The sequence below is a fragment of the Marmota flaviventris genome, chromosome 12, assembly GCF_047511675.1.
Source record: "Marmota flaviventris isolate mMarFla1 chromosome 12, mMarFla1.hap1, whole genome shotgun sequence".
NCBI lineage: Eukaryota > Metazoa > Chordata > Mammalia > Rodentia > Sciuridae > Marmota > Marmota flaviventris.
The window spans coordinates 13,605,527-13,707,132 of record NC_092509.1 but is presented as its reverse complement, the minus strand read 5'-3'; the positions used below and the strand labels follow the sequence as shown (position 1 = coordinate 13,707,132).

General features: G+C 48.5%; 1 protein-coding gene and 1 long non-coding RNA gene across 2 annotated transcripts; one reads left to right on the top strand and one right to left on the bottom strand.

Moving 5' to 3' along the window:
• Window positions 1-18,608: 18,608 nt before the first annotated feature.
• Nid1 (nidogen 1) lies at window positions 18,609-89,394 on the top strand. The gene is made up of 20 exons (XM_027948013.2): window positions 18,609-18,968; window positions 32,761-33,060; window positions 35,189-35,415; window positions 37,735-38,117; window positions 40,518-40,667; window positions 43,962-44,213; window positions 46,558-46,758; window positions 48,501-48,746; window positions 50,762-50,905; window positions 56,836-56,961; window positions 61,211-61,360; window positions 62,537-62,659; window positions 74,637-74,864; window positions 76,378-76,550; window positions 80,449-80,575; window positions 83,894-84,065; window positions 84,561-84,718; window positions 85,665-85,788; window positions 86,439-86,551; window positions 87,460-89,394. Exons 1-20 carry the CDS (start codon window positions 18,744-18,746, stop codon window positions 87,579-87,581), a joined length of 3,744 nt encoding a protein of 1,247 aa, XP_027803814.2. The 5' UTR covers window positions 18,609-18,743; the 3' UTR covers window positions 87,582-89,394.
• On the bottom strand, window positions 72,172-84,058 carry LOC114102541 (uncharacterized). Its single transcript, XR_003584526.2, has 3 exons — window positions 83,849-84,058; window positions 77,791-77,866; window positions 72,172-72,576 (listed from the first exon to the last, which is right to left on the bottom strand). It is a non-coding gene; the product is annotated as an uncharacterized lncRNA (long non-coding RNA).
• Window positions 89,395-101,606: the final 12,212 nt, after the last annotated feature.

Sequence of the window (101,606 nt, the reverse complement as noted above, 5' to 3'; positions counted from 1 at the left end):
TAGGGTCGCCACATTTGACTGCACTCATAGCTCCAATCTGCACAGGAAGCAAGCAGGTGGTCCATTTGGGGACTGTCCTTCATACACAGCCTGCATCCAACATGCATGGGTGTCTGCATAAACCCCTGGGACCTCGAGGTGCAGTGTTCCTGGTTTTGTGCACACGCTGGACCTGTTCTGGCCACAGGGTGGTATTTGGGTCCCCAGAGGGCAGCCCTCACCACCACCAGGGCAGCTCTCTGAATCTGCCTCTCTAATGTCACAGTGGGTTCTGGGGTCATCTGCTGCAAGAAGCCCATTTCAACCCCTTCTGAGCCAGAGATCTCTTCTTTGTGTTCCCACCTTGACCCAGGCACACCCTCAGAGCACTGAGCTCTTGGGGCCTCACTTGACCTCTGCTAACCTGCAGGAGGTCTGGGATGGCAGATGGGGAACACTGCGGGGTAAGGAAGCTGTGGGCCCTGGCATGAGACACCTGCATTTGAGTCCTGCTGTCCACGTGGGGACCCTTTGCCAGATACCAATGCTATCTCCTTATATGCCCCTCTCGCCCAGTGTTGCTGGGAGCCCTGGGTCACACTCTGAACCATGGTACCTGTTAGAATGCTCAGCACGGAGAACGGCCATACCACATTCAGTTCCACCTACGGATGTCCTGAGCCACCAAGATGAAGTCCACATGAGAGTTCCAGGTGTGACTGGATGTCCCTCTCTATCCTGTACAGCTTGGCAGGTCGTCCGGCAACATCTGGACCTGGGCTGTTCAAGGTGGAGGCGTTGGGCCGCTCGACTCCTCGGCACTTGGATGCCGGAGTCAACAAGAAGTCATCAGGACAGCTGGGAAAGCTCAACCAATAGAAACTCTGGGGCTCTCTGGGGCACAAGGCACCCCTCAGTCCGAGGTCTCAGGAGAAATGGATGAAGTAACGAAGCTCACTGATAATAATCCTCAATGTTGAGCACATTCAGTACTTAACAATGTTTCACATTATTAATTTCATATATTTTTACTGTTTTAAAGTATCAGGGTATTGTCTTAGTTTCAAGGTGTGTTACAGTGCAGACCTAAGTGGGTTAAGATTTTCCAAATGCAGCTTTAGAAAAATAACAATATTTTTCTTTGTATGACGGCTTCAGCTTTACAAAGGACTTGCAGCCTAAGAGCTTTGAAATCTACAAAGTGCTGAAATAATTTAAATTACATATGTAATTCCACTTTGTGGCTTTGTATTTCTATGGGATAGCCCTATTCTTTGTCCTCAGAAGCTGGGAGCTTGCATCCATTCATTCACTAGTAATGTGAATTTTATCAATCCATTCAATAACTGTATGTGTTGACACTTGTGATTGACACTCCTTTTGGAGTCATATATAAAGAGTCCAACTAGCCAGGCATGGTGGCACATGCCTGTAATCCCAGCGGCTTGGGAGGCTGAGGCAGGAGGATCGTGAGTTCAAAGCCAGCCTCAGCAACTCAGCGAGACCCTAAGCAACTTAGTGAGACTTTGTCTCTAAATAAAATACAAAATAGGGCTGGGGATGTGGCTCAGTGGTTGAGTACCCCTGAGTTCAATCCCTGCTACTAAAAAAACCCAAAGAGCCCAACTATACTGCAGGTGGCCCCAGCAGGGCAGCTGCCTGTCACAGGAGCCACTTTATCAAAGCAAGTTCACATTCGACTGCACTGACAGTGGCTCTTCCTCTCTGGGTCTCCCCACGTGTGGCCCAAGGCTCCAAGTCATGGGAGGTGGCTGGCATCACTGCCTCTGGCCACAGACCTACTGCCTCTGTGCAGCCTGTCTGTGTGGGGAGGCAGGGAGGCCCAGACCTTCCAGGATGCCTTGACCAACAAGAGGTCAGCAGGACAGCTGGGAAAGCGTCCACTCAACCAATAGAAACGCGGAGGCCTAGAGGCGAAACCTATGTATGAAGTAATCCCAAATGTTCATATGAAAATCTCAAACTCCTGTTTGGGTGTGCATCACAGAAAAATAAACTCCTGATTCCAGGAACAATGGTCTGAAGGAATTATGATTTACTCTTGGAAATTTCTGAGAAATTACTTGGTAGAGATCAGGAGGGAAATGTGAGAAGGAATAATTAAAGCAGCCACTGATTGGGATAAAAACTCTCACTTGCCTTAGAAGCCTTTCAAGAGAAAGGCCAAAGAAACGCAGAAGTCATTTGACCACTAAGGAAAAAAAAAAAAAAAAAAAATATATATATATATATATATATATATATATATATATATATACCATAAAAAATAAGTAGATACATCAAGAAGTCAGAAGATAATTAAAGACGAGAATCTAATTACAGAGCATGTGGGTTTAGACTAATACTCAAAAGCTCTACAGACATTCTGGAAAGGGAGAGAAGGTCATGCCAGACTTGGGGAAAGAGGCCCCACTGGTTCCATGACCTCATCTCCCTAGGCCTCTGCTCTCTCATCTCAGGAAACCAGATCATCTCCAAAGACCCTTTCGAATCCAAATTCACAGTTCTGAAAAATAAATGACTAAATGAGGATCTTTCGTCTCTTTATTGTAACTAAAAAAATTCATAGGTAATTTTTGTAGAAAAAGTAAAAATTACGTATGTGCAAGAAAATTAAAAACATCAGTCCCCCAACCTAAGGTAGCCACTGCGAATGTCCTAAGGCATTTTCTCCAGATTTGTATATACATGTGTAGGTAAGTTTGGGCAATTCTACTGCCTTTTTTGGCAGCCAACAAAATATTGTGAGGGCATTTTCTTGTCTTAGTTTTTTCTCTGTGTCATGGATTATAGTCTAAATGAAAGCACGAGGGTGTCATTTGAGTTGCAGGGTGTGTTAAAGTGCAGCATGAGTGTGTTTAGGTGGGAAGAGATGAAAGACATTTAGAAAAATAACACTATTTTTCTTTGTTCGATGCCTTCAACTTTACAAACAACTTTGCTTAACAGCCTTATAATCTGCAAAGTGTTTTTACATCTTCTTTTACAGCCATTCAACTAGCACAGTGCACCAAGGCTACATCAACAGCCTCATTAATTAAGCAAATGCTCATCATTCCATGTATTCCCCTAAAACTGGGATTAGGCCAGCCTCATTCTCATTTTTACAGATTTTCCATTAGGTCACCCCTAATGACCTAATGCAGGATTTGCAGTCTCCCAGCGACTTTCTAAGCAGGGTGGACAGCATCTCTCCTTACAGAGATGTGGGAACAGACGATGAAGAAGGACAAGCTTGACCTCAAGCCCAAACCCCACACCTGCCACTTCTTCCCACATGCCGGGATGCGCTGGCCCCTCTACTGCAGCAGTAGGTACTAAAGCAGGACAGCTTCACCCCAGGGCCTCACGTTCCCATTCAGCCCTGGGGTGGGGGTGGGAGCCCTCCTTTGTCCTGGTGTGAAGTCTCTCTGGGACTGATCTGACACCCTGGGGCGATGTCCCTGAGCATGGGGGTGTGCACAGGGTGACCCCTTCGTGGACCAGCCTTCTCTCCCTGCTCTTGGGCTCCGGGGGCACCAGAGTTCGGAGGCTGGCAGTGCTGGGCTCTGAGGCCGGATAGAGTTTAGCTGGGGCTGCTCTGCAGGTTCCTCAGTGTCCGCTTTCCTGCCTGTCAGCCCTCCTCCGCTGGACCGAGGCGAGGGCCTGGGGCCAACCCTGTCCCTCCACTGGCTGCCATAGGAGCTCTTGCCCTACAGACTTGAAGGCCAACCTTGTCTCCTTCGGGTCCCAGGGTCAGCACCCCACTATTCTGGGAAGGTCTGAGCTCTTGCCTCCGTGGGGTGGTGGGCGGGACAGAGGTGGCAGGTGGGGGCAGTCTGAAGCTGGGCACTGCATGACCATTCCTCAAAACCGAATTGGCCCCCAAATCCATGAGCTGCTTGGAAACCTGGGAATCTCGTTGCTTCCCAGGGCTACGCCTCTTGGGGCTGTTAAGGCCCTTAAGCAGCCTTGCTGAGCTTCTCCGCGGTGGCTTCAGCGCGTCGGTCCCTACGGGTGCCGAAAGGGCGCCTTCTGGAGGGCGGGGCGGAGACCCGAAACCAGGGAGCGCGCGGTCCCGGGAGGAAAGCCAGCCTGCGGCGCCATCTGCTGGCAGATTCTGTTATTGCACGATGTGGGTGAATTTGATAAATTTTATATCCTGTTCTGTGACACAAAAAGTCGGTTTTGAAAATCCCTTATTAGAGTAAATATGGAAAACAAATTTCTAATGAAGTATTACTTAATTACTAACATCTTCTCCACTAAAGAATTTATTTAATATGCTGCCTTTCAAAAATGGTCTAATTTGAATTCTATTTTCTTTCTGCCCCAACCCACCCTCCCTCACAAACACAAGCAGTCCCGATTTACCATGGCTTGACTCACAGTGTTTCGATTTTATGATGATGTGAAAGGGACACACATTCAGGAGGAGCCACGTTTCAGGTTTTGAATTCTTTTCCCGGGCTAGCAGGATGCTCTCTCCATGCTGGGCAGTGGCGGCTGGGGTCCACCCCGATATCACAAGGGGAAACTAGAGGGGCTTCAGAGTGCCCTGTGCCACCATTCTGAGGGTTAAATATGATATGTGTATTTTTGACCCCACCTAAGCATGTGCAAAATCGGCTTTGACACAGTCTGTTAAAGCCACTCCCTGTGCATAGTAACCATGACGTTGACACCTAGGTGATATTTTATATCCCAAACACGAGACTACCAAAACGACATCACACTGTTGGCACCCCACGCTGCCGAGCTTCTCACCAGGATGGGTGTTGGGTGGACTTGTGATTTTGTTGGACATTTATCGAGCACTTACACATATGATGTAAGATCGTCTTAAACTGTTCTTATTAATACAGCACCTTGGAAGCATGTGAATTTTCCCCTATTTTTAGGAATTTTTTATTATTTAAATACACATGTGATTTAATAACCTTAAGAATCCATTTCAGCAGCTGACCACAGGATACTGAGAACTTTTTCTGGCACAAAAGACACTGGACCTCTTTTTGCAGCAGCATTACTTGGTCTCTGGTGTCAGTCAGTGCTCCTCAGAAGCTCTCATTGATGCCATCTCACAAAGCCCTGTGACGTCCTGGAAGGCGCGTCTCCTGGCGCTACAGAGACTGAGGTGCAGAGGCAGTGGAGTCTTTCCTGGTTCCAGGGGAGGGAGAGTTCCCCATCTCAGAGCCCCTGAGCAGGTGCTCCACAGAGCTGGGAGCAGAACTGAGGGGAGAGAAACACTCCAAGGACACTAAAGGACTACTAGGGCTGGGTGTTGGGTGGACTTGCACCTTTGTTGGACATTTATTGAGCACCTACTGTGTGCCAACCATGAGCCAGGGTAGATCCTGTCCTCAGGGCTTGTCAGTGATATGGGGCAGGTGCACAGATTTAGATGACCATAGCCAAAGCAGGAAAGGGTCACTGTGCCGGAGCCCACAGAGAAGCAGTGTCTCCTCCCCAGGTGGGGAGGACGGGGTGCTCAGTGGGCCTTTGCCTGGTCTCTCCTGAAGGGGAAAGCTGATGTGACCGGGTAACAGTCACACACTCACACTCACACACTCGCTGCCCTGTGGTTGGGGATAGGACAAGGGACCACTTGCATTGAGCATTGTGCTATAGGGTTTAGCAAGTAAGGTAAACAAAGAACAAAGTTATCCATGTTGGAAATAAGTAAAATTGTCATTTCCACGTATAATGTAGTTGTCTATAGGAAACCCTAAGAAATCCGCAAATGGTCTATTAGAGTTAATAAGTGTGTGTCATCAATGCTGTAAGATAAAAGGCCATATAAAAAACTCATTTCACATTCCAGCAACAAACAATTGAAAATTGAAAAGAAACATCATTTTCACATCAAAGATGTAAAACATATGGGGATTGACTTACCAGAATGTGTACAGAAACTTACACTCAAAGCTTTGAAACAGGGCTGACGGAAATTAAGAAAGACCAAAGTAGGTAGAGATACTATGTTCATGGATTGGAAGACTCCACGGTGTCAAGGTGTTAATTCTTCCTAAACTGATGCATAAATTCAAAGCCATCCATGAAAGTCTAGGCTTCTAAAAGTACAGTTGGTCAAGCCAATTCTAAAAATTATGGAAATTCAAATATCTAAAACAGCCAAAACTATTTGGAAAAAGAGAATCCAGTTGAAGGACTTACGTTGCATGATTTCAAGGCTTATTATAAAAATATGATAGCTGTGGCAGGGTGGCATTGGTAGAGCAGGTGCATAGACCAACGGCCCAGAGCAGCAAGTTGAGAAACGCACAGACATGGCCAGTGAGCCCCCGTCAACACCAACACCACTCAGTGTGGGAAGCACATTCTTTTTAGAAAATCATGCTGAAGCAAGTGGTCGTCCATAGGCAGATATCAGGAATCTCCTGTCTCACTTCACATCATCAAGATATTTAATGCAAAATGCATCTTAGACCTAAATGTAAGAGCTAAAACTAAAATGTGTTTAGAACGGAGGTCGGGAAACTGGAGGTGACGGCTGTTCCTGCCCACAGGCCACGTGGTCTCTGCTGCCATCTCTCCGCTCTGCTGCAGCACAAAAGCACTGTGTGCATGAGAGAATTCGGGCACCAAAGATTACTTTTTATAAGATTTCACTGAGAGAAAGCAGAGGCAGGAGGATTACAAGTTCAAGGCCAGTCTGGGCAACCTAATGAGATCCTGTCTCAAAGTAAAAATAATTTTTAAAAATGACTGGGGATGTAGCTTAATCCTTAGTATTAGTACTGCAAAAAAAAATCAATTTAGATACCAAGTTGTAGTGGCATTAGGCAGATGCCCACTTGCCAGGACTCGGGGCAGGGGGCATTGACTGTAGAGAACACAGGGATGTTTGGGGAGTGATGGAATTGTTCCACAACATGACTGTGGTAGTAGTCACATGACTGCATGCATTTGATAAAACTTGCAAAATTATATTCTAAAAGTCAGTGAATTTTATCTATGTAAATTGCACCTCAGTAAAGCTGATTTAAGAAAAGAATGACTAAGAAAATCTCCCCGAAAAGCAGAAATGGGGGGAGAGCAAGCCCTCCCAGGGGACTGGGATGTAACTCAGTGTGTGCTTGGCATGGGAAACTAGCTGTCCTCACATCCTCTGTCCCCTTCCTGTGGCTGGACCCCAGGATAAAGCTTTATCTTGAGGCGGGAGGTGGGGGTGGGGGTGCGGGGGATTGAACTCAGGGACACTCCACCACTGAGCCCCATCCCCAGCCCTATTTTGTATTTTATTTAGAGACAGGGTCTCACTGAGTTGCTCAGTGCCTCGCTTTTGCTGAGGCTGGCTTTGAACTTGCAATTCTCCTGCCTCAGCTTCCGGAGCTGCGGGATTACAGGCTCTGGCCACCGGCCAGGCTGGGTAAAGCTTTGACGCAGATAAGGGGCCCCTGCCAGGGGTGGAACTCTGGGACACAGTCAACTGCCTGCCAGTTCCATGCTTCCCACTGCTTCTAGAGAGAGAAAGCCACTCTGTCTCATTGGAGCTACTGAAGTCTGGAGTCTGTGGTAGCAGCCAGTCCTACATGGGATGTCACCCAGTGCATTCACTGGTTAGGGCTTTAATAACGGCAACCAGCGCCCGGGACTCACTATGTGCCAGGCACTGTCCTAGGACCTTCACACCAACAGCTCATTGAACCAACAGTCCCTGGGGGTGAGGACCACGATTGTGCCCATCTCAGAGATGAGCACAAGGAGGTCCCACACTCTGACTCGAGTCTGTCCTCACCGTGATGTCCTGGGAACCAGTCCTGGAGGGAAACATCTCAATTGTCTGCGGTATGGGAAGCAGGGAATGAGGGGGAGATTTTCCTCCCACCGACCACGTTTCTGGGTGTTTGATCCCTTCACAAGTCAGGCACTATTTTTATAACTTCAGAAAGGGAAGTTTCAAAAAGGTCTAGATGTTTTGGTGAAAAATGCATGTCATGGAGAACCACAACACTAGCTTAAAATGTGATTTATAAAAGGGAAGAATCCACTCCTGAAATCTAACTGCTCGCAGAAGAGCTGGTGTGAGATGAGCCTCTGCAGCTGGTCCACGCAGCCAGGTCAGAGCCGCGTGGATGCAGGGTTTGTGCGCGGTTCTGAAAGCGCCCAGTTCCAGGAAAAGCTCGCGCCTCCCAGAACTGCGGGGAGCGGCTCCTGCAAAGGGCCTGTCGCCTGTGTAGACCTCCAAAATGACCATGGAATCTGTCTCAGATGAAAAGAGTTCACCTCCCATGCAAAATGTTCTTTTAAAAAATGATAATAATGGTTATTTAATGCTTTTTTATTTAGGATAAAGCATCAAAGCTTTATTCTGGTTATCACCAGGATATCTGGTTTTCAAGTTATCTGGACAAAGGAAGACTGCATTTTGTGGGCAGGGATTTTAAACCTGTATCTGTAGATACCATTTGATTCTCAGCATCTTCCCCGGGCAGGGAGACCCAGGCAGCACTTGCTATCCAGCCCAGGGGGTTGTTTGGAAAGTAGGCGGCTCCTGATTCTCACTAAGGGAGCTTCCCCTAAACAGGAAAATCAGTTTCTGCTGACATCAGTTGCTTTAGGCAAGCATTTCATGAGCACCTACTATGTGCTCATTGCTTTTGCAGGACCCACATGAACAAGGACCTCAGGGCCTAGTGAGGAGGAGAACACTGTTTTTTCAACACAACATGAAAGTACAAAAACGATACCTTTGGCCATGGGCTGAACATGTCCCCAGGATTCCCATGTTGGAACTCACACCGGGGAAGTAGTGTTGGGAGGTGGGCCTAACAGAAGGGCTGGGGTCCCTGGGCTTCTGGGGAGTGGATGGAAGCCACCGTTACAAGGGCTTGTGGAGTGGATTCACTCTTCTGCCACACGATGACAGAGCTTTCCTCCTTGCTTTTCCTTGCATCTTCCGACATTTGGAGACCCAGTAAGAAGGACCACACAGGAGGCCAGCTCCTTGACCTTGGACTTCCAGCCTCCAGAGACAAATTTCTGTTCTATGTAAATCACCCGACCTCAGGTGTGCTGTTGCAGTAGCACAGAATGGAATCAGGGCAGTGTAGAGTCTGTCTCTCTGGGGACAGGGCAAGGACACAGCAAAGCGGAAGTAAGCAGGGCTTGGGAAATGAGATCGAGGCTGGGAGGAGGAGGTGGGTCCTAGGGACAAGGGACAGGCCAAGGTGGGAAGCACAAGACAGCACAGGACTGGGGACAGGGCAGGTGGTGCAGGATGGCTGGAGCCAGAGGTGCCAGGTGGGAGTGAGGTGCAGTTGGTGCCTCCTCTAGGCTCCTCATGAGCACAGTGCCAGCGACATGGTCTGTGACGAAGCTTCCATTTTGTTAAAATTTACATATGTCATAATTATCTATAATATGTAATTATTATCTGTATAAAATCACATATTGCATATACAGTTATTCTACACGAAGGTGCAGTTTGTATAAAGTGAATTTTTCATGGACTTAACAGTATCCAATTAAACGCCCTCTCTTTTATTCTTACCCCCTGTCGTCCCTCCATCCTGGCATATAAATGTCCTGTCAGCTGTGACATCCTATCACATGGTGACAAGAGAGAGTTGGCAACTCAATGTTGGTTCCCTCATTTTTTGCTTAAATTTTCCTAGAGCTAGAGATTCAAAATCCTGGGTACACCAAAATCGATCCCTGGGGACCAGCGAGGGGTTGGCGGAGGGGTGGGCGGATGGGGCGTTCATCCCTGACTTCCCCGAAGGGGGTATGGAGGATGAGCGGGGACAGGTGGCCCCAGATAACAGAGGACCATGACAAGGGTCAGCAAAGGCCTGAGCCCCAGTGCTTCTGCTCACAGTTCAGTGCAGAAAGCTCTCTTAGGCCTGGACCCAACCTTGCCTGCCCGACACAGAGGAGCCACCTGCATCCTCTTCTCTGGGGTACACTGTAGGGGGAGGGTCTTTCCTTTCCCAGGAAGTTGTTAATTTTCCCTTCTCCAGTAAAGATCCTGAAAAACAACCACCCACGGCATCAAACTCTTTCCCATGTGGTTCTTCAAAGCCATAACCTTTCATCTCTAATAGGAAGTCCTTCGTTTCCCCCTTATTTCAATCTGAGATGTTGCTGGAATGCTCTGATGGAGCTTTAGCTGTCCCTTAAAACTGAGGCCCCACTAACTAACTTGGTTCCCTCCTCTGGATCTTCCCCACAGGCAGGAGGGGTGCACAGCCTGGGGTAAGCCATGGTCCCAGAGGATCAGGCAGAATGATCCTGGCCAGAGATGTGTCAGATCCTCTCTGGTTTAACAGGGAGGAACAGGATACAACCAGGCTCAGGCATGGAAAAGAGTTCTGGGCCTAGGTGGTGCTCTGAAATGTCCCCTTTTAATAGCCATTCCTCTCACTCTCCAATATCACACCTCTCTCTCTCTCTGTCTCTGTCTCTGTCTCTGTCTCTCTCTCTCACACACACACACACACACACACACACACACCCCACACATGTACATAAACCACACATGGAAATCACACACATGCACACACTACTTATACTGTGTGCCTTAGTCTGCTTCTTAGTCTGCTTTGTGTTGCTATAACAAAATACCTGAGACTGGGTTATGTATGTACAAGGAAAAGACATAAGGTCCTTGCTTCACATCTGGATGGCCATCTTAAGTGACAGCCACCATTTTAAGGAAAAAGTTTCGCTTTTTCGCCCTTTCCCAAGGGCCTTTCTGAGAAAGGCTCACCACTCCCTCATACCAACCCTTCACCCCTGCATTAAGACCCACTCAGCGCTGATTTCTGAGCCTCCCCCATAAAAGTCCCAGAACTCAAGCCTGTTTTGCATCTCTCTTCTATAGAGAGATGGCCTTTATTTGTCAGCTCTGACAAATAAACTGTCGTGTGTATCTCTGCCTGGTCTCCGAACTTCATTTCTCGCTTACTTGTCTCGCGTTCCTTGATTTCCCTTCAAAAGAGGCTTAACTTGACTCAGTTTTGAAGGTGAGAAGTTCAAGCTCATTTGGCCACACCTGGCAAGAGTGTCACACTGAATAGTGACAGATGGCATCACAAGTGCCCATGATCCCAACACCTCGGGAGGCTGTCTCAGAATAAAAGTAAAATAAGGGCTGGGGTTGTGGCTCAGTGGTAAAGCGCTTGCCTTGCACGTGCCAGGCCCTGGGTTCCATCCCCAACACAGGAAACACAAACACACAAATTAATTAATTAAAGTTACAATAAAAAAAAATTCCTGAAGCCACATAACTAGTAGGACTTCCACCTGCAGCCTGCATGGCTGGCCGGCAGATGTCATGCGGCTTCTGCTTCTACAGCCTCCTGTTCCATGTGTTTCTCCTTAAAAATGATTTGCCTGCTTCTTGTGAGTCACAAACTATTTCAAAATAAAATGTATTTTTAAAATGGGAAAAATAATACAGCGATGTCACCCTCTTTCTTGTCTGAGGACATAGAAATCATGTACAGTCAAGCACCTATTAGTGTGGTGCAGTGTGGCCTCCAGTCTTGTTCCAACGCCCCACCTTATCAGAAACATCATGCACAGACCAAGAAAGAAAGAGCTGCTTAGAATACCTGGGAAGCTGGAGCATCACACTCATATTAGTTTGCTAAGAATTCTTGAACAAAGTGCCACAAACTGGGCTGAAAACAGGAATTTATGGTCTCCCAGATCCGGAGGCCAAGTGTGCATGTGGGTTGTGTATTTAGATAATGGGACTGTGTGGCTATTGAACTATGATCAGTGTGCTGTGGTTGTAAAAAGAAAATCTTTGTAGTCAGGACACCTGTGCTCAACTAACTTGTAGGCAAGAAGGGCCATGCGATGGTTGAGATGGGAAGTGTCCCTTGTGTGTGACTACACAAGAAAGCTTAGAGCTGAAATGATTGGTTTGTGAGACCATTGACCTGATCAGTACATTAACCCACTGATGGGAATTAGCTGGGTGGCGACTGGAGGCAGGTGGGGTGTGGCTGGAGCGGGTGGGTCCCTGGAGGCGTGCCTTTGGGGCTGATAGTTTGTCCTTGTGGAGTGGAGCTTTTTCTCTGCTTTCTGGTACCATGTCCCCGGCTGCTTTCCTCCAACACACTCTTCCGCCAACACACTCTTCCGCCATGATGTTCACCTTCACCTCAGGCCTGAGGAATGGAGTTGGCATCTATGGACGGAGCCTCTGAAACCGTGAGCCCCCAAATAAATGTTTCTCCTCTAATTGTTCCTGTCGGGCCTTTTGGTCCCAGCAGTAAAAAAGCTGACTAAAGCGGGTCATATCTGCAATTGACTCTCAAATAATCATGTAAATAACACAAGAACACATATGATCATGACAATGAAAGAGATAAAGCTCCTGTGGGGAAACAGCTGGTACATTTGATTTTATTTTCTACCAAATTCTCTCAAGGTTTGTTAAAAGAACTTAAAAAAATAACCACTAACACCAAAAAGGTATCAACCTGATTCAAAATGGGCAAAAACTTATGTGGACTTTTCTCCATCACTAATCACCAGGGAAATGCAAATCAAAACCATAGTAAGTTGCCACCTCACACCCATTAGGACAGCTATTATTTAAAGAAAACACAAAACAGTAAGTGTTGTTCAGGATGTGGGGAAGTCGGAACCCCGTGCAATCATGGGAAGGTGAAGGGGTACGGCCTCTGTGGGAACAGCACAGGGGTTCTTCAAGATGCCAAGAATTAAGTCCCCATGTGGGGCAGCGATTCCACTGCTGGATATATATGCCCCAAGGAACTGAAAGCAGGGTCTCAAAGAGATATCTGTACATGTGTGTTCGTGGTAGCGTTGTTCAGGACAGCTGAACACAGAGGCAACCGTGTGTCTGTCCACAGATGAATGGAAAAACAAGATGTGGCAGATCCAAACAATGGACATCAGCCTTAAAAGGAAGGAAATTCTGACGCAGGCCAGGCATGAATGAATCTCAAGGCAGTACGCTGCGTGGGATCAGCCTGTCACAGAGGGACAGATGCTGTGTGATCTCACCAACGGGAGTTTCCTGGAATAGTCAGATTCAGAGAGACAGGAAGTGGTCGGTGGCTGCTGGGCGAGGGAAGGAGAAGTGGGGATTGTTGTTCAATGGGTAGAGCTCGGTTTTGTAAGACAGAAAGAGTCATCGAGATGCATGGTGGTGACAGTCACACAGCAATATGAATACGTGACATACGATGGAACTCTACACTTAAAACGTTTCTGAAGATAAATATCATGTGTATTTTACCAGAATTAAGAAAAAATTTTAAGAACCAAAGTGGGGGGGCTGGGGTTGTGGCTCAGTGGTAGAGTGCTCGCCTAGCATGCATGAAGCACTGGGTTCCATCCTCAGTACCACATAAAAGTGAAATAAAGATATTGTGTCCACCTAAAACTAAAAGGAAAATAAATATTAAAAAAAAGAACCAAAGTGGGCAGGGGTGTTGCGGGGGGACAGCTGGCATCCATTGCAATAAAAAATCTGGCAAGAATCATCAATGGGGTTAAAATTGGAGGGTAAAAGTTAAGTGAAGAACAAGGTATTTAGATAGCCTCAAATTATCTCCACAACAAAACACAGAAAGTTTGTACTAGGGAAGTCTAGGCAAGGTGAATGTACCAGTTGAGGTTAACAAGACTGGCACTAGGATAAAGTGACACCAGGTGTCCCCTGCCATGCTGCCCTGAGGACACAAATCACCTCTGTGAAGTTCATGCAAAATCCTGATCTAGTTATGAAGCAAACCTTGACAAATTGAGGGACAGCCGATGAAACAATTGGTCTGTCCTCTTAAGATACACGGAGGTCACGAGAGGTAGAGGGACTGAGGGACTCTTTCAAATCAAAGAAGACTGGAAACAGGCGACAAAGAAATGCAGTTTATAATTCGCTACTTTCTTTTGCAGACGTTATCTGGATATTTGGGGATCGCTGAATAAGATCTATAAATTAGTAGCTTTTCATCACTGTGATAAAACACCTGAGATAAACAGCTTAAAAGGGGGAAAGACTTATTTTGGTTCAGAGGTCTGAGCCTCAGGCGAGGTAGGACATCATGGTGGGAAGAGCCCGAGTCAGAGGAGGCTGCTCATCTCAGGAAGCAGAGAGAGAAAGGAGGTGCCCGGGATAAGAGAGACCCTCAAAGGCAACCCCTTCATGACTTCCTCCAGCCAAGCCCCACCTCCTGCAGGACCCTCCCCTCAGGGTCATCATCTGGGAAGAAGCCTCAGCACATGGCTATAGGGAGAATGAAGACTCAACCCTTAACACTTAGATCTGAGTGTGAAATCAATGCTATTTCCTTATTCCGGTAATTACACTGTGGTTATATCAGAGAATGTGTTTAAGACGCATACACAAAAGTGTTCAGATGTAAAGGGGACATCATATTTGCAACTTACCCTCCAATGGTTCAGTTAAAAATATGCACATATGTATACATCTGCGTATGACTGTGCTCATGCATACACAGAAATACAGCGACCACGGCAAAATGCTCACACTGGGGGAAACCTAGGGGAAGGGTATATAGGAATTTTTTTTGTTGTATTATTCTTGCAACTTTTAGGTAAGTCTGAAAATTACACAAGACAAAATTAAAAATTAAAATGACAACAAAAAGCAAGTGGACCCAGGGAGGCCTGATGATGACGAGCCAGGAAGAGGCCCAGAGGCAAGCAGGGTGCCGAGCCTGAGATTAGACTCTGTCCTGAGAAGCCTGGCATCTTCCTCCTGCAGAGCAAGCCCCATTGCATCTCCCTAAGACCTTTATCCAAATCACCTTTAGAAGTAAATGGGTGGAGCACCACTGCTTGATCCCACCCCTTATCTTTCATTCAGGCCGTGTTTATCTGAGGTCAAACCCGAGATTAGGTTGTTGAAGTTATTCACAGGTGAGTCCCCCAGAACTGAGACAGTCACACATTTAACTCCACGTGACGTGTGGAAGGTGAAGGATCCTTCCATGGCCACGTGTGGTCAGTGGCCACACCTCACGGCAGAGTGAAGTTAGAAGGGAAGCCTCCTTTCATGAGAGAACTGTGTTTTCTCACTCAACTGGGTGGACTTCTGTCTGAATAACCAGGTGGACAAGTTACTGTGGCTTCTCACAGACACGGCCTGAGACCAGCTTCCTAAATTTTATCTTCCTGCTTCATCAGGATGACAGAAGCCAAAGAAAGAATACAAGTCTCAAAAGAGCAGGGTTTCACTTTAATTTTTTTTTTTTTTTTTTTTAATGTTGAGCATGAAACCCAGGGCCTCACTCCTGCCAGGCAAGTGCTCTACCACTGAGCTGCACCCCAGTCCACTTTTTAAAAAATCTGGTGTATCCTGGAATTATGGGTGCCATTGCTACTGCAGATACTGAAGGATTCTTAAAGGTATTACTGAGATCTTAAACGGTTCACCTTGATTCTTGTGCACACGGCATCAGGTGAGGCTCTGTGAACTGAGCGCATGCTCCTTCCTCACAGAGCTTATATATCTGAGGAAACCCATGAGGGACCAGAGGAGACAGCACCACTGCATGCACTTGGGAAACCATCCAGCACGATATGAAATGAAGTATTCCATGATGGAGTTTGTGATCACCGAGATGCATCTGGAACTATAAATCATAAAGGAGTAAGAGGGACTCAGACCACAGTGTCCTACTAGGACACATAGCACCAACATCACGTCCCACAGGACTGGGCATTGGGAAGGGAGTGCAGGGCTATAAATAGGAAATGACAGTGCGTTTACAATATACACTAGCTCGCGCAGGCCGGATGGTGCTGATGGAATAAGGGAAAACGGGCAAACATAAATAGAGCGTGCGCATTGTGTACACACAGTGGAGCAAGGTTTCCTGTGGGTGGAGATGGAAACAGAAACCTAGCCTGCTGTAGAAAGGCAGGATGGTGTGGTAGAAAGTGCATCAGCTTCGGTGGGGGACTCAAATCTTCTGCTCACTATGGGAAACGGAGCAGGTAATCCAGAGTGAACCGTGCTTCCCAGTGTGGGGCTCGTGAAACTTTTGTTAGGACCAGATGCACTACTGCATAAAGCACCTAACAGAAGCAGCTGGTCTGTCAAGGCATCCTATGGTTAAGGTCTTATCTGTCTTTCCCCCAAACACTGTAGGCTTATAAAAGGGTTGTGCCTTAATGGTCCTGTATTGAAAATTCCTAGTAGTGTCTGACTCATGGTTCGTTCTCAGGAGATGTTGAAGCAATCAGAATCATGAAAACAGTTCCCTGAGATCATAATGGTGGCTTAGTATTAACTGCCTGTGTTCTCTGAACCCTGGCTGGGACCTTTCACAGATCACCTTATATTGTGTTCCTAACTCTTCGATTGTAAGTGTGAATATCCCACACAAACGGTGAGGATATGGGTGTTCTAAAACTTGCTCACACTTACACAGCTGGTAGTAGGGGCGCTGGCCTTGGCCAGCCAGACTGGGGGCTGTGCTGAACCAGCCATCCAGAGCTGCTCCCCTCCTGCGTTTGCTGGGGAATCCCGTGGGCCAATAGGAGTTCCCGCAGCTGTCTGAGTACCAAAAAGGGAGAGAATCTGTGAAAGGGTGGGAGCATTCCAAGCGCAGACAAGGCGCCAGGGACAGCTCTGATGTGTGACCAAGAGTAGGGTGGGTGGGGATTGGAGACTCTGCATAGGCAGGAAGAGGCCCCTGATTTCTGGCTCTCCTCATCCACGGGGCCCAGGCAGCAGTGGGCCAGAGCCATGTGCAGGTGGACAGAGGGGAGAAGAGCCTTCTTATGGGATCTCAGTGGTTAGAACCGGGTGCTGCTGGGGCCCAGAAGCCCAGAGATAAAGGGTAGAGCAGCAGGCTATGGATGGCTAGGAGTGGAGCCAGGAAGCGCTTCTGGAAGATGGATCAAGCTGTGATGCAGGATTTAACAAGCAGGGGCCGAGTTAGTTGCTCTCTTTAACACAGGGAGAAATGCAGCAATGCAGGGTCTACTAATGTAGGGGTCCCCAGGGATGCGGCACAGGGGTGGAGTACTCAGAATGTGTGAAGCCCTAAATTTGATTCCCAGCACTGCAATAAATAAATGAGTAAATGAATATGGGGTCCCTGTAGCTGGAACATCTTGGGTCACCTGCAAGGGCTCAGCTGTGTGATCTTAGAATGATTTAACCCCTCTGAGTCTCTATGTCCCTCTGCAGTACAGGGATGGCTTCTTCCTTGTGTGTGCAAGGTTAATACCTGTAGAACACTGGGTACCTAGTGAGCGATTGACAAATGTGACCTCTGATGGCAAATGAGTTTAAAAGAAAGTGTCACCAGTAGATACAAAACGTTTAGCTCAGCAGCTGTGCTTCATTTGGTTTTTCTTCCTGTTTTCTGCTGCTTCAGGATTTACATCCTCTAAATATTATATAGAATTTGCTGTTTACTGGGAGAGTGATTCCAGATGAGCTTTCAGGACCTTAATTTTAGCTCCCAGCAGGAAATATGGATGTCCTGTTGACCCATCTGAGTTAACAGGTCTGAAGCCAAACACATCTCCAGCTCCAGCTGTCCCAAATGTCTTCTTCCCTGGTTTCAAAGCCAGCACTGGCTCTCTGACCCACCCTCCAGGCACAAAACTTTGACCCAATTTTAACCTCATGTCTTTTCAGCTTCAATGTTAAATCTGTCATCAGGTCTTGTTCCTTCTTTCATTGTGACATCCCTTGGGTTCATTTCTTCTAGATGTACATCTCTTTCTTTCTCACTCTGCACACCCACTACCTGCTCCCCCCCCCCCCCAGACCCCTAAAGACCCACTGTCTCTACTTTCAGATTAATGATCAACAGCTCGGTTAGGATACCACTTAAATCACTTATCTCACTTTGTCAAGAACTTTCAATACTTCTTTGAGTCTAAGCGGGAGTTCAAATTCCTAGATCTGTTATTCAAGACTTGGAGCAGACCCTCCCAAATTCTCTGCTGGGGGGTGTTCCCTAGCATCCACCTGGCTTAAGGCTCCACCTCCCCATTCCTTCCAGAAGGTCCTGTTCGATTCCCACCGCCCCTCACAAAGCTTTCCCTGGAATCTTTCCAGTTCTAATGTCTTATCACTTGGGGCTCCAGCGAACCTAACCTTGAATTGAGCGACACATTCTTGCCATTATCTTGGAGAATGGGACCCTATTTCTTGGGAACCCTCCACATTAAGGAGTTCTAAGATCAGGCACACAAAACTTGTGTGAATAGATGGATGAGTACAGGAACATGCTCCTGGTCCAGTCCCTTCTCCACTGATGGCCAGCGCTACCCAGTCTTCCCTTAGGAGGCTTGAGACCGGAACCAGAACCCCCCACCAGCACTGGGGTGCACTCGGTTCCTGGGTCCAGAGCGTTTCCAAGTCGCCTTCGCTCCAGGGGAGAGCCTGGCAGGGGGTCCATGGTGCGAGTCCCGCGCTTTGCTCTCTCCATCTGGACCCCTTCGGTGGGAACCCACCGTTGGTTCGGAACCGCCGGCACCAAGGCCCATGGCGCCAGAACGTGGGGGACCCGAGGTCCCACTACCCTCCCCCTCGCCCTCCCGGTCGCCGCCAATGGCCATCGGGCCGTGTCCGTCGTGCTGGGTGGACGGGGCGGGGCCCTCTACATCTCGGCACGGCTCCCCTCCCGACTCCCCTCCCGACTCCCGGGTGGGAAGGCTGGGAGGCGGAGGCGAGGAGGGGCTGCAGAGGGGCGTCCGGTTACGTCTCCGCCTCCCCAGCCGCGGGCCGCAGAGCCGCTTGCTGTGCGGGACAGCAGTTGGGGAACATGTTGGCGACGAGCCGCAGGCGCGGGGCTGTGTGGTTGCGGGCGCTGCTGCTGCAGCTGCTGCTGGCGGGGCCCGGGGGCTGCCTGAGCCGCCAGGAGCTCTTCCCCTTCGGTCCCGAACACGGCGACCTGGAGCTGGAGGACGGGGACGACCTCGTCTCCCCGGCCCTGGAGCTGAGCGGGGCGCTCCGCTTCTACGACAAGTCGGACATCACCTCGGTCTACGTGAGTCCGCCTGGCGGGAGAGCGCGGGACTGCGTGGGGTTGGCAGGAAGGCCGGGCGCGCCGGGGGCGCCGGCCGAGCGGGACGGACGTGGGCGTCGCAGGAGGGACTCGAGCCACAGGCCGCCGGGGCGCGGCGCTGGGTCTGCTAGCCGAAGGGTCTCGGGCCTGTCCCGGCCCGCCTGGGTCTCCCGCCTCAGGAGATGTTCCCCGAGGAGCACTCGCGTCTGGGCCGCACCGGGCACCAGGTCTGTCCCGTTCCGCGAGCGCTCTGCCCGGACGCCGGGACTCCGCGACCCCGGGAGTCAGGGCGGAGCTTCCTTCCCGCGGCCGTGGGCTGAGTCGCCTCCCGAGGTCGTCGGGCGTCTCGCCTTTGTCCCGTGCCTGGCGTGGCAGGACCCGGCCGGGTGGGGCCAGGTGCGGACACCGAGCCTGGGTAGGAGAGTAGCCAAGTTAGGGTCCAGCCCGTGCGGGGGCACAGGGATTCCCGGGGGTGCCAGGCGGGAAAAGAGACGACCCGACCCGGCCCCGCGCCCGGGCATTTAACCGACAGCCGCCTGCATCAGTGTGTGTGGACTGTGGATCCGACTTGGCAGTGATTCTGCTCTCTGCTGGGCGCCGTTCAGTGTCCAGAGGTCAGGGCTGGGAACGCAGGGCGCCTGGGTGAGCCAATTTCCTGTGGCCGACATTGTCACCCCAGGGGGCCCACATGAGGAGCGAGGCCAGACAACCTTTAGCTCTCCTTCCCTGAACTGGCCGGGCCTGGGGACATTGTCAACTTGGTCAAGCCCTGCGGTGCCGCTGCCTCCCCAGCCAAGCACCATGTGGATTTCATAAAAGCAGCGTGCATTCCAGAAGTGGGGAACTACACAAACAGCGCCTGGAGCCTGTCCCGCTGGTGAAGCCGCTGGGCTCGGCCCGCCTGACAGAGTGCGCTTGGGATAACACCCTCGTGGGGCTGGTCAGTTGAGTCCTTAGTCCCTGACCCACGAAGAGCTCTCAGCCCTTCCGGTTGACTGCCCTGCCCCCTGGGCATTCTGACCCGGTCTGTAGACCCCTCTGCAGCATAATGCTTTTGAATGCATGAAGTAAAATCTGAGAGATTACCCAAGAGATCTCACATGTTGAAATACAGATCAAAATATAAAAAAAATGTATGGAGTGGTGTTCTTACTTTTAACCATATTAAATAACAAGGTGGAACAGTGGATTCAAGGGTGGGCCAGGCAGCTATTGAACCTTGAAGATCCTGAGGACTGTAAATACCTGCAGCAACTATAATTTGATGTGGAAAGGCCTGTGAATTTTGTTAGGGTCAGAATCACTAAGTGCTACTGCTGTTGTGCTTAGTTACCTACATTCAGGTTGAAGGAAATACTAAATATCAGTTAGTAGCTACAGAAAATAAACACGAAAATTTCTCATGTAAGAAAGCAGACTCAATGGAACCACCTGGCAGTGGAATGATCCAGGGTAGCCTTGGTAGGGGTTTGGGATGATTTGCTCTGCTTCATCCACCTCTCACCTTCCACAGCTGTTCTTTCTAACACAGTAGCCACTACCCAGAGGTATTTCTCTAAATGAATGGCCACAAAATAATACGAAAGTTTTGGTCATAGTAGCCACATTTCAAGAGCCCAGCACCCTCATTGGCAAATGGCAACTATGTTGTACACTGACACTCTAGAACATTTCTAGCATTGCTAAGAGTTTTGCTGGACAGTGCTGCCTCCCAGGGCCAGTTGAGACTCATCCTTCTTTCATGTCAAAGGCACAGGAGAGATAGTGGAAGGACCTGAGTGCCTTCTCAAATCTCGGCTTGGGCCACGCCTGCTGACATCTCATGGACCACAGCAAGTCAGGTAACTGTACCCAGGGTCAGTTGGGAAGCCAGTCATCCTATCCATGGTGGTAACCAGCAGGGGGACAGGGAGGGGGAAGAACTGAGGCCAAGTGATGTAATTTGCTGTGTGGAGAGTCATGGAAGGTGGCTGGAAGGTCGTGGTTGGAAGCTTGGGTAATGGTAGCTCCTCTGTTTTGCATATCTGTCTGCCGGTGATTTGCAAGATGGCCTAGACAAGCAGGTGAGGGAGAGTTTGGAAGCAGAAACCAGTGTCGTAAGAGGCTGGTTTATCCTGGCACGTGGGCAAGAGGCCTGCAGAAGGGGGGAAAGGGAAGGAGAGGGTGGATCTGAGAGGTGATCTGTCAGGTCACCTAAGGGACATGAAGAAGGCAGACAAGGATGGGGTGGCTGGCCAGAAGGGCTGACTCAAGTGAGAAGTCATTAGCCCAAGTTTGACAATGGCTTTGGAGACCAGAAACGGGACCAGAACATGGAGATGCCCTGGAACTAGCAGACCCTCAAGCAACCAGTTGGATTAGGGAGGAAGTGGAAGCCTGCAGACAGTGGTTTGCAAAGGAGAATAGGATAGGAAGAAAAACTGAATTTGGAGCCCTGGAAAACGATACCTGCTATCAATGTTGTGCCAAGGCAGCTGTTCTCAGTGTGCCACTTGGAAGAAGGGACCCCTGCTTCTGGTCTGCCCAAAGTTGTTCAGTGACTATGGTTGAATGGCAGAATCCAGAACAGAGTTTTCATCTCCAGGGTCCCTGGGTGCCCTGAAACTTTTACAAGGAATTTATACGTTTGAAACTCTTTTCCTAATCATGCTAACGTGATACTTGCTTTTGATACTCTCATGGTCTCACACATATAAAGTGAAGCTCACCAGAGGCTACATGATGCATGCATGATATCACCACAGATCAAATGAAGAAGCAGATGTGAGACTCCAGCTGCCTTCCAGTGAGCCAGACATCAGGCTGATTTGAAAAAAGTAAAATGATAACTCTTCTCTTCCTAGGTACTTTTGAACTGGAAAATGTAATTATTTTCATTAAAAATCTCATTTATCATATCATGAGTTCATTACTTAAATGTTACCAACATTTAAATATTTCTCAGCTTTAATTTCTCATAGGATAAATATCGATTGTAATAATTTATATAAAACAAGTCTTTGGGACTCTTCAAACTACATTAGGAGTGTAAAGGATCCTGAGACCCAGTGTCTGTTGGAGTGCTGTTGGTCTGGTGGGATCCGGACATCATATAGGTATATGAGGTCCTCAAAGGCAGGAGGAGAACATTGCTGGGCAGTGCCCCAGGTGCCATCTTGGTTTACCAATTTCCTCCTGTGGCTCACGTGGGCTCCCTCTGTGAGGAAGCCTCATTCTCCCCATGGAATGACCTCTGAGCTTTGGATAGTAAGTCAGCACAATCTACCAATAAGACCAGCCATTCTCCAGATTTCATTTTGGGTCTCATCAGCTACCCCTCTGAGCCACTGGACGTTTCACTTGAGCTCTGTTGCCTTGGCCAATGAACCTTGAACTCCCTGGGTGAGAGTTTTTCAAAATCATAACAAGGTTGAACAGAGCAATGAAAACATGTTCTTCCTTTGACTGGATTTTTATTATGTCAGTTTATTTATGCTAGGAATCTCATGCTGATTTGAAACTTTCATTGGGGGTGTAGATCAATAGAAGAATTTCTGGAACATAATTTTATTGCATATTAAGTTATTTGTCTTTGATTCATAAAAATTGAGAAATGAATTAATTGTTATTATTTAATGCATTTAGGGTTTTTTTTTGTAGATAAAAAAATCCTCATGCCATGGAAAAATAATCAAAGGATATCCTTGGTAGCAAAAAGATCATAGGTCTCTATCCTGACTCATCTCTGTGCCTCTGGTTTCCTTCCCCCTGCTTCCCTTTCTCTTCTCTGTCAGTCTGTCTCTCTCTCTTTCTTTTTCTCAAACACACACACACACACACACACACTGTCCTCTAGATGTTTCAGGTATAGAGTGGCCACATTTACGGGCAGTCAGGAAGTTTATGGATTGACTGGTCAAGCACAGGGCCACCACCTAGGGCTGCGCAGGCTGTTCACTGCACGCAAAGGGTTCTGGCCCAGGACACAGTAGGGCTAAAATCCTGCCCACACCCTGTTCACCCAGCCCTGAACCTCAGCCTGGAACTGGGGCCACTTGGAAAAAGGGACCCCTGCTTCTGGTCTGCCAGAAGTTGCTCAGTGACTATGGTTGAATGGCAGAATCCAAAACAGAGTTTTCATCTCTAGTGGAGGCGAAAATGCAGCTGATTAATTGAGGAGGCTATCTATTGCAAAGAATACCAGCTGGGGGCGTGCCTTTGACCTGGGACAGACAGGGGGGAGCTAAGCCCTGGGGGGTCCAAGGAGGTGCCTTGTAGACCGACCTCTCCTCACCAACTTACAATTGATAGAAAATCATTTCCTTTCTCAGCCTCTTGTCAACCTGGTGTTTTTACATATAAAATGAAAGGGTTCAACAAGGTTATCCCCTAAGCATTTCATTTTGAATCTTGAATTCGGTTTGATTGGTGACCCCCTGCCATGTAGGCAGTTTAACGTTTTCAAGATGCTGGATATCCTTATTGCTATAATGTGAAATGCAGTCCAGTGTTAAGATCCGTCATTCATTCACTCCATAAATACTTAATTTGTCCCCTAGTATGCCAGGCATAGTGCGAGGATTTGGACAGAAATTGAAAATAGATCATGTGTTTCTATCCTCCCAGAGCCTACAGGATCATGAGGACGGTGGACATTGAGCCAGTGGTGACACAGTGCCCATGTGCCATTGTGCCGGAAGAAGAAACTCAGGGTGCAATGTGCTGGCAGGAAGTCTGGGGAGAGGCCTGAGACCCTCTCCAACAGGGCAGGGACAAAGGGTGACAGAGCTTAGCTTGGGAGGGGGAGGGCAGGTGGCAGGAGGGAGCCTCACCTTATTCAGTCAGGGATTCAAAAAAGGACCATGCTTATGAGTTGCTGTTTTCCCCTTTTGATTAATCTGCTTATTGAGAATCACTGCCTGTCATCCTTGGGCATTTCTGTGTCATGTAGCTTAGTGTGTTATTTCATTTTTGCATTTCCTATAAGTGGATCATTGAATCATATCTTGAAAATATTCAGTTAGATTTTTTTCCTGTAAAAAACATGTATAATTTCATTTTGAAATTAATTTTGGAAGTAGTAATACATCTAAGGTTTCAAAGAAGCAGTCTAGTAAAAACAGTGGAAAATGGATTTTCCTTCTCACTTACCTTAGAGACATCATTGTTCATGTTTTAAAAATCTCCTTGCAGGGAGATTCTCAAATGTATCTCTCTTCTCATGTATTACACTCATCTCCCTCTCTGATTTTTAAACAGCAGCTTTATTGAGATATAAGGCACATACAATGGAACTCACCTTTAAGTATGGTGTAGTGACTTTTAGTATTTTTAGAGAGCTGTACAGCAGTCACCACTATCCAGTTCTGAAGTAATATTTATTAGCCCCAAAGCAAACCGGGCATCCGGCAGCCACTTCCCATTTCTACCTCCCCCGCTCCTGGCAGCCACTACTCTATTTTCTGTCTCTGGATTTGCCTGTTGTGGCTGTTTGATGAAAATGGAATGTGTGATCTTTCACTCTGCAAGTCTTGGAGGTTCACCCCTGTTGTAGCACTACCAGAACCCTGTCACTGTCAGAGCCCCGTCACTGTCAGAACCCATCACTGTTAGAGCCCATCACTGTCAGAACCTCATCACTGTCAGAACCTCGTCACTGTTAGAGCCCATCACTGTCAGAGTCCCGTCACTGTCAGAGCCCTGTCACTGTCAGAGCCCGTCACTGTCAAAGCCCGTCACTGTCAAAGCCCATCACGGTCAAAACTCCATTCTTTCGTGGCTAGATAACAATCCGTTGTTTGGATAACCCACATTTTGTTTATCCTTTCTTTTTTTTTTTTTGAATTTTTTTAATATTTATTTTTTAGCTTTTTGGCGGACACAACATCTTTGTTTGTATGTGGTGCTGAGGATCGAACCCGGGCCGCACGCATGCCAGACGAGCGCGCTACCGCTTGAGCCACATCCTCAGCCCTGTTTATCCTTTCTTTAGTTAATGGACATCCAGTTTGTTTATCCGTTTGGGCCATTTTGAGTATATGCCATGAATAATCCTGTGCAAGCTTTGTGTGGATCCCTGCTTTAGGATCTTGAGCACATCCTCGGTGCAGAATTGCTAGGTCATTTCTAACTTTGCTTGACATTCTGAGGAGCTGTCAGATTGTTGCACGGTGACTGCACTGTCCCTCCTGTGTCCGGGGGTTCCACTTGCTCTGCGTCCTCGCCAGCATTGTTGGTTCCGTGCATCTGGGGTGGTGTCTCATGATTTTGACTTGCATTTCCCCAGTGGGTCCTGAGGCTGAGCATCTTTGCTTGTGCTCATTGGCCACTCGTACGTCATCTTTGGAGAAATGGCTATTTCAATCCTTTTAATTGAGTTTTTAAGTTTTTAATTTAATTTTTAATTGTTTTTTTATTGATGAATATGTTGTATTTTTTTAAACTAAAGTACTTCGTAAATGAAACTGTGGGTCACATGGGACCGCTGATGTCTGGTTGTTGCTGTGTTCATCTTGTTAAGATTAATAACAGGCACCAAGGAGATGACGGCCAGGGAGTGTCTGTCAACCATGTTCTGAAGTTTGTGAGCAGAGCCCTGGTGGATGTTGGTCTCCAAGCTAGTCCCTGCCCCCAACCTTTCATCCGTGTTTTTTTTTTTTTCTTTTGTCATTTGCTTGTTTCTATTGTTCTTTCCGCATTATTAGCTGGCACTTCTGAGGACAAGGCTCTTCCTTGTGAGTACAGTAGGTCTCCTTCTAGAAAGACAGAAACAGAGCACACTGAATCCTTAACTCTCTCCTAGAGTCTCTGATGTTCAAATGAAGGAATTAGTATATCAGGAGGCTCCTGTTGCCACAGTGCTGATTTCTCAGGAGAACCCTGTTCTCCACAGAGATGGAGGCATTGGGCAAGGCCCCTTCCTCCGTCCCCACCCTCCGAGGTGAAGTGGAGTACTCAAGGGCATCATTATCTCTTCTCTGATAGGCAAACCACGTAGTTAAAATGTAAAGACCTCGACCATTTCTAAGTGTGGGAATGTCGTCTCTGTAGAGATAGGTAGGTAACTCTTTGAATCTCTCATTAGACATTAACTGGATTAAGCAGCATTTGATGACTTTCTATTACCCTTGGTTGTCCCTCACCTTTATTTAGTAATACTTTTGTTTCTATTTCTAATTCAAGACAGCCATTCTCCGGTTCTATGGGGTTAATGGGAATACCATTGCCTTGGACTTGGGCTGCCTTCCTTCCTTCCTTTCTTTTCTTTTTTTTTGATGGTGCTGGGGATTGAATCTGAGGCCTCAGGCATTCCAGGCAGCTGCGCCAGCCCTCTTTTAGTTTTGTTTTGAGACAGTGTCTCACTCAGTTGCCCAGACTGGCCTGGAACTCGGGATCCTCCTGCTTCAGCCTCCTGAGCAGCTGGGATAACAGGCGTGGCCACTGCATACAGCTGGACTTGGAGTTTTGTTCTGTCACTACTAGTGTGTGGTCTTTAGGCAAGTGATAGAAACTGAAGCTCATTTTTTTTTCCCCTCAAACTAAGAAGGAAGAAGCTGTTAATAATGCCCACTTTACTAAATTTAGTGAGAAAACTGAGGTAAAAGTGCTTTGTAAACTGTCTGAATTGACAAGGCCCCAGGTCCTCGTCTGGGCTCTAGACTTTTGACTTGGTTGTATCCTGGACTTGTTTTCAAAGTTTTTCTTTTCTTAAGCCTGTTAGTTTTCCAGGTTTTTCTGGCTGCTGAACCCTAGCTACGAAGCCACCTTGTCCATGGCTCCTGCCCCCATTTCTCCAAACAGAGCAGCCGCGTGTGACTAGAAAGACCCGGGTTATGGAACCCACTTGAAGTGTGTCTGGATCCTGCTTTCATCGCTGGGCAGCTGAGTGAACATTAGTCTCTCCATTTCCTTGTCTGTTTCACACAGGAGAAGACAGTGTTGAATTATTAAACTTCTAAAAATGCAAACAGTCACAGTAAAGGACTGTAAACAGCATACACTCTCTAAATGTTTGTAGCTTTCCCATTCTTTATTCTAAATAATTCTAACTTGAGTTCCCCCTGTCTACCACCCAGGGAGTTGGCATTCCCGCAAATGTCATTGTCTTCTCAGCACAGCTATTTGCATTTCTAAAGCCACTCTGTTTGTTTCTCATTTATGTTACCTCAACTATTCTCTGACCACACACCCTTTGGAGAAGGCCTTCCTCTCTATTGCAGGCTGCTTTCTGCCCTGGGGACTGCAGCTCTGCTCACGGAAACCAAAATGATGGCTGTTGTTTTCCTTCTAGACTGTGCACTTGGATATAGAAACTCTGGTACGATTTCAATTGACTATCTGCGTTTCGACTTTCCCCAGCATCTCCCACTGTCTTAAAGAGGAAAATGACAGCAACTGCTTTTGACACAGGAAGTGCTCTTCCACTTTAAGTTACTTGCTCCTTTTTGTTAGATGGGCTGAAACCATCACAGGTGGGCTTTTTCAGCTGTTAATTATGAGGTGGGTGACATTTTCCCCTTGTAGTTTTGTGACATGATTGACACTTTCTGCCCTAGGGCAGCCGATGAAAAGCTATATTGTGCATTGTGTGCCTTGGGGTGAGTGGGGAGAGGAAAGAGCTTTAGGTCCTGCCAGGGACATGCAGGGCACATATTTGCACCTTGCTAAGGGAACCTTTCCAGTGCAAATGGAGTTGGTAAGCAAGGCTTCAGGGCAGTATTTACACTGGTCAACCTGCCAAAGGAGGTAGGTGTTTTCAACAAACAGTTTTTACTCTTTGATGTAAGTAACAAGGATCTCACCTGGCCAGAGATGTTTGTTACTTTGACACTTTAACATAATTGCTGTCATGTTTAGCTCTCAGTAATTCCTGGAGGCTTCCTAGAGTGTGCTTACTCAGGGTGGGCTCCTGGTGCGATCCCCAGCAGGAACACCCAGGTGACATAGAGTCAGAGATCCTTTTTTTTTTTTTTTTCCCTGGGGGGGGTGTACCAGGGATTGAACCCAGGAGCACCTAACTACTGAGCCACATCCACAGCCTTTTTTTATATTTTATTTTGAGACAGAGTCTTGCTAAGTTGCTCAGGGCCTCACAAAGTTGCTGAGGCTGTCTTTGAACCTGCAGTCCTCCTGCCTCACCCTCCCAAGCCACTGGGGTTATGGGCATGCATGCGCTCTGAGGTGCTAAATGCAAAGTTGGAGTGTGGTACCTCTCACTGGGGAGGTCAGAAAAGCCTTCTAGAAGAAATGAGATGTTCTCTGGAGAAGCTAGGCCACCTAAAGACTTCCCCTGGCACCTGGATTTCTACTTTAGCCTCCTATTTACAGATGTTCACACCAAAACTGAAGTCTGGTTCCATAACCCTAATTGTTTCAGGCAGGGCAGATGGGTGAGCAGAGTACTGTGACTGCTGTGCACCCCCTTGCTTAACAACTGTTCTTTCTGGACCCGGGCACTGCTGGTGCCTGTAACATTTGGTTGGCTTTAATTACTAGAGCTGCATTTGCCAGCACCTTCTGCTCATTAACCAGCAGGCCCAAAGCCACTTATACTCCTGGGATGGAGGCGTGGGAGAGGCTGGGAGAGCCGGGGAAGGAATTCAAAGCCCTGACGGAGTCCCACTTACTTATTTTTGGCTTTTGTTGCTTGAGCTTTTGGTGTCATGCCCCCAAGAAAGCGTGGCCAAGACCAATGCCAAGAGCCAGTTCCTTGTTTTCTTTTGGGAGTTTTATGGTTTCAGATCCTACATTTGTCTCTAATCCACTTCACGTTAGTTTCTGTGAGCACTGTAAAGCAAGGCTCCAGTTTCATTTTTTGCAAAGATAACCAGTTTTCGTGGCACTGTTTACTGCCCCATCCCTCTGTCTTCTTGGTGCTCTTGCCACGTGTCAGTTGACCGCACCGTGTGGGTTTCTTCCCCAGCTCTTCATCGGGGTGGTCTAGTTCCCGTGTCTGTTCGTCTTGCCAACTAACCTGGTATGGCCGTCCCTTCATGCCGCTTACACAGATGGCAGTCATCACGCTGTCCACCCACATGTATATAATTTGTTTTTGTCAGTTAGATACCTCAATAAATCTGGAAAAGCAGAACAGAATCAAAGATGGTGTGCTACAGGCCCTCTGGTGACCACGCATGAGTGTCAGCTTGTCTGCTGAAACCACTGGCCCCTTTGCTAAACTCCAGATAATGATGTTCATTAGCTTTTCAAAAACTAAACCTTGGGTGGGGAGGGGGACTGGGGGCAGGAAAGATTGTGGAATGAGATGGACATCAGTACCCTAGGTACACATGAGACTGCCCATAGGGTGCGATGCCACATCGTGCACTGCAGTTGTGTACAGTGGATCAAAGTGCATTTTGCTGTCATAAATACCTAATTAAAATTAAAAAAAAACTTTTTTGTGGCAAATATTCAATGTATTCAAAAATAGATTGATGCTAGGAACTCCTTTGTACCCATCATCCCGCTTTGACAGCTGTTAATATGTGACAAATCTTGTTTCATTTATAGCCCCAACTGTTCCTAATATTCCCTTTCTTGTCCCAAACTATTATTTTTAAGCAAATCACAAACATTTTTTTCATTGTAAATATTTCAGAGTGTGTCTCAAAAAAGATTCTCTTTAAAAACAAAGCAGAAAAATAATGATCATGATTAGAATTAATAATAATTTCTTAACATTATTCAATATCCACATAGTTTCATAAAATGTTTTATTTTGCTTTTCAGTTGAATCAGGGTTTAAATCAGGGCCCAGCTGAAGCCCACCGATTGCATTTGGTGGGTATAATCTTTTCTTAGGATTTTAACAATCTATAAGCTCCCCCACTTTCCCTACCTCTCTTTTCCTTGAAATTTTTTAGGGGTGCTGGAGACTGAATCCAGAGGCCCTCTACCATTGAGCTAGACCCCTAGCCCCTTTCATTTTATTTTTGAGACAGGGTCTTGCTAAGTTGCTGAGGCTGGCCTTGAACTTCCCATCCTTCTGCCTGAGCCTCCCGAGTTGCTGAGGTTACAGGCATATGCCATCATACCTGACTTCCTCGCAAATTATTTATTAAAGAAACTTGACATTTGTTTTTTCCAGCATACCAACTTCTGGATTTTGCTGATCACATCCCTGTTGTATCATTTAACATGTTCTTCTGTCTCCTGGTCTTCCTGTAAACTGAGAGATTGGTCACATTTGCATTACGGGTTCATGTTCAGGCACTCTCTGCTTTGGCAGCAAGGACTGCAGGTTCACAGAGTTCTGTGGTCCTTCGTGCTCCCTGATGAACTCTCTCTCGGCATGGTTTCCACAGCAGTCTGGGTGCACAGGTCCTATCCTGCCTGGAACCTCCCTGCCTGCATATTGGAGGAAGTCAGGAAGAAATGGAAACGTGTATCAGGTAGCAGGTAAACTCTGGAGCTGCAGTGGTGACCTGAATGGACAGTCTCCTACCCCAAGGAGCTGAACTCACAGTGACAGAGCAGCCAGAGTCTGCAAAGTTGGAAGGAAACCCATAGGGGATGGAGTCAGAAATCTGGGCAAGGGAGTAGGGGAAGGGAGGAGGAGAGGCCAGTGGTAGGAGCCTGCAGGACATAGTGGGGAGCTCTCTGAGGAGGCCAGTCAAGTGAAGGAAGGTACTGGTGGCAGCAGGTAGTGGAGGTGAGAACGGGGGGAGGAGCAAAGGCCCACCCCGGGGTCCCTGACATCAGCACTGGGGGAATGTGGTGAGGGCTCTGGCCCTTGGGAGCTCCTCAGGGCTGTGTGGACCCCAAGGGGGTCTCACACCTAATGTACAGAAATGTTGTTCAAGGTTGCTGATGATGTATCTGGAGAGGTATATCTGAAAAGGAAGTTTATGGGGGAGAAGCTTAAGTCTAAGAATCTAAAAAATTTCTGGCTCTTCTGTGTATTACATTAATAATGAAGGCAATGAGTTGAATGCAAAGTCACATTGGTTGAAAGATAATTTCCAATAATAATACTAATGAGGATTATGCCATCTTTCTCCAAAGCTTTTTCAGTTCTTCATGATACTTCCATGAAAACTTGGTTATTTCTAAGACATTCCTTAAGAAAATAGAAACATTCCTGGACCCAGATTCCAAATAATAAAGACACTGGGAGTGTTTTCAAAATTGTTGGGTTGATTTAAATTTCACTGAAAACAGCTTTAGACAACGGAGTGGTCTGTATGTGGCCTCTGTGTGCTCACTTCCCACCAGCAGCTGGTGGCTGCCAGCTCGTGGCGGCGGCTGGGAAGGCGAGCTGTTCCCACGCTCCCCTGTGCAGCCTGCTGGATGTTTGTGGTGGGGGCTGTTGGACCCTGAGAGACTGGTGGCCAGAGGCCCCTTTGCTGACTCCCTTCTGCGGCCTGGCAGTATATTCTAGAAAAGTCCTGCTGGTGCCAGGTGGTGATGGAAAGAAAACACATCGCCCGAGAAGTTAACAACCTGTGGCATTTGAAGAGTGGGTCATGTCAAGTCCACTGCTGGCTCTCAGAGCACTTGTCCTTCTCCTGCCTGGCCCCAGATTGGCTCCCCATCTTGAACTCTGCTACCAGGTTCTTGGCAGTTCCAGGAGCTTGGTCTTGGCTCTCTTCTGTTGTCCCTAACCCTTCCCTGGTTATGAGGTGAGAAGTGATGAGAAGGCTCTGCTGTGGTAGGAGGAGGGGAACAGGCAGAGCATCCTCAAGCCTCTGATGGACTCCCCAGCCTCTGAATGCTGCTCTTTCAGATTTGGGTGCTTCCAATCTATAGCCTCTAGAAGAGCAAAATAGGGTCCATTTGCAAAATCTCTCCTATGTGATTAGAGAATTTTAAAAAGGTCTATATTCTCAAGAAAAGATGGCTGGAGTGGGGTTCCAGCCACCAAGACGTGGGAGGTATCTGGCCTTGCTGGCTAGTTGGCTTTGCAGTAGGCCCTGGACCACACACCCCCCCACCACCACCATGGGGCTGGTGCCCCTGGATCTCAGCGGCCCCTTCCCCGTTTCCCGGAGGAGTGTGAGGTTTAGCTGAGTGGGAACAGTGGTGCCTTAAAGGTGACAATGATTTCAAGAAGGCTCTGCATGTGGCAATTAAGACGGCCAACTTTGGAGTCAGGTTCCCTGAGTTAGAATCCAATGTTGCCACCTATTACTTAGTGGCCTTGGACAAATTGATCAATCTACTGAATTTTCTTTACCAGAAAAATATGGATATTAATAGTACCTGGTCTTCTGGGGTTCTTTGGAGGATTTGATGCTAATAAGATGCTTAGAGCATGGTGAACAGTCTAAACACGTTAACTGTTCCTCTAACCCGGTAACCTAGCGGCAGCAAGGAGTGATACCACAGGCCCCTTTCTCTTGGAATTTCAGGTCCTTGGAGGCAGGCACTGGTCCCTTCTCGATTTGTACCCACAGCACTGCACATAGTCCTGGCGAGGGATGGTTCCTCCATCTGTGGAGTAAATTAATTAAGGCCTGAATGGTGACTTATGCTTGGCATTAAACAAAGCACTTTTATTCCCATGTTTTACTGGAGGTCAGGAGGATACATGGGGAAACTGGAGACTCCAAGTCTGAGAGGCTTGCCCACGCTCTGGCGGCTGGCAGTCGGCAGAGTCCATCCTTGGGATCTCAGCCCTGCTTCCTCACCAGTGCACCTTGCCTGGAGCAGGAAGGCTGGTTTTGTGATTCTCAGATTCCCTTGGGGTTTGTGTGGAGGAGTGTGGGTCCCCATTACAGCGTTCGGTGAGCAGGGCTCCCTCGGGGAAGCGGTCACCTCTGCATTCCCTTGAACCACACTTGGTTTCCCACAGGTCACCACAAATGGCATCATTGCCACCAGTGAACCACCGGCCGAAGAGTCGCACCCTGGACTCTTCCCACCCACCTTCGGCGCCATCGCTCCTTTCTTGGCGGACCTGGACACAACCGGTGGCCTGGGGAAGGTCTACTACCGGGAAGACCTGTCCCCCTCCATCCTGCAGCTGGCAGCGGAGTGTGTCCAGAGGGGCTTCCCAGAGGTCTCTTTCCAGCCCAGCAGTGTGGTGGTGGTGACTTGGGAATCTGTGGCCCCCTACCAGGGGCCCGACAGGAGCCCTGCCCAAGAAGGCAAGGTAAGCGCTGCTGTAGACACGGTGCAGACAGCCTGGACTTCTGCCTTGTGCCACCCTGATGTGTGAAATGTCTGCATTATTGATCAAGACAGGAAATGCCAATTATTTAACAGGCGGGTTACTGCAGGTCTGAAACTTCCGAGAGCTTCTCTGCAAGGGTATGCGAATATGTGTTCCATGCCAGGCACAGTGGCACACAGTGTAAATACGTAACTCAGGTGGCTGAGGCTTTGCAAGTTTGTTGCCAGCCTGGGCAACTTGGAGAGATCCGTCTCAAAAAATACAAAGGGGTATAGCTGGGTGGTAAAGTGCCCTGGGCTCACTCCCTGGTATAAAACAAAGTTCTGACAGCAAGATAGCCTAAAATTTATAAATAAGTACATAATGTGTCCAATGACAACTAAATATAAAGAATGCAAAAGAATGCAAATCCAGAGAGGATCGCCACTTAGCAAAAACAGTGCTGCTAAATGGCAGCCCCTGGTGATCCTGATTCAAATGGCTGATGGTGGAAGGACACTTTCTAATTAAAGAGAGGAATTATGTACATGAAGTGGTAGGTTTTGGTGGCCCAGTACTCTGAGGGATGAGGTGGGGGCAGGCTGTAGCAGGGGAGGCAGGAACCACATGTGCCCCTGAGTGTTCAGAACACAGGTCTTTATAACCCAGGTGGGCTCTCTTGGGTGCAGTAGTCAGGAAAGGCCTGGAGACCCTCGACTTGCCCTTGAAGGAGGAAGAGTGTTTGAGTAGGTTGAGAAATGACCTACCGTGGCTTTTTGGGGTAGGCCTCAACTTGTCCTATGAAAAGTTCCATTTTTTAAATTTTGATAGGATAACTCGGTAGAGAGAAACTCGAAAGATCCAAAATCACACTAAGGGAGAGGTGCTGCAGACTGATGGTTCCCAAAGTGTGTGCCATGGACCAGCCCTATAAGACAGGCCTTGGGGAAAAGGCCTCCCCTGGCCAATTTAGTTTGGGAAATCTAAAGTTATAGCTCCCTCTTGGTGATTCACTCTGAAGAGTCCTGCAGTAAAGAAACTTGCTTAAATGTGTTTAACTGAGCATTCCCCAAACCTTTTGGTCATATCTTCCCCTCACCCCTACCCCCAAATAAGGCATATCACATGGGGTATGACCTGCATTGCCAGCTGTTACCTGTCAGAGTACCATACTTGGAGAAGCTCCCAACCCCTTGCATAGAGCCTTTGCACGCCCTTCCCAGCACTGTATCGAGTTACCTGCAATTCATGCCCCTCCCCATTTGTACAGTGCTTTGCATGTTCTGTCCTTTCTACCGGGGGCATCCTCTCCCTGACCCCTACAGGTGGCACACTGCTCCTACTGGTTCGTTCAGGCCCTTCTGTGAGGCTTTGACCAGCTGTGGCCTCCTCCCCTCCCACCCGTCCAGGCACAGGACACTCCCTCCTTGGGCTCCCACAGTGCTTTGCACCTATCCCTGCTGGGGAATCTGTTCCTAGGTTTTGCAAGGCTTTGTTCACAGGTCAGCCTCTCTGCCTAGACTGTACATGAAGTACAGGGCCATGTGTTGTTTCCTTCATGTGTGCCGAGCTCAGGGCAGTGTGTGGCCTATGGAGAGGTGTTAATGTGTAAGAACATGATTTCTGTCTGGCCTTTCACATGCTGCCTCAGAATGTGGTCTTCCAGCAGTTCTATCACCCAGCTGTACCATGCCCATGACCTCAAGACCAATAAGGAGTACAGCAAAGATTTGGATCGAGGTCTATTTTCTTCCCAAACTCATGTTTTTACTACCACATGATGTGATTGGATATGTTTAACGGCCTGGGAAACAAAAGCCACTCTATTCTGTGGGTAGAGATTTGCCAAGTTGCATGAGATTTAGGCCATCATATTGAGGTCCCATCTGTATAATTTTTGGTCAATAAGGTAAGAGTTATGTAAAATATATTCATTAATTAATTAGGAAATGTCATGTGTGTACATAGCTCTGGAGATATTTCAGTGGAGCCATGATGAGAGAGAAGGTGAGAACAAGAAGGTGAGAACTCGCTCTACAGTGCTCTCTGTTCAGAGCTGAGAGCTGCACATCTGAAGTTCTGTAGGAATTTTGCCACTGGGTAGCTGAATTTTAACTCATCTCCACAGAGAAACACGTTCCAGGCTGTCCTGGCCTCCTCTGACTCCAGCTCCTATGCCATTTTCCTTTATCCGGAAGACGGTCTGCAGTTCTCCACCACATTCTCCAAGAAGGATGAGAACCAAGTGCCCGCCATGGTTGTGTTCAGTCAAGGTTTAGTGGGATTCCTGTGGACGAGCGACGGAGCATACAACATATTTGCTAATGACCCAGAGTCGATTGAAAACTTGGCCAAGTACGCTTTCTTTGCTCCTCAGTGGATTCTTTCCTAATAATATTATTATTTTACCAAGGGAAATGCAATGGGCATTACAGATCATTCCCCAAACATGTTTCTGCAGATTTAAATTTTATATGTAGTTTTTCATATTAATGAAGTATGATTTTTCTAAAAAGCTTAAGGGAACATACTCGGAACCAACAGGTATGCTATTTTTTAGAAGTCGCCCTTGTTGAGAACAGTTTCCACCATGTCCTGTAGAAGTCAGGAATAAGGGTCATTCACACCTGTCCTCTGCCAGGAACTGAAGGCTGATGAAATACGAACCCCTCCTCCCCATGACAGAGAGACACTCCTACAACATCGACTATGCTCAGTGCTCTCAGGCCATGGCAGTGTTGACCAGAGGGGAAAAGCCCTGTCTGGTTTCTATAAATTAAAATTTTTCCCTCTCTCATTTCTCTTTAAAAAACAAAGGCTAAATCCAGCCTCTCCTGATTTCATATTTTCCAACCTAGCCTAAAACCCTCTCTGTGCTTTATTCTGTGGGCTCCTGGTGGATGCTAACAGCTGGTTTTATGATGGCAGAGGAGCCCAGGTTCTTAGTGCTTGCCTGTTTCTGTGGTATAAATAGTCCCTCTGGGGTCAAGTTCAGGCTACTAGTGCCATGTCACTCAGTGCAGAACTGAGAAAAGATGCACCTTATGTACACTCTCACCATAAAGATACCATGGACTCTAACCCCAAAACACAGATACATGTCAAGTAAATAGGACGTGATGAGTTTTGAATATTTCTTGCCTTTTAAAACATATACTTTATTTAATTGTAAATTTATATTATTTCATTTTTTGCAATGGCTATGTTTAATAACTGGCTTGGAAAATTTCTAAAAATTCAACAGATTTCCATCATATAATGTGATCATTTTGTGTAATTTTGTGATAGGACATCTCTGATCACAGATATGTAAGAACAGTAAAGATCGTGGAGCGAGAAGTAGGGCTTAGGGTTATTCTGCTGCCCTGGATAAAATACCTTTGGATCTGGCATCTCATTGGCTTTTCACTACACCCTTTGAACACAAAATGGTAAACTGAGACCTGCATAGAATCCCACAGCTAGGGAAGTTGGGGTTTTAATAAACCAAATCTGCACTGTTTTTACTCACAGGATGTCTGACACCAAATATATGTTTGTTTTTTCCCTCTCATACCAACCAATTCTCCAATGCTCTGGACACGGACTGTGAGTCCTGAATTTCCATTTCAACTCTGGCACTAACTTCCTGCAGTTAAGGGCGGCCCCACAGGTGCAGGGCCCAGCTCTACCACATTGCTCCACTTCAAAAACCAGGCACCAGCCCTACAGCCCCACCTGCACCTCTCACTTCCCAGCAAGGACTTGGGGCCTCCCGACTCTGTCCTCAGGTTCAGTTATTCAATGGAAGAGTTCACAGAGCCCAGAAAAGTGCCTTACTCACTATTACCAGTCTGTTATAAAGGACATGCCATAGGGACAACCAATTGAAGAGAACACAGGGCATGGTAGGGGAAGGGTACTGAGCTCCCAGGCCCTCCCCACCACCTCACCTCCCAGCACTGCCAGGTGTTCACCAACCCAGTTCTCCAAGCCCTCACATGTAGGGTTTTTCATGGAGGCTTTGTTACATGGGTGTTGGTTATTGACTGAATCCCAGCTGGTCTCTCCAATCTGGAGGTGGAGGTGGAGGTGGGGGTGGGGTGGGGTGGGACTGGGATGGGACAGAACCTTCTCACTCTCTCATTATGGCTTGGTCTGTCAGGCCACCATTCCCTAATCTGAGGCTATCTGCGAGCCCTCCAGCCACCAGTCAACTCACTAGCTTACAAAGGACACTTCTTTTCTATTATTTTGGAAATTCTAAGTGTGTACAGAATTCTTGAGTTAGGAACCAGGGACAGAGACCAACTGTATGTTCTCTGTTAAATCACACCATGCCATGGAGAGCATGTAGTGGAGAAAATGAATGACCGCAGACACCTTAGCACGTAAGGTAGGGCAGATAACAAGTGGTCAGTACAGCAGGCAGCCTTGTGAATCCTGCTAAAGTCTTTTAGACCATCTGGGAATGGTGGAGGCTGAGCCCTTGCTAGTGTTGTGCCCACTGGGGTACAGCCTCCCCAGATTGCCCTGGACCGCCTGAGCTCTAGGGTAACCAGACACAATGGCTGCTGCCCTCCCACTCCATCCAGGCCCTGCTGGTGGGAGAGGGAGATGGGTTTCAGATCGACAGGGGTCCCCAGGGTTTATCCCCTGCTGGCCAGTTTTCAAGAAGCCTTCCTCGCCCCCTAGGAGTAGCAACTCTGGGCACCAAGGCGTGTGGGTGTTTGAGATCGGGAGTCCGGCCACGGCCAGTGGCGTGGTACCTGCAGATGTGAACCTCGGACCAGATGATGGAGCACAGTATGAGGAGGAGGATGAAGATTATGACCTGGTGACTCCTCCTCTGGGCCTGGAGGATGTGGGCACCACATCCTTCCCCTACAAGACTTCAAGGAGGGGAGACACTGACACATACAATGTCCCCAGTGTCCTCTCCCCCCATCATGGGGCTACTGAGAGACCCTCAGGATCCTCCACAGAGAGGACCAGGTCCTTCCAACTGCCAGCGGAGAAGTTTCCCCAGCAGCACCCCCAGGTCATCGATGTGGATGAAGTGGAGGAAACGGGAGTTGGTAAGACCCCTCAAGACCAGTCAAGTTGCAGTTGGACCCTTGGGTTTCTAGAGGGGAGTACTGCTGGGGTGTGGGGTTACATGCTTTGTGTGGGGGCTTCTAAGAGTGGGTGCTTAGGGAAGAGGGGCTGAACTCAGAGCCGGGCGCATGGGGGTGTAGCCCTGGTGCCTTTGAAGAGCCCAGTGATTTCTCCTGGGATTAAGACTATGGTTCTAGAGACAAGGGGTGCCGGGTGTCCTCTTTCAAGATTCCTCGTATTCCATTCTGTCTGTTTTAAAGAGAAACATGCTTTAGAGTTATTTTGAAAGTCAGAATTTCTTATTTGTGACTTCTGAGATCAGAAATGTATTCACCCACCTGAAAAAACATGGTAAAAGTTCTTTTGGCTATTTATGTGGCTTATCTTTGACATGTATTTCCTCTTGGTTTTTTGGAATTAGAATGGCTGATTATTTTTCCTCCCAGGACCTCTCAGTCTCAGAGTTGATTTGTGAAGATTAAAAAATTGAAAATGAGCAGATGCCCTTTAAAAAATAGTTTCACAGGGCTGGGGTTGTGGCTCAGCGGTAGAGTACTCGCCTAGCACGTGCAAGGCCCTGGGTTCGATCCTCAGCAACACATAAAAATAAATAAATAAAACAAAGGTGTTTAAAAATAGTTTTACAGTTTAATATCTGTTAGTCAACTATATTGGGGTTTTTCTACATTTTGAGGAAAAAATAGTTTGAACATGATTTAATTTGTCTAATAAGAGATGTTCAAACTAAAGTGTTTTTTTTTCTCTTGAGATTGCTGTATAATCCTTTGAGACTTATGGGTGGGATGGTTTAAGCCTTTGAACCTATTTTTTATGATTCTTTACTGTTTCTACTAAGAAGTTATCATGAGGCCCCAGGAGAGTCTAGTTCTTTTCACACTCTTCATTTTTTTTTAGTTTCTCCTTATTTGTTTTGATGTATCTCATAGTGATAGTCAGAAAGGCTGGTTCTTATTGAGCACCCCAAACTACAGACAGGATGGGGTGCTTACCAAGCAATGTGATCACTCACTTCTGAGGCACAAAAATGAAGGAGTTGAATTTGCAGCAGGACGAGGACATGGGCTTCTGTCTCAGGGTTCCCCATACACACTGCACTGGGATTCCTGGGGTGAGGCCCACATCTCTCAGGCTGTGGCACTCTGTCATGGGTCCAGTTTAATCTTCCGAAGAGTTCACTATGCTTATTTGCAGACATTGAGCCTGAAGACTCATCCTATTTCCACCCTTTCTAGGTATCTCTGAAATTCTCATTTGTGAAGCTGTTGCATTTAAAGAAGACCCTACCTAGCCCCAACAACTTAAGACGGTGTATTACTTGATACTGGAAAAAGCCTAGATTTGAACTCAAAATGTGTCTGTAACAGATGTTTTACTGTCCCTCTATTCCAGTTATTCTATTGTGTTTATTAGAAAGGTCAGCCTTCTGTGGTCAGCAGTGCATTCCTGGTGTTGTCTGCATAGTCACCCTCAGGTCACAGTGGACCCCCTGAGAGTTGGTCACAGCTGGGGCTTATGCAATCAGTGTCCCCTCTTGAGTCAGGGCCCAAGTGCTTCTTGCTGTGAACATTATCCTTACACACACCGGAAGTTCCCTTCCCAGCCTGCAGGACCAGTGGAATCTACCTGGGGTTAAACTTTACTTTGATCTTCACTGGTAACAGTCAATTATAAATGAGATCATTACTCCCTCTAAAAGTTCACTCCTCTTGTGCTTTTGAACTCATTCCAAATTAATTTGCTATGGATCATTAAATTTAATGGGCTAGTTCATGATTCTAATAAAATAAACTTGGGAGGTGGGAATTTGAACTAGGAGAGATTCTTTTTGATACTTGGGTCAAAGACTTTTTTTAGAACAACTGTAACTGAGTGATTATTTCTGATCAGCTTTTGAATTGTTCCCTGGGAGAAAGGAGGAGATTTACATAAATATGTAGTAAATACACTTACTTAATGGTTGTTAAAATGGCAAATTTTATGTTATATATATTTTGCCACAAGAAAAAAAAGAAAAACAAAGATATATTTTAAGGTTCCCCCAAATGTGAAGCTGATCCTTCTGGCCACATAGACATCACATTCGTTGGACTCTGAATGGCAGAGCTTCAGTGATACCAGGAACCCTGGGTTATAAGTGGTTCTAGTAGTTCAGTCTTGTCAGGTCTCAGTTGTTTTAGACCAGTTGTGCACAGCGGAGCCCTGTCACCCTGCTACCTGTGTACAGTGGGCTGGGGTCTTCCATGGTGAGCTGGGTCCCCAACGCCCAGGCAGGTAGGGCCCTGCAGAGCTTGGGGGCGCCCGGGGAGATGCCTCCTGGTCCCGCACAGTGCTGACCCGTGTGCCCTTCTTTCCTGAAACAGTGTTCAGCTACAACACGGACTCCCGGCAGACGTGCGCCAACAGCAGGCACCAATGCTCGGTGCACGCTGAGTGCAGGGACCACGCCACGGGCTTCTGCTGCCGCTGCGTGGCGGGCTACACCGGCAACGGCAGGCAGTGCGTTGCAGAAGGTAACTGGTCCTTACTGCTCAGCTTGGGGGAGGAGGAGGAGTGGGGTTTTGCTTCTGTGTGTGTCTATAGTGCAGCTAGTCCCAGTGGCAGGAGCGTGGGAGGTTTGTGCGGAGTGCCACCACTCTCCCCTGTGCCTTCCCCTAATCTAACCTGCCTTCCTCTGGACATGCCCATTTTTCTAACATGGAGAAGTTCCTTTCTTTCTTGTGCTACTTCTGCATCTTGGAGGTGACCACCTCTGGGAGCATCTAGTGTCCCTCTTCATGGCAACCCCAGTGCTGAAGTGTCACAGCCTGGACCAGGTGTTGTTTAGCCCCCTCACCTGCCACAGTCTCTGCCAGCCTTCTCCATGTCCTTGTCCTTGGAGTCTCTACCTGGTGCTGTTCACAGACCTGTCTTAATGGTAGTGGCCCCCGGCTGGACCCAGGGATGCTGGCTTAGCCCGTGGCTTGCAGTGGGCCAGGTTTACCCCAGAGGTCCTCCCTGTGTTTCTCTTTCCTGGTGCCCTGAAATCATAGCAGGGCTGTGGTGGAGCTCAGGGGTGCACTCTGTTAATCCCAGAGGGCTGGACCACTGTGGGACCAGCTCCAAAGGGGACTCTAGGATGGGCTGTGGGCTCTGAAGTCCTTCCTCAGAACTGGTCTTGATGCTCCCAGATGGTCAGAGGAATCTTCTCTGGGCAAATCCAGTTCACTCAGAGTGAGGCCAGAATTAAAAAAACAAAACAAAACAAAAAAACCCCCACTATACTAAGCCTTTGTCCTTTCATCTGCCACCAATTGCTTCCCTTCTCATGGGTCACTTTCCTTGTATGCTTAATGAGAACTTCAATTGCTTTGTAAAATCCTACTAAATGAATCCCAGTTGGAGAAATGTGTTCTGCTTTTCAGATTCTTTGCCATAGCTGTTGTTAAGTCAGGTCATTTTAATTTGCCAGAAGCAAAACATTGTTTCCTTCTGAGTCTTAATTAAAGTTTTTTTTTTTTTTTTTAATTTCTATTTTTTAAAAAATACTACCTTCAGCCATGGAAGAAAATTCAGTATACTTTTCATGTTAATTTTGGGGGTTGTTTTTAACTTCTTTAGAGTGTTTTCTATTTTCTTCCAAATCTCCTCACCCCAGGGATTGTGTGCCTTTGCCTCTTTGTTTCAGGCTTGGCTTTTATACCTCCCCACCCTGGAGAAGCTTCCAAAATCCACAATGAGAGCTTATTCTTAAAGAGCAACCTCATCAACCCCCCTTCCCCCTAACCCCCACCAAAAAGAGCAGAGCTCAGAACGCTGAGCAGTTTGTTTGGCAGCAAGCTTAGAGATCACAGACTGTTCAGCCACAAATTTTGATGTTATATACACACCCCATAATAGTTTCGTGGTTTAAATATTTGTTGCATTCTTGCTACTTAATTTTTTTTTTTTTTCCTAGCTCAAAGTTTGATAGAAAGTTTCTGTTGGTTGTGTCCACTTGGCTTTCCGGCCTGTTTCTGGATTTGTTCTGGGATGCATTTTTTCGCTATTAGCCTGCTGGATTCATAGCATTCTCCAGTGTAATCGAACAATGTGTGCAGAATTGCTCTGTCAGATAGGACCTGGCTTGTGAGTGACCCTGTTTAGCAATCTGGGCATGTCCTATCAACAAAAAGTCACCAGAACATAGGGAGCCCCCAAGATATGAGCCCATCTGTGTAGGATTATTCCACAAAGTTTACTGAGAATTTACTAAGTGAAGAAACCTGCCAAGAACAAGTGAGGGGGATGGGTGAGTCATGTTCCTGGTGATTCAAATCCAGGAGGATAAACAAGATACACGCTCAGTAGCTGATAGAATTTAATTCACTGTCACATCTAAGCAACCAAGGTGACCTTCATTTTATCTTCTATTTACCTCTTCCTTCGGCTTTTGTTTTTTTGAGATACAGTTCACATACCTGATTAAGATAGACAATTAGATGGGTTTAATAGATTCACAAGGTTGTGCGACTATCGCCTCTGTCTAATCCTAGGACATTTTCATCACTGTCACTCTCAGCAGCCACTCTTAATTCCCCAGAGTTCCCAGCTGCATCCATCACCAGCCTGCTTTCTGTTCCTGTAGGTTTTTCCTGTTCTGGACGTTTCATATCAATGGAGTCATGTGATTGTGGCCTGTTGTGTCTGGCTTCTTTCACTCAGCACAGTGTTTTCAAGGTTTATCCATGTTGAAGTCCACATGAGCATTTCATTCCTTTTTCTCGCCAAATACTACCTGTGGATGGATAGTCATATTTTGTTTATCCATTCATCGGGTGATGGGCCTTTGGATTGTTTCCGTTTATAGCTGTAATGAGGAAAGCTGCTAAGAATATCTGTGTACAGTCTTTGCTGTGGACATATGTGTTCTGTTCTCTTGGGTATATACTGAGGAATTGGAATTATTGGGTCATATGGTAGCCTTCAGTTTTCTTATCTAAATACAATAAGAGCAATTTAATGTCTTTAGTTCTTATTATTTTTCTTTATTCAACAATACCAAATTCATACAAGTTATAAATATTCAGATATGTAATGCAGAAAAATGATTCACCATACTGTTCCGACTTAGCTTCTGTTAGCAGTTTTCCCCCAGCTGTAGGCTAACACTCATGAAGGTAGTTTCTAAAGCCAATGATATTTTCCATGTGCTGCGTCAGGTATCAATCACATCGTTTCCAGTTGCCTAAAAGAAACTTCCCTCTGCCCCAGTCTACCAAGTGGCTGTGTTTCCGAGGGCCTGTCTGTGGTCTGTGATGCTCACCCTGCCCATATCTCTTCTGGATTGTGCTATGTGAAGCTTCAGGACTCACGTGTCCACCCTAAACTTGGGAAATAAGACATACTTGAGCCCATGGGCTTGTTTTGTGGATCAGTCGCCACATACCCCAGATTTCTAGGGCCATTCAGTTTAGTTTCAGTGCTGTCCTGGAGAATGAGTAATTCTGCTCTTTTACTCTCAAAAGATCTTTTATATGATCTAAGGTGCTATTGTGCTGGCTAGCGTGTCTGTGATATTGCTCTTCTCCTGGAATTACTTGCCCCTGAAGTTCCAGATCACGCGGTGACTCCCAGTGGAGCTATCTTTCACTCTGTCCACTGTCAGTGACCTGGAAGAGAGGCAGCCACATTGGAATTTCTAAGACTCCCAGTGCATGGTCATGGCTGTGGTTGCTTATGTTTTCCCAGTGCTTTCTTCATGAATGGGTGCAGGCTCTGTGGACACGCTCCTTTGGAAGGCTTGCTGGAAAGCCTTCTCCACCTCTTCCTTTTTTTTTCTGGCTCAGGTTCCCCGCAGCGTGTCAATGGCAAGGTGAAGGGAAGGATCTTTGTGGGGAGCAGCCAGGTCCCCGTTGTCTTCGAGAACACCGACCTCCACTCCTACGTGGTGATGAACCATGGACGCTCCTACACGGCCATCAGCACCATTCCCGAGACCATCGGCTATTCTCTGCTTCCTCTGGCGCCCATTGGAGGCATCATTGGATGGATGTTTGCAGTGGAGCAGGATGGATTCAAGAATGGGTTCAGCATCACTGGTAATTTACATCTGACGTTAAGATCAGAGTTTAACGGGGGGCCTGGGAAGGCCTGGGAATGAGTGGAGAGGGCACCCTGAGCCTGCAGGCAGCTTTTGATAAGCATTTTGTCTGTAGAAGGGTACACTATAGTTCTGCTCTGGAAATACAACGATGAGGTCAGATTAACACATAGTACTTATTAACTGAGACTGCCTAGAATTGTTTTGAACAGGGAGCAATTTCTTGGTGGCTATTCAGAATAGAAATCTCTACAGAGCAAGTGATGTCAGCTCACATATCCCCACAGCCAGAAGGGCGGTGCTGGGGCTTTCCTCCTCCTCCTTATCAAGCCTGTCTCCAAATTCCAAAGCAATCTGAGCTGACTGGACATTCCCTCAGTATCTTGTCAGAGAATAGGAACCTGCCATGTCCAGCTGGTGAATTAAGCCTGATAACCATCACCCTCAGGACTCTTAGGAAGCCATGAAGGCTCTTGGAGGCTGTGCCCTGTTGAGGAAAGTGCAGGCCTTCATGGATATGTGGGCAGATAACTGGGGGATATTCCCTTGGTGTGATGGGAGCCCCTCCTTTGCTGTGCCAAGGCCAGTCCACCTGAGGGTGCCAGGGCCCATTCCTGGACACAGCTGGGTGGAGGAGCCTCATCCTTCATCTCTGGGCACCCCCTGTCATGCTGGGTGTCACCTCTCTATACCTGCCTTCCCTCACTGCCTGAGGTATCTGAGCGTTAGCCTGGGCTGGTTAGTGGACACTCTCCTGGGAGCAGAGCCTCTGCCTTGGCTTTACCCTGGTCATCATCCATAAGTTAGATGTGAAAATGCACAATTTTCTGAAGTGTGGCCATTTAGAAAGGAGAGAACCTGGCGTGAACAGGGTGCACTACCCTAAGACTTGCCGGTTTGGGCCTGGGTCTTCTTCCTGTTCTATAGGCCTGTGTATTTTGAATATTGTAACCACATCCATGTTCTCACGCAAGCAAGATGCTCTTTGCAGACAGCTGAGCTGCAGCAGCCCACTGACCCTGCTCTTCCTAGCACAGCTTCCCCAGGGTGCTGCTTGTAGTGGGTTACTACTAATGGGTGACGCTCTGTAGCATAGGAGAGGGGGAATTTCAAATTCCCTGCACCAGCAAACCTTTGTAACTCTTAATTTCTCCAGGAGTTATGTTATTAATTGGATATTTCCCTGGAAATTGGGTAATGACAAAGCAGAAGTTGTCACACGTTTCCTGCAAAAGGCAATTTAGTAAATACTTAAAGCTTGGCCCGAATATTTTAGGCTGCATGGCTTCTGTTGCAGCCACTCAACTCTGTTACTGCAGAGAGAAAGCAACCGTCCACAGTATGTACACGGAGGAGGCTATGTTTCAGTAAAACCTTATTAATGGGCATTGAAGTTTCAATTTCATATATTTTTCACATGAAACAACATTCTTATTTTGATTATTTTTAACCATTTTAAAACGTAAAGAGCATTCTTCTCTTGAGATTGATGCAAAGGAGGCAGCCCGTGTGGCCCAGCCCGGGGGCCTGGTTTGCTGTCCCCTCCTGTGGTGGGGGCATGCCCTTGTGGAGGAGGAAATCGGCTGGACGAGGGGGAGCATTCCCCTGCCTGTCTGGGCTGCTGCCTTGCTCAGACCAGGGGGAGGTCCCAGCTCAACACCAAAGCCAGTGATCTCAGGGTGGTATCTGGTACTGTTGATGGTTTTCCCTGAGCAATGGGCCCATCCTGACTGGGACTTAGCTGTTTCAAAATTTATCACCTTACTGTCATCACAGAACGCTGGACAATTGTGCAGAACATTTGTTTTTTAATTTTTTTTTCACTTGTAGATGGACATCATACCTTTATTTTATTTATTTTTTATGCGGTGCTGAGAATCCAACCCAGTGCCTCACACATGCTAGGCAAGCACTGAGCCACAACCCCAGCCCCCAAACACTTTTTAACATATTTCCTGTCCTCTAATCCCTATAAGATAGATTGTCCCTCTTTTATAATATCAGGAAATGGAGGCTCAGAGGAGTTAAGCAACTTATTCAAGTTCACCCAGCCAGAAGGAGGCATGCTGGGAGCAGACACAAGTCCCCTGCTTTTTCTGACCCAGCCTGGAGCCAGTACATTGAGATGCTGGTGTGTGGCTGGGAAGCGACTTCTGTCCTCTGCGAGGCTTTATTGGACCACTGGGATTCCTCAGTGTCTCCAGCCCCATGTCCTACCAGCCAGGCTGAAGCACCTTCAGAGGAGGTCCCTGCCCACCCGCACCTTGTGGCATTGCCCTCGAGCCTGTGATGGGAAGGAGGGTGGCCTGACCGTGGAATGACAGGCCACTGTTGCTTTCCAGGGGGCGAGTTTACCCGGCAGGCTGAAGTGACCTTTGTGGGCCACCCTGGCAAGCTGGTCATCAAGCAGCAGTTCAGTGGTATCGACGAGCACGGGCACCTGACCATCGACACGGAGCTGGAGGGCCGCCTGCCGCAGATCCCGTTCGGCTCCTCTGTGCACATGGAGCCTTACACAGAGCTCTACCACTACTCCAGCTCTGGTGAGTCCCAGCCTGGGCCAGCCCAGGGACAGCGCCACATTACCCTGTGCTCCAACCAGCTTTGTGCCCTCGTGGGCCTGGCCACTCTGGGGTCTGGAGGGGATTATGCAGACCTTCGCTTATTACACTTTCTGTCCCCCAGTGATAGACATGGGGCGTACTTGTAGGGAATTGGTGCAAAACAGGAATAAGCTTAACTTGGAAATTAATTTAAGAGTAATTCCCTTCCCCATCATCTATCATCAAATATCCCAACATATTCCATAGTTCAAAATAAAATAATAAAATTTTACCATAATAAACATCTATCTGTAGCTTTTAAACTGCATTTATTCTCCATTTGTTACCAAAAAGAATTCCACACACCATGTATCCAGCTTTATCCATTGTTAACATTTTGCCGGGTCTCTGCGTGTGCATGTGTGTGTGTTTATGTGTGTGAACATGTATGCAGTTTTTTTCCTGACCATTTGAGAGTGGGTTGTATACATCACAGTAGTTCATCTCCTAAACACTTCATGTGTTTTTCCTAAGAACAAAGACATTCTACATTATAACAATCAAAATCAGGAAATTTAATACTGATATGATTATACAACTTATAATCGGATGTATTATTTTATTTAGATCAGTTCTGCTGGATGCCTGTTAATTTAAGTCCTTATCCTGTGTTCTAAAGTTCAGGCTATTTCCAGCTGTCCTCTCATGAGGAGTTGAAATGACCATCTTCATATAACTCTTGGCCAGATTTCTGACTTTTCTGAGACTCAGTTCCTAGAAACAGAGGTACTCAGTCAAACAATAGGACTTTATTTAAAAGGCCCCTATGAAATCACTGTCCAGAGCCCTGGGCTTGGTCCAGTCCTGGGGTGGGAGCCTGTGGGGGAGCCCCAGGGCCGTGGGGCGCAGCCTGCCGGGCCAGATGGCCTTTCTGGCAGGCGGCGTGTGGGAGCGGGACAAGAGGCGGCCACTGACTGGTGTTTACCCTTTGGCTTTCATATTTCTATTATGGAGCAAACTGCAGCAGAGCACAAAACTATAAAGAGTCTTTTATACTTTTTTTAAAAATAGGAAGTGGAGGGTTTCGTCGCATGGGCGAATAGCAGCTGTTCTGTGTTGGGGTGGCCTTTCCTCTCCTCTGCTGAGGTTTGCTCAGGACACTTGAGTAGTTTTGCCAAAACTGGCTGCTAAGATGCATTTAATTTTCCATTTTTTAAAATATGACAGCACTGCTTTATTGGGGTGGTGTGGTGCAAACCCTGTTTACTGACTCCTAAGTGAAGTCAACTACAGAAAGCAGGGAGCATGCTGCTCGTCATATAGTGAGTGCTCAGGAAATGGTGGTTGTCTTGGTAATAGGGTTTGCTTGCTTCCCCAAATTTCACCTATGTGACTTCATCTAATCTGTACCCAGCTCATTCTGCAAAAGAAACCGAAGCTAGTGCTGCTGGCAGCCGGTGGGCGGTCTCATCCAGGTCTGTCTCCTGAGCTCTTCCTGCCAGATGTTGCCTCTAGTTCTGGGAGTCCTAGGCACCTACAGAGAGTTACTTGATTCACAAAGGAGCCGATATTAATAACGCCAGGGCTATTAGTGATGGTCAGGGACATGTGGCAGGCAGCGTGTGTGGCCTTCCTCCTCCAGCCCATGGGCCTGCCCTCTGGTTGCATCATGGACTGGACGCCACCTGTGGTTTCAAAGCCCTGGATGAGGAGATGAAGGTCTCTGTCTTTCTCCCACCCAGTGATCACTTCCTCCTCCACGAGGGAGTACACGGTGATGGAGCCCGAGCGGGACGGGGCCACGCCTTCCCACACCTACACCTACCAGTGGCGCCAGACCATCACCTTCCAGGAGTGTGTCCATGACGCCTCCCGGCCGGCCCTGCCCAGCACGCAGCAGCTCTCGGTGGATAGCGTGTTCGTCCTGTACAACCAGGAGGAGAGGATCCTGCGCTACGCTCTCAGCAACTCCATCGGGCCTGTGCGGGGTAAGGGACGGAGCCGTGCCTCTCTCTGCCCTCGCTCTTTGGAAACTCCGCTCTGTGACTTTGGGGTTTTTGATCTCTTACTCTCCTAGGAAAACTGTGCTCAAATTTGCTTGTCAACTGTGATTCTTGCCAAACCCAGTTAGGATTCTGCGGGGGCGGGGTGCGAAAAGCTAACAGATGAGTGACGCTTTGGGGTCCCAAGCAGCTGGCTTGGACAGGACATTTTAAATTTTTTGTTTTTGTTTTTAATTGGTACATTAATACTCCTACATATTAGTGGGGTATAGTAATTCATTTCTATGCAGGTATACTATGTATGATGATCAGGTCAGGGAAATTGGGTATTCATCCCTTAAACGTTATCATTTCTTCGAGTTGGGACAGTCTTAATTCCCTCTGTTGGCTATTTTGAAGTAAGTGCCGTTAACCTCAGTCCCCTGCTGGGCTATAGAACGTGAGGAGTTATTCCTCCCATCCAGCTGCACCCCGTGAGCCCCCTTCCCCTCTCCTTGCTGTCCTCTGGTTTCCACTATTCTACTCTTACTTCTATGAGATCAACTACATTAGCTATATTGAGCCCCCACACTTTAGTGACATTGTGCAGTGTTTGTCCTTCAGTGGCTGACTCATTTTATTTAACATCGTGTCATGGATGACAGGATTCCATTCTTTTTTGGGGGGGAGTGGGTACTGGGGATTGAACTCAGGGGCATTCAACCACTGAGCCACATCCCCAGCCCTATTTTTTTAAAAATATTTATTTTTTAGAAGTAGTTGGACACAATACCTTTATTTTGTTGATTTATTTTTATGTGGTGCTGAGGATCGAACCCAGGGCCTCGAATGTGCTAGATGAGCGCTCTACCGCTGAACCACAATCCCAGCCCCCCCAGACCTATTTTGTATTTTATTTAGAGACAGGGTCTCACTGAGCTGCTTAGCTTCTCACTGTTGCTGAGGCTGGCTTTGAACTCGCAATCCTTCTGCCTCAACCTCCTGAGCAGCTGGGATTACAGGCGTGAACCACTGTGCCCAGTAGATTCCATTCTTTATGGCTGACGACATTCCATCATGGACGTCTACCACGATTTCTTCATCTCTTCCTCACGGGACCTTTCAAACACCCAGATACTCCACTCTGGAGGAACCGTGTGCTTAGGGCCTGAGGAAATGTGAATGAGTCATGCACAGAGCCCAGGCCCAGCTCTCGGAGATTCACACCCCCCGGCTGGGCTGGTGGAAGGGGCTGCCAGGGGAGTGCTGTTGCCACATGTCAGCGCCTATACTCCCATTGTCCCCATGAGGTCCTGCATAACTGGGGCATGTCCTTTTTCCAGATGTGATTCTTCTTCCATCCCCAAGTCACTTCCCCAACTATTGGTTTGTCCCTGGTTAGCTCTGGGACAGCGGGAAGTAGCTGAGGTTCTCCCTGTTGACAGCCATGTCTCTGAGCATCAGGAGCAAGCACAGCACTCCCCACCCTTCTTTTTTCTTTTTTTGGTACTGGGGAATGGACTCAGGGGTGCTCAACTACTGAGCTACATCCCCAGTCCCCCCGCCCAATTTTTAAAAAAATTTTGAGACAGGAACTCACTAAGTTGCTGAGAGTCTTACGAAATTGCTGAGGCTGGCCTTGAACTTGTGATCCTCCTTTCTCAGCCTCCTGAGTCACTGGGATTACAGCAGTGTGCCATGATGCTTGGCACATTTTTTTTTCCTTGAAGGAACAGATAGTAAATATTTCAGCCTCTGCCAATCACATACATCTCAGCTCTGCCATGGCAGCTTGAAAGCAGCCATAGACCATTTGTAAGTGAATGGGTATGACTGGTTGCCAGTAAAACTTTATTTTCAGAAACATGGAGGGAGCCAGGTGGAGGAGCGTCACAGTGTGCCCAGGAAATGCAGGAGCTGGCTCAGCCCCCACTGCTCTCAGTCACTGCTTGCTTTCTGGGGCAGGAGGCCTGGGGGAATTCCTGACCACTCACTGGGTCCCATGGCCCCTGCCTTCACAGATGGCTCCCCGGATGCTCTTCAGAACCCTTGCTACATCGGCACTCACGGGTGTGACACCAACGCGGCCTGTCGCCCTGGACCTGGGACACAGTTCACCTGCGAGTGCTCCATCGGCTTCCGAGGAGACGGGCGGATCTGTTACGGTACAGTCTTTGATTCTGGCTCACTGGGGCTGGGGCAGTTGGGCTAGCAGGAGCATCCAGATTCTGTAGGGCCAAAAGCTGGATCCGGGGTGGAAGCGCAGGTGAGATGCAGATGTCGAAGGACGTACCATGCCTGAATGGTGTACGTCAGCACTGCTATCCCAGGTAAGGGGGGCTCCGTCCCTGTAGTACAGTACATGTGACGTGCAGACGCCCAGCTGCCAGCAGCGTCCCTGGGCCACACTGCTCTCCGTGCAGAGTGCACAGGGCTGAAGGGAGGTAAGAGACAGTGACATAGCTGTGGCTGGGTTCACCCAGCGCTGTTTGCATTTAGTGCTTCAGAAACACCATCTCGTCTAATTCTCTAGCACTTTCATAGGATAGAGTCTTTCATTCCTCTTTTAAAAGCTGACATTTAATTGTGGTAAAATGTGCCATTTTAACTATGCCGTTCAGTGCGGTTAAGGACATTCTGCTGCTCTGCAGCCACTGTCCTCCAGAACTCTTCATCTCACATGACTGGCTATGAGCCTGTTAAATAACCTCTTCCCTTCCCCTGGGTCACTGGCCACCATTCTACTGTCCCTATGAATCTGATGTTTCTTGGAACCTCAAACGAATGGAATCACACAGTATTTGTCCTTCTGTGATGGGCTAATTTTACATACTGCAATGTCCTCAGAGTTCTTACACATAGCACGTGTCAGAATTTCTTTTTTTGAAATTGAATAATATTCCATTGTGTACACATACCACATTTTATTTCTCCATCTATCAGTTGATGGGCACATGGGCCGCATCCACCTTTTTGGCTGTTGCCAATAATATATGCTGTTATGAACGTGGTATACAAATACTGTTGAAGCCCCTGTTTTCTGTTCTTTGGGCTGTATACTCCAAATAGGGTTACTGGATTATATTGTCATTCTATGCTTATTTTTAGAGAAACCCCCACACTGCTTTCCATAGCAGTTGTGCTGTTTTGCACTCCCATCAATAGTGCACAAGGTTCCAATTTCTCCATACCCTTGACAGCACTTGTTATTTTTTTTAATAGAGGCTCATTAACATGAGCCAGTGACAAAGAGTATTTGAACTCAAGCCTGTGACTTGAGCATCTGCATTACTTTGCCTTCTTGTAGCACTTATTTTACTGTTTATGACTTTACTTCAAAGGCTTTCCTGTGAATAGCTTGATATTTACGTTTGTTAACAATTTTAATCCAATACCAGGGCAAGAATGTCTGGCTCCTCAACCAGCACTATTTAAATCTGCAGTAAAGAACCCCCTAGTAAGGGTAAGGAATGCTAGACCTGAGGTTCCCTGGCGCAGGGAGGAGCGTATTCTCATATGTTTGCCCAGAAAAACAGGCAGCTCCCTCCACCCTTGCTTGACTGGGGAATCAGAATCTGGCAAGTCGACAGCCTTGGAATTTGGGAGTAATGCCTTAAACTGGAATTCAACTCTACTGACTGATTGTGGCTTTGGTGTGTGATTCACTGTGAAACTCAGCAGGTCCTGAGGCAGGGTACTGTGGCATTTGCTTCCGTGACTCTTGCATGCAAGGTGCTCATCGGGGTGCCTGAAGCATCGGAGGGCAGGGCCTTGACACAGAGATAGGCTGTGTGCTTATTTGGCCAGCTTGCTGATAGCTTTGTAGTGTGGAAGAATCCAATCTGAGACTCACCTTCTTGGTAACACTCCACACGAGAGGACACAGTGCCTGTTCACCTAAACTGTCAGTTGCCCAGTCTTTCCCTAAGGAGCGAGATGGTCTTGGGTGACTGTGTTGACCCAGGACAGTCCCTAGCAGCACAGCACTGTTTGGATATGCAGAGCTGTCCTGCACTGTGCAGAGGTGATGGACACCATGCAGGGTGGGCCTCCTTCATTCGCCCACACCTCCTCAGTCCTTATGCAACCACAGCAGCTTCATAAGCCACCTGAGTGTTAGAGAGTTGTGGGAGACCCCAGCCTCCTGCTGTTGACTGTGACCTTCAGGCTGACTCTGCTCTTGGCACCTGAGCTTGGTGCAGAGGTGGCTTCAGCTTGGAAGGCTCCGCCAGACATGCTTCATGCCATCAGCTGCTGTCCTCGGAAGTTCTCAGAGGCACTTGCCCAGGAGGGCAGGTGGTCACGTGCATTGCTTTTGTGCTGAAGTCAGTCATCATTCTGGAATGTTAGCTCTGTGGAATGTGGGGCTGTTCCCAGTCGGGCTGGTCATTGTTCTGGGTCACTACAACATGCTTCAGAGTGTTAATGCATCGGGACATGAGGCTTTCAATAGGAAATTGCATTAAGCAGATCGCTTTGTGTGTTATTTTGACCTGGGAAGTGCCTTGGAGGAGAATGAGGATGAGCCTTTGTGACTCGGTGTGTGTGCTATTGATATAATGACTTCTGGCGTCCAACACAAGCTGGCTTGGGTTAGACATCTCACAGCGAACCTCCCAGGTAATTTGGAGATTTCCCGGTGAACCGAAGCACTCTCATTCCCTATACTCCGCAGAACAGTGCCTGTGCGCTTCTCAATTTGGAGTCTGTCGAGGCTGTACTGCATAATCTCTCATGGAGTGATTTTTTCGAGTATGTAGAAGGCATTTAACAAATCAGTAATGAAACATGTCTCCTCAAAGATCTGGCCTTTAAAAAAGAGCTGAATTAGAGCAACAGTTCTTGAAAATATGTGAAAAGTAGCCACTCTGAAAAAAAAAAAGCAAAAAAGAATAATCCAGGATTTTGCTATTGGACTGGAGAGTGGTCATGTGAAGGGAATCTCTGTCCAGAGAGAAGGTTGACCGGAAGCTGAAGAACAAGCATCGTCAAGCAGACACCATGGTATGCTAGGAGAAACAATTGTCACAGTTACCAGATCACTGTTCCCAATAAAGAAAAGTTTAGGGTTCTGGCCTCAATTTATAGAAGAGAAGATTTAAATTGCACCTCAGGAAAAATTTCCACACTGCAAGGACCATGAAACACTCACAGGGAAATTGCGAGAGTCTTGTCTCTAAAGAAAGGATGTCATCCGGCTTGGCTTGTATGTGTACACCTGTGTGGTGGGGGTGGCTGTGCTGGGGACACTTCCCTCCCTTGTCCCTCTGCTCCCAGATCCTATTTGTCTCTGGTTCTGCAAGCCGAGCATGTGGAAAGAGCCTGATTGCTTAATGAGCTATTTCAAAACACATAGCTTCCCTCTCTATAAATGTTCCCGGGGAGGAATGGAGCTTGGAAAAGTTCCCCTGGTGATCTTGCTCTTCTGTCTTCTTGATTGAAAACTATTGCTCGGCACTCTGGTGCTGGTGGGGTGAGTCTAAGCCTGTGGGGCCCTGGAGCCTGTACAGTGCGTCTGGCCATCTGTGCGAGGAGAACCCTCTGGGGGCAGTGGTGCAGGGGTGGGCACTGGGATGTATCTCCCAGGCTGTTGATGGCAGCTGGCAGATGGAGTGGTGAGGTCCACCCTTGCTGCCCATCCCCAGCCCCACCCCAGCCCTAGCTCTTACTGTTCCATAACCCTCCAACTGTGATTGGCACAGACCTCTTGCCTGAGATCCTGTCTCTCTCTCTCACACACTTTTTAAAAAGACTTGACTATTACTTGGGCTTTAGTAGGAGGGATTTTGCTGGGTACAGGACTAACTATGGGGCTGATATGGCAAAAGTGCTTGTCCAAGAAGCCAGCAGGCATTTGTTTCACCCAGGAAGGGACTGGCTAGATGGGCCATTGGAGGTGGACAAGAGGCTTCGCCTCCCAAGTGTGGAAGATTCACATTAGAGCCCTGGGGAGGGGACTTCACGAGGGGAAGGGAGGTGAGTGGCCTCAGCCATTATGGAATCCTGTGCACACATCTCAGACACTCTGAGAATGGTGTTGGCATGGGGAGGACCTTGTTTCACCCCATTGATGGATAGGTAACCAGGGTTATGAGAGGTTAGGTCAGTTTTTTTTTTTTTTGTCTGCGTCAACCAGCCTTACACTAGTGGCAGCTGCAGACTGGCCCCCAAAGCTTAGTGGCCATCTGAGGGCTGTGTCCCTGCAATCAGCCAAACCCCTCACCACGGCTGGAGGTTGAGGGTGGATACCTGATAATTTTAGACGTGACGTGCCTTGAGCATGCTAGGCACGCCTTTGGCCTGCATCCATTTTCTGTAACCCTCTGAAGAACCTTCAAGATGATTATTAATATGATTATTTACCAATGGGGAAACTGAAGCTGAGTAGTTGGGTAGTTTGTTCAAGACCACAAGAGCTAGTAATCAAAGCAGGTAGGATTTGAACCTAGCACATTCAACTCCAAAACATGTCTTCTGCTGTACATCACCCCAAGGCAATGGCTGTAGTACTGTCATATGAAAGGACATCACCCTATTGGCCAGCTTTCTGTCTTATTGAGACCAGAGTTTGAGACAAAATTGGATTCTCCACTTACTGATGGTGGGTGTGGCCTGTGCAAGCTGCAGGTCTCTGCAGCCGAGAAAGCCCATTTTAGGGTTGGCAGCTAATCACAGCACGATGCCTGCCACAGTCAGGGCCAAGGGCCATGGCCAGCAAAACTGGGTTCTTCTCCACTACTGTGGAGGGGCAGGGGCAGTTCTGAGGAGTGGACTGTGCACTCCAGTGTTGCAGCAGACCTCAGAAGCTTGCCACCAACTTCCTTCCAGCTTCTTGTTGCTATGGAAGGTCAGGGTCAAAGGAGTAGAATTTTTTTTTTAGATATAAAGAATAGACCCAGCAACTCAGGAGGTTGAGTCAGGAGGATCACAAGTTCCAGGTCAACCTCAGGAACTTAGCAAGGCCCTATGCAAATTAATGAGCCCCTATCTTAAAAAAATAAGAGGGACTGAGGACCTACCTCAGTGCTAAAGCTCCCCTGAGTTCAATCATCTATACAAAAAAGAACTCTTGCAGGAACAAGAGAGAAGAGTGATGGGGGCTGATGCCTGAGTAGGGGTTTATATAATACTTGCTTCTCCCTCGTTATTAATTAGTGGGTGCAGCAGAAGGTCTATGCTATGAGTCCAAACTTATGCTAATCAGAGTTTGAAAAAGCACTAATGCTATTGGTCCAAATTTATGCTAATCAGATTTGGAAAAGCAATAGTGGCTATTGGTCTAAACTTATGCTAATCAGAGTTTGGAAATGCTATTGGTCCAAACTTAGGCTTATCAGGGTTGGGAAAGACTATTGCTATTGATTGGCCCTGCATTCCTTGCAGGTCTGCCCCACTTCTGTATTCTTGCTGCTGCTCTTGGGGAGGTGGGAGGTTGAGGTCCTGGGATGGTGAATGCTCAGGGTATTCGGCTGTAGTACTGTGTGGAGTGGGTGCCACACCGAGCCTGGGCTGGGTCTCCATGGGGCTAGGTGTGCCCGGGCTTTCTGAGCCTTGGGTCCATGATGGCATGGCTGGCTCCATGTGCTGCCTGTACTCCAGCCTGAGTGCACTGCCGCTCTGCAGCTCTGGAACAAGGACTTGCCTTCCTCTGAGTTGATGACTTTCCTTTTAGTCCATTAAGCTTCAGATAACGTTCAAATGTTCACATTAGGCTCTAAATTGTCCAACTTTTCTTTATAACTGTAATTGGAGAAAGGTCACATTTTTAAGCCATAATATGTTTAACATGCTCTCAAGTTTAGGCTTTTATCCAGAGTCCCTTGTCCCTGTGTCCTTCAAATTTGTCTTTATGAATCTTCTGTGAGCAGACACGAACTCCAGGAGAGGTGGAGGAAGGACCTGCTTACTTAGGAAATGGGCCTGGGAACAGCTCTCTGAAGCCATGCACAGAAAAAACACATTCATTTCACTCTATTTTGGGGACGTATAAAAATCTGCCTGAAAATTGGTCTGTTCTCAGGGAGCATGCTTTCTATTTTATTATATTCAGTGCCATTTGAAGAGGCTAAGAGTACGTTTGTAAACTTTGCTGCAGATATTGACGAATGTTCTGAGCAACCCTCCGTGTGTGGCAGCCACGCGATCTGCAATAACCACCCGGGGACCTTCCGCTGCGAGTGTGTGGAGGGCTACCGCTTCTCAGACGGGGGGATGTGTGTGGGTAAGTTCTTCAGGCAACGTTTCAAAGCGTGTCACGGTGCCTACCGACTCCTGTGGGAGAGGGATCGTTCTGGTATCGGTCCTGGTGGAGCGGGTGACCTTTCTGCTATCAGACGGGCAGTTTCCAGAGGACCGTGGACCTTTCCTCTGCCCTCCCCCTACCTGGAGAGTCAGGCTGCAGAAGTTTCATCTGCGACTGTAACACTGTCCGCTTGCCTGCTGCAGGTGTCCACAGTGCGTTTGCTTCATCATTAAGCTTCTCCTAATCATTCTTGGTATGCTTTTAGTGGCTATGAAAGCTCTTCCACTTGCTTCTCCCTCATCATTAATTAGCAGCAGTGGGTGCAGCATAAGGACCAATTTCGGGTATCTTTATGCTATTAGCTGTCGTAGACCAGATTCTCCATGAGTTCTGTCTAAAATCCCACTCCATCTATTTATGCAAATTAATTTTATAAACTGCAGGTCACAGTGTACCGTTTTAGTCTTTAAAAAAATTTTTTTTTAGTTGTAGATGGACACAATACTTTTATTTTATTTATTTTTATGTGGTGCTGAGGATCAAACCCAGTGCCTCATACATGGGAGGCAAGCGCTCCACCACTGAGCCCACAAACCCTGCCCAACTTTTTAGTCTTACTGAGGCAAGTGGATACTACTGACTAGGCTAGCTATGCTCTTGGTGGTTGATGGTTTGGTGGTGGGGACAACGGGCCAGTCACAAACAGCGTTGTCTAAACCCTTTCTTGTTCTGCCACTGCTCGTTGACCTTGGTTCCAAGGACATTAAGGTTCCCAGGTTTAGAGGGCCGCATGCTGGATGGCCACCTGAGCTCAAGCATCTGTCAGCGTAAAGCAGATCCTCACGTGGGGTCAGCTAGCTGTCACTTTGTCCTTCCTGCCTGCGTGCAGCGCCTGTGGTACTTTCCCTGTGCTCCGTCTTGCAGCTCAGACGAGGAGCCAAGGTCACGGGGTGAGGTGTGTCTGTGGGTGGAGGGAACAGGCAGTTCTCATGTTTTGAGTGTGACCCAAACATCTGCAGGCTCAGGGAGGCCCATCCCCTGCACAGCTGGGATTTCAGCTTGCTCTGCTGGAGTTTTGTCTTTTTCCTCTTGACGGAGAACATCAGTTTCTCTGTATTTGGCCTGACTTCCTCCTCTGCTTTTTGAGGTCAAAGAGATTCCAAAGTTTGCTTTTAACGGCAACACCATCTACTGCCCATGTTGTCTCAAGATGGATAATAGTTTCTTTACCCCCCTGGTGGTGGTGTGCACAGTAACTGAAATCCATTTTGGGACACGTGTGGGCGGCATGGTGGCCTGGATCTGACCATGCCTGATGTCCACGCCCATTGGAGGGGCAGGGAGAGTGCTGTGCAAATGTCTGCTCCTGGTCATTTGATTTTTGAGGACACTCATCCTCCCTGGGCCTCAGTTCCTTATCTGTAAGGTAAACAGACTGGACTTGACCAGTGGTTTCCTGTGTCCCATGGAGCTCTTGGAGGTGCCTCAGGAGTTCCCAGGCCACAGGGAGGCCACAGGCAGACCCTTGTTCTTTCCTCCTGGTCACTAGCCTTCCATTTTTCTGTATATCAAATTCTGAGTGAGGTGTTTGAATAGTGTATTCCACTGCTCAAAAACAAGGGTGAGCAGTGCAGGTCATCACTGATCCCGGGGTTCAGCTGCATGAGGCTTCCTCCCATCCCTTCCCCCAGCCACTTGCAGTGTCCCGGGCACCTCCATCCTGCTTAGCCCTTTACCCTGTTTGTTAGCTCTTTGGGGAACCAGATCTAGCTGAATACGTTTAAATAGCTGGCTTGTCACTGCATAATTGAGTGTCACTTTATCTCCTTCCTTCAATGTCATACAAGGAAGTGTGGGCTGGGACGGTTTCTCTGTGGGACAGACTGGGAAAGGTGCAGAATGAGTCCTGGTGGCTTAGGAGGCTGAACGAACCCTTCCAGCTACTTGGGGCCAGGGTTCAGGCAGGACACATGGGCTGGTCACAGAGGAGTCTCCCTTCATGACCGCTGTCCATTACTGGGGCCTAGTAGACTCGCATACTGGTATTTTCTGTAAGCCTATGACTTTCTTTTCCACTAGATGCAAACTTCTGTAGTTAACTGAAATATTCAAAACATTTTTGAAGGAGTTGGGCCCTAGCTTGCCCATAATTCACCTTAGATGTACCTGAGTGGACATGGCCCTGGGATACTGACCATGTATATGGGGCGTGGAAACCTGGAGATTCTGCTTGTCCCTCAATAGGACATCTCTGCAGCACACATTATGCACCAGCCCCTCTCAAGGCAGGAACAGGGCCAAGCTCAGGTGAAGGCTACTGTGCACAGATCCCCTTGGCCTTGCCTTACCTAGTGTTCCTGTCCCCTCCCTTGCTAGCTGTTAGGAAAAGCTGTCCACCATGATCTTCGTTTTAGAACTCTCAGTAATGGGGGCTTTATGAAACCTCCTTTGCCCCCTGCCCTTCCCCTCCTTCCCTCCATTTGTCCTTCCTCGGCATCTCCTTCCCTCTCCTATTGCCTCATTTTCCAGCCCTGACCTGCCTGTCAAACCAGCCTGGCAAGCCACCCTGCTGTCCTCCTTAGCCGGTAATCGCTCTTCAAGAATAAATGAACCAGGAAAGTGAAATCCTGCCTTGAGAATCTTTTCAAATCCTCTTCCAAACTTTCCCGTGCCCTCATCCTGTGGCTCCCCTTTGCTGAATGAGTAGGGAGGTAGGGAAGTCACCTCTCTGCAGTCCAGGGCCTCCAGGGAAAGGAGGCTGTGCTGGTGCCCCACTGGGGTGTCAGGTCTTCTTGAAGTTCTTGGTCAGCTTTGCTCTTGTGGCACTGGCCACTGGCTCTCCGAAGTACCATGCTGCTCTCTGCATGCACAAACCATCAAGGCCATCTGGACGCCCTGGATTCCTTATCTCAGGAGAACTGGAAAAAACTCACACTCAGCTGAGTGTTCCTTTGCACAATTCAGATAGAAATCACAAATAAGCAAATCACAGCTCCCTGAGCGTTAGCAGCCGGGCTGTGGAGCGCGGGTGGCTCTCTGCACCTCCAAGTTCAGCTCACGCTGGACGCAGCCTCAGCCCTTCTCATGGCCGCCTGGCAGAAGCTTGAGGGAGCAGCTCTCCAGCCCTCTACCACTCTCTCCCTCTGCCCCAGTGTTGGCAGCCCGGCTTCTGGTAGTTCCCAGTGCCAGCTGCTCTGCGTTGATAGCTCTTAGTGCAGCCAGCTCTGCTGTATTGGAGGCAAAGGTGACAACCAGGGGCCTCTACCCCCACCCCCAAGTGGCCTTATCAGAACTTCTGCTGCAACACAAGGAAGCATCTCACACACTGTTCTGATAAAGGGCAGGGGTGGGGGTGCTGCTTATATAGACAAAGAGGCAGGCTCAGGCCTGCGCAGTGTCCTGCAGCTGGCCACAGACCTTCTGCTGAGTCATGGGGAGTGGGGGCTCCTCGGGACCTGATTGAGGACAGCTGAAGTGCTGCAGAGGGGTGGAGTCATTAGGATGGACCTGGACAGAGGCCACCAAAGCTAAATGTCTGAATGCCAAGGTGTTTGGGACAAACTTTAGCTGTTAACAACAGAGGAAAAATTTAAGAAGTACCTGATGGGAAGCACTGGGCCTTCTCCATCTCAAACTCCCAGACCTGCGGAGGGCACAGCGGCCTCAGGAAGACCTAGGAAGTACTTTCCTTCCAACTGGTGTAAAAACATTAGCTTTCAAATGCTTTATGGTACTAAACTATCTATTTTTGTGGTAGTGGGGGGACTCTGGCAATGGTTGTGAACATGCTGTCTGCCCAGGGGGCCCAAAGCTGTAGACCCCGTGTGTCTCAGATTCTTGGCTCCAAAGCCACCCCAGCAGGGTTGCCGTGGGAGTGTGGCCTCTGCAGATGTCCTGCCTCTGGGTCCAGATGAGGAGGAGCTTGGTCCTGGGGCCTGTTGCAGGCTGTGGTGTGGTTAGTGGCCTGGGCCAGAGCCTGGGGTGAAGCTGAGGTGGGGCCAGGCTGAATGCCCAACCAGGGTGTTGGTCAGTGAGGACATGTGACACAGTCCAGGAGGAGGGGACAGCAGGAAACAGTGGAGAGCACGGTGACCCCTGCACACCTGGCGTCCAGGCGCTGTCCCTCATTCATACCCCACTTGGCCAAAGCATAGGTGAGGAGGAGCTTGGGAGGTGCCTGATGCTCAGGGACTCTTCCACCAGCGGGTGATAACTTTTTGTTCCGAAGCCATTGTGGACCAGCGCCCCATCAACTATTGTGCCACCGGCCTTCACGACTGTGACATCCCGCAGCGGGCCCAGTGCGTCTACACGGGAGGCTCCTCCTATGCCTGCTCCTGTCTGCCCGGCTTCTTCGGGGATGGCCGAGCCTGCCAAGGTGCGTGGTGCCCCCTTTCCCACCAGGTAACCCAAAAGGGTCCCTAGGTGGGACTTGTGCTCCGCTGGTCACCAGCTTGCCTTGGATGATAAGAAAGAATGGTCCTCTCAGCTCTCCCGGGACGTGGGCAGCTGACCTCTGCTGTTGCTGGAACCATATGCTTTCTCGGGGGCTATTCTCAGCCCCTGCTGATTTGTCCTACGTGACTGTCTCGCTGTGACTGTCTCGCTGAGGCGACAGTTAGACACCTGCTCTCTGTTGGGGACTGGGAATGTTGTTTGTCTTGTACAAAAGGATAAACAGTGCTTGCATGCTCATAGCTTAAAGTCCACGCTTTTATTTAGTAAAATACACATAGTTATTCAGCCGGCTCACTCCAGCCTCTCCACAAAAAGCAAAGTTTCCTAATTGGATAAATAATGACAGAGTCAGAGAGTAAATGACGCCATAGAGTTCAGGTTTGGCATCAGCCCATCCTAGGAGACAGGGTGCCCTGGAAGGTGATTCTGGGTAAGATGATCCATGAACAGATCACCCTGAGTCTCTTGGATACAAAATTGCTTAAAACTGTACCATAGAGTGTTTCTGAAAAGTGCATACTTTCTAAGATCAGCCGTCACCTCTGAGATACTCTCTCTTCGTTACTGCACAAGTGAATTTTCTCTCGTCCCTGAGGCTCTTCTGTCCAGCAGTTAATGATCTGTCTTCAAACGCCCAGCCATTTCTGAAGCTCTCATTGATGATGGGAGGGGTCATCTTAAGGTGCAGATGAATCCTCTCTTTCCCCTTCGGCAAGCATGACATTTTCATGAGAATATTATTGCCAAGGTGAAACACACTAGGTGGAAAGGTACTAGATGGAACTGAGGACCTCGTGTCCTGATAATTAATATTTAGCTGGGCATGGTGGCACACACCTGTGATCCCAGCCACTGGGGAGGCTGAGGCAGGAGGATCACAAGTTTGGGGCCAGCTTCAGCATCTTAGCAAGCTTAGTGGTAAAGTGCTCCTGGGTTCGATCCCCTTGTCAAATAAAGAAGAAAGAAAATTAATATAAGGTGACTTTAAAGTCATCACAGCTGGCCCCCATAGATTTGAGTAAGTGCCTTATGTTGCTGTGTAAGCCACAAATTCCAGAAGCAGTCTCACTCTCCTGGCCCTGTGACTGTTTTGCAGATGTGGATGAATGTCAGCCCAGCCGATGTCACCCCGATGCCTTCTGCTACAACACCCCAGGTTCCTTCTCGTGCCAATGCAAGCCTGGCTACCAGGGAGATGGCTTCCGATGCGTGCCTGGAGGTGAGGTGGTGGAATATGTGGGGCTGGTAGCCATCTCCCTGCCCAGGGGTGCTGAGTACATGGCCCCTGGGCAGGGGACAGAGGGGAGCGGGGAGGGGAGGCTCTGTGGAGGGGCCTACAATTCTTGAGGTGGGAGATGGGAGCCCAGGCTGCAGCACAGAGCCCCTCTGGTGTGCACTGCACAACCCAGTGGGCAGACAGGGACCGTGCTTGCTGGCAGCCTGGAACCCATCACCTTGGACTTCAGAATAAGGACTGGCCTGTTTGTCAGGGTTCTCCAGAGAAACAGAGCCCAAAGGACATACATGTGGGGAGTGTGTGTGTGTGTGTGTGTGATTTATTATAAGAGTTGAGTCAGATAATTACGGAGGCGACAAATCCCAAGATTTGCAGTAGATAAGCAGGATACCCAGGAAAGTTGGCAGCCTGGTTCTAGTCCAGAGACCAGCAGGCATGTGAACCAGGAAGAGCCAATAATTTAGTTCAGGTCTTGAGAGGGAAATGAAGTTCCCCTTTGGAAACCTCTGGGCAGAAGAATTCTGTCCTTACTCAGGATAGGGTCAGCGTCTTTGTTGTGGTCAGCCTTCAATTGATTGGACTGGACCCACCCACATTAGGAGGATGATCTGCTTTACTCAGCCTATCGATTTATATATTAATCTCATTCAAACACATTCTGTGGAGACACCTAGAATGATGTATGATCAAATATATGGGCACCATGTGACCCAATCAAATTGACATAAAATTAACAGGTTCCTAAAGAGCCCTGGGGAATGGAGTTGACTTGGGGGTATGAGACAGTGTGAAGGGCCGGCGCTAGGGGAAGATGCAGACTGAGGACTCCTTGGAAGAGCCTGGATTGCCTGTATTCCAGACCCGGACATGCAGCTTCTCCAGTCACTGCTGACCTGAGACTCAGGTGGCCACTCCCTAGAGCACAAAGTCCCAGTGGCTCCAGGCAGCCCTAGCACGAGTCTGGGAGGCTCTCAGCGGATGTTGTTGGATGCATGAACCTAAGTGGCTGCTGTTTGTGCAGAACTGATTACATGCTCGGTGATTGTGTTGGTCAGATTTCTATCATGAGAAAATCAACTTAAAAGGAGAAAGATTTATTTTGGTTCTTGGTTTCAGTCCAGGGTTGGTTGGCTCTGGGATTTCTGGGCCTTTGATGAGTCGGAACCTCATGATGGGGAGCATGTGGTAGAGCAGGGCTGCCCACCTCTCAGTGGCCATGAAATAGGGGGAGGGCCTGAGGTCCCAGTATCTCCTTAAGGCCGCGCCCCCAATGACCTAACTTCCTTCCACCAAGCCCTGCCTCCTAAGGGTTCCACCTCCTCCCAAGGGCACCATAGGCCCCCAGGGGCTGGCAACAAAGCCTCCAACAGTGGCCCTTGGGGGATGTTTAAGATCCAAACCATGAAAGGCTCTGCAGCCCCTGCTTCATGATGAACCATGCTGATCTTCTCAGGCAGGTTCTTTACACATAGGCTGCTGAACTGGAGGAAGGGATAAGGCCCTTACAAGGCCACCTGGGGAGTCAGTGTTTTAGACCCAGCCCAGGTCCCCGTCACAGAACCCTAGGTCTGACCCACAGTGTCCTTAGACTTCCCATCCTGGAGTTAGCCAGTTACGTGGTTTGTTTTTAACCACTGCTGTTGCTACTGGACAGATGTGTCCATGTGACCTTAAACATTTCAATAAGAGGTGTAAGGGCATGGTCACTCCACCGTGCCTCCAAGAGGCTGCCAGCTAGCTGTCTGAATGTCCATCCCCTTCACCAGCCCTGGAGTGTGCTGAGAACAGGGGCAGGCACTGTGCTTTGGCTTCTAGTGCCCGCGGGGGCACCTGGATCTTGATGGGGCCTGCAGCTCCTTACAGTTGTTGAAGAAGGAAAGGAAGGTACATGCGCTTCCCGCACCCTGAGGGGGGTTCAGGATGTTGTTGACCTAGGAGAAAACGTCAAATCAAAGTTTAAATTTTGACCTGTAATACTAGATGTCGCTGAGCTAAATCGTTTTCTGCTTAGAACAGGAATAGCAGGGCCTGGGGCTGGGGCTTAATGGTAGAGCACTCGCCTAGCATGTGTGGGGCCCTGGGTTCCAGCCTCAGTACCACTTAACAACAAATAAATAAAATAGAGGTATTGTGTCCATCTACAACTAAAAATATTTTTTAAAAGAACAGGAATTAGCAGCCTATTTATTTATTTATTTTAATTTTATCAAGGGTCTCGCTGAGTTGCCCAGGCTGACTTCAAACTAGTGATCTTTCTGCCTCAACCTCCTGAGTCTCAAGTTTGGCTCACTCTCTGTTCTTGTAAGTAAAGTTTTATTGGAGCTGGGTGCAGTGGGGCACACCTGTAATCCCAGTCAGTAGCTCTGGAGGCTGAGGCAGAAGGATCCGAAGTTCAAAGCCAGCCTTAGCAAAAGTGAGGCACTAAGCAACTCAGTGTGACCCTGTCTCTAAATAAAATACAAAATAGGACTGGATGTGGCTCAGTGGTCATGTGCCCCTGAATTCAATCCCTGGTACCCCCCAAACACACACACAACAAAATTTTTATTGGTGCACAGTCTTGCTTGTTAGCTTATGCATTGTCTGTGGCTGTTTTCATGTTGTGAAGACAGAATCTAGCAGTTGTAACAGAACCTGGAAGGGCCAGACCCCAAATACCCCAAATAGCTTTCTTTCTGGCCTGTGCGAGAAAACATCTGCTGACCCTGGCTTAGAAGGATCCAGGCAGGGCCAGCCTTTTGTTCCTGAGCCTGCAGGTCAGAGCTGTAGCACTGCTCACAGCTTTTGGAAGGCAGGGTACAGAGAGGGCTTCTTGTGATTTGGGTCGAAGCATTGCAGCAGCTGTTAACCATGAATATGTTCAGCTGGGCATGGTGGTCACACCTGCAATCCGGCAAACCAGGAGGCTGAAGAAGGAGCAGATCAAGTTCAAGGCTTGGACCAGATCATCAATAAAAATAAAATAGAAATTAAAAATTTAAAATTGGGCTGGGGATGTAGCTCTGTGGTACTCAGCGTCCCTGAGTTCAATCCCCAGTACCACACACACACACAAAAAAATCACATCCGTTATTTGCATAGCCTGTCTCATATCTCCACTTCAAAGAGAAGCAGATGTTCCAGTTTTGGGGTTTTGTTTGCTTTGGCTTGACTCCTTGCCCTCTCTTTAAAGCTCTGTTTACTAAACAGAGACAAATCCAGGCCTACAGGTTGGATGTGAAGATGGGGTGACGACATTAATAAGAGCTGTGTGCCAGACTGTTCAGGTATTTAATCCTGTCCCCTGAAGAAATTCCACTTCTAGTTGTACACCCAGGAGAGGGTATTCACTGCCCGTGGTTTGTAACAGGTAAACACCTCAGCGACAGTTGGCAGGAGGAGTGGACAGCTGACTTCTGGTTCAGTTCATACCATGAAGTAACAGAGCAGTTGAAATGAACGATGTGCAGGGCATAGGGGTGAATCTAAAAACACAACCTTGAGCCAAGCAAGATATAAAAGCGTACAGATATACGCAGTGTGACCCCAGGTGTGTAGAATGTAAACCCATGTGAAAGCAACTCACTGTGAAAATCTCGCAGTGTGAGAATTGACACGCACGTGTGGGATGGAGAGGCAAGCTCAGAGCAGAGGTGCCCTTGGGCGGGGAAGGCACTGGCTTGCAGAGGCAGGCATGGGGGGTCTTGGTCCATTTGGACTGCGGTAACAGTATGCCCTAGACTGCCGATTTATAAACAGAAACATGTTTCTTTCAGTTCTGAGGGTTGAGAAGTCCAAGAAAGTTCTGTGCCTGGTGAGGGCCAATTTCCTGGTTCACAAGCACCCAGTCTTGGTGTAATTACGTCACATGGCGGAAGCAGCGAGGGTCTCTCTTTCTTAGGACTCAAATGGTGTTCTCCAGGGCTGCACCCTCATGACCTGATCACCTCCCGAAGGCTCGGCCTCCTTCTGCACCACCTGGGGGCTGGGTTTCAACATGGGGATTTTCGGGGAGGCAACCGTCAGGCCCAGCACAAGGGTCAGGAAAGGCATGGGTCAGCACTTAGTTGGTACCTGCTCTATACAGAACTCAGCTGGCTTTGAGGGTGGGCTGGTTAAGGTCATGGCTCCTGCAAGGTCAGCTGAGGACAGACAAAATAGAGGAAATTACTGTTTGTTCCCCACTGTCCTATGCCCTGTTCCATTGAGTCACCTTAGTAGATCACTATGACCATTTTCTTTCAAGTGCTCTGAATGAAATAGAGAACAATATCTACAAGACAGTGTGCATAGAGTGTATTCGGTAGGAACAATACCATTCCATGAAACAGTCCTCACGCGTGCTCATGTGTGTATGGGGGTGAGTGCGTGCCTGCATTGCGATGTGTGTGTGTGTGTATGTGTGAGCATCGCGTGTGTGCACTGGGTTGCCAAGTAAAATGTATTTCTTTCTGTAAGCCATAGTTAAGACAGTTTGGAAGCCATCATATTAGGAATCTGCTGTTGCATGACAAATCCCCAGAATTAGCAGCTTAACACAGTACACATTAGTCATCTCACAGTTCCCTGGGTGAAGATTTCAGGAGCAGCTTACCTGGGTGATGCTGGGCGGCTGTCTGCCCTGATGGTGGGGAGGGATCTGCACTGAAGGACTCATGCAGCCATTGGCAGCCTCGGCCTGCTCTCTCCACAGGGCTGCCTCCTTCTTCAAGGTCTTTAAGACCAAACAGCTGGCTCCCTCCAGGGCAAATGATGAGCAAAATTTGGTGGGGGCTGAGGTCGAAGCCACAGTCTTTACTTTGGGAAGTGACCTTCTGTCACTCTGCTGGTGCTGGTGTCTCAGGCCAATGCTCTTAGAGTGTGAGAGGGGATTGCCAAGAGGGGAGAAGGGAAGCCATCTTGGAGGCCAGCTGCCACCGCCTCTGACCTTTCCTGGACATCAGAGGGAGTGTCACTGGCGAGGCTTTAGTAACTTAGGAGTTTAGTAGAGGATCAAAGAGGAGCATAAAAGTCCTGGGCTGCAGACTAAAGCCTGTTCCCTGGGCAGACACCAGGCCTCCAACAGATCACTCTCTGCATCCTGGCTCTGTTCTGCCTCTGGGCGCCCTGCCTGGCGATCCACACCACACATCTAGAGAGGAAGATAATGAAGGGTTCAGAAGGTAGGGCCGCCAGCAGAGATGAGAACAGGCAGCACAGTACAGCTCAAAGGAAAGAAAACTGACAAACAATTCCGTGCTTTCTGTTTCTTGGGCTTCTGTGGTGGGGGGCAGTTTTCACCGTGTTTCAGGCAACTCCAATGTGAGAAAAGTGGGATTTCCTAGTTGGATCTGGAAGGGGCTCTAGAAACTCTGTTGTCCATTCCCTTTATCTTAAGGGAATGAGGCTTGAGGGACTTCTTAGATCTGTGTTTAAACAGGCCTGCTGTGCTTTTCAGGGTACACCTCTTTGAAGCCTGCCTGCTCCCAGGACTCCTGCATGCTTTGGTGCTTCCCTTTGCTTTCTGTCACCCAGACACTGATAACAGGTGGGCCTTGTGGCCACTGGTGGTGTTCCTCACCTGTTTGTGTTTCAGAGCTCACAGGGCTGCTACCTTGGCACCTTGTTTCTTTGTACATGTGACTTACAGGCTTTATCGAGTTCCCTTATCTGTAACCAGATTCTAAATCTGGGCTGCTGCCTTTTTCTGAGTCTCCTGTGCTTGCTCCTGTACAAGTCAGAGACAACCCTCACTCACTGGAGCTCAGGTCCACTTTTATTGGCAGCACTGGGCAGTTGGCCTCACCATCCTTCCTGAAATAGTTCTTGCGTTTGGTGTCCAAGGCACCACACCTGAGTTCTCTGCATCAATGGGCTGCTTTGTCACTCTTGATCAAAGCTGCTGGTTGAATGGATAAGAGTATGAGGATTTAGCCAGGCTAGCTAATTTGCCCAAGGCCCTCAGCTATCTGGTTGCATAGTTAAGTACTGTGGAAGCACTTCCTGTGGGCCTGCTGTTGTACTCAGCACAGGAGTAGGAATGCCTCTGCCCTGGAGGGGTGTACCTGGCAGGAAAAAGGAGCACTTGAAAGTAGAGAATCTGTCAGTGGTGACTAGTGGCTGGGTGGGATAGAAATGCTGGGGAAAGCAGAGGAGAGAAAGACTTGCACACAGCCTTGAAGGACGGGTAGAGTGTGGAGGAATAATGCGGAGATGCAGTGGGGCAGGCAGGGAGGGAAGGTCGTGGAGGACCCAGCCAGGGCCCTCTGAGCTGGAGAGCCTCCCCAGCCTTGGTGCTCTTGGGTTTGCAAAGCACAGCCTCTCCTTGGAGCTCTCAGGTGGCCTCATTTCCAAACAGGCTCAGCAGTGTCATCGCTGAGCCTTGGGCTTCTCCTTGGGCTAGGGGGGTTCTCCATTGTTCTTCACCTTGAATCTCCTCTAACCAAAACTCTGGAAGCATTGAAACTGGAGTTTTGAGGTGAAATTTGATTTCTCACTTCCACTGGCCAGTAAGACTGGAGTTTCTCCGCTCCTGCAGGCAGTGGGGTGGAGCACAGTTTGCAGCCTCTGTAGCCAAGAGGTGTTGTAGCTCTTAACAATGGGCTAGGTTTCTGGTACCATAGCAGGCCTTAGCATCTCATCATCAACTTTTTTCCAGGTTCTTGTCTTGTGAATTCAAAGAATAAAATCCATAGAGCAGGATGAGGGAGTGTAAGAGTAAGATTTATTGAAGAATAAAACCCAAACTAAAACTCTTATGCCATTTGAAGAGAACTCAGTAGCAGGTTTTCTCCCAGTGTGCTGGTCTAGGGTTTTATATGGTATTTGGTTCCATGCTATTGGTCCAAACTAATGTTAATTAGGGTTTGGAAGAAGTACTAATGCTGTTGATCCAAACTAATGCTAATTAGGGTTTGGAAAGATACAAACACTATTGGTCAGTTCTTGAGTCTTGCTTTCCATTCGGGTCTGCTCCACCCACCTTTTCTGCCCAAGTCAGGAAGACAAAGGTTGAGGTCCTAGGGTGGTCTATTCTTGCAGATTCTGGGCTGCAGCGCTGCATGGAGTAGGCTTCTGCCGCAGGGTCTGTACCGTACCCAGGCCTGGCTGCTGCAAGGTGACAGGTCAGCGTACCTTGGCTCACAGTGCCTTAGGACCCCAGCCTGCAGGTTGGGCTCCATTTGGCCACAGGTTGTGTTGTAGCCCACGCGCCCACCCACCCAGGCTGCCCCCCCCCCCCAGTACACTGCAGCCGCTTCTCGCCAGGGACTGATGTTCTGGCTCTTGGCTCAGCAGCTGGGAGCCAGGTCAGCATCGTGGCGACCAAGCTTACCAGGGCCCTGGATCTCTTGCCTCCTGATTCTTAGACCTGGAAGCCCCCAGCCTTCTGCCAGTCGGCTACTGCACCAGGCCTCACACACATGGGGACACCACAGATTGTCACCCTGAAGGTCAGACGAGCCCTTACTGGGGATGGATGAGCTTCTCTTTCCCTTTGGTCCCGTGGTGGCCTTCTCCCCCTGTGGTCCCCTGAGCAGGAGCCTGGCCTTCCCCTCTGGCCTGCGAACTCTGCAGCCACCTGTTCAGCTATAGACCCTCTGTCTGGGGGCGCCTGGCTCATGGCAGCTTCCCAGGAGTGCTTTTATCACAATAAAGGGGACAAGTGGTTCAAGGGTCTGGGAAGTTCAATGAATGCAGTGATTTAAAACGTGACAGGCGAGGGTTTTAGGAGAGGACGGAGAAGAAGCTTCTTCCGGAGGTGGTGAGGAAAGCTGACAGGGCACTTTGCACAGCGCAAGAGACAACTCGGGCTCCAGGGCATGTGCTTTCCTCCCGGCTTCAAGGGCTTTCCTCCACTTCTGTGCAGGAAGAGCCCCAGTAAACGGAACTTCTTCAGACCACTTTGAGTTCTCCCCATCAGAGAGGCTCGGCTTCCTTCTGCGATGGCCTCTTTTTCTTTTTTCTTTTTGGTTCCAGGGATGGAACCCAAAGGTGCTCAACCACTGAGCCACATCCCTAGCTCTTTTAATATTTTCTTTTGAGAAAGGGTCTTGCTGAGTTGCTTAGGGCTTTGCTAAGTTGCTGAGGCTGGCTTTGAACTCAAGATCCTCCTGCCTCAGCCTCCCGAGCTGCTGAGATTACAGGTGTGCACCTCTACACCTGGCTTGTGATGGCCATTTATTTGATAGAGACAAACTGAATCCCACGGGGGGCATGGAATGCAAAACCAGAGGTCAAGAAGGGCTTCCTCCTCACTTCTCCTTCTCCTTGGTTTTCCTTGGCTTTCATTCTCCTGGTCCTCACCACAGGAAAAGCCCTCCTAGACTTCCTACCCTTCCTCAGGTATGTATCAGGTCTTGAGTGGCTCAGCCACTTCTCAGAGGGTGAGAAGAAGCCTGCCTGAGTTTTCATTTTCCCAACGAGAAGCCAGTGCAGGAGAAGCATCTTCCGGCCTCCCCACCCACCGACCCTGATGGAAGCCACAGCCCCTGGCAGGCTGAGGAACCATCCAGGAAACCCACTGAGGTCACAGCTTGATAAACACACCTGAAATCCCATTTCCTAGGTCAGAATGGGGTTTCCCCCTCTGGGTAAGTTGAAGACACAATTAAGAGTTTTGCTGCCAGCTCCAGATCACTTGAGATCTCCTGTGTCAAACTCCAGGTTTACACAGAACGTCTGTGCTGGAACAGCAGCATGTGGAGATGTTGATAAGAGGAGAATCTGTCTAAGCCCTCAGATGACCTCAGTGAGTGCCTTGGGGCCATGTGTGCCATCGTTGTTGGCGTGACAGTGAGTGCGTGTCGGCCATCCTGGGGCACAGATGTAGAAATTCAAGGCCGGAAGGAACGGGGCCTGGACCAGGAATCCAGAGATTCTAGTTAGAGCCCAACCACTTACCCATGCCTGGGCCTCAGGGAGCCTGTTAGCATGTTGAGTTGCAGGTTTCTCCTTTAATGTAAAAACTCAGTTGTCTTGGGGTGTGGTGGCGTGAGCCCGCAATCCCAGCTACTCAGGAGGCCGTGGCAGGAGGATGGCAAGTTAGGAGCCATCCAGGTAATTTAGCAAGACCCTGTCTCAAAATTTAAAAAACAAACCACAACAAATAATAATCAGACAGAAAGAACTGGGGGTGTAGCTCAGTGGTGGAGCATCCCTGCGCTCAATCACCACACTGCAAACAAAACGAAACCACAGTTGCCTATCACATAGGATTGTAATGGAACTAAATAAAATGTCTATGGTATGGGGCAGCTAAGGCAGAAACTGTAAGGCCCTGTGGGAATGTAAGGTTTTGAGAAAATAAACACATTGGATGTCAGAGAGCACAGGGAAACCGCCATTCTTGTTCTAACCCAAGTGGCTCATTCATCTCCTTGGCCCTTCCTACATCCAGGGTTTCATTTTTTTGTTGTTGTTGTTTTGTTTTTTTAAACTGATGGTCTCCCATGCCATGCATAGAACTTTTTATTATTATTATTATTATTAGAGAGAGAGAGAGAGAATTTTAACATTTATTTTTAGTTTTCGGCGGACACAACATCTTTCTTTGTATGTGGTGCTGAGGTTCGAACCCGGGCGCACGCATGCCAGGCGAGCGCGCTACCGCTTGAGCCACATCCCCAGCCCTCATTTTGTTTTTTATAGTAGCCTCTGGTACAAAAGAAAAGCAGTTTCTTCTTGCCAGGTTCCACACACATTCTCGGCAAGCAACCTGCTTCTAATCAAGGGAGCAGTTGTGTTGAGCCGGCCAACCTAAAGACTGGCAGCCTAGACTGAAGGCACGTTAAACGTTGATTGGCAGCTCATCCACTTAATGTCACCGTGTCTGCCTGTGTGGGTTCAGTCACAGATGAACATTTGGAGGCAGAGCCTAAAATTCCGATTGTGTGTGTCGTCTTGTTGTCTAAGCCTGTTTTCTGCTGGAGCAGGAGCTGAGGCTGGGTGATTTATAAGAAAGAGAAATTTATTTGGCTCACAGTTCTGGAGGCTGGGAAGTCCAAGGTCAACCAGTGAGGGGCCCTTTTGCCACGTCATAACATGCAGACGGCATCCCATGGGAGGGAGAGGGCAGGGAGCAGGTCCGAACTCCGTCCTTTAATCAGGACCCCTCTGACAACACTAATCCATCTGTTCAGACATAGCCCTCGGGGTGTCGGCACCTCCCACCGCAGTTGTGCTGGGGACCCAGTTTCCAGCAGGAGAATGTTGGGGGCACTTTCAAGCCACAGCACTGTCCTTCATTTACTTCTCATACCAGTCCTGGGACGTTAGTGCTACTGCCGTCTCTGTTCTACAGCAGAGGGAGGGTAACCCGGGAGTAGTGACCTGGGAACCAGAATACTCTCAGGCACAAGTCTGTGAATACGCAGCCTTTAGCATAGGTTATTACCACACATTTCATTAATTAATGTATATTAATTCACACCTACTTTTAATTTCCCCCAACATAACAAGCAAGCCCCCTAGAACAGGGGGCATCAGCCACTGTCCTTATCAGGCAAATCTGTGGCCCATGCTTTGCTATGAATACAGTTTTATTGGAACACAGCCACAGCCCCTCATTTGTGTATTAAACATGGCTGCTTTCGTGCTACAACCACAAAGTTGCGCGGTTGTGATGGGGAGTGTGTGCATCCTCCACAAAGCTGAAAATATTTACTGGGCTGAGTCGGCCACGCCCTGCCCCAGAGCTGTCTTGCCCTCTAGTCATTGGGAGGTGTGTGCCCTCCTTTTCTCCTGCCCTGTGGAGAGTCTTCTGCGTGTCCACCATATACTGGGCTCCTCGTCTAGACCCTCGCTCCAGGATTGCTAGTGTGCCCCTGTGGCTTCCCTCTAGCCAGGGTGGGTGTGGGTCTTCAGCATAGCCCAGTCCTGTAGGCGCCCCTCCCGAGGTGGAGGAGAGTGGGTCACGCCTCTCAGAGCCTAGAGTCTGCTCAGGAGTCAGGGAAGGACCAGCCCTGGGGTGGTGTGAGGAGAGCTACAGAGCTAGTGAGCTGGGGGCCCTGGAGTTCATCAGGGGCCGAGGGGGCTTCCTAAAGGATGCCTGAATGGGTTTCTGAGGGGTTACCTGGCAGGGGAGGGGAGGCCCTCAGGGGAGGGGCAGCCAGACATTGGCCAATGCAGCTCTTGGTAATCAGCAGCATAGAGATTAGGGGCCTGGTTTTATGTGGTCAGCACTGCGCAAGTGGCCTGTTTGGCCTGGTCCTCGTGTGGCTTGACTGGGTTCCAGCAAGTGTGGAGCCAGCTACAGCTCTGTGTGCCTGGAAGTTGTTTGTTCCGGGAAATACTTAGAACGTTTTCCCTTGCCTTGGGGTCTGAGTTGCACCATTCAGAGGCCAAGTGTCAAGCCAAACACAGGCCAGGTCCCTGTTGGTGGACATTCTGGTTTTTAATTTCCCAACTCTTTGGCTTTGAGTCAACATGAGTCAGCCAAAAGCTTGTGGGGTCAAAGGACACATTTAAGAAAAACTTAAAATTCCTTAGAACCCAGTGATGTCCGTCAATGGATAGACAGACAAAATGTGGCATAGCCAGACCAGAGATGTCACCCAGCCAGCCATCAGGGAGGGCAGGACTGACCCAAGGTAGGACGGGATAACCTTGAAGACCTTCACCAAGAGAAGGGCCAGACTCCAGACTGGACGAGGCCTGGCGGTCTCCCGGGGCTGGGAGGAGGGGATGGGAGCAGCTGCTGCTGGGCTCAGGTGGTTGCATGGCCCTGAGAAGGTACCAAATGTGCCACTGACATTTGAAAACGGTTCATTTTATCTTATGTTCATTTTATCTTTGCCCCAATTTTTAAAAATTTCCAAAAATTGCTTAGGAGAGAAAAGGAAATATAAATAGATTATTGATAGTTACATAAATTAAATAAGAGTGATCTTTTATTTTTTAAAAAATGGACAGAATGAAACCTATCCACAAGGGGAGGCTGCCCTCGGGTGCCCCCCCCCCGACGCACCCCAGCTGATGGCCCCTTTTGCTGTCTTCCCGACAGAGGCAGAGAAAACCCGGTGTCAGCAGGAGCGAGAGCACATTCTAGGAGCCGCGGGAGCAGCCGACGCGCAGAGGCCCAGGCTCCCTGGGCTGTTTGTCCCCGAGTGTGACGAGCACGGGCACTACGCGCCCACGCAATGCCACGGCAGCACTGGCTATTGCTGGTGCGTGGACCGGGATGGCCGTGAGTTGGAGGGCACCAGGACCAGACCCGGGATGATGCCCCCATGTAAGTGGACACAGGGTTGCCCAGCTAGCGACCAGAAGGAGTGCCTGTGGGGCTGCTGTCACCCGCCCTGGCCTCACCCCACCCTCCTACCACTTCTCTTCCTTCTCTGAATGTCCACCGGGGCCTGTGGCATGGGTCCTGAGGTGGTGGCAGAGAGGGTGTGTGGGAGGCCTGGCCTTGGGCTGTCTGGGCAAGGGGACGGCAGGGAAGGCAGGAACCGCCCCTGGTGGTGGGGTTTGTTCCCTCCTTCACAGTTGTGCCTGAGGGCCTTGAGGTGCCCAGGCCACCCTTCAGGCCACCCTTCAGCCCATGGGGCAGGCAGCCCCACAGGTGGTGCAAGCTGGCTCTGAACCCTCCTCACCACAAAGGCTCCAGGGGGCCCGAGGCCCAGCAGGGCTGTGGGGCCCTGGGCAGACTCCTGCCCCAGACTCAGACCTCGGCCTTAGCTTGAGGGATGAGCAAGGACATTTCCCAGCTCTAAGGGTCTGCCTCTGCCATAAATGTGGAAATTGGTCACTGTCACAAGTCACCAAAAGCCAAGATAACGAATTTTGGATCTCCACACTCAGTGTAGCTAGTGATCCTAGATTGATCCCCCACCAGATGTTTCTCCACAGCTGCTAAGAAACAGCAAAGCGATTGTCACAACTCCACGTTTCACTCAGCCAACACAGAGTGGGTGGCAGTGTGGGGGGATGCCAAGGAAAGTCACGGTGCCACCCCCGGAACCCAAGGGCAGGGACCAGACAGGAACAGGGCCGGGAGGAGAGCCCACAGGGGTCCTGGTGTGCACGGTGGGCTGATGGGGAGGCCTCGCAAAGCAGCACCTCATAAACCATAGCTTTGAGCAGGGCCAGGAGTGAGCAGCATAGGGAGAGGACGGCCTCTGTGGCCAGGCTGAGCCCCTGGGTGCTGGTCTTGGGGTGCCCTGTCCCATGCCATAGGAAGGGGCTTCTGATGGGCAGTAAAGGACTCAGCAGCACCCAGGGGAAGGCAACTCCCTTCAGCAGGGATTTCCGGCTGCTGTGCCTCACCACTGCAGCCGGTGTCCAGTGACAGAGGAATAGCCCAGTCCTTTCTGTCAGAAGGAGGCTAGCCACTTCCCCCTGCACCTGGAATGCCCAACTCATGTGCTGCCTCATCGTCACCAACACCCTCGTGTTGACTGCAGGCCTCCTGCTTTGGAGCTTGCAGAGGGAAAATGAGCCCTGTATGGCTGTGCATCTTGTGGTGCCAGAAAGGTGACGTGACCTGGCATGTGGGTGCCTGTGTGGGTGTGTGCATGTGTCTGTGTAGGTGTGCTCGCGTGTGTGTGCATGTGTCTGTAGGTGTGCTTGTGTGTGTGCATGTGTCTGTGTAGGTGTGTTCATATGTGTGTGCATGTGTCTGTGTAGGTGTGCTCATATGTGTGTGCATGTGAATTGTTTATGTGTGTGCACCTGTGAGCATGTACGTGTGCACCTGTGCATCTCCCGTGTGTACAGCCTTGCTCATTGACTGTCCTGTTCCCCAGGTCTGAGTACAGTGGCTCCCCCCGTTCCCCAGAGACCCTTGGTGCCTACAGCCGTCATCCCCCTGCCCCCTGGGACCCACTTGCTCTTTGCCCAGACTGGGAAGATCGAGCGCCTGCCCCTGGAGGGCAGCACCATGAGGAAGACGGAAGCCAAGGCGCTGCTTCACATCCCGGTGAGTGCCCGCCTCTGGGCCTGGTGGCAGCTCCTGCTCCCATGCCCCAGAGAAACGAGCAGAGCAGCCAGACCAGGACCCCTGGCTTGGCCCCTGGAGCCAGGCACCCCCTCCATGGGGCCTGAGTGCTCACCTCACTGGGGCCCCCCATTGCCCAGCTAGCCGAGAGGCTCACAGTGAGACAGAGTCAGACACAGCCAGCCTTCCAAAGACGCCTTGCCTGGGGCTTCCTGTGAGTTGGTGAATGGTCTCTGTGCTGCTGCTGGGTTAGACCTTCTGAATCTGTGGTCACTCACCTCCCAGGGGCTTCTCAATCAAGGTCCTCACATCTGCCCTGAGGCAGGAGCAAGCTCTGCCCAGAGGCTTTTCAGAGCTTCAAAGTACATTTTGTAGGTTGGGGGTTTTTCCATTAGGCAGGAGCTGCCCTCCGGCTTCCTCTCCTGCCCCACTTCCTACTACTATCTGCACTCAGTGGCTCTGGCCCCCTGGCTAGTGCTCAGTCAGGCCACGCACGCTCCCACCCCAGGGCCCTTGCACTGGCTGTTCCCTGCCTGGAGTTTCCTCACCCCTAGCCCTTGCACAGCTTGCTGCCTCACTCTTCATGCAAACTTATGCCCCAACATCCCCTCTCAGGCCTGTCCTGTCCCCACGTCCAGATAGCCACCTACACTGCCCTTTCTCTCTTTCATGCTACTTGACACTGGATATTTAGTATCTGGTGTCTGTCTTCCCAACAGCATCTGCACCACAGGACAGGGCAGAAGCATCTGCTGGACAGATGCATGAGTGACCCTGTGAACGACCCTGTGTTCTCCAGTTGCCCCAATGGAGACAGACCCTCTGGGTTCCGTCTCAGTCCCCTCCAGCCCACGCTCCCGGGGAGTGGGAATGGGTGGGACTCCTGTGAAGTCATTTCTCCCAGGACCCAGGGGAGAGGATGTGCTGAGTCATGCAGCTGTCACCTCCGTCATCTACAGAGCTTTCTCCATCTGCCCAACTGGGACTCTACCCACTACGCCCAACTCCTCATCCCCACACCCCGCCCGACCTAGCAGCCACCGTTTTACTTTTTGTCCCTAACTACTGGACTCCTCTAAGTTCTTACATGAGTAGAACCACACTGTACTTGTTTTTGTGTGTGTCTGACTCCTTTTGCTCAGCATACTGTCCTCAGAGTTTATCCACATTGTAGCGTGTGTCAGAACGTCCAGGCTGAGCAATATCCCTCCCATGTACGTACCACATTTTCATTATCTGCTCTTCTGTCGATGGACGCTTGGGTTGCTGCCTCCTTCTGGCTGTGGTGAATCTTGCTGCTGTGAATACAGGTAAAAAAAAGACCTGTTTGAGCCTCTCCTTCTGTCTTTGGCTCTATACCTACAAGTGGAACTGCTGGCTCCCGTGCTAACCCTGCGTTTGATGTTTTGAGGGACTGCCATGTGTGCTCCACAGTGGTTGTGCCACTTCACATCCCCACCAGCAGAACACAGAGTTTGAGATTATCCACGTCCTTACCAATACTTGCTATTTCCTGCTTGTCTTTCCTGTGATAATTGCTATCCTGTTGAGTGCAAGCGCCATCATATTATGGTTGATTTAATGATTAGTGGTGGTGAGCACATTATCAGGTGCTTATCGGCCATTCATATAACTGCTTTTGAGAAATGTCCATTCAAGTCCTTTGCCCATTTTTAAAAATCAGATTTTTATCATTGAGTTAATTGTAGGAGTGTTTATATATATATGTGTTTGTGTGTGTGTTTATATATGTATATACGTATACATGTATATACACACGTGATACATATATGTACACATGTGCATACATGCACGCACACGTGTGTGTATACACATACACACACACACATATACTTTTTCTGGCAATTAACCCCTTATAAAATATATGTTTTGCTGATATTTTCTCCCATTCCAGGAGTCGCCCTTTCACGCTATTGATTGTATCCTATAGAGCACAGAATTTTACATTTTGATTTTGTCTAATTAATCTAGTTTTTCTTCTGTTGTCTGTGCTTTTGGTGTCATATTCAACAAATTTGCCGGGCGGGTCTAACATCACAAGGCTTTTCCCTTGTATTTTCTTCTAAGTATGTTATAGTTTTAGCTTTGAAGTTTAGGCCTTCCATCTGTTTGGGGTTTATTTTTCTATGTGGTGTGAGGTAGGGGTCACTGTCCCTTTGCCCTGACCTCTACAGGGGAAGTATGTGCTGATAACCTTAATTTTCCCAGTGAAAGGTCATCCTCGTCTTCAGAGCCTCCCTCCCGAGCCTTTGCCTGGCCTGTGTCCTGTGTCCACAACCAAGCACCCACCCCAGAGTTTCCTGTACCTGCATAATTCAGTGTTCCCAGGCTTCAGACAGAGCCTGACCTCATTATGGGCTGAGATCACTCAGGCTGCCAGCTCCTTCCCAGGCCTCTCAAGAGCAATTCCTAGAGATGAAGTTCTTGCTCTTTGATCAAGTTTGTGTCCTTGTTTTGTTTTTGATTTTTTATTTGAAAATTTTTATAGAAGCATAGGAAGATCAAAAGATTGTTTAGAGAGGTCCTGTGTACCCTTCACCTGGTTCTCCCAGTGGCTAAATTTTATGCAAATACCTAGCTTTTAAATACTTAAATTTGCAAAAGATCTGAACTAGGCTTTACCAAAACAACCTGTGGGGAAAGGGCTTATTTTGAGGCTTCGGACAATTTAATTTACTGGGTGTCCTTACTGGGATGGAGTCTTGCTAAATATCACCATAGTTCATCGTAACTGATGATGTTAAGAAAAAAATATGTATTAATATTCAATAAAGCATGATAAAGAAGACTTTTTCAGGACCATCTCAATAGGTGTAGGGACCACTCAACCAGGTCTTGCCATGAGGAGGAGATTGGGCTCAACTCTGAACACAGCTTGGACAGGTGGGAATTTATAGCCAAGGAGCAGCATGAGGATCAGAGAGGAGAAAATCACTAAGAGGAAACATCAGGGTGAGGGGGACTCTGGCTAAACTGACCTAGCAAGGTTCTTGCTGAAGATGTCTGGGGGATCAGACATCACCTGGTCAGTGGTGGAGATAGGAAGCTGACAGGTATCAGAGACCAGGCTTCTTGCTCAGCCTCTTGAAGGTGTCTTCTGAACAGATTCACCTCTTCCGAGGAGAGGTGGCTTACTCCAATGTCTAGCTCCTGGTGGCTCTTCAAACACAAGAGTGGCCCAATAGATTTCTGTTAAACTCAAATCACATGTGCAAAAAACTACTCAGCTGTTTCCTCTGATCCTTTTACGCTTTCTTTTTGTAAGAATTGGTGTGGAAAGGGAGTCTCAGTGTGTTACTGCAGGAAATGTTCCTTCTTTTCTAAGATGGGGGCTAGAGAAGCCGATGAGCATGGATACGGTGAGAGGGACCCAGAGGTGGGGCCAGAGCCATTGGTCATGGTGCCTTCTGCTGTCATGTCCACCCACAGGTACACAGAGCTGTCTTGTTTTCAGAGACTACCTAATTAGTTGATAGCTACATATGTAAGAAAATAAATATAATATATAATACAAACTTATTATTTAATTTAACCTATAACCTAGATCTAAATATAGTGTAGGTTTATAGCTTTCACATTTACAATCTGCTGTAACAATTTAGAAGTTCAGTCCTACGACTGGGAGTTCCCTGCGGAGCTGCCCTGTCTGTCCTGCAAGCTTGGCCTCAGGGGTGAGTTCATTTGGAAGCGTGTGGAGATGTTGTTGAATGATTTCTTCTAGGAGTTTCTTGTTTTGGACCTGAATTTTGCCTGTGGTGTAGGTCAGGTTAGAAGTCTTTTTTCCCACCTCTTTATCCAGCCATCTTCTATTAACTCGGATGCTAGGGTGAACGTTCTCACCACTGGTCTTCACTTCCAGACGAAAGTCATCATTGGACTGGCCTTTGACTGCGTGGACAAGATGATTTACTGGACGGACATCAGCGAACCTTCCATTGGGAGAGCCAGCCTGCACGGTGGGGAGCCAGCCACCATCATCCGACAAGGTGGGCAGGCAGACACTTCGGGGAATCCATTGCTAGCCAGCCTCGGGGGAATAAAATCAAACAGGACAGTGCCTGTGCCTTTCTCTGAAGCTCATGTGGTCAGTTTTCATGAACTAGAAAGGCCAAAATCACTGTCTGTTTGTAACCCAGTCCCCGTCTGGCTGCTGAGCCAGGTTCTCGGGGTGCACGTAGTGTGCTCAGAAGGTTTCCCAAAGGCAACAGGTGGGTAAATCATGAAGTCGGGAGAGTTGCCAGCCACTTCCAAGCCTGAGCTATGAGTCTATGCCCGAGACGGTGGTCAAGGTAAAGGGCTGTTGCATCAGCCTGCAACGCAGGTGCGGGGGTGGGGGTGGGGGGTTGCTGCTCTTTCTTCCTCACACCCCAGAGGCTTACTTGGGATTGCTTAGGTCAGAAAAGTGTAGCAAACCAGGCTGGATTCTTTAGACAGTCCTGTGTTTGCTGATCACTGGTAGTGAAGCGCATGCTGCCTTGGCGTAGCCTACCTTCAACATTTCATCTCTATCCCTTGACTTAAGGATGCTGAAGTCAGCCAAGGGCTCTGTGCATGATTTTAATGCCTCCAGGTGAAAAATCTAGACCATTTTGTTTAAGTATGTTTTACATATCTATAACAAAAATCCCAGGATCTGTAAAAATTCCTCTGAACCAAAACTGTCAAGAAGCATGCGTTGCTTAAGTTATGCCTCCTCGTCGGTTGCCTCGAGAATATTCTTACTCAAAAGACACCACCTTTGGTGTTATTTGTTGTAGAAAACACTCTTGCTCCTCTGTAAATATTCAGAGACTCATCTCTGCAGGACAGAGGCTTCATGTTGTGTTTCTTTTCCCTTGGGACTGAGTGTGGCTTCTTCAACTTCTAGGTTCAAGATTCTCTCACAGATGATGTTCTGAAGGGTCCTATGTCTGTGGAGCTGCCCCTGGGGCATGCTTTCCTTTCCTCAGGGCCTTCCCCAGAGACCATGCAGCAGGAATTAAACTGAGTCTGAGTTGACTCTGCCTGGCTTTGCCCTTGGACCCTAAATCCTTTTCTGGAAACTGATGGGCTATTAAATGATGTCTGCTAGTGTTCCTGCTCTGGCTTAAGGAGCTGGAGATTTGAAAATGCCCTTTTGCCTGTTATCTCTATTGAAAAGCTCTTCCTATTATCTACAATTCAAGTTCAAAATCCAGTGGATGAGGGGAGTAGGTCATCTTCTGCTATTTCCTGTTGCCTTTGGAGCTGATAATCATCCAAGAAAGCTTCAAGCACATTCCAGGCAAAAGCCTACTTAACTGCAGAAGCACAGAATTAAACCAAAAGGAGAAAGAAACGTCCAGTGGACTCCTTGGTGTGACAAGGCGGGTGCTTCCCTTGGGAGTCTGGGTGGTCCTGGGCATTATCCCTTCCCCCCCTGATTTTGTACAGTCTGAATCCAGGGTGTCTCTTTCTTTCCCCACACTGAAGTCCTGATATCTTCAGTAAGCGTAATCTTCCATTTCCTTTTGACATAGCAGCAGGGGACATGTGACCTTGCCTGTGCAAAAGGGGACGGGCTCTCCAGGCCTTCCCTTTAGAAGAACCATCCATGAAGCAGCGTCTTCGGGGTGGGGGAGGGAGGCTTACGGCTCTTGGTTTGAGATCAGGACCTGGCTGTGTACCTGACGTGGAGCTCCCTCAGGGGTTCCCCTGGTGCCTGCAAAGACACTGTTGTGGGCAGCCCACATCTGTCACCCGATGCCCTCATTCCTCCTGTGCACAGAATGGATTATTCTGGTTCCCTCTGGAAGCCAGAGGGTCCTCTCGCTGTCCTTTGGCCTCTAGGGGCGTGGGGAAGATCCAGAGCGCTCCTTTGGGTATGAATAGTAATAGAGATGGTGTGGGAGTGTGGGTTCTGCTGAGGGCTCCTTTCCCAGAGCTTGATGTTTCCAGAGTTTGTGGCCCACTGCCGTGCTGTGCCCAGTGAGGCTGATCCAGAGGGGCTGAGGGGCCATCCCTCATACGCAGAGGAGGCAACATGGTACTAGATGGTTCTCTTACCCCAGGGGGAGCAGCCTCTTCCCCTTCCTGCCTACACCCCAGCCATGCTCAGGGACCCTCTGTCCTCCATTCAGGGGGAGAACCTAGAGTGCCAATAAATCCCACAATGTCATTTTTTAACTTCAAAAAAATTTATAGTCAGAAAACCATAGGAAACTTGACCTTTGGACCAAGTGCTGCAGGCTTGCTGTGAAGACTTTGCTGTGCAGTGACAAAATGGCAGCTGGGGTCCAGGAAGACAGTGGGTGTTATTCATAGTCACTGGCAGCACTTTTTGATACCCCTTGTGCTTGTATGAAAGTACAGTTTCCCTGAACGCCTTGGTCCGAATAGTTAATGAGGAAGATCCATTGTCTGTCACCACCTTGAGACCGTCCCCTGCCTCCCTTTACCTGGGAGTTGAGCTCTGAGCTCACCGCCCAGGCATCCTCTCTGTGTCTCTAGCCACTCTCCCAGCCTCGCGGTCTCCAGCCATAGAAAATGACACACTGTCCATGTCAAGCCTTTTCCAGTCTTCCTGGATGCCTGTGTGCTGCCCACTACCTGGAAACACTTACCTGGCTTCTTTGCCTGACAGACTCCCATTGGTCCTTCAGGAGCCAGCGTTGAGAGGTGTCTTTGCCCCCAGGGATGCTTTCCTGGTCTCTGCAGGCTGGGTCCCATGTCTCTTCTCCATGGTCTCAGTAACTCAGTCTGAATTGTGATTGGCTGTGGTCTACTTAATGGCCTGGCCATAGCTTAGTAGTCGGTGACCATCCTGTTTCTCAGGGCAGCACACAGGAATGGACAAGGAGAGAATGAGGGGCATTCTCACATTTGTTGCTTTGAGTTGCTTATCTTATAAACAACAAGCATTTCACATTCCATTTGGTTTCTCAAAAGTGCAAGGATTGGATGCACTGTGGAGCAGCACTGAGCAATCAGAGAAGGTTGATCTTGTAATCCCAGGGGCTTGGGAGGCTGAGGCAGGAGGATCGAAAGTTCAAAGCCAGCCTCAGCATCTTAGCGAGGCTCCAAGAAACTTAGCGTGACCTTATCTCAAAATACAATGCAAATCACCTGGGGATGTAGCTAGGTGATAAATTGCCCCTGAGTTCAATCTCCAGTACCCCCTCCCCCCAAAAAATGATCTTAGGCTGGGGACGGAGCTCAGTGGTAGAGCATTTGCCTAGCATGGCCAAGGCCCTGGGTTTGATCGTCAGTGCTGCAAAAGAAAAAGAAAAGTCTAATCTCACCTGCTTAGAAGAAAACAATCCCAGAAGTTCCATCTTTGGTTCTAGATCTGGGAAGCCCAGAAGGTATTGCCGTTGACCATCTTGGCCGCAACATCTTCTGGACCGATTCCCACCTGGATCGAATAGAAGTTGCAAAGCTGGATGGCACACAGCGCCGGGTGCTTTTTGAGACGGATTTGGTGAATCCAAGAGGCATTGTGACGGATTCCGTGAGAGGGTATCTTTGTGTAAATATGTGTGTGCATCTACTCTGTCTGGTCCTTTGGCTATTCCCTGATGTGAGGTTCTAACTCAGCCTTGCTCTCCTGACTTGAGTACAGGATACCTGTGGGCCTACAATGGGTGACCTGCTTGCCTTAGTCAGTCCCTTGGTTCTGCTGTGCCCTCCTGTGTGACGGCAGCATGCTGGGTACCGTCGTGTGTTTATGCCAGTTACAGAGCATTGTTTTGTTAATAGCTCTTTTGAGATATGTCCTTTAGGTTAAAAGGAACTGAATTTGATAATTGAATAACTAAGTCCGAGGCAGGAGCACTAGGTCCAAGGGTCCTTGCACAGGGAAAAGCTTCTTCACCCCTCCAGATCCTGTGTAGGCGTCCTGTTTTCCTATCTGCCACTCTTGTCTTCAGGTTCCTTAAAAGCATTTTTTATTAACTTTTCCCTCAATGTCTTCAATATTTCCTCTTCCTCTTTCCCTTCCTTTTCCTCTGCCAGGAACCTTTATTGGACAGACTGGAACAGAGACCGCCCCAAAATTGAAACTTCCTACATGGATGGCACCAACCGGAGGATCCTTGTGCAGGATGATCTGGGCCTGCCCAACGGCCTGACCTTTGATGTGTTCTCTTCCCAGCTATGCTGGGTGGATGCAGGTGACGGGAGCTTGACTCTGGGAGCATCCTTGATCTCAGGCAGGAGTTGGCCAGCTGACCCACTGCCTGGTTTTATATAACGGGAAGCTCTGAATGGCTTTTATATTGTAAAACATTGCATTTTAAATGGTTATATAAACACCTGAGTGCCACCCTCGATTTTGCCTCTGGGCTCACAGAACCTATCTGTCCTTTCAGAGGTTGGCTGTCCCCTGTTCTAAGTGGCATTGCATAGTGCCCATAGCTCCCTCGTGTCCCCAAGAGCTTAGATGCAACGTTGAGCCCAGGAAGACACAAGGAAAGCAACCCCCATGGGGTCCCTGCAGTGTGCCCTGCTTTGGCAGATGTGGGGTGTCCCTCAGGATAGGGATGTAGGCAGGTTGCCGATTAGGGAGGAATGTCCCTGTCTGTAAAAGTCTGTTGCGTTCCTTCTCCATTCCCTACACTGTCAGGTGCACAGGGGATGCAGAGACAGTGGGACTTGACCTGTCTGGTTGAGACAAGGGGGTGAGATAAACTCTGAGATGATAAGGCAGCCTCTGACCGGCGTGTGAGGCCTCAGTGCAGGCTGTACACAGCTGCTGAGCAGCAGCCACCCCCCAGCACGCTGAACCCAGGGAGCAGGGACTTGATCAGGAGCTGGAGGATGTCGCCCCCTCCTCAGAGGAGGAAAGCCTAGGGTGCCTGAGGCATGGTTCCTCTGCCCTGGCTCATGTCTCCCCAGCAGGACCAGGTGTGGGTGCCTGGACACAGGGGTGGTGACAGACCAAGGGGCAAGGTGGGAGGAAGGGACGACCACGTGTTGAGAGCAAGTTGTGCGTGTTCCTGAGGACTCGGCCGTGCAGCACAGAGCGTCTCCGGCCCTCGCCCTCCTTGGTCTCGTCTTGTGACACAAAGGGCCCATTTCTTGCATGAACAATGACCGCCTTGTTTTTGCTGCACACAGGCACCCATCAGGCAGAATGCCTGAACCCAGGTCAGCCCAGCAGACGCAGGGTTCTCGAAGGGCTCCAGTATCCTTTCGCTGTGACGAGCTATGGGAAGAATCTGTATTACACAGACTGGAAGACGTATGTCCACTGTGGCCATGGGGACTGGGCAGGCCTGCTGTCCCACCCTGTCTCTGGGAGACCAGGCCCTTCCCTCTGGCCTTTTGACTTGATCTTTGAGCCTTCAGAGATGCCTTCTCACTGTCACCCTTCTGGTTGTGACAGAGGAGGGTGGAGGAGGGAGATCAGGACTCTGGGGAGAACGGGGGAGGGCATATATCATCTGGATGCCCCTAGCTGGGCACCTCAGATCTATAAACTTGGATTTCCTGAGTGTGTCTGTTCTTTCTCAGGAGCTGGCCCAAGATCACTTAGCTGGGGGGCTCCAGGCCTGCCTCATTATAGTCCTCAAACTGCAATATCCTTGTCTCTTCTTGACCACCACTTCCTACAGTTGGAGGGTTAGCTCGAGGAGGTGACTGGCAAGGGCCTGTGTATAGCTACTAGGTCTCTCCCAAAATTTAGTGTGGGAGGAAGGAGTGAGCTAATTTTTGCCTTTAAGAAGTCAAAGAAATGCAGTCTTGACTCCCAAGGGGAGGGAGGGATGCCTAGGGCCCCCGTGTCTATTTATGGACTCCAATTTTTCCCTAAACCGCACAGAGGCTGCCCGGTGGAGGAAAGGTCAAGCCACCAGATACGTTTTTCAACCTCTTCCCTTCCGTGCTTTGTAGGAATTCCGTAGTCGCTGTCGATCTTGCTATTTCCAGAGAGACGGATAGCTTCCAGCCCCACAAGCAGACCCGGCTATATGGCATCACCACCGCCCTGTCACAGTGTCCCCAAGGTAACGCACCCATGTTGAAGCTCCTGGGGGCTGGGGGGATCCTCATAGCCTACATCATGGCTGTCACATCTGCTGGTAGCCTGATCCCGCGATGGGTGAGCTGCAGTTCCACCCTCCAGGGTTCTTTATCACTGAGTGGTGAGCCAGACACAAACAAAAGATGAGAAATGGACATGGCGGGCAAAGTCTTGAGTCTCAGGCTGGGCCTGGAGGTGCTTGGCCTTCAGGTTCCAAATGGGAACCTTAATGTTAGGATCTCTGCAGCTTTGAGTCTTCGCCCATTTGACCTGACAGCAGCAGCAGTAGTTAATAATAACAAGAAGAATTGCAAACTCAGCGTGGTGTGTGCTGTGGGCGGGGCACTTCCTGTGCACAACTCAGCCTTCATTCAGTCTTCCTGGCAGCCCTGTGCAGTGGGCACTGTTGTTATGCTCATTTTAAAATCAACCTGCTCCCTCACAGTGGCAGAGCCACAGGGAGCTCCAGGTGCCTGGCTCCCCAGATTGTGCTGTGCTGCTTCTCCAAGCCCTTGGTCTGACCCATTTCCTCCTCCACTTCCCTCCTTTGCCCAGTCCAAGTGGAGACTGGTGTACCAGCTAGACTGCAAGCACTTTGTACTTTAAAATTCCAGCTCTAAGTTGGAGTTGCGAATCCTCCATGAGGCCTATGAATATGTATAGCTGCCAAATTAGGAATCTGTGCTCTTACCCATGTGGTGTAACCATGAGGGAATAATAACTAGCTCAGCTTTAGCTGAGTGCTAGGCCCAGTGTTCCCTCTTCCCCTGGATCCCTCATGAGCTTGGCCTTTGGGAAACCCAAAAGGGGTTCAGAGAGAGGCCTCTCTCTTAAATGGCTGTCAAGTCAGGTCAAAGAGGAGGCTGTAGACCTGATTTCTGCCTTTTCCAGGTCACAACTACTGCTCGGTGAACAATGGTGGCTGCACCCACCTCTGCTTGGCCACCCCGGGGAGCAGGACCTGTCGTTGCCCTGACAACACTCTGGGAGTTGACTGTATAGAGCGGAAATGAAGATCAGAGTGTCTTATCCCCATCCAAGTATTTCACAGCAGCACCCTACTTGAAACTACTTGGTCCAGATTGAAAACTGCCCTCCAGCTGACTGACCACTGGGCCCAGGCTAGCCAAGCCTAAGCAACAACTTTCCCCTCATTCTTCACTAGAACATACACCCTGGACTTCTGCAGTGGGAAATCTCTGCACGAGGACAGGATCACCCACCCTGACCCCAACACTCAGATGAGCTCATAGAGCCCAGCTCAAAATTAGGTGCCATCCAGTGCCCTAAGTCCTTTCCCCAGGGTGAGCAGACTCTTCACAGGCCTGAGTGGTCCATTGTTCTGTGGCCTTACGAGCTCAGCCTTGATTCTGAGCCACCTACCATCCTGGCAGCTCCTTGTCACACCAGCCAGGGCCTTCCTAGGTGAGGTTGGGAGGGAGGAAGGAAAGGAGGGAGAAAGCCCTCACAGGCTTCCTTTCTTTATTCGCATCTTTTTCGCCCCTTCATCCTACCTGAGGTGACAGCTGTAGTGTGTGTGCTCTGCCTTTTAATTGCACCATCCTAAGAACATACAGGTATTTAGTAGATGATAATGAGTAGCACCCCCTGGATAAAACATTGGCATTTCAGCAGTAGTCTTTGGTAGTCAAAGGCTTAAATTGAAAGGTATTCTGAGGTAGGAATTTTAAGATGTAGAATCAGATGTTTGGGGATAGGGGATTATGTTCATGTGCCTTAAATTATACCAAAGATCACCAAATTATTTCTCTCTGCCCAAAGCACCTGCTTCTCAGTCTCTGATCACTAATGCTGTGCTAGTCTTCAGTGCCACTGCTGGTACCTGTGTTCTGTCTCCTCATGGAGACCTGTCTGAGGCACAGGCTGGGACTGGTTCCGGGTGACCCATCACAGCACCTCATCTCTGTCCTCCATGCCTGAGAACCAATATACTCTCAACCACCAACTCACTTCTTTGTTTCTCTCTCTATCTGTACCTCTTGCTGTATGTATTCTTACTTAAAGACACAATCCAGGAAGATCTAGTTGAGAGTTTATATTAATAGTTCAGACCCCTTAATTTCTCATTGGTCTAATTCAAGGGACCATTGCTTCATTTCATGTTTATGTTTCTACAATTTTTTTGTGAAAAAAAAATTTCCTGACCATATGAGTAATTAATGTTCATCTTTTTTTCCAACCGTCTCCCAAATTCCTAAAACAATAGAAATTTTGGATTGAAAGTTGAGCATAAGGAGTTTGAGTTGGTAGAGGGTAGAGCAAGGGCAGAGAGAAGACTCAGTGGAAAGCACCACAGAGAGACTGAGGGAGAGCAGGAAAGGAACATCCGAGAGGAAATGTTGGGGGGATTCAAGAACAGCAGTAACTAGCCCCTTTAAATAATGCCAAAGAGATGGATGGGGAGCAGGAAAGGTGAACCCCAGAGGAAGGGGAGGGAAGAGGACTTAGGAACAGCAAGAACAAAAATCCTTAAAAAGTGCCAAAGAGAAAATGGAACATTTTGCCAAAGAATGCTTATCCTGAGGACATGGAAGATTTTGCATGAAATTCTCCCTGTGGAAGGATTCCACTTTCTTACAGGCCCGGCACACTCAGCACTTCCTGCTTCTGTCCTCACCTGCCCTGCAGTACCTGGGAGCCTGGGTTGCGAGGGTGGCTTTCTCTATACAGTTGGGTTTGAGAGGCAACTATATCCCCAAGAATCACAAGATTTGGGGAACACATGGACCTTATATGTAGCACAACTCAATAAATTTCTTTTTATATTTATCATTCCATATTAAACCCTCTATATCAAATGTTCAACATGATGTTGTATGATTTTCATAATAACTTTTCTTCATTTCAATAGACATTCTAAAATGTTTCAAATGGTAAGTTCTTAAACTGTGGAAACCATTGAAGGTGCTTATTAACTGTTCTCCCAGATTATACAAGTGTTGTTGAATGATTCCTTGAGTTTACAGCTGTACAAATATTAGTGCAGGAAATTAAAAAATTTTGTTAAAAAGAAAGTCTCCGTGTTTTCTAAATGAGAGTCTTTCTGTTGGCCGGTGGGGGCAGGGGCAGCTTCATGATGGGAAAACAGATGAGTTAATAATCTGCAAAACCCGTGAAGCCTAGAGATTCTTCCTCAGTGTTAAAATGAGTTGTGCATTTCCCACAGTTCACAAAGACTTAGGGACTTGGAATTGACTCAGAAAGTATTCATATCATAGGCCCCAAACCACACTTTTGCACATTGTTTACATTTTTTTCTAGAAAATATATCCTAGCTGCAGGGAATAGAATTTCCTGTTTCAATTCTGAAAGTGAGTTTCCCCCCACTCCTCACCTTCAGGAGGAGGAAGATGCTTTCTTGACAGTGGTCTGATCTGTTAGGTCACCCATGGGCAGAGCCACCCTATGTCTCTGGAAGGGCTGAGAATGGCCTCTGAGCAGGACAGAGGAAAGGGGGCTCAGGTGGCAGGACCGAGGTGCTCTTGTCGTCTGCAGACAAGGGCCTCAGCACGTGAGGACCCACCTGTGAAACGTCACTGTCAGTGGAATCCACGTGCAGTCTGCCCATGTGAGTTGCTTGAAATGGACACTTGTCTTGGTGTGAAATTTTCCAGGGTTTTCTACTGGCTGTAAAACTTAGTTATCTAAAGATGACATCAGGGAAGATGTGGAACAGGAAGCTCCAGGGGTCCATCCTCCATCAGGTCCACAGCTGACCTGGCAGGCGCTCTGAAGCCACTATTTGGTAACTCTGGGTCCAGCAGAACCCGTGCAGCACCCAGGAGGGACTGGGAAGAGGCTGGTCAGTGTTAGTGAACTTCAGCTTTGGCTCAGTCACATCTACCCTCTCCCAGGACATGCAGACCACATATCTGTGGCTTTCTGGAGCCGGGGAGCAGGGGCACTAAGAACTGGTTCTCTGAAAATCAGGATCATATATTTCTGAGCATTGAGTTCTGGTTCGTAGAGAAAATCTTTGTGACACTGGGTTTGGCAGTGGTTTATTGAATATGACATCAAGAGCACAAGCAAGAATGGGCTCAATCCTCAGTACCAGAGAGAGAGAGAGAGAGAGAGAGAGAGAGAGAGAGAGAGAGAGAGACTAAACACACAAAGAAAAACAACAACCAAAAAAAAAAAAAAAAACAGATAAATTTGACTTCACCATTAAAAGTGTTTGTGCATTGAAGGAGACAGTGAAAAGAGACAGTCTATTAAAAGGGAGAAAATATTTGCAAAAACAATACCAGATAAAGAATTAGGATTCAGAAATATAAAGACCAACAACTCAACAACAATAGGAAAAAAAATTCAAAAATAAATAATGGATATGAATAAATGTTTTACAAAGACACACAATTGGCCAATAAACATGTGGAATGAAGCTCCTAGGGCTGGAGGTGTAGCTCAGGGTTGAAGAACTTGCCTGATGCTTGCCATGTGAGAATGAGGCCTCGGGTTCAATGCCCAGCACTGCAAAAAAAGGAAAAAGGTTCCTCATCATTAGTCATGAAAGAAATGCAAATCAAACCCCAAATTTGGTACTACTTCATACTAATTAGGAAAAAAAAAAGTGCAAAGTGATGTGCAAAAATCGGAACTTCTTTGCATTGCTGGTGGGAAAACAATTTGGTGGTTCCCCCCAAAAGTGGAAAACAGAATTACCCTGTGATCTGGTAATTCCACTCCTAGGTACAGACCTGCAAAAATCAGCCGGGAGGACTGGAACAGATAGGTGTAAGCCAATATCCACTGCCACATTCCTCACCATAGTCAGAGGGTGGGAACAACACAGGTGACTATCAAGGGATGAACAGATAAACAAAATGGTGTGTGCATGCTGTGAACACATGCAGATTCAGCCATGAGGAGGAGGGAGGCCCAATACATGCCGCAGTGTGGATGAACTCAGAGACCTTATGTCTCTTGAAGTAAGCCGGACACAAAGGAAGAAGCACTGTATGAGTCTACTTACATAAAGAATCTGCACTAGACAGATTCATAGAGACTGAAAGTAGATTCGGAGGAATGGAGTTATTGCTCGATGGTTTCTGAGCTTTTGTTAGTGGCCATGAAAAGATTTTGAAAGTAGACAGTAGTAACAGTTGCACAACATTGAGAATGCAATTTGTGCCACAGAGTTGCACACTTAAACATGGTTAAAGGACAAACTTCATGTCTAATGTATATATATTCTACCGCAGTTTTTTTAAAATTAATAAGGTAATACACCAAAAAACATTACCCATACACTTTAAGTGAAATTTATAGCATGTGAATTTTATCTCAGTAAATCTTTGTTTTAAAAAACTTCTAGTTGGGCTGGGGTTGTGGCTCAGCAGTAGAGCGCTCACCTAGCATTTGCGAGGCCCTAGGTTTGATCCTCAGCACCATGTAAAAATAAATAAATAAAATAAAGGTATTGTGTCCAACTACAACTAAAAAATAAATATTTTTTAAAAAACTAGTTACCTAAGTTTGGCAAAATGCCACTCGTGGTGGCAGCTGGCTGTTTGCTAAAGAGCTTGAGATCCTGATTAGGTGCAGCTGTGGAGGGACTGCAGATGGGATCAAGGTTACTAATCAGCCAACCCTGAGACAGGACAAAGATCCTGGGTCATCCAGGTGGGCCTTCAGAAACAGACAAGGAAGGCAGGGGTCCACGAGGTGAGGCAGATGAGGGCCAAGAGCAAGACAGTGCCACCTACCATTTCTGGGTCCTGAGTGGAGGATGGAGTCGGGAGTGGAGGAGAAAGGTGACTTCTAGAGGTGAGAACAGCTCCCGGCAGGTGGGAACCTCAGTCCCACAACTGTAGGGTGTAAGGAATGGTGGAAAAGCTCCGTAAACTCAACAAACCCAAACAACCATTTTATTAGCAGGACCATAGCGGCCAGTAGCAGAAGAGAAGGGGGGGAGAGGAGAGAGGGGAGAGAGAGAGAGAGAGGGGAGAGAGAGAGGAGAGAGAGAGGGGGGGGGGGAGGGTGAGGGGAATAGAGGGGGAGAGGGGGAGAGGGGGAGGGAGAGAGAGGGGGGAGTAAGAGAGAGAGCTTGAACAGGGTGTTGATATTTATGGGCTTAACACAGGATGACGAGGAGCAAGGTGAGTGGGCTGTTACTTCTTCATTGGCCGAGAGTTCGTGCCACTTCAGGGATTGGGGGTGCACCATTCAAAGTTTGCGCCATTCACAGGGATTGGAGGTGACGGTTTGGGCGCCATTCAGTGCATCATGGACCTGAGCTCCCGGAAGAGAAGCGCTCGAGGCGCCATCTTTACCAATATAGGGGATGGGGGCTTGTGAGCGGATTCTTCCCAGAGCCTCTGGCAAGGGCTTCAGCCTGGGACACTGTCAGCAGAGGACGTGGCTGAGCCACATGGGATGGCTCTCCTGCCCCTCAGCACTGAAGACAATAAAGGTGTTGGTTTACAAGCTATGTGAGTGTGATTTGTCACACAGTGATACAGAACTTTCTAATGCACTTGTTGCAGCTGGGTATTGCCAAATGGAACATGTCTTGTCCCTTCCATGTGTCCATCGGCCACCCTGATCTGGGCCCCAAGAGGCTGATCAATGCCGACAACATTTGGCCTCTCCTGCTCCCTGGGTTACTAGCAGGAGGCGGAGGGCAGGTGGGAGTGGGATGGGGCATCTCCCTGACTCCCGGCCACATAACTCAGGGCAGGCTGAACCCTTGACTGAAGGTCACAGCCCCTCTCAGGGTGTCCCTCTATCTACACTCTGCCTAGGCCCCAGGAACCACCCCCCCCCAGGCTCGGGGAGGTGACAGGCCCCTGTTTTTCCCCCCGGGGACTGCTCTATTCCTCTTCATTTCCCTGCACCCCTGACAAAACTGTCAACCTCAGACAAAACTTTAATCCTTCCTCAAGGGATTTAATTTGAGGTCATCTGTTTGTTGTTGTGACCCTAAATTAGAAATTCATAACTTCATGATCCCTACTTTTGTGTGTTTGAAATTTTATATAGTTTGATTTCTAAAAAATGTAGAGCTATCTTCTAGTTGTATCTCATTTAATTTTGTACCTGTGCATTACAGTATAACTAACGGGAAAATTACACAGAGGTGCCCCAAAAGGTACAGAAATGTCCAATTTATTTACTAGCTCATTTCAGTTCTCAGACTTGGGACTGCTGATGGCAGACAGCTTGTCCTGCTCCTCCAGATGTCCCCAGCTGCACATAGCCATTTATCAGTCCCTTGTTGTGCTCAGGAGTGCCATTGCCCTGTCCTTCCTCAGGTCTACCTCTAAACTCCACAGAGCCTGGTCCTCCACACAGCACAGTCTGACCCATGTGAGACTGGGCTTGTGCTCCCTGTGTCCCTCTGAAGACCTCCCACCAGGCCCTCCCTTGGCCTTCTCACCTTGCCCACCTTGACCTAACTGGACCTCAGCTCCTCCTCACCCCTTCTGCAGATAGGCAAGGTCCAGCTGTCCTGCCTCCCGCAAGGGGGACTGGGTAGTCAGTGGGGAGTTCTCAGGGCCACCCTGCCCTAGAGAGGGCCAAGCAGGATGTGGGAATCACCCATGCACCCACAGCTCTTGCTTTTCCTGCATATTGAGCACGCTGACCCAGGGCCAACTCCCTTCTTCCCCTTCCCTCCTGCTCTGCTCAAGCTCTCCTGGGGGCTGTAAGGCACAGGGGCTGCAGGCCTTTCTCTTTTTAACCTTGGCTCACTGTCATTCCCACCACCGTGCTCCCAAGGACAAATGGAGGGCCCAGCATCTCATTCCAAAGGCAGAGTCAAAGGTCAGGGTATAGAGAAAGGGTGCCCTCAGGCTGATGCCTCAAGTGAACAATCCTAGCATACTCACCCTCGGGGGGTGAGAGACAGTAAGGGCACCACCTTCAGGGGTGAGAGACAGTAAGGGCTCGTTCTCACTGGATCAGGGTTCCCAAGCATGGAGTCCCCTCCTCACCAAAGCCATTTACCTCACTACTGAGAGCAAAGAAATGCTCTTATCCAAGGAACAAGGGTTTTGGGGTCTGATTTACAGTCTCAGAAGCCCTTCTGTTCTTTTCTTCATCTATTCACAGATTTTGTTTAAAAGCCCAGACACATGGCCCAGCTCTGCTCTGTGCCCAGATGGACAGCCCCCAACAACGCCTCTGCTGTATCGGGGTTTCTGACACCACTAGAGAAAGGAAATGACTGATCTCACCTTTGCCCTTCTAGGAGACAGCAGGTGGGTGTGAGGCCAGGCTAAGTCAGTGCAGGTGCTTCTGGGTGTGCAAGAGGGCAGCATCCTGCTAAACCCACCATCAGTCAAAAAGCTCTGGAAGTGCCAAATGTTCTTGGCAGCTACCTTACACCTGACCCAGCTGCCCAGTGAGGGACTGCCTGGGGGCTGCCGCTGCCCAGCATCATGAGAGAGGATGGCACCCCACCTCTCCAGCCAGGAGAAGAGCAAAATTCAAATTGAAAGCATGGCTTCTACTTTATGCACCATTGTGATGTCAAAAAAAGTCACAATTCCAACCATCATAAGTCAGGGATGCCCAAAGAATGGAAGAACAGAGTGAGGTGAGGATGTAGAGCCACTCCTCATTATCGAGGTAACAGAAGTTCACTCACATTCGCTCAGGAGCTGAGCACCTGGGCTGCAGAGGGGCTGCCCAGCAACCACGCGGAGGAGGAGGAGGTGGCCCATGTCCAGCCCAGTCGCCCACTGGCTGAGGGTCCTGTGAGTCCACACCATCTTCCTCCTTGGGGATCCCCAGGTGGGCAGAGCCCTCTCTCTGTGGCATTTCTCCTTGTGAAGCTATAAACTGGAGTCCTCGACACACCCAACCAGAGAGCCCTGCGGAGAGCACAGCACAGGATGGACACCTGCTTCAGATCTGGCAAATGTGGTCCAACCAAGCAACTTGCTGTGATTTCAAGACAAGAGCTTCATCTGTTGCTCCCTGATGAACTGATCCCCACACATCCCTCCCGCCCCAGTAAAACCCTAATCTTTTCTTTGGCTCTCCAGACACCCCCCCGCCAGAGGACACCTGGCCTCGTGTGTCTGAGGTTGCAATCCCGATTTTTGTATTATTCCTAAACAAACCTTTTATACTTGGAGACTCATCTCTGGTTTTAATTGACTGTTATTCTTCATGTACCTCCACAGCACCACGCCAGGTGGTGACAAGCATCTGGTAGGCTCACACAGAAGCAAGGGAATTGCGACATTATTATTTAATCATACAAGTTTAGGGGGTACTGTGTGATAATTCGACATATGTAGGCAAAGTGTAATGATCTAATCAGGGTAGATAATATTTCCACCTCAAACATTTAAAATTTTTATTAACACGTAGTAATTGTACGTATTCATGAAGCCCTAACCACGAATGATCCCTATGAAAATTAAGTCATGGAGGAGCCCCGAAGCCTTGAGCCACCGGCTGTGAGAGCGGCCTGATGCTCAGGTGGGCAACTAGAGGCAGCAGAACAGCCAGGGTGCTCCAGCCCAGCCACCAGGTTGAACTCCCCGGGGACTGTTCTCAAGGCAGTTCCAGAACAGACCACATGAGGGCAGTCAGAGCCCCTCAATGTCTGGGGAGAAAGAACAGGGATGGGCAGAGTTCTGATAAAGCCACCAGCCTTCAACCATGGGCTTCCCCCGGGGCTTCCCCCTGGGCTTCCCCCTGACTACCCTGTTTAATTCTGATGACCTGCCCAAAGTCCCACCTCTGAACGTCATGAAACCTTGGGGGGATCAAGTTTCCACCCTCAAAACCCCATGATGTAGGTTAAACTCCAACATGAGTTGGGGAAGATACAAACCATACTAGTGTGTACAGACCCAGGGGATATCCCCAAGGTGAACACACAGTGGAAAGTCATGTTTAAGGGCAAACAAGAATTTGGAAGTTGAAGTTTGTTAGCAACAGAGCGCATCTAAATCTTCAGGGGCATCCTCCTGCCCTGTGACTTTGAGTAAACAATGCCCTGGCAGAGGTGCCCACCAGCCCTACCTGTTGGCCCTCCTGCCCTTAGTGAAGTTGCCACTGAGATACATAAAGGAGCTTCTGGGGACATGGCACCAGACACACATAGTGGCATCTGATAACCATGACTTTGCCCTTCCAAATAAGGCAACCGGGTCAAGGGTCAAAAGGATACATAAGTTACAAGGCTTGAGTGTCACCTGCATTAACATAGTTTTCTTAATATTCCAAGATACGGAAAGGGAACGGGTTGAGATTTTAATACAGATTCCAAGTGTGATCAGCTCTTAGGAACCTAGAGCTGCGTTTTGTTGGTTGCTTTAATCAAACAAAATAAAGGAGAATATGTACCTTGTTGGAACCCTCTGGCCCCTCCTCACAGTCTCACTGCCCTCCCTGTGAAGTGGTATTACAGAAGCACCCAATGCTCTTGAGGACATAAGAGGTGCCTTGCAGCCCCAGGGCGGCAGGTGGCGGTGAGGAGGTGGAGAAGGTGCCCCATGCCAAAGTCAGGTATTCCTAGGACACGTGTCAGTGCCTTTAAAAATCATGTGAGTCTTTCATTAAACTCCATAGTATATAAAAATTTAAATATAAAATACTATTTTAACTCTTTAGCATCTACTATGGGTTGAAATGGGGGTCTTCCAAAAAGATATTTGAAGTCCTAACCCCAGTACCTCAGAATGCAATATTTGAAAATAAGTGTTTTGCAGATATAGGAAAATTAAGATGGAGTTATTAAGATGGGGTTGTTAGAGTGAACCCTAAGGACTGGTGTTCTTATTAAAGGGGGCAAGTTGGACAGAGATAGACATGCACTCAGGGAGAATGTGCAGAGACGAAGCCAGAGGCCAAGGTTCTCAGATGAGTGAAGGGGCACCCAGATAGCCAGTGTGCCCCCAGGAAGAAGCCAAGGAAGAGGCTGGCACGGACCCCCGACAGTCCTCAGGAGCAGCCCTGCCAACACCTCCATCTCAGATTCCACTGAACTGTGAGATCAACTGTGGTTGTTGAAGCCACCCCTGCAGACTAATAAGCAATCAAACCACATTGGCACTTGACAGAGACACACCACTGCCACCCCATGTCTCCCACCCTCCCCAGCTGATGCCCATCTCAGAAGACACAGTGGAGCTGCATGACTCCTCCAGGGGCCATGGAAACACACACAAAAGCACTTCACGGATTCTTGAGCATGAAAAGTCCAGCTATTGCCAGGAAGTGGCAGGGAAAGGCAAAGAGGCTTCTGGGAAATGGTGACATCAACTAAGTCAAGATGACTGAGTGACTTGGAAGCCTACCAGGGCACTCAGGAAAGCATTCAAGCCTCTATCAACTTATAGGCATGAAAAGCCCAGGGATTGCCTCTTTAATGGTCCCACATAAATCAGCTCAGCACATAGAGTACTCAAGTATAATTCCTACAGATGCAACGTAGAAGAACACCAGCCTTCTATTTAAGGGCAGTATTGATCTTAGGAGCTCATTCTACGTGGACACCATATCTCTAATGGAAAGACAAGGAACAGACATCCAGAAAATGACGGCACACACGGTGCATTTTGGTGGGGTTTGAATTCCCAAGGGAGAAGAGATTTGGGCCAATATTTTGTTCAGTAGAAAAAAGCCAGAATTAGGTTATAGTACCAACACTGGAAGGCATTTAAGTACCTCTAGTTGGAATGCCAAGAATGGTTTATATTAACACGACGTCAGGCACGTAGAAAGCATGGGGACTCCAGGCCAGCTTTGTAATGGCTTTCGTAACGATACTGAAGACACAAATGATGAAGACCGGTGCTCTCCTTGTGGACGTAAACATGAACGGGCCTTAGAACAAGATAAGGGCCAGCATGGGGTCACACCAAGGTCTCTACTTCATTCCTGAAAAAAATAATAAATTACTCAATGAATTATAAGTTTCCTGATGTGACTCTTCAAGATGCAAATCTTTTTTTTTTTTTTTAGTTGTAGATGGACACAATACCTTTATTTTATTTGTTTTTATTTTTATGTGGTGCCGGGGATCGAACCCAGTGCCTCACACGCGCTAGGCAAGTGCTCTACCACTGAGCTGCCGCAGTCTGGCTGGGCACAAAATCACGAGCCACTCACAGCTTTGTAGATTCAAACAGCAACTCTTTATTCCCCAACTCACACCGGCACTCTACACACGTACTGGGGAAATTCACGTTCTCCTCCAAATTCACGTTCTGGGCAAAATCCCAAAATACTCTCTGAATCCCACGAGAACTCAAGAGAACTCAACAGGAACTCAACGAGCAGGCGCGCCTGAGGCAGCAGGATACGCCCTGTTCCCAGCAGGGTACACCTTAAACCTGGAACCGCCCTAAACCCTGATTGTCCTAAACCGGGAACGCCCTAAACCCCGATCCGCCCTAAACCCGGATCCGCCCTGGTCCTTGAGCAAGGTCACCTTACATGCAATGACACTGCAAATGACCTGGGTCATGCCATGCGTCATTCTTACTTAGCAGTGGCCCTCAGCACTGAGCCACAACCCTGGCCCCAAGATGCGAATCTTGATGTATCGATTGTAAAGAAAGTGTGATGAGAATAGGACACTTGAAGACTCCAATGCCTTCAACCACCGCAGGGATGTCATAAGCAAAGCCATGAAGTTTGAGAGGAAAACAGAGGATATTTCATGAGTCTATGATTTTTTTTTTTTCTTGTCATCATTTCAGTTCTTTGGTCTTCACTTGCTGTGTCAGTTCTGGGGAAGGCAGGTTCCGAGCAGCGTTCCCAATACTTTCAAACAGATTTCCTTTTTAATGTCAACAAATGTTTCAGCATCCTCTTGAAATAACTGTCTTTGAAGAAAAGAGAGGAAATAATGAAACTGTGACCCTCCTAAATAAAGTTGCTTATCGTTATCATCAGATCAACTGGACGCATTGAAGAGGGTCACCCACAAAACTCCCTGACTTTAGGCAACTGCATTCACTTTAGGCGAGGCTTGGTGCACATGGAGGGTCTAGGCCCTTGCAATAGGATCAAGGAACAGCACACTTTGGGGACCCCTGGCCAAGGTACAAGGTTTGTCAGTGCAGGCCTCTGTCACACACCCAAGGATGGCAGCTGTGGAGAAGGTTTGAGTTGGGACGAGGTTAGTGGAGACCTTGAGTCTTGGCTCAGCTGCTCTCTAGCAGCTCGGCTAATCTCATGGAGTCTCCATGTCTCTTCTAAAAAGACGCCTTGTTGGGTGGACCAATGGTACAGAATAGAGGACACAGAGACCAATCCACAAAATTACAACTATCTTATATTTGATAAAGGGGCTAAAAGCATGCAGTGGAGGAAGGATAGCATCTTCAACAAATGGTGCTGGGAAAACTGGAAATCCATATGCAACAAAATGAAACTGAATCCCTTTCTCTCACCATGCAAAAAGTTAACTCAAAATGGATCAAGGAGCTTGATATCAAATCAGAGACTCTGCGTCTGATAGAAGAAAAAATTGGCTCTAATCTACATATTGTGGGGTCGGGCTCCAAATTCCTTAATAGGACACCCATAGTACAAGAGTTAAAAACAAGAATCAACAAATGGGACTTACTCAAACTAAAAAGTTTTTTCTCAGCAAGAGTAACAATAAGAGAGGTAAATAGGGAGCCTACATCCTGGGAACAAATCTTTACTCCTCACATTTCAGATAGAGCCCTAATATCCAGAGTATATAAAGAACTCAAAAAATTAAGCAATAAGAAAACAAATAACCCAATCAACAAATGGGCCAAGGACCTGAACAGACACTTCTCAGAGGAGGATATACAATCAATCAACAAGTACATGAAAAAATGCTCACCATCTCTAGCAGTCAGAGAAATGCAAATCAAAACCACCCTAAGATACCATCTCACTCTAGTAAGATTGGCAGCCATTATGAAGTCAAACAACAACAAGTGCTGGAGAGGATGTGGGGAAAAGGGTACACTTGTACATTGCTGGTGGGACTGCAAATTGGTGAGGCCAATTTGGAAAGCAGTATGGAGATTCCTGGGAAAGCTGGGAATGGAACCACCATTTGACCCAGCTATTGCCCTTCTCGGACTATTCCCTGAAGACCTTAAAAGAGCGTACTATAGGGATACTGCTACATTGATGTTCATAGCAGCACAATTCACAATAGCTAGACTGTGGAACCAACTTAGATGCCCTTCAATAGATGAATGGATTAAAAATGTGGCATTTATACACAATGGAGTATTACTCAGCACTAAAAAATGACAAAATCATGGAATTTGCAGGGAAATGGATGGCATTAGAGCAGATTATGCTAAGTGAAGCTAGCCAATCCCTAAAAAACAAATGCCAAATGTCTTCTTTGATATAAGGAGAGCAACTAAAAACAGAGCAGGGAGGAAGAGCATGAGAAAAAGATTAACATTGAACTGGGACGAGAGGTGGGAGGGAAAGGGAGAGAGAAGGGAAATTGCATGGAAATGGAAGGAGACCCTCATTGTTATACAAAATTACCTAAAGAGGATGTGAGGGGAAAGGGAAAAAAAATCAAGGGAGAGAAATGAATTACAGTAGATGGGATAGAGAAAGAAGATGGGAGGGGAGGGGGGATAGTAGAGGATAGGAAAGGTAGCAGAATACAACAGTCACTAGTATGGCAATATGTAAAAACGTGGATGTGTAACCGATGTGATTCTGCAATCTGTATACGGGGTAAAAATGGGAGTTCATAACCCACTTGAATCAAATGTATGAAATATGATATGTCAAGAGCTTTGTAATGTTTTGAACAACCAATAAAAAAATAAAAAAAGTTAAAAAAAAAAAAAAGACGCCTTGCAGGGCAGTAATCTTAAGTGAGGTGAGGCTCCCCACACAGAACTGAGAACCTTTGCTGTCACCCCAAACATTGCAGGGACCAAGAATCACCAGTCTGAGGGCACCTGGGAATAAAGAGCCACTGGGTTGGAGGAGGAAAGCAGTGTCAGCTGCACTCTGGACGAGACACTGCCTGTCCTTCCATGAACTCAGAACTTTCCATCTCCTGGCTAGGCGGCATCAGGCCTATTGTC

Coding starts and splice junctions, on each gene's coding strand:
- Nid1 (XM_027948013.2), top strand. CDS start 18,744: ATGTTGGCGACGAGCCGCAGGCGCGGGGCTGTGTGGTTGCGGGCGCTG. Junction 62,660..74,636: donor CTTCCGATGCGTGCCTGGAG/GTGAGGTGGTGG, acceptor TCTTCCCGACAG/AGGCAGAGAAAACCCGGTGT. Junction 74,865..76,377: donor ACCCGGGATGATGCCCCCAT/GTAAGTGGACAC, acceptor CCTGTTCCCCAG/GTCTGAGTACAGTGGCTCCC.